The 142,009-nt window shown below is 38.4% G+C and overlaps 1 protein-coding gene across 1 annotated transcript; it reads right to left on the bottom strand.

Moving 5' to 3' along the window:
• Nucleotides 1-20,319: 20,319 nt before the first annotated feature.
• Nucleotides 20,320-115,781, bottom strand: LOC120532051 (protein FAM214A). Its single transcript, XM_039757962.1, has 9 exons — nt 115,635-115,781; nt 63,024-63,201; nt 50,445-50,661; nt 29,456-30,813; nt 25,206-25,264; nt 24,318-24,417; nt 23,894-24,052; nt 23,606-23,674; nt 20,320-20,517 (listed from the first exon to the last, which is right to left on the bottom strand). Exons 4-9 carry the CDS (start codon nt 30,638-30,640, stop codon nt 20,320-20,322), a joined length of 1,770 nt encoding a protein of 589 aa, XP_039613896.1. The 5' UTR covers nt 30,641-30,813; nt 50,445-50,661; nt 63,024-63,201; nt 115,635-115,781.
• Nucleotides 115,782-142,009: the final 26,228 nt, after the last annotated feature.

Raw genomic sequence — 142,009 nt, 5'->3', positions numbered from 1 at the left:
ATACATATATACATATATATACACATACATACATACACACACACACACACACAGACATACAGTTTATATGTATTTATGAATTTCACTTACACATGTATAGTATAATATGTGCTTTTCAGTAAGGCAAATTCATGAGATGGTGATCACTTCAAAAAAATTAAAATCTACAAATCTGTTGCTAACATTTCATAACATTTTTCCCCTAGTTGTTTCCAGCCATCAGGAAACACATTTTTTACTGTCTTTGTGGTGTTTGGAAAGATACATGAAATGTAATGTTAAGTTCATTTTTTGGTAAATAAGTAATTAGAATTTGCATATTTATTTTACTGTAATTTCTTCTTACAACATTGTTCATTCACCATATGTATAAATTCTAAAAGAGCCATGCTTGGCCTTCATTTCAATATCTAATACTTATGCTTTCAAGTAAAGCATAATCATAAGGAGGCTGTTTATTTAATTTTCAACACAGCGAAAGCTGAACAAAGAATTTTTTAACTACGTGAAAACAATAAAAATAGACAGGATAGTTGCGGAAATTTCATAACCAGTTTTTTTTTTGGTTATTGCTGGCACGTTGTAAGCACATTCCAACACTTGTGCTAATAAGAACAACATTAAAAGTGTTTTTTTACTAAATATTTCATTGATTTTTGCAAATTGCTGTGCTGTCATTTACATACAAAAAACTTCTCTAGTTGAAAATATTCTGAAAGAGAAATATCTGCACTTTTAATGTATGGAGCATTTATATTGAGTTAAGTATGGACAATTTATAACCAGTTAAAGTAACAGAAAACAGCAAAAACTGAGGCCAGGTTTAAACAGCTAATAAAATAGACAGTGCTGTCAAAATTCTGAAACATATTTATTTGACTGGTTGGCATTAATGCTGTAGTGATAGGCTCCATTCACTATGGTGGGACCGTCACTATTTGAAAACGCTATACCGTGAACACGAGTTGTCATTTGAACATGTTTTTTTCCCCATCTTATCTGTACTCTGCATTATGATGCAGATTATGAAAATGCAGACAGACTTCTTTTTGGGCATAAACACCGTCAGCATGACACTGCCAGATCTAAATACTAGTGTGGCGAATTGCTCGTGTACTAAAGTAACTTTAAATGTAAGTGGAAGTCCCATTTTACTTTATGGTGCCAAGCAGAGTTGTGCAGCAGTCTATTAGCCAACAAAAGCACTGCGAAGAAGCTGTCTGTTGTTACGATCTTGCTTTTGTCTAGTTTGATAGTGTTCACGGGACATCGCATCTCTGATTGCCGGTAAAACAAATAGTTCTGAGCCGAATCAAACACAGTACCCACTGTGGTCATCACTGCTCATTTTGAAAAGAATGGAGATGAACGGCATCAACTCAGAGAGGGAGAGGCAAGTTTGTTGTACCACGTGAACATCACTGAGAGAATAAAACTGAGTAATAAAAAAAAAAAAAAAAGCTAACTTTTACACCGTCTTTTTATTATATTATAGTAATAATAATAGCAGCTCACTACTCAAAACGTGGAGCGCTCGGTCTTGAACCAGCAACCTTTTAGTTATAAGGCAGCAGTTCATAACTCTACACCATCTAGGAATATGTATTAGCTTTCTGTCAATTGACATTTGAGCTTGGTTTTGTAACTCATTGACAACAATATGTAAATTGAATGATTTTTTTTTTCTTTATATTTTTGAACAAAAGTGCACAAGTTTATTTGGTATTTGGACTAAAGTCTTCATACATTATACACTTCACATCATTATTAGTATAACATGGAAAAAGTTTCTCCTTTAGGTATGTGTTCAGCGTTACTTGCCTCGCATTTCATTTCATCCTAAACTTACCCGGATCTTTGTAGACATGGAACACACATGCCATGCATGTATTCAAAAAGACAATGTACTGTATTATTCACCCTATAAAACTCCAGGCACCTCACATGAAGATAGGGAGCCTTGGCTTGAGTTGAGAGAAGTTTTTGCCTGATTCGAGCTCCATCAATATGGGGGTTTTGGGATAGCAGACTGCTTGGGCTGATCGGCACATTTGCAAAACAAAAGATGCTGATGGAGAGGTGCGAAGGAATTTAAGGTGGGCTGGGATTCTAGTGTTAAGGAGCTTTTTGTTAATGTAATCCTGCTGCAGCAAGATGATATCCAATACTACTATCAACATCTTGCTATTACAGAGACATTTAGAAGTAAAACAATTTGAAGATATTTTGCAAATATTATTGGAAAGCACATCATCCTAGCTTTTGACAACTAAGTCAATACTACATATGCCAGGAGAAAGTTTCAGTTTCCACGCTGAATATCTACAGCTTTCAAATGTACAGTTAGATCAGTAAGTATTTGAAATGAAACAATCAAGATGTGATTGAAGTGTAGACTTAGTTTTAATTCAAAGGGCGTTTAACAAAAACTTTGTATGAACCATTTAGAAAATAACTGCCTGAAGTCTGGAACCCATGATCATATCCAAGTATTGGGCTTCCACCCTACTGTTACTTTGACAGTTGACAAGGCTTTACTGCAGCTGTCTTCAGGTGCTGCTTGTTTGCTGGACTTTGTCTTCAGTTTTGTGTTCAGAAAGTGAAATGCATGTTTAGTTGGGTGTCGGTTGACTGACTTCTTTGACTTGAAAAGCACTTTGTTTACTTTCATAGTATTTTTTGATTCATTGTCCAGCTGTACTGGGGCATGCTGTCTTAATCAGTTTTGTAGCATTTGTCTGAAATCTGAGAAGATAGTATAGCCTATACACTTCAGAAATCGTCCTGCTACTTCTGCCAGCACATTTATCATCAATAAACACTAGTTCCATTGGCCATCGCATGTGCCCATATTATAACACTGCCTCTGCCATGTTTCAAAGATGAAGTACTATAGTATGATACAGACCATGAGTCATTCCTTATCTTATCTATCAATTATTCTGGTACATATTGATCTTAGTTTCATTTATACAAAGAAAAACAGTTCAAAAATTGTACATTCTTAAGAAAATATTTTCAGGCAAAAGTCTAAACAGTCCTTCCTATGCTTGAGGCTTACCAGTGGTTTGCACCTTGTGGCAAACCCTCTGTATTTACTTTCATGAAGTCTTAATTGTAGACTTTGGCAATGATAGGCCTACCTCCCAGAGTGTTTTCTTGGTTTGGCTAAATGTTGTGAAAGGGGTTATAGTTCACCAAGGAAAAAAAATCTGCAATCATCCAGCACAGTTGTCTTCCATGATTGTCTGTCTCTTTAACAATGTACCAGATGGTTGACTTACCTCTCCTGGTATTTCTACTGTCTCTCTGATGGGTTTGTTTTGTTTTCTCTACCTAATTATGGCCTGTTTTTACTTGCAAGTGCAGCTCTTTGGACCTCATATATGAGAGTCCATAGAGACAAACGTAAATTCCACAATTATAATCAACTGCAGACCTTCTACCTGCTTAACTGTTAATGAAATGATAAGGGACCTGCTCACACCTGGCTTGTCAATTAACTGTCCAAATACTTTTGAACCCCTGTAAATGAAGTACCATGTATAAAAATAACTGTCATTCCTAAATGCCATATACAATGTTTTTGTTAAAATATTTGAATTAACATGAAACACCACCTCCTGGGAACAGCAGCTGTTTTAAACTGATCCACCAGATAGGATGTTGGACATCTCTGGGTCCACGGTTCTTGAGGTTGATCCTCCAAATAGCTGTGAACCACCCAATCTCACCGAGATTGTGCATAGGCGATGAACCAGCTGAGGGTATGGAACGCTGCAGAGATCTGTGGTATCCAGGGTGAAGTTCTACAGGCTGGTGTTAAGGCTGTCCTCCTGGCACTGCAAACAATCTTTGTTTCCAATTGGGAGATGGGCATCATCCCTACTAATTGGAAAACGGGACTTGTCGTCCCTATCTGGATATGGAAAGGTGATTGCAGGATTGCGGCAACTACAGGGGGATAACACTGCTCTCTCTGTGCCAGGTAAGGTGCTTGCCAGGGTCATCAATAGGATCCATAACCACCTGCTCACCTACCAGCGACTGGAGCAGTATGGTTTTATGCCCAAGTAGTTTAGCATCAACTGCATCCTAGCACTGAATGTTCTTCTTTAGCGCAAATGCGAATATTGTCAGAGTTTCTTTGCAGCCTTTGTTAATTTTCGTAAAGTCTTCAACTCAGTTGATCGAGTTGCTCTGTGGGACATCCTAAGACTTTGTGGAGTCCCCCAAAGTTGCTAGATAACATGCCCAGAGAGTGGGTGAGAGTGTCAACCTCGTTGAGAGGTTTACTTACCTTGAGAGCGACATTCAAGTCTCTGGTAACTCTTCCTATGAAATCAGTAGACGGATTGGGAAAGCATGAGGTTGCTGGAAAGGGGTGTGGGGCAGTTCTGATACCTTTGCAAAACGATGAAGGTCCAAGTCTTTAGAGTCCCGGTGCTTCCCATTTTGCTATATGGCTGCGACACATGGCCGCTATCCAGTGACCTGAGATGAAGACTGGACTCCTTCAGTAGGATATCTTTTCAGAGAATCCTTAGGTACAGCTGGTTTGACTATGTGTCGAATGAGTGGTTGCTCACGGTGTCCCAAATAAGATACATTACCAGCATTGTGAGGGAGCGTCAGTTATGGCATTATGGCCATGAGGTGCAATTCCCAGAGGGTGATCTGGCTCTCAGGGTCCTCATTGCTGAGGACTCAAACGGCTGGACCAGTCCAAGGGAATGCCTACTTAACACCTGGATGTGGCAGATAGATGATCATTTTCGGAGAGGGGACTGGACTGCGCTTCTGCCTTGGGGGTTGCCAACCAAGATCCCAAGCTGTTTCATTGTGTGGTGGGTGTGGCAACGTGCTGTACCAGTGCATGCTCCCCAACCTGACCAGACCTGAACCTTTAAATTACTGCTGAAAGCCTACATTTTAATCATGCAATGATATCTTCATTTCAAATCCATTGTGATGGTGTACAGAGTCAAATTTATGAAAAGCGTGTCACTGTCCAAATACCTATTGACCTAACTGCAGCTATGAAGTTCCTGTTGTCATTCCTAACCTCATACCTCTGTGTGAGTATTTTTTCTTCCCCTAAACTAGAAGTACAGACTTCCTGTAGAGAATAGCTTAAGACTACAAGTGTCATGTATTTCATCAAACCTGTGATCAAAGGAGCAAGGACACCCAACTTATTACTGACGATTTGAATACATTTTAAAAAATAATACCACAACAAAAAATATTTTTTTAAGTCTATATGCTGCATGCCAATTATTGATTCTAGCATGTGCAAGACATTTTTCCTCAGAAATGATATACAGTGGGATGCAAAAGTTTGGGCAACCTTGTTAATAGTCATTATTTTCCTGTATAAATCGTTGGTTGTTACGATAAAAAATGTCAGTTAAATATATCATATAGGAGACACACACAGTGATATTTGAGAAGTGAAATGAAGTTTATTGGATTTACAGAAAGTGTGCAATAATTGTTCAAACAAAATCAGGCAGGTGCATAAATTTGGGCACCGTTGTCATTTTATTGATTCCAAAACTTTTAGAACTAATTATTGGAACTCAAATTGGCTTGGTAAGCTCAGTAACCTCTGACCTACATACACAGGTGAATCCTATAACGAGAAAGAGTATTTAAGGGGGACAATTGTAAGTTTCCCTTCTCCTTTAATTTTCTCTGAAGAGTAGCAACATGGGGGTCACAAAACAACTCTCAAATGACCTGAAGACAAAGATTGTTCACCATCATGGTTTAGGGAAAGGATACAGAAAGCTGTCCCAGAGATTTAAGCTGTCTGTTTCCACAGTTAGGAACATATTGAGGAAATGGAAGACCACAGGCTCAGTTCAAGTTAAGGCTCTAAGTGGCAGACCAAGAAAGATTTCAGATAGACAGAAGCGACGAATGGTGAGAACAGTCAGAGTCAACCCACAGACCAGCACCAAAGACCTACATCATCATCTTGCAGCAGATGGAGTCACTGTGCATCGTTCAACCATTGGCACTTTACACAAGGAGATGCTGTATGAGAAAGTGATGCAGAGGAAGCCTTTTCTCCGCCCACAGCACAAACAGAGCTGCTTGAGGTATGCTCAAGCACATTTGGACAAGCCAGCTTCATTTTGGAATAAGGTGCTGTGGACTGATGAAACTAAAATTGAGTTATTTGGGCATAACAAGGGGCGTTATGCATGGAGGAAAAAGAACACAGCATTCCAAGAAAAACACCTGCTACCTACAGTAAAATATGGTGGTGGTTCCATCATGCTGTGGGGCTGTGTGGCCAGTGCAGGGACTGGGAATCTTGTCAAAGTTGAGGGGCGCATGGATTCCACTCAGTATTAGCAGATTCTGGAGACCAATGTCCAGGAATCATTGACAAAGCTGAAGCTGCGCCGGGGATGGATCTTTCAACAAGAAAACGACCCAAAACACTGCTCAAAATCCACTAAGGCATTCATGCAGAGGAACAAATACAAAGTTCTGGAATGGCCATTTCAGTCCCCAGACCTGAATATAATTGAAAATCTGTGGTGTGAGTTAAAGAAAGCAGTCCATGCTCAGAAGCCATCAAACCTGAATGAACTAGAGATGTTTTGTAAAGAGGAATGGTCCAAAATACCTTCAACCACAATCCAGACTCTCATTGGAACCTACAGGAAGCATTTAGAGGCTGTAATTTCTGCAAAAGGCGGATCTACTAAATATTGATTTCATTTCTTTTTTGTGGTGCCCAAATTTATGCACCCGCCTGATTTTGTTTGAACAATTATTGCACACTTTCTGTAAATCCAATAAACTTCATTTCACTTCTCAAATATCACTGTGTGTGTCTCCTATTAACAACCAACAATTTATACAGGAAAATAATGACTATTAACAAGGTTGCCCAAACTTTTGCATCCCACTGTATATTATTAGTGTCACACATGTGTAGATACAGTTGTTCTTGAAAGTTTGTGAACCCTTTAGAATTTTCTATATTTCTGCATAAATATGACCTAAAACATCATCAGATTTTCACTCAAGTCCTAAAAGTAAATAAAGAGAAACTAGTTAAACAAATGAGACAAAAATATTGGTCATTTATTTATTAAGAAAAATGATCGAATATTACATATTTGTAAGTGGCAAAAAGTATGTGAACCTTTGCTTTCAGTATCTGGTGTGACCCCCCTTTGCAGCAATAACTGCAACTAAACGTTTCCAGTAACTTTTGATCATTCCTGCACACCGGCTTGGAGGAATTTTAGCCCATTCCTCCGTACAGACCAGCTTCAAATCTGGGATGTTGGTGGGTTTCCTCACATTAACTGCTCACTTCAGGTCATTCCATAACATTTCAATTGGATTAAGGTCAGGACTTTGACTTGGCCATTCCAAAACATTAACTTTATTCTTCTTTAACCATTCTTTGGTAGAACAACTTGTGTGCTTAGGGTCGTTGTCTTGCTGCATGACTCACCTTCTCTTGATATTCAGTTCATGTACAGATGTCCTGACATTTTCCTTTAGAATTCTCTGATATACTTCAGAATTCATTGTTCCATCAATGAAGGCAAGCCATCCTGGCCCAGATGCAGCAAAACAGGCCCAAACCATGATGCTACCACCACCATATTTCACAGATGGGATAACGTTCTTATGCTGGAATGCAGTGTTTTCCTTTCTCCAAACATAACACTTTCATTTAAACCAAAAAGTTCTATTTTGGTCTCATCCGTCCACAAAACATTCTTCCAATAGCCTTCTGGTTTGATCCATGTGATCTTTAGTAAACTACAGACGAGCAGCAATGTTTTTTTTGGAGAGCAGTGGCTTTTTCCTTGCAACTCTGCCATTCACACCATTGTTGTTCAGTGTTCTCCTGATGGTGGACTCATGAACATGAACATTAGCCAATGTGAGAGAGGCCTTCAGTTACTTATAAGTTACCCTGGGGTCCTTTGTGACCTCACTGACTATTACACACCTTGCTCTTGGAGTGATCTTTGTTGGTCAACCACTCCTGGAGAGGGTAACAATGGTCTTGAATTTCCTCCATTTGTACACAATCTGTCTGACTGTGGATTGGTGGAGTCCAAAATCTCTCTAGAGATGGTTTTGTAACCTTTTCCAGCCTGATGAGCATCAACAACTCCTTTTCTGAGGTCCTCAGAAATTTCCTTTGTTCGTGTCATGATACACTTCCACAAACGTGTTGTGAAGAGCAGACTTTGATAGATCCCTGTTCTTTAAATAACACAGAGTGCCCACTCACACCTGATTGTCATCCCACTGATTGAAAACACCGGACTCTAATTTCACCTTCAAACTAACTGCTAATACTAGAGATTCACATACTTTTGCCACTCACAAATATGTAATAGTCAATCATTTTCCTCAATAAATAAATGACCAAATATAATATTTTTGTCTCATTTGTTTAACTGGTTTCTCTTTATATACTTTTAGGACTTGAGTGAAAATCTGATGATGTTTTAGGTCAAATTTAAGCAGAAATATAAAGAATTCTAAAGAGTTCACAAACTTTCAAGCACAACTGTAGGGGACAGCTTAATGGTTCTGGTAATGGACAATGGATAGTCAGTCAGGAATAAGACTTTTTTTCTGAAAACACATTATTTACTAAAAAAACTGTTTTGTATAATGCATTTTTTGCTTTAATTATATGGGGTTTTGCCTGCAGGTGCCCCAAAAGTTTGTGACTCTGTCTCACTCTCTTACAGTGGCATAGTTAGAACGATTCTGTGCATAATGAGAAGGATGAGAAAGCAACAAGAAAATACTGGCATAATGTAAGGAATGAAGGAGGACATTCAGGCATTAACTCTTTTAGGGCTATTTTTTTTTTTTGTTTCTTTTCTCCCAGGGCTGAATATTTTTTCAAAAACTGTTTTTAAAAAACTACACAAAGCAATTGTTTAACATATCAAATCAACAAAAAATATTTACTTTTGACAAATGTTACTGTCTTGCATGTTGTATGAGCATGCATACGCTATGATTTCACATACATGTTACACAGCAAAGTCCTGCAAAGTACGATATCGCTCAAAGAAGCCAACTGCATGCATTGCCACATTGTACTCCTTACAATATGTGTTGCACTGGTGTTTCCTTTTCAATTGTCTGTTGCTGCACTTTCTCACATATATTGATAGTGTGTACTGTAGAGAGACAAGTCACCCATTTGACATCGTGCCATGCCACTGCCACCAAGTTTTCCACCTGCATGAAAACCGTATTGTCACCTCTTTTCATCTTCAGCCTGTCTGGCGTCAACTGTGAAAGCCTGTGTCTCCTGTTCACCCTCACTGTGCCACAAGCTCCAATTCCCCTGCTCTGTAGCTCCATTTACAATTCTGGGCATGTATAAAAATAGTCCTACACAACATGACCCAAATGTTCATAGCCCTGAAGCAGTTGCAGCACAACCTGACTTGTCAAGGGACAGTTCTCTCTTTGAAAGAAATACTTGCCTGTATATGTAATTACTTTCAGGCAGAAACCAGTGTTTGCTTCTGCCAGTACAAAATCCTTTATGCCATACTTTGTGGGCTTGTCTGGCATATATTGGCAGAAAAAAAGGTGTTCATTTTATCATAGATGCATGCACAGACAAATCACGGCCAGGCTGATAAAATTGTTTATATGTTGGTTCCACAATGTCAAGAAAGGGCTGAACTTTATAGATCTATCATTGCCTAAGTTTACAATCAAGAGAAGACTTTATGTAAGACAGAGGGCTTACCACAAGGTGAAAACCACTGGTAAATCTCAGGCATAAGAAAGACAGATTAGATTTTGCCATTTTTTAAAAGCCTATCCTGTTCTGGAACAAATTTCTTTAGACAAAGAAAACTAAGATTAATATATACCAAAATGTTGGAAAGGGAAGAGTATGGAGAAGAGAAGAAATGGCTTGTGAATATTATATCATCTGTGATACATGGTGGAGGCAGTTTTATAGCATGACTGCGAATGGAAGTTGGTCACTAGTGTTTATTGATGACATAACTGCTGGCAGTAGGGCTATATCATCTGCTCAGATTCATTAAAATGCTGCAAAACTGATAGGATGATGCTTCATAACCCAGATGAACAAAGAGCCAAAACATACTAAGAAAGCAAACCAAGTGCTTTTCAAGGAAAGGAAGTGGAATATTCTTTATTGGCCAAGTCAATCAACTGACCTGAACCCAATAGGACATGTATTTCACTTGCTGAAGACAAAACTGAAGGCAGAAAGTTCAGCAAACAAGCAGCAACTGAAGACAGCTGCAGTAATGGCCGGGCAAAGTATCACTAGGGTGGAAACCCATAACTTGGGGATAGCCATGGGTTCCAACCTTTATGAAGTCAAATTGCAAGACTGCAAAGAATTTTCAACCACATACTGAAAATTATCATTATATTTATGATTATGCTAGTTTGTTGAAATACAAACCTAGGGGCCATGTATAACACGTCCATCTTTTCTACACAGTTAAAAAAATATTTTTGTGAAACTACTGTACTCAAATTAAAGCTGAAAGTTTACACTTCAATGACATATTGATTGTTTTGTTTAAAATCCATTGTGGGGCTTACAGAGCTAAAATTATGAAAATATTGTCACTGTGCATGAGGAGGTATTGAGCATGTTGTCTCCTTGTAACACAAATGTGAACAAAGCTCAGCTTTGAAAATATTGCAGATGACTGTAGAACACCATATCCCTGCATTCTGTTGCATCACCAGTGATTATTATTACAAGTGAATATTTGATATTTCTTGTGTGAAAAACTCCTCCATCTGATCTGAGATTGCACGACTCCTTAAAATCGGCACAAATGATAAAAAAGGGGTGCTACAGGAACACTTCTATTTCCTACAGCCATATTAGATAAATTATTGGGTTCATTAATTAATATATATAGAGATTATGTCACACACGTGTTTAGGAGACAGCCAACAAGCTCTAAGGTGAGTGAAACCACAAGGGATGAAAGGGTAAATCATGGCACTAACATCTCTCTCTCTCTCTACCAACAGAACCAATGAAGGAAAACAATAACTTACTACTTCCTGAGTCCAGCACCGACATGACGTCACTTCCGTCAAGCGTCCGATGACGTCACTTCCATCCCCGTATTTTGATTTAATTACCCGATTTTCCTTTGTATAAATAGCCTTGTATCAAGGCTTTGTTTTGTCAAAGGATTTTGTTCTGATCCCATCTTCTTTAATAAAACCTGTGTGTGTGTCCAGGTGTCTGTGTGTGTGTGTCTTCTGGTGAAGTGCGCATGCGCGGGCCGCACTGTGCATCTTGCTGTGGCCCGCCCATGTGCATGGCACCGTGGATGCACACACACTGGAAGCTGGGCACACAGTGAATGGCCTAGCCGCGCATGATAAGTAAATAAAGCACACACACTGGAAGCTGGGCACACGGTGAATGGCCTTGCCACAGCCGCGCATGATCAGAAATAAAGGACAACATTGCTGGGGAGAGTGCTGATTAGGTACTCGCGGCCGTGGACATAAAATCCGCTGCTGGGGAGACGCCACACATACAATAATCAGCTGCACACCAGCACAGATTAAAATACTTGCTAGGGAACTAAACAGTACTTGCTGGGGAGACGCCACGGGCACGATTATCAGCTACACGCCACACATTAAATCAATTGCGGGGGACACTCTTCTGATTGCCCAATTTTGTGACAGAAAATTAAAGTCATATTACAGACAACAAAGCCTGTATTACTGTCAGAGAAAATTACAGGCATTTTACGGAAATACAAAACAATATTACTGCGAGAGAAAATTAAAGACACACAATACAGTGACGCATATTACAGCCATATACAAGCCAGTATTACTGTAAGAGAAAATATTATGGAATTTATTTACTAACAACATGCCACCCAAAAAAAGGACACGTCAAGTAGGACAAAAGACGCGGACAATCAAATCCTATATAAGCAACATCTCCTGGAAGAACGGTCAGCTCAACAAGTAAACATCAACAAAAGAAAGGCTGAAAGACAAAGAAAAATGCGAGCAAACAGATCGATTGAAGAAAAAGAAAATGACCGTTAGAATAATGCTAAAAGAGAAAGACTCAGAACAGCAAACCTTAGAAAAAGTTTACATTTACTTGCCAGAACCAGTATTCAGCCACAGTCAGTTATATATTGCATTATCAAGAGTTAGAAGTTTTCCAGATGTTGTTGTCAAGGTTGTAGATGGTCCTGATCAAGGCAAACTGTTGCCAAACTCAGACAGAATATTTACAAGAAATGTTGTCTGTAATGAAATTTTATAGAAATATTTAATGAGGTAAAAAAATAGAACATTTTTCCTAAAGATCTTCTTCAGATATTGTGTCTTACAGATGGTTACAAAGTTTTACACTAAGATAATATTAATTATACTTACTGTGTTGTCATATACGTTTCTATTTTATTTTTATTATTATTTTACTTTAGGCTACTTCTTGCAAAAATATTTTTGACAAAAAAAAATTAAGACAAGAAACAGAATGAGGTCAAGGTCCCTTGCCATTTAATATAGACTGTTCCTACTAATGTTTATGCACTACTGTTCTAACACCCGTTACTGTAACGGGCTTAATGTCTAGTGTTTAATATTGTGTCCTTGGGCTGGACATTATACGGGGCTACTCCCCAAAAAGTTGTCACGAGTTTTCTTTACTTATTACAATTAATATCATTGTCTTCAAAGGTGTGCAATTTAAGACTAGCTGTGATGAAGGTCTAAATTGCCACCATCCTCAATTCATCTCAAATGCAATGTTGCTCAGAACCTATGATCTTGTGTTTATCTCCCCTACTAACCATCTCTTCAAATTCTTCAAACTCTTCATTTTTTTTTAAGTTTAATAGGCAATTTCTGTTAGTAAAAAAATTACCACTATTTTAAAATTATAGGCACTCATTAATTGGAATATAGGAAAAACAGCACTCATATCTATAAACTGCAATTGTAAACACCTTACAGATACTGTGCCACTTATTTTTTAGAATAATGCAAGTGAAACAGAAATCTATTATGCTGACAATAATTTCACTTAGGAGGACATTAGCTTTGATATTGTTCCTGGGCGATTTTTTCTTTTAGATATTTTACTCTGAATCACAGGAGAAACTATGCAGCTTAGCATTTTCCCTAATGGGAATGTGTTTTACAAATACCTCTTTTACTATACTTCCTATTAGCTATGCCATGCAGCATAAAACATTATTCACAAAATAACAAAAGGAAAATTAAAAAAGGAATTTCAGTGTCTGAGAATTACAATTTGAATAACAATGTCAAATATAAAAGACATTTCAATGTAGTGTTGGCAGTGTTGTGTACGCTGCTTTGCAAAAGCATATGCTCCTTATTTTTATATTCTTTTAAATAATTTCTTTGTCAAATTTCATCTATGTACCAACTTATTTTTTTTTTATTAATTTTATTACAATCCATACAAATCAATCAAGTTTTTGCAAAAAGAAAAATTGAGTTAAGAATAAATCGATCCCCACCCCTGAGAGAGAGAGCAAGCCAAACGGTGTGAAATTTAAGACCTGTAAACATACCTAAATTAATAAATTCTTACTATTACTAATTATTACTGATTAGATCCTACCATGTTTTGAAAAAAGTCCGTACGGATCCTCTAACCGAGTATTTGATTTTTCCAATTTCAAATAATATAACACATCAGTTTCCCACTGACTTAAAGAGGAGAGTTTGGGTTCTTCCAGTTTATCAGAATAAGTCTGCGTGCCAAAAGTGTAGTGAATGCAATCACAATTTGCTTGTATTTCTCCACCTTAAACCCCAAACAGAGCTGTTAATGGGTTAGGAGGGATTGTGAGACCAAGGCTGTCTGAAAGGTAATTAAAATTTTTCCAGAATGATGTTAATTTGGTGCAGGCGCAGAACATGTGACCCAGTGAGGCTGGAACTAGTTTGCAGTGTTCGTAGGTTGGATCATGCCCTGGAAACATTTTGGAGAGTTTTAGTTGAGACAGATGTGCTCGATATATAATTTTGAGTTGTATAATTGTATGCTTTGTGCATATGGAGCTCGAGTGAATTCTCTGCATTGCTACTTTCCACTCCTTTTCTGATATATTAATTGAGAGATCTTTTTCCCAGTGTCCTCTTGGATCTTTGAAAGGGAGGGATTGTAAAATGATTTTATATATTGTAGAGATGGAGTCTAAGTCCTTGAGATTGAGCAATATTTTTCCAGCATGGATGAGGGTGCAAGATGAGGAAAATCTGGAAGGTTCTGTTTAACAAAGTTCCTGATTTGAAGATAGTGAAAGAAATGTGTAGCTGGAATGTTAAATTTGGAATGTAATTGTTCATAGGATGCAAAGGCGTTGTCTATATAAAGATCTCTAAGCAAGTTAATTCCAAATTTTTCCAGATATTAAAACTGCATATGTTTGTGAAGGTTGAAAGAGGTGGTTCTCTTGCAGAGGTGCCACAGATAGAAGCTTCTCCGTCTTAAAATGCTTTCTACATTGGTTCCAGATTCTAAGTGAGTGGAGCACAATTGGGTTATTATTATATTGCCGAGCGTGTGTTTATTGGAGCACAGAGCAAGGAATACAAAGAAGTACTGCAGGATTTTACTTCTATTGCGGACCAAGCCTGTGTATGTTCTTCTATTTGTGTCCAGGTTCTTATCGCCTGTATATTTGCTGCCCAGTAATAAAACTGGAAGTTAGGTAGAGCCATGCCACCTTCTGCCTTTTGTCTTTGTAGGGTCGCTCTTTGAATGCGTGGATGTTTTGAATTCCAAATAAATGAGGTTATTGTTGAATCTAATTGCTTAAAGAATGATTTATTAATGTATATTGGAATGTTTTGAAATAAAAAAGACTTAGGAAGAATATTCATCTTAACAGTGTTAATTCTTGCAGCTAGTGTGAGATGAAGGGTTGACCATCTATGCAAGTCTTGTCTAGATGTTTTCCATGCAGATGGCAAAATTTTGTTGATAAAGAGCTTTATGTTTACTTGTAATGTTTACCCCTAGGTATTTAAACTGTTCTGCAATGATAAAAAGTAGGGTATCTAATCTAATATTATATGCTTGAGAATTCACAGGAAAGAGTACACTTTTATTCAGATTAATTCTGAGACCAGAGATCTTTTGAAATTCTGCGAGTGCTGTTAAGACTGCAGGCACAGAATTTTCTGGGTCTAATATATACAGTACCATATCATTTGCATATAATGAAATTTTCTGTTCCAGTCCTTCTCTGCTAATCTTTCGACAATGTATTGCCAGTGGTTCAATGGCAATTGCAAACAGCAGCGGTGACAAGGGGCATCCCTGTCTAGTACCACGTTCTACTGTAGTTTAAAGTAGTCTGAGCAAATGTTGTTGATGCAAACTGAAGCTTCTGGGTTAGTATATAGTAATTTAATCCATGCACAAATATTCAGATTTAGTTGGTGAGTATATTACATTAAAGAGGCGACGAAGATTTGAAGATAAGTGTCAGCCCCTAATAAATCCAGTTTGGTCTTGTGATATTACAGAGGGGAGCACTTTCTCCATCCTTCTAGCTATGATTTTTGAGAGTATTTTAACATCGTTATTCAGAAGTGAAATTGGTCTGTATGATGCACATGGTAATAAGTCCGTATTTTGTTTTGGAAAAACAGTGATTAGTGCTTGGCCAAAGGTTTGAGGAAGAGATTGGTTATCTCTGGCTTCTGTAAATGTTGCTAATAGGAGAGGAGCTAGCTGAGCGGAGAACTTCTTGTAAAATTCTGCAGGGTAGCCATCAGGGCCTGCTGCTTTCCCGGCTTGAAGTGACTTTATGGCATCTAGTAATTATGATAACGCCAGAGGTTTCTCAAGTTCCTCCACACTAAAAGTGTCTATTTGTGGTATTTGTAATGTATCCAGAAATGCATTAGATTGTGTATTGTCTTCTTTAAACTCAGTAGTATATAAGGATTTATAGTAGTCTCTGAAAGTGTGCATTATATTTTTGTGTCGACGATTTTATCTCCGTTCGTTTGTGATTACTGAGATTGCGTTGCACTTCTTGCTTGTGAATTTGTTGAGCTAAAAGCTTATTAGCTTTCTCTCCATGTTCATAGTAATGATGTCTGGATTTATAAATTAGTTGTTCAGTTTCTTTAGTTGTCAAGAGGTTTAGTTCTGAATGTAGAGCCAGCCTTTTACTATGTATGAAAATCTATTCTATCACTATTCTAATAATTTCGCTTTTTATCTCTGCTACTTACTTGGCTTCGAGTTTATTTCTGTGGGAAAGATATGAGATAATCTGTCCTCTTAAGAAGGCCTTAAGAGTATTCCTGCAGAGATCTCGGAGGATGTATTTGTCTCTAGAAAGAATTTGATTTGTTTGGATATAAATTCATACAATTCTCGTCAGCTAAAAGAAGCAGGTTGAGGCGCCATCTACGGGGTGAGTGTATGGGGCTTAGTAATTTTAGCTCCAAGATCATAGAGCATGGTCAGAAATAACAATAGCATCGTATTCGCAAGATTTAATCATAGGCAAGAAGTTATTGTCTATAAAGAAGTAATCAATCCTTGAGTAGCAATGATGTACTGGTGAGTAGAAAGAATATGTTCTTGAATTTGGGTTTAAAAACCTCCAGGGGCTGATAAGTTGTGATCAGTTATAAACTTTGTAATTATCTTTGCAGTGTTAGATGCGTTCCCCTGTGGAGAAGTCTATCTAAAAGTGGATTTAGAACACAATTAAAGTCCCCAGCCATTATAACTTTATGAGTGTTCAGATTGGGAATGGATGCAAATAAATTTTGTATAAATTCCTTATCATCAACATTAGGTGCATAAACATTTATCAAGATCATTTTACAGTTAGATAAGTCTCCCATGACCATTACATATCTCCCTTCAGGATCCAATACTACATCTGATGCTACAAATGGTACTGTTCTATGTATGAGAATTCCCAAACCTCTAGTTTTCTTTGTAAAACTAGAATGGAACATTTGGCCAGTCCAGTCTTTTTGCAGCTGAACTGATCCTTGCTTAGTAAGTGGGTCTCCTGTAAAAATACTATTTTAGCATTTAGACCTGTTAGGTGAGAGAGTACTTTCTTTCTCTTTAATTCGTGATTCAGGCCTTTAACATTCCAGCTCACGAAGTTAACTGTCCCATCATGGAGACATTGATTCTGAGTTTTTGATGTCATTTTATAGTCTTAACTGGAAGTGAGACAGCTTCGGCCTTAATTTCCTAGTTCCCCTAGAGTTGTTGCCATGCAGCATATTATTACGTTGGTAGTTATAATTGTAAAGATTAAGAGGATAGATTAGGTATAGATCAAGCCTGCTCTCTCTCTCTCCTCCCTTAATTTTGCCTCCCCAAGTGAGGCTAGAATCCACTTCACACAGTCCCAGTCCTGACATACCCAGAGACAAAGCACGTCCAAAGCAAAACAAGCCCCCACGCAGCGGCATTTTAGGGTTAAAAGATAGAGATATCTATTACCAATATAATCTAAAAAAAAAATTGTGCACTTAAAATATATATAGTCTTCAACAATCTTAGTGCATTAAGATAATACACCCAGACAATAAACCCGGGGGATACCAACTTATTTTTAAACTCCTGAATCTTGGTCAGGATTGCAGGGGGATGAAAGTCTATAAAAAGCACTGATATTTCAGTTCTGATATTAATTGTAGTTTTAGTTTTTACTTTATTTTATAAAATTTATTTTTATTTCGTTCTAGTTTTCAGTGGAGTCAACAATTTTTATTAATTTTTAGTTTTTATTTTATTTAGTTCTGGCTTTTTTACATAATATTTTAGTTTTAGTTAGAAATTTTCATTTTTTTTCTGTTGCAAGACTACAAATACTGGCCTACACATATTTCAATGCAAGTTATGTTTCAGTCAACAAAATACACTCACAGTTCATAATGCCGTTGAATACAGCTTGAATATCAATGATCAAATTGATTAAGTGGCCTAATGAGTGTAGTCAGCAAGATCAAATGTTTTAACCCAAGAAACCAGTCTGTGCAAACACGTTGCTGTTAAGTTTTAAACAAGCACACATTTCAAGAGATATTTTCATGCTGCAATGACATCCATTGCACAGATAATCACACAGTGAAAATATTTGCTTGACGAACGCCTGTGATGCAGGTACACAGACGAGTTCCTCGGCCACTGGCACCAACCCAGTGGCGTAGCTAGAGTTCACACCGCTCGGGGCAGGGTGGTGCTTCAATTTGCCACCCTTTAGCATATCTGAATATGGTAATCTATTGAAATAGAAAATTAAAATGACGTATAGAGAAAAATGAAGATAAATTTTGCATAGACGTATTCAAATATAGAGAAACAGCAATAATGTTTCACATAATTATTTATAAGTGTCAACTAGACAAGAATATAGTACAGACACATTGATAAGCCATGTTCTAATTATTAGTTTAATAACCAGACCAGAACCAGTGTAGTGTACAAGTGATAGGTGGGGATGTTTTCTGCGCAGAGCAAGAACGCATTCGAATTGATAAAATGAAATTATAAAATGTTAATTTGTTGTTTATCTTCCTAGAAATTATTATTGGTGTAATGTTTATGCTTATTTTTGTTATTGCCTCATAAATTTCAACTGCTGTGTCTGATGCCGTGATAGGACACTCTGAAAATTATTTTTCAAGCATTTGTGGATAAAAATCAGAGAATTTTACTTTTTTCATTTATGAGTGATACTTTTCCAAACCCTGCTGCTTACAAACAAATTGTACTAAGCCTTTTGGCCACAAATGCCACCCCCAAAAATGTGCCGCCCGGGGCAGGCCACCCCCTCCTAGCTACGCCACTGTCTCCAGCAGACTGTATGTTGACGATTTCTGCTGGCAGTGTTGAAGCAGTGACCTGCAGTGAGGTTCATGGCTGGTGAGGCACAGAGTCCTTCAGAGACAGATTTACAAATATATGAACCCAAAAGAGTAGCTTATTCACTAATCAGAAGGCAGTATGCACATTGACTACTGGTTATGCTTCATAACTCATCAGAATTCTTTATACACACACACACACACACACACACACACACACAGGTGAGGCACACATTTGGCTAAGAAAGAACGTTACATTTATTGTGGCAAGAGAGAGAGAGCGCATTTGCTCTGCACCCTCCATGCTTTCTAAATTTGCCATTGCAATTTCACAATTCACACTCATTCAATACAAACGAAAGTACAAAGTGGAGTTCAACAGAAGGATAACATGAAAAACAAAAGAATATTTTATTTAAGGTCAAAATTTAGATTTTAAACATTGTTTTTTCTCTTGGTCTAATAACATTTTTTATAAAATTGAAAACCGTTTATGGTCTTACCTTTATTTGTAAACGAAGTCCATGCGCCTATCCTTCTCCACAAAAATCTCTGTCACTGTCCTGTAAAAATCCTCCTTATTTCCCTTTAGTTTGAAAAGTCTTAATCTTCCATTTTGTCAGTCAGTCGGAACAAACAATAAAAATAAATGTGCACTTGACTTTCTGATATCGCTTTTTTCGCACACTACATTTGCTTTTATTATCATCTGCGCTGTAATGAAAATATTTCCACACTTTACTTTCTCGCTTTCTAACCGCAAACATTGGTGCAAAACACACCATTGTCAACCCCACGTGCTTACTGCTTCAACCCGATGAGCCAAATGTGCTCAACAAACAAATAACGGTCTTTTAGGGAAGTTGCACCACGTGACTACAGTAAGCCCAAGTTACAAGATCACCACATAGTAAACAGCAAAACGTAACTGAACACTCAAGGCGACCTACAATCAGCCCCACTGCATGACTGAACCGAACTGAACAAAAATTCTATTGCTGTTTTTTTTCATCTTTACTCAATTTTCGCTCTCTTTTTAGTTTGTTCACATATAACTAATTTTTATTTTTACTTAGTTTTAGTTTCTCTGTTTGCCTTAATTTCAGTAAAAGGAAAAACAATATTTTTAGTTCTAGTTATGAAAAGATCACTGGTACAAAGCCGGAATCAACCCTATACAGGCCACTAATTCATTGTTAGGGACACAGCCAAACTCACAATAAATCAGATTAATCACCAACAAGCCTTTCAGAATTCAACACCAGTCTACTTAAGCTGTGAAGCAGCAGCACTGACCACTAACACCAAAGTCATCATTAAATAAATATCAACCACATAGTTTTCATTTTGCATTGCGGATACTAATGATAAATAACTTATCTTGAACATCTACCCCTTCTAGACGATCAATTACCTGAGGTGTATTAGGTAGCAGAGCACTTTTTTCCTACTATGATTGGCTCTGTGGTCTTCTTCTTCTTCTTCTTCCACCACTGGCACCAGAAAGATACGATGGCGTAAAAACGTCACATGGTTGACAGGCATGTCTTCAAAATTGTATGTCACCAAGAACATTTTCACTACAGTTTTATTTGGGTTGAATAAGGTCTATGGGGAAAGCAATGGGTAAGGTAAAAGTTAAAGTCTAAACAGAGAGAAAATATAGTAACATAGAATAGAAATACATTGATAGTTTGCTCTGCTATACGTGGCTTTTAATCATGTTTAAGTTTATTGTCACATATGTACACAATATATTTTAGTTCTTACTTGCATGTCTCCTCAGAACAGCTGGCAGTGATATTATATGAGCAAAACAGATCCACAGAAACAAATAAGGAAAAAAGTATACATAGCATACAGCAGATAAACTAGTTAAAGTATGCACAAAAATTAATGGATAATGATTCTAGAGTCATATACTGTATAAGTGGGACATTGTCTTCCCTCTGCATGTTGCTGTATGGATTTCCTATTTTGATGGTACTGGTGGGTTTATTTATCTAAGCAACTGCTAGCTTTTTTCCCTCCAAAATTAAATAAATCCTTCCAAAGAAATTACTTTCTGAGTAAAAATTTTAACTACTCATTTTTTTTCCAACTGTGTCTGAATTAATTAATGTTGCAAAACCACTAACAGTCAACATATGCATGACCTTCTAGCCCCAGTAAATAATATTGTAAATGACTAGCGCAAAGAGCAATCAAATGAATGTACCTTACATATACTGTATATGTGCCACATTAAATAAATGAAAGTAGATAATGAAATGGAATTAATTACAAATGATTATTTAATTATTCACAATTATATACTTTTTCAGGTTGAGAAATAGTGGAGGTATTTCTTTAAGAAATTTATCATTGTGATATGATTACTACTGACTGAATACAGTGATATATATTATATATAAAATGTTATTTTTTGCTTTGCTCACTCCCCCACCATAACCTATTGTCTATTGGAGGTGCAAAAGCTTCAGAGACACAGAGGGAGAGGTTAGGAACATGCGCTGATTACAGAGCATTGTCACACCTACCACACGGCAAACCACCCGCACTAAGATCACACTGAAAAGTATGAGGTTTATTATAGTGGCTGGAGTGCCAATCGTACTATCAACCCTCAAGCTTTAGATCTGTCAAAAATTTTGATCTCCAGTTTTGAACAGATTTCAACATTTAGGGTCCCCTGAAACCTAAAACATTGATATCTCAAAGATGGGTGTGTGTCTATCTGTGTGTGTGCACGTGTATGTGTGTCACAGTTTCTTCAGGACGGTCTAGAGGTAAAAACGGCTGGAAGGAAAAATACCAAACTCGAAACTTAAGCCTTTTATGAGATGACAATGTGCTGATTAGTTTTTGAGAAAAAATTTTTCAAGAGAGACTCTATAGGAACCCTCAAATACCACATAATGACCTATTTTATGATGTTATAGAATAAGTTCAGGTAACTTATTCCTAGGACGCAAAACCTATGAACACTCATGTCCTAATTTTTATTATTACATGTTGAGACTCCCTAATCTAAAATGCCTAGAATATCTGCATATATTACATATTTGCATCTTCCCAAAACACCTGCACTCGATTCCTCCAGACTGTGCACTTTAAACTGCCAGAGTTTAGAGAAAATATAAAGCTTAAATAACTGTGATTCATTCAGGATTTCATTAACATAAAGTACATTATAATGTACAAAACAACAGATGAGACAGACACATATGTGGACCACTGCAGTTTTGGCTATACATGTTTGGGAAGTACCTTTGTTACCTACAATATCCTTTTGTCATTTTGCATCACTAGATGGCATAAAAAAACAAATAGTCTAGATAAGCCTATACTGGCATGGCATGTTTACTTTTTAATTAGACAGTAATTTTAACTTCCTTTAGTTATTAATTTAGACATGCAGTCAGAAGATGGATTCTATGCAGCTTTTTCTGGTGTTGTTACTAACATTTACTGATATGGTTGTTTATAGAGTACAGAAATATGCATCTCCTGTGGCTCTTAACTACAGTCCTTTTCACTTCCTTTTGATGCAATGCAATATATTGTTTACTTTGAATGCATATTTTCCAGTTCATATTTTCACAAATATAGCTGCCAATTCTTGCAGCTTTTCATTGACTGCTACATTATCATTGTAACTGAACAGCAGCAATTTCAGTTTCACGTTTTGGAAATTCAGATTAGATACGCTTAGTCTGTATTACCAAGGAGGGTTAGAGGAAAATTTCCTACTGCCTATTGTGTAAACCGGGGGAGTATACAGCCGCCCTATCCTGACACAGACAGGCAGAGACGCAGGTACAACACACAATATTCTTTATTTACAGTGAGGTGACGCTTTTCTGTTGCTCCCCATAGCTGCACAGTACAGATAGTACACAGTCCTTATACTTCTCTCTTTGTCATCCTCCTCCTCCTGGAAAGCTTTGTCTCTCTTCCTCCTGACTCTGCCTTCCCAAATGGAGTGAGGAGGTTCCTTTTAAGCAGACCCTGGGAGTGTTCCTGGTGCCTTATTAATCAGACCTGGAATCACCCCCAGGTATGGTGAAAGCCCCATGTAGGGCTCCCACGGAACCAAACAGGGCTGTTCCACACTCCATCTCCCAGCATGCCCAATGGGAATCCATGATGCCACAGCTGCCCAGGAGGGTTGCCCTCTAGCTTCCTGGGGGAGGTAGTGTCTTGTAGATGCTCTCTCCCCAAGTCCTCCCATCCAGCTGGCATACTAGCCAGGTAAAGGCTGTGGCCACCCGTCACACTATATTAAACCAAGTAAACATCTAAAATGTTAACTGTTGTATCATTCTATTTTACTATTCCCCTCAGCTCATCATTGCCATGTCCTCAAGCATTAACAATTTCATCATATTTCTGCATTATATATATCTACCACAAGAAATTTTAAGTATTTGCTATTTTTGGTTTAACTGTTTACACTTTAAACATGATTCTTCACTTAGGATGTCATTTCAGGACACTTTCAGTGGATGGGTGAAGTTATTCCAATCTCAAGTGTAAGTGATTATACAGTATATATATATATATATATATATATATATATATATATATATATATATATATATATATATATATATTAGGCCCGAATTTGAGGTGGTAATGGGACAGAGTGATAAAGGTTAAAGGAGTTATAAAAAGAAAAGACTTTCTTACTGACCACTTGGATAGTCCCAGCTCTTGGAACACTGTATCCTTTCCTTCCCAGTGACTCCAGGTGAATAACACCCTAAAACAGTAGGAGAACAAGTAAGAAGAGGCAGAAGTGAAAACAGCAAAGAAAAGGATAGTCAGAGAAATAAAGGAAAACCAAGAAGTGGGTGGATGTAAAAACATATAAATAAAATCAAGTAGGAATCCAAAGAAAGACAAAGGAGACGTTCAGAGACATTCAGGTTATTTTAGAATACATGCAAACTATAAAGGATATAGCTAAGCAGGGGCTCACCAGAAAAGGGGCAGGGGCACTGTGCTCTGAGATGTCATAGTAAGTAACTTCCACAGGCAGGAAAGCATGTTGTGGGCAATATGAACCACTGGCACCTATTTCTGCTGTGAAGCCCTCAATTCGGCCTGATGGGGCAAAACAACCTTTAAGGATGGATTCCTGTAAGAAACAAGTGACTCTCCTTTACAAAACCAGCACTGTATACATTTAGGTATGTAAATTAACTGAAATAATTGCCAGTTAAAAGGTAAGTCATGTGTAAAGAGTATTAGCAAGTTCTGATAAATGCCATATGTGTTTTTATCAAGTTTCCAAACAAAATCCCTCATACAGAAGTAGGTAGGGCTTTATATCCAGTAAAAACTAAAAACATAAGTGATATTCCATTGTTTGCTTGATTTCATAAGATGCACATTCCAATTACCTCAAAATTCCCCAGTAGAGTGCGGCTAATAGGAGCTGGCGGCCAGACTGAGGATGTATGACAGTCAAGGTCTCCACAGAGTGTACTGCTGTGTTGTCTCCTAGTAACAAAGTATTATAGAAGACACAAAGAAATTAAAACTGAAAGCATAATGGAACAGAAATGTAATGTGATATTCTATGTTATTGTACATAAATAAACTTCAGCTTCTACATCAGAGTAAGCAGGTGCTTTCCAGATGTGCAATAATTAGTGGGCCATGTAGGTGTAATTCTGTATCTGTACGTAGTTATTTTTGTGTTGTTTTTTTTAACTTTTCTCCTTTCATTTTTCCATGCTTGCTTCCCGTTTCTATTTGCAGGAAGCCAGTAAAGACATTTTCAGTCATCACTGTGAAATCCAAAGATTACTTAATGCCAAGCTATAGTCTATTAGAAGAAGGCATTTCCATCAGTTTGCTGACTTGCTTCCTATTTCAATCAGATTTCCTTTATTCTATAACATGTAAAAAGCTGTCATAGTAGTAACTATGACTGATATCTTATGTCTCGCCTCTTTCACAGACTAGTTACAGTACAAGACTAAAGTTGGGATACTTTGTGATATAATGCTGAAGTACATCCTGAAATCAGTGATGAGAAACTCAGGAGACTTTTGGTAAAGAAAGCAAGGCAGCTGGCTATGTTGTGTGTGCCTCTTGGAAGATGGAGATGTGACTGCAGAGTTATGTGCATCATATGGAAGCACTGATATTTCATGAGTGAAGGAAAGAAACTTTTGCTCATCATTGAATACTACCTTTTTACTTACCTAATATTGTGTAAATTAACAGTCTGAATCACTGTTCAAACATAATAAGCTAAAGCCTAAAGAAAAATTAACACTCACAATTTAGGAGGCAATCTGCTTTTTAAGCTTCTCTTGGCATTAGTGCAATCCGAAGAGCCCTGTGACAGCAGTAACATGGGAAAATAGATTAGAATCCTGCAACATAAAATACCATATAGAATCTTTCAAGAAATGGTGCATTGCAAGAAAACTGACAGCAGTGAAGATTCATTAATTCATTGCCTCAAAGAAAATCAGCTGTGTTTTTAAGGATATGAGTTGGCGGTAAGAATTCAAAGAGTCGTGACAAACCTGGAAGAGGAGGAAGACGATAGTGAACTGGACAACATCGAAGCCGTCATTGCAGATTCAGACGATGAATAGCAGCGAAAGGTACAGAAAGACATTGTAATTTATCTTTAACAATCTTATGCAGCATGTGAAATTCAAATAAAGTAGCCGTTTGTAATATTAGCTGATATCTTTGTGTACCTATCTACACCGATACGTGCAAAAAAATATTGCGTTCTGAAGGTTTTTGTTAATAATGGCTGGTCTCTAATAGCAGTTGGTCTCTATTAAGCGCCAGGAGCCAAGGCTAGTTTTGCAAAGAAACGCCGGGGGCCTCTATTGGAGCATATACAGTACTTCTTTAACAAGATATCTAGGGTATTAATTTACACATGCTATCACAAGTCTACTGGGTTACATGAAATATTCAGTATATTAATGTTAAGTATGATATGCATCATGTAATTAAAATTAAAGTAAGATTCATAAAACATCTTTTTGTCTGAAAAGTGCTGTCCGAAATCAGGTGAGGATCATCTAATATGACCACAAATCAGAAAAGGTTTGGATGGTATGGAAAATGTAAATTTAAAAAAAAAAAAAAAACTGTGATTTTTAAATTTACTTTGACATTTATTTCATTGCACACAGTATGAACACAAGATATTTCATGTTTTGTCTGGTCAACTTAATTTCATTTGTTAATATACACCCATTCCCACATTTCAGGCCTGCAACATATTCCAAAAAAAGTTGGGACAGGGAAAATTTAGGGCCAGTATTGAGGTAAAATAAATAAAGATGATACCTATTTGAAATCACAACGGGTAATTGGTACAAAAGCAGTAATCAAGAAAAGCTGAGTCTAAGAGGAGCAAAGATGGGAGGAGGATCTCCAGTTTGTCAACAAATGCATATTTCTCCCTCTACAGTGCATAGTATCATTAAACAATTCAATGAATCTGAAGGAATTTCAGTGCATAAAGGGCAAGGGTGCATTTATACTTCACGCTCAGAACGCGTACGCGCCCGCATCATGGCTGCCACGTGTTCCCAGCGTTCATTTCATGCGTCCTCTGAGCAGGTCCTCAGAAATTACTTAGCGCGCGCGCGAGTTGCAGTACCAGCAAAAGTCAGGGGGCGCAGTGTGCTAAAAGTCGGAACGTGACGTCAGAGTCTCTGTTTACTATCTACATGTTACAGCAAGCCTCTATGGAGATCCTTAGGGGGTCGATTTGCGCACTTTGATGTTTGATGATTGGCTCAAATACAGCACTATACATTATGTAGCCGATGTGAAGTTGCAAAAAAAATAAAAAATAAAAAAAATAAAACAGACGGCACAAAAGATGGTATGTGAGACATTTAAAATGTATCGTGTCATTACGATCGGGAATATGCGACACTTGAATATAAAGGCACCACGGATGCATTTGTATGTCGGCATTTTGCTTCAGCAGCGGAAAGCAGCAATAGACCGCGAAACAGAACAAATTAAATGTATGATATTCCAACTGTCTGCACATTTAGAATCTTTAGATTTATACTTGATATCACTTTCATGATGAAATGCATTAAAATGTGTATGTTACATTTTATATATAATTTCGTTTAAATAATGAATACTGTTAATAAATACACACATAGGGGAATAATTACACACATGGGGGTGTCACGGTGGCGGAGCTATAACTCCCTGCGAGACAGCCGTGCTATGTTGCTGGTATTTCCTGCTTGTATTCCACACTGTGCTCCGGTTTCCTTCCAAAAATATGCAGATTTGGGGATTTGGTGCTGCTAGTGTATGTGTGTGCTTGTATTCACCTTGCGATGAGCTGAGGCCTCGTCAAGGGACTGTTTCTCACTCGTGCCCAATGCGTCCTGGAATGGACACATACATCCCTGGATTTATGGATTTATTCAATAAACATCCTTTTCAGAGATATTGCGGTAAGGTGTTATCGGAATTTAATAGGTGTTTTAGGCAATTCACAACACAGAGAAGCCGAACATGTTCCCACCGTGATAATATCTCGCACTGCCACCTGGTGGATTCCTCCAGATTTACATAAAGTACGCACGCAAATATAAACACTACAACGCTTGTGTAGCAGGAGCGTCCTCTGCAGCATGCGTCGCGTCGCGTGAAGTATAACTCTGGCCTAAGCTGAACACCTGTGATCTGCGATCTCTCAGATGGCACTGCATCAAGAACCATCAGTCATCAATAATTTATACCGGTATAACCACATGGTGAAGACAATACTTTGGCAAACCTTTGTCAAGCACTACAATACAAAGTTGAGTAACATTCACAAATGCCACTTAAGACTTGACTGTTCAAAAAAAAAAAGCCTTATGTTAACCATGTCTAGAAGCGGCGTAAACTTCTCTGGGCTTGGAGGCATCTAGGATGGACCATCACACATTGGAAACATGTACTGTGGTCAGACAAATCACTATTCCAAATTTTGTTTGGAGAAAATGAATGCTGTATGCTCCAGACCAAAGTTGAAAAGGACTGCAATCATGACATGTCCCCAACAGAAAATGTGTGGAGAATTTTGAAACGAAAAATACATCGATGACCCTGTACTGTTGCACACCTTAAGACGTATTTGCAAGAAAGATTGGGACAAAATAACACATGAAACACTTCAGCGCTTTGTATCCTCAATACTGAAACATCTTTTAAGTGTTGTGAGAAGGAATGGTGACAACACAAAGTGGAAAATGCTTTACTGTCCAAACTTTTTTAGAATGTGCTACAGGCCTGAAGTGCAACAATGGATGTATATTAACATGTGAAATGAAGTTGACCAGACAAAACATGAAATATCTTGGGTCCATTCTGTTTGCAATGAAATAAGCCAAAGTAAATATAAGAATCACTACATTTTGTAAATTTTCTTTAGCATCCCAGCTTCTTCTGATTTGGGGTTGTACAAATGTCGAGCATGACAGCAAAACTTAAAGATACTAAAAAGTTTGTTAAATTTATAATTAAGACCCAGTATAGTTGTCATTAGAAAGTTAGCCAGTACTTCTAGAATACCTACAAATGCAAGTATTTCAATGGGCAACACCACCATACATGATAAGACATTCTTTAGCATAAACAGAACATAATTTTGAATTGTCTTCTGTCACAAGGACAATGCAATAATAATAGTACTTAGAAAATAATAGTAATATTTTACAGAGCCAACTGTTGTACCTAAAGCGATTACAGATAAAATCTAAGTAATTGTGACTAGCTAGCCTGGGGTAATGCAGGTGGGCTGAGATGAAAGGCCATTGACACCCTAAAATGTAAGAGAGAGGTAAAATTTATGACACTCCTGTCCAGAAGGAGAGGGTGTGCTGGAATGGGGGCTGGAATGATGAAGGGACTTGGTTTATCCCTTTGGTAAGGGATGTAAATCAAGGAACCCAGACGAACATAAGGACAGGGTAACAAAGAAAGTCTGTATATCTCGGCAGCTATATTTAGGCAGGCCATTATGTCTGTGTACGCTTCTCAATCCAAGGGCCAAGCCAGATCACATTGGACCAGAAACAAAAGAATCTGAAAGCCACCTAGGCAAAAAAGGCTGATTAACCAGGTTGTATTAATGTTATTTTCCCAATGTGTATATATTTGCAATCTGCTTATGCTGTATTTTGAGTATATTGCCCATAATACATGAATAAATTTGAAACTTTTTCTCCTGTCTGTTCTTTTACTCTGTCTAATTGCCTGGGGTAACAGGTGTAAAAGAGAGGGGGAAGTATTGAACTACAGTAGCTGACAGTGTGGTAAGCATATAGCAATTGAGGCATTCTTTAAGATCTACACTATAAAGAGTGTAAAGGAGAGAACAGTGTCACCATAGGACACTACCATGATAAAACACCTTCTTATTCTAAAACTTTTTATACAAAATGAAGCCTGAGGATTATGCAATAACAATTTTCATGTATTAATTCTATATATTTGAATTAATTTTTAATGGGACAGAAAAAGTTAGTGTTCCTACCTTGCGCAGTTCCTTGGCAGATGGTAGTAAGTGGTTCCAGAAAGGGGCAGCTTTGGCATCAGTGCTGCGGCAAGACACAGTTACAGAATGTGGCAACAACAGCCGGCACTTTTTGGAAGTTGAGGGCCCATCATCTTCAGAGCAGGGTTCTGCTGTGTCACTAGATGCTATCAGCTTTCTCTTGGCAGCGTATCTCTCTTTTGATGTGGAGGCCTGTTGCTTAAACTCACAAGGAGTTTTCTCAGAGGAAGCCAGTCCATTAGTGAATGACACCTGACAGTGCTCTGATTTTGGAGAACTCAAATCCTGATTGCTGAAAAGAGTTCTAGATTCAATACATTCTGATGGATTTCCAACCTCATTGTTAATCACAAAGCCTGCTGATATTGGAGAATTTCCTTCATTATTGAAGCAGATGTTTAAATGGTCTTCGTTACCAAATTGTTTGATTTTTCTAGTAAACATACTTCCTTCATTGGCACTTACTAAACCACAATCAATTTCACCCTCCCAACTCACAGAACAATTTGGTGGCAATTTTGACGTGATGGTGTAAGCTGTCTTGGCATTGAATGTAGCAGAGTCTTGATTGTTGGGAGAACAATTTATTTTAATTAGGTCTTCTGTATATTGTGTTTGTGCACAGCAGCTGAACAGAGGAAGGTGCAAGGAGGAATTTTCTTCTTCTAAGTTTGAATCTTTCAATGCAGTACAGTCCTCTGTCCTCCTAGAGTCCTTCTTCATTCCAGTGTATGGTAAGTGCTGCCTAGAACAAAACGCAACAGCTCTTTTATCATACACCTGCTCTGGGCACTGGTGTTCATCCTTCAGCTCCCCATTTTGTTCTGGCTGGTCAAGACAATCTGTATAGGAAGTCACAATCCTCTTGCATGTCTGGGCTTGCTTGATGTCTACATTTGCTTGACATTCAGGGGAAATCCTTTTCATTCCTTTTCCTGGCCTCTGATGTTGAGTTTCAGTATAACTGGCAAGCTGGGAGAAGATAGATAACTGATAGACTTTTTGCAGTCTAAACTCTTCCCTGCCAAATGTTCTAAGCAGACCTTGACTGGGACTAGAGTCCAAGCCACCTGATTGAGCACAGGGTTGTGGAAGCTCAAGCTCCTGCACAAGCTGTTCTTTTGGTTGCTCCTTTTGTGAAATCTCCACATGAATGTGTCGCATTGTTCTTGTTTATGTGGCAAGTTTGTGCACCAGATAAAATTAAACAGATGAAATTCTTAAAGTGCAAAAAGGCAGATCCAGTGTATGTTCTGCTCAGTTTCCTCTTCCTTAAACAAGGCACTGCTAATGAGCAGCTAGTACCCCATGCCTCATAAAATACAGAAACACAGCATCTGAAAAGCAAAATTGGACTTAAAGACATGTGTGTAGATCTACTGTACTTGGGACAGTCATATACAATTATCTCAAATTACCTATAAGAAACACAGTACTGGAGACCAAATAAATTGAAATCAACAAAAAATGGAGGAGTATTTCATTTGAAACCATAAAGCAGACCATCCCAATTAAGTATCAGCTTACCAGTGTGGATAGATATAGGATCAGTTAGAACCACCTCAAAAGTAAGTATACTACACTTTTAGATGGGAATAGACATGCATGGGGCTGTGCACAAGGAATCTGCTAACACAACGAAACAGCACATGAACCAAGCTCAGCGGTGAACAAAAGTAGAGCTGACATCTCTTAGAACACTGGTAAAATGTAATGTGGAACAAGTTTGCTGGAGAATGGTATTAACAAATACAAGCTGGTTCATTGTGTTTAAATTCAGTTACTTGTGAGATCTTCAAAAATATATGTTAGGAAGAACTACTACATTGTTATTTAGATCAGGGGTCACCAACTCCAGTCCTGGAGGGCCCCAGCGCCTGCAGGTTTTCATTCTAACCCTTTCCTTAATTAGTGCACTGTTTTTGCTGCTCATTGACGTCTTTTGAATTAATTTTAATTGACTTGTTTTTTTTTTAAAGATTTGTTCCCCTGAATTTCTTCATCATTCCTCTGAATTGCTTCATCTCTTTCCTTGACATGTGAAGTGAGTGAGCCAACAGAAAACCAACTAAGTCAGGGCCTCAAACTCCAAGCAATTTCACTCTAACCAGTCGCTTAATTAAGGTCAGTTTCTTGTTGTTAATTAAACCCGTTCTTTAATTCCATGGCTTATTACTGCTCTCATTGTGCAATAACATACATTTCTAAAATTGTTGATTTTCTCTTTTCTAAGAGCACTATTGAAGTGTTTTGGGGACTTGAGCAAATCAACATTCCTGAGACCTTCAACTTTCTACATTTTCAAATATCGTATGACCGACAGTGTTGGTCATGTTTTGTCGGTAACGTTCTGGCTCATTTTGTATCTCATCATTGCTTGGTTACTAATTAAGGAAAAAGAAGCAATTAAGGCATTTGAGTCTTCAAGAGCAAGTCAAATAAAATTAATTCAAAACAAGTAGCAGCGAAAACTGCAGCAACTAGTGTCCACCAGGACTCGAGTTGGGACCCCTAATTTAGATTAAGTTTGAGAGAAACAGATATCATCCCACACTATAAGGGTTATGACACCTAGTTTTATTTTCAGATAGTTTTCAAATAAGAGGATAGTTACACTTGAAATATCTGCTCAGTAAAAGTACGGAAGCGTATTAGGGCCATGGTGAAAAAAAAAATATGGACACAGTGAAGAAAAAAAATCTAAATGTCGAGATTAAAGTCGACATGTTGACTTTATTCTCGACATTTCCAATTTATTCTCGCCATTTATGTCGAAATTAAAGTCGACACTTCCACTTTATTCTAGTAGTTTATTTTGTCAGTAGAATGTCGCAAACTAAACTTCATCTTAAAATGAATGTTTAATTTACTAGATTTTCTCAAACCCCATCATAAATTAATGTAGCACATTAAATACTTTGTGTTAAGTGTTCCCCGACCCAGTTGTTAATCTCTATGCGCTTCTTAAACTGACTTCCTCTTGCACTGAGAGGCACCGGCAGCAATCGGCGCACATTGACTTCATAATATTCCTGCTCTATGAACATTCAAAATGCTAAGATAAATACTTGATATCTTCTTCACGATGAAATGCATTAAAGCATATATTAAACATGGGTGGCGGGGGGGCATGATGGCGTGGCTGTAGTGCTGCTCCCTTGCATTAAGGGGTCCCCAGGTGTATGTTCAGTGTAGTGAACTTTATGGCAGGTGTGACGAGACTTCAAAAAACTGGATATATGAATGAGTATCGCACTGGTTTAACTGGAATATCGTGTAAATGTTGGGTTCGTGATGTAGTGGTCGGAGACACGAATGCAGAATTCAATGGATGTTCTTTTTGAGTGGGCTTTCTTTATTGCATGCGGGCTGTCTCTATCTGACATTCTAAACCTCCAGTTCCTATCCTTGCATTTTCTTTCTGCACATAACCAATCACCACACAATAAACGTCTTTGTGAAATTAAAACAAGTTATAAACTTAGACCTTAGAGTTTTCAGAACTTAAAATGTATTAAACCATGTGGGGGCACGGTGGCGTGGTGGTTGCACCGCTGCTTCGCAGCAAGGGGATCCCGGGTGTTCCCTGCCTCGAGTTTGCATGTTTTTCTGGTGGGTTTACTCGGCGTGCTTCAGTTTCCTTTCAAAGACATGTAGGATGTGGGGTTTTGTTATGTATTATTGACCCTGCTACTTTATGTGGCGCCCCATTCAGGATGTACTCCTGCCTCGAACACGATGCTTGATGAAATGGGTGCAACCCTGAATGGATGGCAAAATTAAACATGTATAACTAAGATTTTTTGAAGTTCTGAAAACTCCATCCCAGCAAGCACTGTGCTCCCATATGCTTTAATAATTTAAAGTTCTGAAAACTCTGAGGTCTAAGTTTATAAAGTTGTTTTAATTTCACAAAGATGTTTATTGTGTGGTGATTGGTTATGTGCAGAAAGAAAAAGGAACGATAGGAACTGGAGGTTTAAACCAGTGCGATACCCATTCATATATCCAGTTTTTTGGAGCCTCGTCACACCTGCCATAAAGTTCACTACACTGAACATACACCTGGGGACCCCTTAATGCAAGGGAGCAGCACTACAGCCACGCCACCGCGCCCCCCGCCACCCATGTTTAATACATGCTTTGATGCATTTCATTGTGAAGAAGATATCAAGTATTTATCTTCTGCGGTGGGTTGGCACCCTGCCCAGGATTGGTTCCTGCCTTGTGTCCTGTGTTGGCTGGGATTGGCTCCAACAGACCCCCGTGACCCTGTGTTCGGATTCAGCGGGTTAGAAAATGGATGGATGGATGGAAGTATTTATCTTAGTATTCTACATTGTTTATAGAGCAGGAATATCATTAAGTCAATGTGCGGCGATCGCTGCCGCCGCCTCTCAGTGCAAGAGGAAGTCAATTTAAGAACCGCATAGAGATTAACAACTGGGTCGGGGAACACTTAATATAAAGCATTTAATGTGCTACATTAATTTATGAAAGGGTTTAAGAAAATCTAGCAAATTAAACACTCATTTTAAGATGAAGTTTAGTTTGCGACATTCTACTGACAAAATAAACTACTAGAATAAAGTGGAAATATCGACTTTAATCTTGACATAAATGGCGAGAATAAAGTCGGACTTTAATCTCAACATTTAGATTTTTTTTTCTTCGCTGTGTCTGTATTTTTTTTTCACCGTGGCCCTAATACGCTTCCGTAGTAAAGTCATAAATACTGCGCACTAAAAAATTACTAAATGCTACCTATTAGGCAGGTAAATTTGCAATTATCTGCTTTTTTGATCATGGTAATTTTTCTTAGTTATTATCATTTAGATGTTATATTTTCATTTTACATTACTTAGTTTAATATTTAATTTATATTACTTTATGATTTTCATAATAATGAAGAGTGCTGTTATATACAATAGAGTCTGGCTGCAGTCAGGATAGTTTTAGGCCTTGGACCAATTCAGCAACCTGAGACATTCTGAGACCCATAAGATGAAACCCCTATCAGCTGCATCTGTTTTGACTCCATCCACTTTCCACGCCCCCACCCCAGTGTTAGCAGTACACATTTGTACTATTACAGTAATGGAGGCTAACTGAATATGTCTGCAAAAAAAATATTTATCTATATATATAAAATTCTTTTCACGTTTGAAACGGAAATTACGTATGACCACTCGAAACGGAAATTATGTATGACCACAGAACATAATACAGGAACAAATCACTTCCCTTGTGGACTCCAGTGCTGACCCGTTCGCCGCCAGGCACATTCTGACAGAGTTTTATTTATTCGTCCACGTGACTGTTGTGGAAACTGCCATATTATAACTTTTTTTTAATTGGCAGTACTTGATAGTAGAAGAGATAAGGAAAACAGCTTTGCGTCTTTCTACTTTTTAACTGCGCCAAGCTGTAAACAATGTGAAGACGACACTGCCTTCGGCAGCGAGGGGTCATGAGAACAAAGTGGACGCTTGGAGGCGCGGAATGTCGGGCTGCTCTGCTGGGTCAAAAGCTTTGCAGTTTCGGGTGCATCCTCTCTTCTCACACTGTTTGTGACACTTCAAGTGCCCCGTCAGCTCCTGGGAGAGTGGAAATCTTTGCGAATGAGTGTAATCGGCGCCATCGAAGCAGGACTCTCTTTGTAAATTGCATTTCACGACTACTTACTGTCCCTTAAGGTGAGTTCGGGTCACTAAAACCCTGCAACATTCAAGGCTGCTTTTGTGATAAATTCTTTTAAGAAGATGGAGGGTTTACATCTAAGAAGATGTACCGACCTCTTCTTGTTAAGTTTTGGACTTGGGAATTGTTTGGACCTTCTGCCCGTTAAGCACGGAAGGGCAGTGTCCACATTTCTCAGAATAATTTTTCTCTTATATCTCAGGCACATAATGCAAGGTTGTCAGGCAGAAATTTGCCGGATTGCATAGAAAATGTAATTTATATACCACAGTGGTCGTGTAGCGCTTTTCACAAGGGATCTGCTACCGAGAGATGATCCAAATACATTTAAGCTGCTGTTAGTGCTACTTACCTGTTGTGTTATAGCGCCTTTAAAATGTACTTTACCCGAAAGCACTCCAGTACTGCTCAATGTATCTTTACTTCTTATATGTTAATGTTTTACTGTTTAATAATTTATATACTACACTTAATTTTTTTCCCTTGCACTCAGTGAGTGAAGTCACTGGGTAATCAGCTAGTTATAAATAAAAAAAGCATCACCAGGATAAACTGTCATGCTAATAAAATAAACATCTCTTCGTACTTGCTGCAAGGTCACGAGCCATCCTCAACGAGTATGCAAAGCCGCTTGGCTAACAGAGAAGGTTTTAGCTGGGCAACTCAAACGACTACTTTATGCCTCTTTGTGCTTCTGAGGGCAAGTGCGTCATTCCTCTGGAGCATAAACTCTGTCACAATTAATCCATCGTTAATATAAATATTAAAATTTTGTACACCAGTAAAAATACAGTATGAATGATATAACACAGACAGACCCACAAAGGCAGTACTCTAAAGATACCCTAAACGTCCAGCGCATAGTACTACATATTTTGACACAAATTATATGATTTATTCGATTCAGAGTCTGTAAGAATATGTAGTGTTAATTGTAGCCGAGTACAGCATATCATTTTTTCTTATTCATCTTTTTCCTTAGCATTTCCCATTTTTTATATGGGGTGAACCTTCTAATCCAATCACAGGGGATGCACAAACCAGTGTTTCTTCATACTGGTTCCAAGCCTGGATAAATGGGGAGGGTTATGTCAGGAAGGGCATCTGGTGTAAAATTTTGCCAAACCAATAAGCGGACAACAATTCAAATTTCCATTCTGGTTTGGTCAAGTCCTGGGTTAACAATGAACGCCACCAGTACTGTTAGCCAATAGGGTGCTGGCGGAAAATGGGCTACTGTTGGCCGAAGAAGGAGAAGAAGAGGGAGGAAGATGTGTCTGGAGACAGGAGGAGAGGAGGAAGGTAAATACAGTGAAACTGAGGGTAAGTACTTTGAATGTTGGCAGTATGACTGGTAAGGGGAGAGATTTAGCAGATATAATGGAGAGAAGGAAGGTTCATATATTGTGTGTGCAAGAGACTAAATGGAAGGGGAGAAAGTCAGGTGGATCGGAGATGGATTCAAATTGTTCTATCATGGTGTGGATGGAAGGAGAAATGGGGTAGGGGTTATTCTGAAGGAACATTATGTCAAAAATATTTTGGAAGTGAAGAGAGTGTCAGATGATTATAAAGCTGGAAATTGGAGGTGTGATGATGAATGTTGTTAGTGCATATGCCCTGCAAGTTGGGTGTGCGATGGATGAGAAAGAAGATTTTTAGAGAGAATTGGATGAAGTGAAGGAGAGTGTACCCAAGGGACAGAGAGGTGGTTGGAGCAAATTTCAAAGGACACGTTGGCGAAGGGAACAGAGGAGACGAGGAAGTGATGGGTACGTATGGTGTCAACGAGAGGAATAAATGATAGTAGATTTTGCCAAAAGCATGGACATGGCTGTGGTGAATACATATTTTAAGAAGAGGGAGGAACATAGGGTGATGTACAAGAGTGGCGGAAGATGCACACAGGTAAATTGCATCCTATGCGGAAGAGTCAATCTGAAGGAGATTGAAGAATGCAAAGTGGTGGTTTGGGGAAAGTGTAGTTAAGCAGCATGGGATGGCGGTCTGTAGGATGACGTTGGCGATCAAGAAGAGGAAGACAGTGAGGGCAGAGCCAAGCATCAAATAGTGGAAGTTGAAAAAGGAAGACTGCAAAGTTGAGTTTAGGGAGGAGGTGAGACAGGCACTGGGTGGCAGTGAAGAGTTACCAGACAGCTGGGCAACTACAGCAGAAGTAGTAAAAGTGACAGCAAGAAGGGTGCTTGGCGTGACATCTGGACAGAGGAAGGAGGAAAAGGAAACCTGGTGGTGAAATGGGGAAGTACAGGAGAGTATACAGAGAAAGAGGATGGCAAAGATGAAGTGGGATAGTCAAAGAGATTCAAAAAGTAGACAAGAGTACAAGGAAATAAGCCACAAGGTGAACAGAGATGTAGCAAAGGCTAAAGAAAAGGCGTACGACGAGTTGTATGAGAGGCAGGACACTAAGGAGGGAGAAAAGGACCTGTACAGATTAGCTAGACAGAGAGCTAGGAAATATGTGCAGCAGGTTAGGGTGATAAAGTAGAAAGATGGAAACATATTTAAAAGCGAGGACAGTGTGTTGTGCAGATAGAAAGAGTAATTTGTGAGGCTGATGAATAAAGAGAATGAGAGACAGAGAGAAGGTTGGAAGATGTGGTGATAGTGAATAAGGAAGTGCAATGGATAAGCAAGGAGGACGTAAGGACAGATATGAAGAGGATGAAAAAAGGGAAGGCCCTTGGTCCAGATAACATACCTGTAGGTTGCATGGAGGTGTTTAGGAGAGATGGCTTATTTGCAATGGTGATGGACAGGTTAACAGACGAGATTAGACAAGAGTCCCCGTTGACTATGATGTTTACTGATGACACTGTGATCTGTAGCGAGAGTAGGGAGCAGGTTGAGGAGACCCTGGAGAGGTGGAGATATGCTCTAGAGAGGAGAAGAATGCAGGTCAGTAAGAATAAGACAGAATACATGTGTGTAAATGACAGGGAGGTCAGTGGAATGTTGAGAATAGGAGGAGTAAAGTTGGCGAAAGCGGATAGTTTAAATACTTGGGATCAACAGTACAGAGTAATGGGGATTGTGGAAGAGAGGTGAAAAAGAGAGTGCACGCAGGATGGAATGGGCGGAGAAGAATGTCAGGAGTAATTTGTAACAGTCGGGTATCAGCAAGAGTGAAAGGCAAGGGTCTACAGGACAGTAGTGAGACCAGCTATGTTATATGGGTTGGAGACAGTAGCACCGCCCAGAAAGCAGGAGGCAGAGCTGGAGGTGGCAGAGTTAAAGATGTTAAAATTTGCATTGGGTGTGACAAGGATGACAGGATTAGAAACGAGTACATTAGAGGGTCAGCTCAAGTTGGACGGTTGGGAGACAAAGTCATTGAGGCGAGATTTCGTTGGTTTGGACATGTGCAGAGGAGAGATGCTGAGTATATTGGGAGAAGGATGTTAAGGATAGAACTGACAGGAAAGAGGAAAAAATGGAAGGCCTAAGAGGAGGTTTATGGATGTGGTGAGAGAAGACATGCAGGTGAAGGGTGTAACAGAACAAGATGCAGAGGACAGGATGATATGGAAAAAGATGATCTGCTGTGGCAACCCCTAACGGGAGCAGCCAAAAAGAAGAAGAAGAATATGGGGTCAGCCTTCTGATTACCAGTGTAGATCCTTAGCCACTGTGGCGGACGCCCCTTTGATGTGTATTCAGGGGGAGCAGCCCTGGATGGTGCAGTACCTCCCCATGGACGATAGATGGCCGCCCCCCTGGGTTGGGGCGGTGCCTCAGTCTCTCGCAGGGCTTCATGGCAGATGGTGTTCTCCACAGCCCTGTTGGGGTGCGGGGTGGCCGCCAGGGGGCACGGCATGGTCCCTGAGCCCAGCTAGACTAATCGTCGGGCCCACACAGGAGTACAACCGGAAACAGGTGATCAAGCACCTGGAACACTTCCGGGTGGGCCATAAAAGGAGCCAGCAACCACCACTCAATGGCCAGAGTTGGGTGGAAGGAGGACAAAGCTGTGGAGGAGTGGTGGTGAAAGAGAGAGGAGTGTTTTTGACTTTAGTGATTAGTGCTTAGGACTGTGTTGTGGCTGGGGGGGTCACAGGGAAGACGTGCCCTCCAGCTGAAGAAAAATAGAAGTCTTTTTATTTTATATGTGCCTTCTGTGTCAAGTCTGTGCTGGGTCGGGCACAATATAGCACCTTTCTTACACTACAGAGCCACTACTCCGTTGAGTGTAGCATTTAACAAACATTAAAAAGTGCAGTCTCATGAGTGAGACATGGCAAACGCAGATATAAAACGTATACTATAAAATACAAAATGTTAAGATTTTTTGTTCAATATCTTTCTAATATAAAACACCAAAACAACTGCTTTGGATGCAGAACTGGGAGACCTCGATAGTTTAGAAGTTTAATAAATGCTGAATACACATTTGAGTGCAGGAACTAAAGGGAATTGAAATCGTCATGAGGGACGTGTAATATGGGCGTCAGTTCACCCCTGAAACAGGGGAATGGTTCCAGAAGGGGCGTTAATTTTTGGAGTGCTTGCATCTGTCCAAGGCCTAAAACTGTCCTGACAGCAGCTGGACACTTCTCGTTATATACAGGTTATCCAACACTGCACATTATTCAGGTAAAACTGAAATTATTTTATAATAAATACAAGTAATGTAACTGATTAAAAAATACACCCTTGTTGTGAATTCAACTGAAAAATAGAATACTGATCAGTCTTGAAGACTCAAACAGCATTTCAATAATACTGTACATAAAAATCTCAAAGAATCTTCCTTTCAAAGATTGTAGGATACAGTGGGAAAAGGATATTTCAATTAATATTGCAGAAAAGAAGTGGAAGGCAGCCATGCACAGAATATACTCTAGCTCTTTATGCACAAAGCATTCAATAATTCAGCTTAAAATCTTTCATCGATCACATTTATCTCATTTAAAATTGTCCAAAATGTATCCTGGGCAAGATCCAACCTGTGAGTGTTAACAGTCTCGCTCCAACCTTACTTAGCCAAATGTTTTGGGAGTGTATCAAATTAACATCGTTTTGGAAAAAATCTTTGAATGCTTATCAAGCAGCCTTGCTGTCAAAATCACTCCTAACCCATTAACAATTATGTTTGGTGTACCCCTAGATGCGCTTAAAGTGGAGAAAGACTAATTAATTGTAACTGGCTATACCACAGTTCTAGCACAAAGACTTACCCTTGCTTCACTGGAAGTATATTCTATACTATTTGAAATTCTTGGTTAGAAGAGATCTTCAAAATGTTTAAAAATATGGTAAGAATTAAATGCTACAATAAGCATTCATATCTGGGAAAAAGGACATTTTCCCTTTTTTTCCCATGCTACAAGTTCTCATCTCTTTCTCCTGGGTAGGGGTTGAATTCTATTTTGGTAGGTTGTCTTTTTTTTGTTTCTTTTTTACCAGCTTTCTTTTTAACGATTGTGAGAAAATGAATCTCCAGACATTATAAAGGTTTGGGGCAGCCACCCGTATATTATATCTAGGCTGCAAAAGTTTGAAATTATTGAAAAGAGATGTTCACAAGACTGAGTCCAAAACCGAACTGAATACTTGGAGGTATGATGGCGGTTTTACGGGCTGGGAAAGGAAATGATGTCATCTATGCTAGAACTAGAAGTGACATCATCAGAGGTGCCGGGACCTGGCGAGATTTCCCGGGAATGGTCTGCAAGAAACAGAGAGACAGTCACCATATTCTGCAACGCCCTGGTCTGGTGTAGTATTACATTTACTCAGGCTCGATAGCTGTCTGTTAGCCCAGACCCATCGGGCCAGGAAACCTGCACCAAAAGGTCGTGAGAACAAGGGCATCGGCGTTGGAATGAAGAGAGCCCTTACGATGAATAAGCGAATACTTATAAGGTTGAAGGTCAAAAAACCACCTTGTGACCCGAGGATTCGACTCTTTGTGTAGGGCCATCCACTGTAAGGGTGCATGATCCAACATAAGAGTGAATTCTTGATCCAAGAGGTAGTACCTCAACTAGGTAATCGCCCATTTAATCGCCAAGTGCCTCCTGTTCCATTGCCACATACCTGGTCTCCCGATCCAACAGTTTCCGGCTGAGGCACATGACGGGGTGTTCTACACCATCGACATTTTGGCTCAACACGGCACCGAGACCTGTGTCCGAAGTGTTGGTCTGGAGAATGAAAGGAAGAAAGAAATCAGGAGCTTTCAAAATTGGAGTAAACATAAGGGCCTGTTTTACTGTAAGTCACTAAACGCAGCTTTCGTTATATCATCCCATACCACATTGTTAGGAGGTCCTCTTCTTTGTTAAGTCAGTCAAAGGTGCCGCTGTCTCTGAAAACCAGGGTACAAACTGGCAGTAGTACCCGGCTAGTCCGAAAAAGGCTTGGACCTGCCACTTGGTTCACAGACGGGGCCATCGCATTATGGCTTCTATCTTTGAACACTGTGGTTATACGGTACCCCGACCTACCAGGAAGCCCAAATATTTAGCTTCTTTCAATCCAAAGAAACATTATCTTGGATTAATTTGAAGCACAGCTTTTACCTGCGTCTGTAACACCACAGTGACCTGCTGTACGTGGTCCTTCCATGTGCTGGAATAAATGTTGATGTCATTCAGACAGGCAGCACTGTACACATAATGGGGGCGAAGCACTCTATCCACCAGACGCTGAAAAGTTGCAGGTGCCCTGTGTAACCCAAAAGGAAGGACACGATACTGCCAGTGTCTGCTAGGGGTTCTAAACGTAGTCTTAACCTTCGCAGAGTCCGTTAAAGAAATTTACCAGTACCCCTTAGTCATGTCAAGTGTGGTCAAAAACTTAGCTTGGGCAAGCCTTTAGAGGAGGTCGTCCACTTGGGGCTTTTGATTAGTATCAAATTGGGATACTTGATTAAGCCGATGGATGTCACTGCAAAACCTCCAACTCCCATCAGGCTTATTAACCAAGATGATCGGACTGGATGAGGGACTATAACTTTCCTCTATTACTCCTAGTTCCAACATACGCTCGATTTCAAGCTCCACTTCTATTTTCCTTGCCTCAGGAAGTCGATAGGGCCGCTCTCTAACGATAACCCCAGGCGCTGTCACTATGTCATGCACAATCAGAGAGGTCCTTCCAGGTTTTTCACTCACCACCTCCGGTATGGACAGGAGAGCTGTTTCAAGCTCCGGTCTCTGTTTGGAGCTTAACTCCATACCAAAATTAAGGTTGATTATGTGAGCAAAGAATGAGCTGGGCTGAGCAGAGGTGGGATCAGGATCCCTCTCCTTCCATGGCTTCAGCAAGTACACATGATGTTTCACCAATTAATCGATGAGTTCTTTCCCCTCCTTAATTTCATAAGGTCCTTGCCAATGGGCAAGTAATTTAGAATGGGAGGTGGAAACCAAGATCATGACATGATCTCCCAGGTGGAATTCTTGGAAGGTCGTACTACGATCATAATAACGGGCCTATGCTGCTTGTGCTTTTTCCAAATGATTTTTTGGAACAGGTCGAATTTTTCCAAATCGATAGCGTAACTGCGTGATATACTACAATATATTGGTAGGGGAAAGGGCCTCTCCTTCCCATCCTTCTTTCAAAATATCCAATAATCCCCTAAGTTGTTGTCCATATAATAATTCAAAAGGCAAAAACCCCATAGAGGCTTGTGGGACTTCCCAATAGGCAAAGATTATGAGGGGGAGGAGCTGATCCCAGTTCCTCCCATCCTCACTGACCATCTTGCAAAGCATTTGCTTGAGAGTCTGATTAAATCTCTGAACTAGACCATCGGTTTGAGGATGATACACCGCAGTCTTTAAGTGCTTTATTTTAAGTAACTTGACAACTTCTTTGAACGTCTCCGAGGTGAATGGCGTCCCTTGATCCATAAGGACCTCTTTAGGGATGCTGCACGCGCAAAGACCCCTACAAGTTCCCGTGCAATTGTTTTCGACATGACTGAGTGCAGGGGAACAGCCTCAGGATATCAAGTAGCATAATCAACGAGAACTAATGTATATTTATGTCCTCGGGCTGAGGACTCTAAGGGTCCTACAATGTCGACCCCAATTCTCTCAAAGGGAACATCAATTAGGGGAAGGGGAATGTCAGGAGCTCGGTCCCTACTAGGAATTTGCCGTAATTGACAGTCTGGACAAGAGAGACGCAAAAACAGCAAACCTCCTCATTAATTCCCGGCCAAAAAAATAGGAGGTTAATCCGCTCTAGTGTTTTTTCTGTGCCCAAATGGCCTCTTAGGAGGTGGACGTGTGCTAATTCACAGACTTGCCGTCGATAAATTTGTTATTTACAACAGCTTTCTCACCTCCCCCTCATGCTCAGCTATTCGATATAATAGGTTGCTTTCTATAACAAAGTGAGGACCCTGTGGCAGGGGCTGATGAGTGCGTTAGCCATTGACAAGTACTGCTAAATTTTTTTGCATGTTTCAGGGAGTCATCATTCCACTGCTCCCTTATGAAAGAACCCGCCGTTTCTCTGAACTGAAAGTGCATTTCAGAGAGAAAGTCTGGTCTGACCTCAAGGGTTGGGGATTCATCCCAGCTCGTTGAGGCGCGGAGTGATGACGTGTCCACCTGTGACAGCCCAGGAATCTCCCTGTCTACCTCTTGGACTTCCGTATCTCTCTCCGCCGGCTGATTATATGGCGTGGAGACAGCTGAAGTTGAATCATCCCCATCTATAGCTAGGCCTAAGTTTTTTTCCGGGAGTAGTAATTAATACACCGCTTTTAATGTTTGACCAGTCCTACCCCAGAATCACCGCGAAAGGTGAACTCAGTAGGACCGCCATGGGGATTTTTTTCAGTGATCCTCCATAGCTGATGAAACATCGATCAGTTTTATATTTTCAGGTTTCCCCATATACACAGGTAATATTGGTCTTTATTTTCATCCACTGTTGCGGTAATACATATCGACAACAAACAATGGAAATGTTGCTGCCAGAATCAAGTAGTGCTTCCACTTTATATCCATTAACTATTACTACTCCCGTATGTGCTGGCGATAGGGGGTTGACAAGTGCATATAAACCACCTCTCCCTGTCCACTTGCATCCCTTCTCGATCCCCGGCAGGTTGCATGCCCCAAGGCCCAGGAACTTTGGAAAAGGCTCCGGTTTACATGAAAGAGACCTAGTTTGTGTGACATAATCCCCACGGAATCCACTAGAGGACCGTTCTCCTACCTCAGATTGCGAGGCTGGCTTAGATGTTTCTAGGAGCTTTATAAGCTCCTCCATGTTGTGGAGTTCTTCCCAGACAGGCTGGGCAAGGGTTTTGGGGAGTCCTTTTAATAGAAATAGGTAGGCTACCTGCTGCACTATTTGGAAGGAGGACAGCTCAAAAGGCCTTAGCAAATGAGCTAGTTGTTCCCAGAGAGCTTCTGCCTGCTCCCGGGTAGATCTCTCAGGATCTAACTCCCAATTTTTTTTATGGTATGTACCTGCTGGCCTGGGGAAAGCCCATATTTATCTGGGGTCGTAACCCCAATGGGCGGCTCAGTTCTCTCCTCCAAGAGAACATAGCAAGCTCTTTTCATTACTTCCATAGGAACCAGCACATGTCTGTAAGTCTGATCATATTCTTCCTTTGAGAAAATATTAGCCCAGTTTCATATTTATAAAGTGGAGCCATCACCAAGTTAATCCTGACCCCCGGAAAAGCTCCCTACCCGGAAACTCAGCCCCAGTACTTTCTCACCTGGTTATTGCTTTGGTCTTATCCCACTTTCCTCAGGGAACCGAAATCCTGCAAACTACATCAATGTGAGAAGAATGAATCTCCAGACATTGTAAAGGTTTGGGACAGCCACCCGTATATTACATCCAGGCTGCAAAAGTTTGAAATTATTGAACAAGGATGTTCACAAGACTGAGTCCAAAAAAGAACTTAATACTTGGAGGTAAGATGGCAGTTTTAAGGGCTGGGAAAGGAAATGATGTCATCTATGAACAAACCGAAAGTGATGTCATCAGAGGTTCAGGTGCCGGAAGTGATGTCATCAGAGGTGCCGGGACCTGGCCAGACTTCCCAGGAATAGTCTGCAAGAAACTGGGAGAGACAGTCAGCACACTCTGCCACCACCTGGTCTGGTGTAGAACAGGTAAAATTCCATTATAACGAATATCTTTACAACGAAATTTTCATTACAACGAAGTATTTTTATGGTCCCGACAGGTTCCCCATATGACGCAAGTCTATAAGAATTTCGTTACTACGAAGTACATTCAGCAGATATTTTCATTATAAACCAAGTGCCCAAAAGACTTTGAAATGTCTGAATGAATCATCCGCAGAGCAGCTAGTTCTGTGGCCGCAGCTCAGTTGTGCACAATGATCCCCAAACAGAAACATTGTAATTTTTTTTTTTCCTTTCTTCAAACTTTCCTTGTACTTTTTTTTTTTTTGCCCTTTTTGTTTAATGCGCTTTTCAGTGATACCTTTTGCTTATTGCTTGTCAATATTTAAAAAAATCCATTGGAATTTAACTCATTGTCACCCTCATATAGAAATGGCAGACACGAAAAAACAATAACAGTTCATATTAGAAAAAACACTTTACATTTCTGCAGCTCTCGATTGCTGCAAAAAAAAAAAGACGTTGCCAGTGAATTTGAAATTTTGCCACCAATGCTGTCAACGTTCTTGAAAGGCCAAGCAAAAAAAGAAAAAAAAATCTTGGGTTGCAAACATATGTGAACTGTTGCATTTGAAGACGTCTTTATGTTGTTCAGAGATGCTCATTCAAGAAACATTCCTATTAATACGGCACTCATTCAAGAAAATGTGAGGTTTGTAAACTCTCTTGGGACCTCCCTGAACTGGATGACATGCCGAAGAGCATCGCAAAGTCTGATCTCCGCGTCTATGGAGCAACAGCTGGCTCAAAGATATTCTGCGTCTCTCCGCCAAAGCAAACAGAAAAGATATCGATGGGTGATGCAGCCTGACTGCTGTGTCTGTGTATAGCAGAGTGGCAGATCACACTACAATAAATAAGTGTTCCGTTCTTGTTTCAACCTGAATAAAGTTGGTTTTCCTAAAGTAGTGAGACTCAGCCTTGTGTTTTGGGGTGCAAGACAGGGACTTATTGCGTAACCCCAATCTTTTATGATTTGCTTCTGTGTCACTTCATTGCAGCATTATGAGCCTGTTTTTGCCCTGCTCCCGCAACGGACAATCTTCCACAGATACTGCAATCACGCTTCGGGAAAGTTTATTATTGCAAGGAAATGCTGAGAAAAATTCTTGTCAGCATAACTTGTAGGCAGGAGGAGATTACAATTAACATAAAAGAAGCTATTGAAATGATTGCAAACACCTGGGCGCAAGTTAAAGAAAGCACTATAATAACAAATAGAGAATCTCGTTATGATGAAATATTTTTTAGATCCCTGGGAGGTCGTTGTAATGGAATTTTACCTGTATTACATTTACTCAAGCTCTTTAGCTGTCTCCTACTCGCACATGTGTGATACTATCTAGATTTTTTTTTGTTTCACTATAAAGTTATTTGTTGTATAAGTTTTACTTGACTACATGAAATATTATTTTCTTTAAATCAAATAAAAATTAAAGTATTAAAATGTATTATAGATTGCTGATAAAGCGGTAACTCTGAAATATAGTATATCTATAATTATATCTATAAATTATTTTAATGTTAAAAAAAGTAAAATTATGAGTACATTCTTATGTTTTAGTTATTGCTTTTCTTTTTGCTATTAAGTACCTTGATTATTTATGAAGTATTTTTTCATACATAGTGCACAGCTGATGTCATCATGGTAAACTATTTTCATCTAATAAATATTATTTGGTGCTTGAAAATGGAATGCAGAAGACTGAAAGTCTGCAGTTATAAAGTGTGCAAATTACATGTTTTTTTTACGTTATCTTCTTCATTTCTTTACAGCACGTGATATTTATCCAGAAGTCTTAATAGTCAACTTGTATATTGAGTTAAGCAAACTGGATAAATGGGGAAAGTCTTTAAAGCACATCTACACATCTGATCTTTCTAAATGAGTTTAATGTGTTTAGAAAAACCATACTAACATATAATCTCAAAAGGTCTAAAAGCACCAGGCAGCAAAACCACAGCACTTTTTTGTCATGTTACTTTCAATTTTTTTGTGAGTGTGTACAATAAACTGTACTGCACAAATAACATTTTTTAAAATGAAATGTAATTGTTTTCTATAAGACATTACTAAAACAGAGGTCTGCATCACAATTGTCACAAAAGGAAAAAAAATCTAGATTTTGAGTAACTACAGTTTTTCTAACAGTCTAAACATACCCAGTTGTTTAAATTGTTTGTCAAAGTAGGAGGATATACAGAAATCTGCAGTACATTAGATTTTCCTAAAATGGAAGTAGTCCCATCCACAGCAGCCTGATGTGTTTATTCATGTTTTCTGTTCCCATCTTCTGGATAAAGTAGATTCAGAAAATAAAACTAAAAGGTACAAGTGAGTTATTAGGATGCAATATGAAACCTTACAAAAGAGCGGTCTTCAAAATGTGACGAAAAAGGTTATGCGCCTTCTGTTAATTGCAATGTTAACTGCAGTTAAACTTCTGACTTTTACGGAGTAGTAATTTAGTACTTGTTACTGTACCTTCACAGAGGTAAGTTGATAAGTTGATCTAATTCTGAATGAACATAATGCTATCTGTTCAAGTTTCATTTTCATTGTTTTTCCTATGAATGCCTAGTATTTTTATAAGGCCATTTTTTTTAAATCTGAAAGATCATGAAGCAATGGCAGCATTCCAGACTTGTAAAACTTCACATACTGTGCTCTACAGCTTTTAAGAGTCGAAGTGCTTGAGTTCTAATGTTAATATGTAAATGGTTCTCATCAAAAAGCAACATGGAAAACTTAGCAATGGTTCATTATAAACTCATAAATTAAATTAAAGTTGTGATTCTGAGTTCCATAGTTAGAAACATTTTCAGATATATATGGTGAATAAAATCTATTGTAATAAAAATTGTTACCTTATATTTTATTTAATATGGCAAACTTGGGATTAAGCTGTTAAAATAGCCTGCTATCTCATACCGCTGTGTTCACATTTTCACGTATTAAGAAAATTTGGAATGTTTTAAGCTTATCTGCATGTGGTTACTTTTTTTATCTAGAACTCCTTTATTGAAAAATACATTTCTGATTAGTTTACATGATTGTTGGTGGTCATGTTTTGATGACATCACTGGTCTTCCTCTGTTGTGACACCTAACTATAGGACAGCACATAATTTCCAGGCGCTTGTGTCAGTGATTGAAGTCATTACGACCATGATTTTATTTAACAGCAAAATTTACATTAGAAGCACCTCTGAAATCGGTTTAACAATAAAGAAGAGAACAGATTCCAGAACAATTGGAAAATTTAAATTTAGAAATCAAGAAAGTTTGGCTTAGGTCTTCTCATAAAGCAAATGCCTATGTCTTTGAAGATTCAGTATATTAATCTCGGCTTTCTGTTTGATTACAAATTTGCCAACTACCCTTAAAACAGTACACAGAAAGATACTATGTGCTTACCATAAAGTGGTTGATTTAAAAATATTTATTTTAAAATTAGTAACAGTAACAATGCAATAAATTCAAGAATTTAACAACAATTCTTGACAAATAAAAATGTTAAAATAACACAATTTTCTCTTTCAAATAGCACATAGTTAATGCAGAAACAAGAAAAGACAATCATATAAATGTCGAAATTTGTCAGTTAGGCTGAACATCTACTAATCATTCTGAGGGCATGTCTGACTTGCCTCAAAACAAAAGTAAACAAAAATAAAACAATTTATTACTAGTCACAGGTATATTTAAAAAAAAACATATATGAAGAAATCAAAAGGTAATATACTCAAACCCTTCCATTTTAAACAATAAAAAACACACAATATATACGAGGGGCGTTCAAATATAAACAGGAATTTATGAGCTGCACTTTATTTATTGAATACAATGAAATGACTTACACACTATTTTTCTATGTTCTCCTGCCACTACAATCCAATTGTTCCAGTGCTCAGGAAGCTTCTTAATCCAAGAACAGTAGAAGTCTTTTGACTGTATGTTGACCCATTCTTGCACAGTGTCATTAACCTTCTCATTCGACTTGAATTTCATCCCTCCTAAAAATTCCTTAAGTGGACCGAAGACATGATAGTCCCTCTCTGAATGACTTGTACCAATCATACACTGTAGACTGAGAGAGACGCTCATCCCCAAACTCATTTTTAAGTCTGGAATAAATCTGAGATGGAATGACTCCTTCATTTGTCAACATTTTAATAATAATCTGTTGCTCAACACTACTTTGTACCTCCTGCTCTGACATATTGATTACAACTGACAGGAAGGAGGGAAAGAGCAGCTAGCACTACTAACAACAAACATGCACGTGTTTGTCCAATAAGTCACATCTACCTTGCACTTTTTATAAGACCAGAACATGAAAATTCCTGTTTTTAATTGAATGCCCCTCAACATTTTGCTGTTTTGTGCCATTTGTACTCACTGTGAAGGGTTAAGTCCAACTAACAGACATACAACTGTTGTCTGTTTAAGAGATCTCTTGGTTAGGAACATGATGGTTTATAGTTAGTGTAATAGTGCAAGCTGGGTGTACTGTGTTGGTGGAACTAGGGACTAAAATGGAAGCAAATAGGGGGATTGCCCTTGGCTGTCTGTGTTGAGGTGGTTTCTCCCATTTTATGACAAGCTATAAATCAGTTATATTCTCTATAAATCACATTGACAAAAATGGTGAGAATGCCAATCCATCAATACAAAGAAGTCAGGCAAGATAAAGAACTTGATGGGGTTGCTCAAGGATTTTTTTCTTTTTTTAATCTTTTTCTTTTATGTGCTTCCATTTCAAAAGATGTACAGAAGATAGTAAATGTTGTCTGACTGTCTGTTAGTGTCATTTTTCACTAAACACATCGCTTATATATGAGTAAATATATCTGAAATTCTGTATAAAGCAAAGCAAAATCTTATGCCTATAGAGACTATTAGAATTTATTTAACAATTCAGACCAGAAACGTTACTGTGTACGATTAAATTTAAAATAAACATTAATCTGATTTGATAAACAGATCTACAGCATTTTTAACACTTGAAAATCATACATATTGTTGACTGTTATTTTCAAAGCTCTTTAAGCAAATTCTGTAACAATAAAAGAAAAGTGAAAAAAATATATATTTTTCTCTGTTCTTACCTACTGTCTTTTCCAATCTTATCTGACAGTATGTGTCTCCACTTCTCTCTGTGCCTCTGGAGACTAATAAATGCATGGGGTCCCTAGTGGCTATTCCACAAGGACCCTGTCCATCTCCATGGCCACCTCCAGATCCACATGAATCTGTCAGCAGCATCCCGGGATGGCTAGAAATGTGGAATTCCGTTGAGACTTAGAAATACGGGGACCTGCAACCCTGAAATGTAAGCAGAAAGAAAGTAACCTAACATCAGTTACAAAAATAACCAAAATGGTGAGGAGATATCCTCAGGAAAACATATTCCAACATTCCTCGCCGTCTTCTACAGCTTAAACAGAAAAAAGTGCAATTATAAGAAAAAACAAATAAAGGAGTCTCCACTGATACATTCAAGGTACAGTATCTCTGATATTTTTGTCTAATGTTACAAGTGGTTCAGACAGATGGCCAACTGTCCATGCATGATGCATCATTTGACATTTCCATAAAATAAAACAATTATCTTGAATCATCTTAAAAACAATTTTGTCAAACATGAAAATACTTTTAAAAATATACAGGCAATATAAAATCTGAAACATTTGTATTTAAAAGTTTATTTCTGTGCTTTATGACCCTATAATTAGATAAATGTTAATAAATAAATACATTTTTTGGACACTTTGAAAATGTATATATAAATTTCAGTTTTAATGTTATTCATTTGATATTTCCATAAACACACAGTAACATCTGCTGACTCTTGCATTAACCTAGAACACTGTTTCTCAAACTCGGTCCTGGGGAGCCCCTGTGGCTGCAAATTTTTGTTCCAACCAGATTACTAATCAGTGACAACACCTTATAGCACTGATGTCATTTAATTAGCTGGTATTTTTTTTCTTTTATTCGGCATTCAGAAAAGCATAGCAGCATGATTTTACATTTATAAGACATTTATAAATATTTCTGCTTTTGCTATAGATTTAAATGCTTAACTCTCTTTTGTTGAAGTTCTTTCCCCTTCATTATATCTTAATAATGACAACTTAAAACGAGCAGAGCAGACACCCAGGCAAACAACACTGAATAATCAAAGGCTGCAGCTACTTTAGAGTCAGACACACTAATTAGTAAATAATGGATTAATTAGACAGTTGGAACACCTAGAAAAGTAGAATGAAAATGAAGATGAAAATACTGTTAAAAAGAAAAAAAAATACACTATTCTTATAAAACTGCTTGGTACATTTTAATATATATATTTTTTTTTTGGCAAACTTAGTTTTCTAATTAATATATTGTTCCTTAAAACAAAGAACTTGGGAAATATCAGTTCCCCTTAAATAGCCCAGCAGTTCAATTAAAAACAAAAGCTGGTTGGAACAAAAACCTGCAGCGACAGGGGGTCCCCAGGACCAACGCCGAGATCCCCTGACCTAGAATAACTTCAACAATAAGTCAACAGCTACGTATAAGAGCTGGCATTCCATATTAAAATGAGCAGTTTCAGGTCACCTTCATACATTTCCTCTTATAAGTCCTGCATGCTATATACTATTAGTTAACAAACAAAAACATACAATTGCAAAATATGTGATATCAAAAAATCAAAGCTGAATACAGTAACACCTCAATAAATGTGTGTAGAAAGATACCCTTTTTTTTTTAAATGGACAATGTCCGAATACTTATGGAATAGATACAATAAGTAGCTATAAATGAAAATGTGCGTCTTGTCCCCGATGAGGCATCAGGCGTCATCTGATCAACGAAATGGGGATGGAGGATGGCTATCCCTTGGGAAGCGGGATATGGCTAGAATAGACAACTGGGTTTGAGGTCTCCCGTGAACCTGTGAAGCAGTGAGTATCAACAATAACACCTGCAATATGGTTAAAAAGTGCTGCACTACAAAAGAAAAAAAGTAATTTGATTTATAAAACCTGGCATATCACACATTTCTACACAACTTACCTTTATAAATCACAATCATCATCTAAATAAGTGTATGTGAGCAGGCATTTTGGACTTTTGTGTTTTTTGTTTTATGTTAAGGAATGTTACTCTTAAAATGTTGCACTACCTGTCTTTTATAAAGTTGTGACCCCTTCCCATCTTTATTTCTGAGAGACTCTGCCTCTCTAAGATGCTCTGTTTATAACCAATCATTTTATTGACCTGTTGTTGCTGGAAAAGGGTGTTTGGTGCTCCCGATATCTATGAAAAAGGACGAAGGTCCAAGTCTTCAGAGTCCTGGTGCTTCCTGTCTTGCTATATGGTTGTGAGACATGGATGCTATCCAGTAACCCGAGACAAAAACTGGACTCCTTTGGTACTGTGTCTCTCTGGAAAATCCTTGGGTACCGATGGTTTGATTTTGTGTTGAATGAGCGGTTGCTCATGCAGTCCTGAATGAGGCACATTACATGCATTGTGAGGGAGCGCCAGTTACGGCACTACGGCCATGTGGCGCGTTTCCCCGAGGGTGATCCGGCTCGTAAGAGCCTCATTTTTGGGGACCCGAGTGGCTGGACCAGGCCAAGGGGTCGCCCACGTAACATCTGGCTGCGGCAAATAGAGGGTCATTTCCAGAGGGTGGGACTGGACCGTGCATCTGCCTGGTGGGTTGCAAACCAGGATCCCGAGTTGTTTAGTCGTATACTGGATGCGGCAACACACTGTACCAGTGCATGTTCCCCAACTTGACTTGACGTGTTGCCAATTAACTGCGAGCTGTTCCACCAGGTGTCTTTCTTTTAGCAATACACAACTTCTCTAGTCTTTTGTTGCTTCTTTCACAACTTTTTGAAATGTCTTGCTGGCATTAGATTTAAAACATCTTGTGAATAATATATTCTCAATGAATTTCTCACATTCAACTTTTTTGATATGTTGCCATTAAATATGGGTTTAAATGATTTGCAAATTACAGCATTACCTGAAATCCCACTTCTTTTAGTTTGATGCCCAACCTCCCATGTGGGACCTTATCAAATGATTTCTAAAAATCAAGATATATCATAAGACCCCCGATTGTATCCTTTTGTTACCACCTCATAGAATTCCAGCAGATTAGTAATACATGACCCTCCCCAGTCTAAACCCATGCTGACTGTTCCCTAAATCTCTTGCTATTAACATGTGATGCTCAAATCTGTCATTAATAATTCCTTCCATTAATTTACCCATGATTCCCATTAAGCTTACTGGCTTATAATTACTTGGTTCTGCCAGATCACCCTTTTTATGTAACAGAATAATATTTTCTATTTTGCAGCACTTATCCCTATGTGCAATGACTTTCAAAAAAATATCTGTCAAGTGTTAGGTTCCAACATAATTAAGCTGAGCAGTACTTCTCCCACTACAATTTCCAAATCACTAAACTCCTCCTTATTAGTCTCCGGTACTACTTGGAGGTTATCACCTTCCTCACGTGTGAAAACTTCAGAAAAAAATACAAATTTAGAGCATTTTCCATCTCATTGTCACGGGTGCCAAGTTGTTTCTAATTTTTGAAAGTCATTTATGAATCTGCTGCCCTGGATGTTCAATTGTCCACACAACTGATTTAAGTGTTGAAGATGCTGATTTCAGTTAAAGAGGATACACCCTTTTATGTGAAAAAATAAAGTGCTTTTTCCATGGAAAGCCTTAACAGGCACATTAGTAATATCTGCTGGATAGATGCCAAAAATGAAGATAAGCAAAAAATTAGATGTAGTAATTGATCAGGAGACAGATTCACAAGATTGAAGTTGAGACTATGAGAATTTGATATAGAATTGTTTAAACAAAAAATTGGAAAAAAAAAATATCAGTATTTTTTACCTAGGCCTACTGTACAGTATATCAGGGTCAGCCACAGGAGTAGTCTAGTTTACCCTTAGTGTTGGAAACCTTGGCACCACCGGTCAGACATTTTACTTCTAATGCTGGATTTAAATAGTTTGGAATTGTTACATTTCATACTGTGGAATTGCTAAGTAGAAACATTTTCTTATTGTTAGCCTCAACAGACTACATCATCATCTAGTTTTCCTTATTATTGGTAAAGTTTAAAGATGTATGGTCTTTGTTCTATTCGTTGACTGCAATTCACTTCCTTTCAGGCAATGCTTCTGGCTAAGCAACTTTGCTTTGCTCATTTTTTACTTTTAGTCAGGTGTAGAGACAACTAGGCTCTTCCTCTCATTGACTCCTCTTTCAGATTTGCTTGATTGTCTGCTCTTGGCAAGATATCTGTGTATTTCGGTTATGTTAGCTGAAAATTCTCCCAAGAAGTTGCCAGCTGCAAGCAGTCTGTGGCTTGAATGGTCATGAGATACTAAAGTGGTACAAAAGGAGTATAGCACAAAGAGGTGAAGGCAAATTTGATGGAAGCCCAAGGTAAGGGTGCACACCATCTAAAGGATTCAACTCCAGAAATGTCAAGCTGTTTTCCTGAATCTTAAAGAGCTAAAGGATAATCCTGCAGTACTTGGCAAAATGATAAGCCTCTGAAGGTTGCCACCAAACTGAAGCTATGAAGAGAGAAGTAATATTAGTAAGAGATTCAGTTTTTATGTAATTGACACACAACAGTGGCAAGAATCTCATATGGGGTTTTACCTTTTTGGCAAGAAAGAAGATCTCTCTCAATGATTCAATAAGTTCTTCATAATAGCTGGAGTGGATCAGGACATCAGTGTCCATTTTGGAACAGAGACATTCAGTAGGTAAAGGATGACTGTGGCTCTGCAAGATGAATTTAAAAAACTAGATAATAAGATGGATAGGAATGATATGGTTTTCTTCTCTGAAGTGCTGCTTGTGATACATGCAAGTGAATGTAAGGAGGTGTACAGGGTGGTCCAGATCTAATTATGCAGATCCAGATCGTCTGGATGACTTTGATTTATGCGGGGACGATTCCAGTTCGGCGCAAAGACGATTCTTCATGTCGTATGTTCACACACTTCTCAATGGCACGGGATTTTTTGGGTGATTTTCTATGTAATAAATTTAAGTTATAGGGTAATGAAGATTGCATAATTAGATCTGGACCACTCTATAGATCAGATGGCTCAATAAGTGGCTTTAATCTTGGTATAGGATACAAAGATATAGGTTTAAAGGACCAGAACTATTGGAATGGGTTGCAATTGAACTGGATGACACAGCTGTCCTGGGAATCTGCAAGTGTGAAGTAAGTCAGTCGAAGTCTCTTTAATCTAGGATATGATGGAATGGGAAGTAATAGGTACTTTGGTGAATACCACTGAAAGGAATAAGAAAAATACATCTTCATCGATGATCTTGCTTATTCTTTTTTTAAACAGCATCAACCATAGGGTTTAAAAGTGTTGTGAATTTTAGTTTTTTTTTCTTGACTTCATACATTTTTCTTTGGCACATTACATTTTTTGAGTCTACAAAACTGATTTTAGTTTCACTTTCATTTTGTGATTCTGTTTATTTTTGAAACTTATATTTGATTATTTTTATTTTATCATGCCACCATCTTGTTTTGCATTGTGAGCTGCCAATTTGTGGTTCTGATCTTAAGAATTTGTTGTCCATTATTAGGTCTGCAGTCCTCAGAAATTGCAGCACATGAAATCATGAGCCCAACCTTATTTAAGCTTGTAATGTACTACAGTCTTTGTACTAATTTGTTGGTAATACAAAACTTTTAGTGAGTGTCTCTTTAATTAGAACGTTTGGCACATCTTTTGGCTAGGTTCTTCAGAATTTCTTGATTTACATATTAGGTTAACCAATAGTCTGTCTTAGTTGTGGCCCCTGCTTTGGTTTTGCATTTCATCTACCTGTCCTTTTTATAAGCTCTTGATGCATGCTAATTGTATCATCACATATAAAAAAGTGAAAAATGTTTTGGTTTATTTCTCAGGTGTCTGTTTTGTAGACAACATCTTACCTTTTACTACATATCAGTGAAATGCTTTTTGAAAATAAAACCATTCTTTGATGCACTGATGGATAAGTTCTTTAGGTCTTGAGAGAGACAGCCGGCAGCACAACCCAGCCGGGACACCCAAAGGATGGAATGATGGGGAAAGGCAGATAATTTTGGACACTGCCTCCCCGAAAACACTAGATGGCAACTGCCCTGGAGTGTAGCGGTGCCCCAGATTCCCACAGGGCAACCTGGGACTTGGAGTTCAGTTTCTCAGCCCTGTTGGGTACTGTGGGTGCCGCCAGGAGGAGGTGCCATGCCTCATACTTAGGTTATTCCTAAACCTCAACACTGAAAAGTACTTTATCTATAGTCTCCTCAGTACAGCTAGATGGGGCCTAAACAATGATTCAAGCCCAAGGTCCCCTATACACCCTATGTCCCCACTTGGTTTTCATGATTATATATGTCAGAATATTTATTTTCATAAATCTATTTTCTGAATTTTTATGTATTTTCAGGTGTGCAGGTGGCAAAATTCTATGTATAAATTTTCCGTGAGTGAGACAGGTTTAAGGATCAATATGGTTGATAGAAAAATGGCAAAGCCCTGTGTAACCAGGGTAGATTTTGCGGAATGTATTTTGTTAATAAAGTTAATGTCATAATTAAAATAAGTGCGGCTGCGAATTGTAACCCAAAACAGAATAGTGGCATAAAGCCTAGCTTAACACCTGTTAGTGCTCCCTCATTGGTCCATCCTCCGGCTGTGTCAGGTAGATACAGGGACAGAATTGGAGGTAAAAGGGAGGACTGGAGGAACACGGAAGTAAAAGAGTAGAGAGAATGTGGAGAAGAGTTGAACACTTTTAAGAGAGAAAGGATAACATTAGCGGAACGCTGAAGTGAGACACAGCTATAAGAAGACAGCTTTACAAAACGCTAAACTAGTAGAAGAGAAGTGGCAGCATAATGCTGACGAAGACAATAAATCTATAATATACTGTACTGAGACAGAAAAGAAAAAGAAAAAAAAAAAAAAAAAAAAACAGCAAAACAGTGGTGCACAGAGAAGGGGATGGAGAACCAAAGTTGTTAAACGATTTAGTGGGACGAAAGTGAACGCCATTCCCAAACAGGCACTATCAGATAGAAGGCGTCCAGCATGGGTGAATACAGCATGCAGGAAATAAACGAGGAGAAAGTCCGTAGGACACAGGTGCAACCTGCTGGTGAGTTTTTCCCTGATACCAGACAAGGGTCTATGCGTGTTTTTTTTTATCATTTGTTTGATTTGTGTGGCTTGAGGTAAAGCTAAAGTGAAGGGGCCAGTGCTGCTTTGTTTGCTGGCCACTACGCACCTCAGCTACGTTTGGGGGTCCCCAACAGAGTGACTAATTGCTCTAAAAGGGTATAGGTACTAACAATGAGCTCACCAGTAGTGTTGAAAGGACAACAAATAGTTTTGTAAATAGTTTATCATTCTTGTGTTTTTTTTCGTGCTGTGCATAGTTATAATATGCAAATTTTATGTTGTCTGTTTCTTGGTTTCAAGTAAAGAGAAAGTTTTCCTTTCTTTAAACTGAGTGAAAGGTGTCATCTGTTATGAGCCAAATGAGCTAAATGGTTGAAAGTAAATTTAACTATTGGGTGGCGACACCAAACTTAAGAACTCAGGGCTTTGTACGTACTGCTTGAGAATGAAAGGCCTTGCAAGGGGGTTACACCTGTATGGAAATATTTTGAATACAACACTGAAAGCAAAACTGTAAATGTATTGTCTTGGAGCAGGATATAATGTATGCTGTGCAGATTAAAATAAAGAACCCAACAAACCTTAAAATCACCTACAATGTCCAGAGAATTATTATTAATATTTTTTACAAAGCATATACTAAAGTTTATAATTTTTTTCATTGTCTTTTCTATCAACATTTTCTTTTTCTTCTGGGCTTTCTCCATTTTGAGGTTCAGGCTTGCACAATGGTGATGTCATTGGCAAGATCGCACAAAGTTCACCCGGTGCAATCTCACATTATCCGAGATTATATTCATGTTGTAGGAAGATGAGGAGAGATTTAACTTAATTATCTGTTTTGCCTTTGACAGTGCTGGTAATTAATTAAATAATTCAGTAAGGCGCCTACTTTATTTATCTTACCTTTCTCTGTTGCAGGAGGCAAGTCTCCGGCCATTACACTTGCATCAAGGTAACTGAAGCCCATTCATTTTAAGAAATAATAATATAATTTTTTGATAAACACAAGGTTTACTACAAGGTGGTACATACCTGAAAGGCAGGTATAACAGCCCACTTATCTACTGTCATAACCTTACTAACCTGATCATCAGCCTACACATATCTGTTATGCTACTCTACTCTCTAAACCTTGCAGGCTGTTGCTGCCATAGACACATATTACCAAAAGGCACTACACCTCCCTGCCATTATAACCTAGACTGCTGGAATACCAGCATTTGCTATATATATTAGACTACTCATATAATATAACACTGTCTAATTATGCTGTTACACTCTTTAGGTAAGTTGCACTGCGGTTTTTTTTACCTGCAGATCTGTTTGCTTTTCATTGCCTGTTTCAAGAAAAAAACAAAAAGGATTTCAGTTGTACTTTAGCCAAAATCAAGAGCTCCACAGGATAGGGAAGACATGGTGCAACTCATCAGAAGACAGTGAAAATCATGTTAAGTATTCTTGTGCATAACGTCTGCCACTAAAAACTGTTTTGAAAGACATTACTTAAAGGTGCTATAAGGAGCTTTCAACTCCCAAGGAAGAAAATGTCTCATCAGCTTTTTTAGTTTCTGAGAGAATTTTCAGAGATCATATTAGAGACTGTGCTCAGGAGTGACAGTAGGGCAGAGTGCCCCAGGAAATCCCCAGAGTTCACTCAGAATTTCCCAGAAAATCTCATGAGTGTGTCCAAGAATGTGAGCATGGCTAAATTTTTTTAAGAAGGAATTCGAACCTCTTGTAATTACATTAAAGTCACTACCAGTTACAAATTTGTGGCTTTTTACAGGTGAGTTATTCTATCCATTACAATTATCATTCAGGTCTTTGTTTTTGCTTGAGTCCATTTCGCACCTTCTTGCGTAAATCTTGCGTAAGCCAGTTTCCACGTTCAAATCGCGATGTATAACCACCTAAACTTGTCGTAAAGCGACACAGATTTCCACGGTAGCGCATACCCTGGAGTACGCAAGTTCTCCGCCCGGCTTTGCAGACTGGCAGCACCCAGCATCAAAGCAGTACTACTGTTCCAGTGTGGTTACCCTTTCTTTTTTAGATCCACATCCCTGACGCTGCTTTATAAATACACTGAAATTAACCGCATATTGTTTATTAGTTTAATGCATGATTGTAATTAACGTGGAACAATATAATGGTCCACGGAACAGCCAAGCTATTTCAAATACCATAGCTGCTTTAGCGTTGTTACTCTCACAGCACCTTCTTTTTCTTCTTTCAGCTGCTCCCGTTAGGGGTTGCCACAGCTGATCATCTTTTTCCATATTACTCTCACTGCACCACTCGGAGCAGCTGATCCAGAAAGAGAATTATCGGTATACAGTAGGGCTACAACTAATGATTATTTTGGTAGTCAACTAATCATTCAATTTTTTTTTTTTAATTAGTCACAATTATTTCATGCCTGACTATTTTGATGCCTGCGACCTGTGGTTGCACATCCTTTTCTGGGCTCCAGTGCATGTCTTACCTCATCTGCTCATGTCTGTCCACCTGTGAATTTCACCCTGATGTCTCTGCATTAACACGATTAAAATTAATAATAATCAAATTAAAATAACAACCAGTGAAACATATGTTTTAATATTAGTGTGACAATCACAATAAAAAAGAAATACATTAAATACAAACTAAAGTGCACATATTCTTTAAACACAAAAAGTGCATTTAATTTAACCAAAAATGGCCACTGGTGTGTCTTAAAGTCCAAAACTTTAAATAAAGCTTCAATACAAACAAAATAAAACAATAATGTACAGTTTATAAAAGATTCAGTTCATATATTCCTGATTGCAGTGCAGGAACGAGAGCATTTCGACGTGCTCTGGTGTGAGACTGGCTCTCTTCTTTGAGACATGTCCCAGCTGCTGAGAAGAGATGCTCAGAGGGAACAGAGGTAGCAGGAATACATAAGAATGATTTTGCAGACAGGGAAAGATGTTTTAATCATCACACTCTGAAAGAAATGTGTTGTAGTTTATCACATCATGTACTATATTATGCCAAAATAAAAAAATAACTGACTAAAATATGTAACAAGGTAATTACTGCCAGCACACCTGTGCCGAGTATATTCAGAAAAGAAAAGTACATATGTTGAACGCCGCAACCAGCTAGAGTCGGTTTCCAGTGCAATTTGGAAGCACAACCGAAGCTGAGTATATGCGGCGACATATATTCGGGGACGTAAATTCATTGAACTCCGCAACCAGCTAAAGTTGTTTCTCAGTGCAATTTGCCAGCACGCCGGAGCTGATCAGTCAGTGCCGTATATTCGTTGAGCAGCCATCTCATGACCACTGCCAGCCCGGGCAGAAGTGCAGCAATGTTGCCTCTGGGATTCAGCCGCTGCACTAGACGAGACTCCAATCATCAGCGTTTACCCCTGTGTGTTTGCATGCAGCCAGTTCAAGCACAGTTAGCTCAGTGATATACTGAATTACATCAATGACCCCAGTTGCACATTGAATATATAGTAATAGATTGTTGCAGTAGTTTTTACAGTTCATTTGCTGTGTGTAAAATGATCAGTGTTGCAGTAATTCTGATCTGAGCTCTTTGGATGAAAAAAAAAAATGTGTGCATTAAAATTTCACATTTTCTTTATGAATTGTGATGTTTACTTAAAAAGTGCAGCTAAAAAGTATTTGGCGTCCAGGGTGCATTAGCCCCCAAGTATGTGTCGGTTTAAGGGTTAACTATCATTGTTAAAACCTTGATATACACATTATAGTACAAACATCAATGTTAACACTAACTTTACTCGCTAAAACTTACCTATCGAGAGGCGGCAGCATCACAGCTCCAGAATGCTTGCATTGGTAGGACTGTGTGCGTCTTGACAAACAATAACAAACGATACTGCCCCCAGCTGTTAATGTAGTGCACTGCAGTTACAAAAATCAATGTGGTTCTTTGTGACTGGAGCCTCTATTGAAGGTTCTGTTTATGACAATAAAAAATCTGGGTCGACGATTTTTTGCAGTCGACATCATCAATTACGTTGACTAATCGTTACAGCCCAAGTATACAGCATCAAGCACATGCTGCCTCAGCCATGCTGCCTATTTGAACTGTTCTCACATAGCAAACGCTTCAAAACCTTTCCTGTACTGACCTCGCGGTTTAAAAACAGTTTCATCCCAAGAACTATAAACGCACTCAATCAGTCCATCAAGTGCTCCTTGTAGAACTGTTTGTACTTACTAGTACAATCACCTCACTGGAAACTTGCACTACAGTTATTAATATTGCACAACCTGAGACACTTTATAAAGCGCGTATTTACATATGATGACAATATCACTTTTAAGATGAAATGCAGCAAAATATTATATTATACAGATAAAACTTTAACTTCATTTAAATAATCTATATTGATAATAATTAAACATGTGAGGACACAGTGTCGCTGCGCTAGGAAGGATCTGGCACTCCATTCACAGATTGTTCTTGCCTCGCGCTGTATACTTGCTGGGACTGGCGTGACACTGGAAGGATAGAATAATTAAACATGTACTACGAAGATATTTCAATGTTCCTTAAAAGTTTTGAAGAATCAGCATTATAAGCTTACAGATGGCTTAACGTCTATTACACAGCTGATTGTGTGGCGATTGGGTATTTGGAGAAAGAAAAGTAAGGACAGGAATTGGGGGTTAGTACGTTTTACTTGTGAAATAATATCTAAAGTAAAACTACATTAATGAAATATAAAAGTAAACTGAACTTGCAAGTAGGATCAGAAATAACAAGAATGAAAACTAGTATAAAAAGGCAAAACTAGAATAACCTTACTATAAAGAAGTTCAAGATATTCCGATATCTACAAAGCATATCAATGAAGCACTAAATAATTTTGAGATTACAAAGATTGACATAGAGCTATATTAAATATCTGAACTCGATCTGTTCTTAACTCAATTTTTCTTTTTGTAAAAACTTAATTGCTTTGTATGGATTCCAATAAAATTAAAAAAAAAAATCTGAACTCAAAAAAATCAAGATTTATTTGAGAAAGCTAGTGATTACATATAAACCTTGAATGCATATTTTAAAAATTAATTGCATTTTAAGGAATTCTTAAATACTAGGAGTTTAGAAGCACCATCCAATTATATAAAAAAGGTTATAATGCTGGTGGCTAGTAGCTAAAATCTCATTTAGCTTAACATTTAGCCTAAGTAAATTAATAAATTAATAAAAACAAACTTGAGCAATGCAGATAAATTACAGGTGTATTACTAATCAGTCAAGATTGAACTGACCTCAAAATTTGGTGGTGACCATGTACCACACATTCCCTATCTAAACAAAAAGTAATATCATGTAACCCACAGCAAGTCACTTATCCTTACTACTAATCAAAATGTACTGCAAATTATTAATTTTCACTTGCAAATGGTTTAATGAAGATTTACCTACCCGTCAACACTGTGGACATAACACTGTGGCACTAGGTCCTGAAGAGAGCATACACCAATGGCAAAAGGAATATAGAGAATGTTCCTCAATATCTAGAGTGCAGCATTGTTCCCTTCGTTTAAGTTGACTTTGAAAGGGTGTCATAGTCTTCATAATGTAAGCATTGCAGAGACAGTTTCTGTAATCAAAATGAAGATACTACATTTCAGCTCTGACGATAACCCTAATTCTCCAACGCTTTGTGAATCACAAAGACAGGAAAGTTGCACACCAACATATTTCTGTACAATTATGTTTTTGTCTTGTTTTGATTTACAAGGTATTATTTATTTTCACAAAATAAGTTAGAAATAGAAAAAGAACATTTTGTGTTTCACTTTTATTAGTTAGAATTAAGTTACTGGCTTAGCTAGCAATCAGTTCATTTTCAAGTTCAAATTTATTGTAAACTACATATAGCATTTAGTATAGGGTTCCCCAGCTCCTGTCCTAGAGGGCACCAGTGGCTGCAGATTTTCATTCTAACCCATTTCTTAATTAGCGACCTGTTTTTCCTGCTAATTAACATCTTTTGAATTCATTTTAATTGAATTGTTTTTAAGATTTGTTCCCCTTAATACTTATTTTCTTTCCTTAAATAGCACCAAAACAGAAATGAAATGTGAAGTGAGTGAGCCAAAAGAAGACCACCAAAGTCAGGGCCTCAAATTCCAACCAATTTCACTCAAACCAGTTGCTTAATTAGGTGCCGAGCCTCATTGTTAATTAAACCCGTCCTTTAATTCAGTGGCTTGTTGCTGCTCTCATTGTACAATAGCACGCATGCATTTCCAAAATTGTAGATTTTCTCTTTTCTAAGAGCACTTTTAAAATGTTTTGGGGACCTGAGCAGATCAACATTCCCGAGACCTTCATCTTTCTTTATTTTCAGGGTTAGAATATAAGCCTGCAGCCACTGGCGTCCTCAGATTTAGTACATAAAATACCTACAAGCTTGTCTCCCACACACCAGAGGCAATACCAGTATCAGTCAATTAATAAAACACCAAACGATAAATGCAACACAAAACGATATATGAAAGAAACACTCATACAGTAGTAGTCAGTATGAGCAGCTGTTGAGTAGTCTTATCTACAGATAAAAACTGTCCTTGTTGAAGGTTAATTATAGTTTATCAGAATGAAGAAGGGAAAAGGGACTGTGATGGATGTCTGAGATCTTTAATAATATGGTTTGCTGCCATATGGTGACAGGCATTTTACATGTTCTGGACAGAAGGGAGTTGTGTACCAGTAATATTTTGTGGTCACAACCCTCTGCAGTGATGTGCAGTCCTTAGCTGAAAAAGTGTTCCAGTACGTAATGCAGCCAGTAAAGAATAGATTTCACTTTACCCCAATAGAGGTTGGTGAGTATAGATGAAGAAATGGAAGCTTCAGAGACATTGGAGAAAATAAAGGAATTAAAGTATTATTCCCCAATCAATGATCAGGTGAAAGTGAGATTGACCAATAAATTGGTGCACCAGCAGCAGCAGTTTGGTATATTGCATCCATGACCATAACTGGGAAAATCTGAAAGAAAAAGACTGTGATGATGCACATAGTTATTAAGAATTTATTAACAATATTTAAATTATTTGTTTCCAAGATATTGAGGAGCACATGAAGTGGCCAACATCTACTCAATGACATCTTGTCTGTGATGTAGATCAGGTCATTTAGAGTGGAGTCATCAGAAAAATTCAGAAGTTTTACAGACAGGTCACTGGAGGTGGAGTCATTGGGGGACAGGAAAAAATGAGTGGATGCAGAACACACTACTGCAGTAATCGTTTTTTCAAGATTATGACACTGACTAAAGTCTCCTATGCTATAGTATCTGGCATCTGTTGCTCAGAATGTTAGACATCAAGAGATGCACAGTATTCTCTAAACTAACGAGTGAGAATGTTTTATAACTGTATAACTGCCTTAAATGCATATATAAAAATCACAAACAGGATCTTGGTTTAAGTGCCTGGAAAGTCTAGATGCTAAAAGAAGAAAAAAGTAGAATTTGATCAGCTGATCAAGCAGAATGGGATTGAGTTTCAGTACTTACACTTGGATTCAGTAATACTTGCTGAGATAGCTGAGCTATAGTCTGTGCTACTATTGCTCCTACTACTACTATTTTTCAGTTCCAACTGTGTATGTATGTTTTAGGCACCACTAACTGCTACATTTAAATAACATTTGGCTTCTGTGTACTCTGATTAACTTCCACTTTCATAAGTTTAACTAATTGATTGAATGTAGCTTTGTTCTGATAAAACAGGACACAGAGCTTTATTCCTAAATTTGATCGTTATTTTTGTTCGAATTAAGTTGTCATGGATGAAGGTGATGGATAGAGTTACTGTACTTGTAACCTTATTTATTCCAACAGACTTTCGAATGCAGTTGTCATGGATGAATGTGATGGATAGTGTTACTGTACCTGTAACCTCATTTATTCCAATAGACCTTCTTTAAAGACAATGCAAAAAGTTGAGCTCTAACTACAGTATACAGTGATCCTTCGCTATATGGCGCTTCGACATTCGCGGCTTCACTCCATCGCGGATTTTAAATGTAAGCATATCTAAATATATATCACGGATTTTTCGCTGGTTCGCGGATTTCTGCAGACAATGGGTCTTTTAATTTAAAGTACATGCTTCCTCAGTTTGTTTGCCCAGTTGATTTCATACAAGGGACGCTATTGGCGGATGGCTTAGAAGCTACCCAATCAGAGCATGTATTACATATTAACTAAAACTCCGCATCTCAACAGACCACTCAAAAACTTTTTTTTTCCCCCCAAGCTTTGCTGATATTTTTCATTCCACAGCAAACAAGAAAAAAACTCCACTTGCTGCAAAGCGGTATTTAACTATTGAACTAAAAACTACAGAGAGAAATCAATGAAATAAAATGGAAAGTATCTATAAAGTACAACTCATCAGGCGTTTTGGTATTTGGGATAACTTTTTGGGATTAAGAAATCAGTCTAATAAGTAACACAATAAAACCTGTGTGTTTTCTATTAATGGACAGGGTACTTTAATTCATAACTTACACAATTAAGATGCAAGGAAGAATGCTGCACTTGGAGTATTTTTTTTTTCTGAATACGACACAGTGACACGCTACATCTTACTTTAAAGTTCTCTTGTACTCACATACATAAGTACAAATTTAACTGGAGTAGACAGGAGTTGAGATACTGGGAACCTAGTTGTTTTAAGCTTTGTTTTTAGAAAAGATGACTTAATAACCTTAACCTTCCAAACAACATTATTCATCAAAAATAAACTTAATGATGTATTAAACAAGATTACAATTAATAAGGCACATGGACCAGGTGGCTACCCTGTGGAATTCCATAAAACTTTTAAGGCCATAGTTCCACAAGTTGTACCAAATGAAGATATACAGTATATATAAGTATATATATATATATTTATTTATTTATTAATAAAAGGCAAACAAGCAAAAGAATAAGAAATCAGGAAGGGGGCAAATAGTTTTTCACACCACTGTATGTATGTGTGTGTATATATATATATATATATATATATATATATATATATACACACACACACACATACATATACTTGTGTGTATGTTTTTATGTGTCTATATGTGTGTGTATAGGTTTGGTCACTGACTGCAAGGGAAAAATAATAAATTATAGTCTATAAGTTATTAAACAGTAAAACATTAACGTTTTAAGAAGTACAGGTACATTGAAATTACATTTTCTATGTGAACGTTCAAATTTGTGCCTATGGTAATGTGTCTTACCGGCATTTAAAGAAAATTAGTTTTGTGTCCTCTGCAGTGTTAAGAGAGAAAGGCTTTGGTTTGGGATAAAAGGAAAAACGGTGTAAAGAAAGGAAAGTTGCCTTTTTCTTTTATATAGTATAGAGAGATGTGTTCGCTGACGTTATGATCGCCTTTTGGGGACAGTCGCGGTGGGTCTTGTGTAGACTGGTGAGACGTCCCCGCCATTAATCGGCTGTGATGGCACTGTCAGTCCTCCACTCCTGTGCGTGTCTTCATAATCCAAGCTGAGGACCTCATAATCGTATACTTGCAAAAGAAAGTGTGAATCGCCTTAATATTATTTTGCCGTGGTGTAGAAAAGGGGTCCCGTGTTTGCACTTGTCTTGGCTATAGCGCAGGGGGAAGATGAAAAAAATTAAAAGTGCTCACTTTGACTTAAGGCAGAAGCGCAGTCAGCGTCTCAAAGGCCAGCACAGCTATGCACGCGCGCTGGCTGCTCGACTTTTGCTGGGCAGGAGACCCCAGTTTTTGCAGACACATTCATGATATCAAAAGTCTCAGCTCTTTGGAGGTCATTCATATATATATATATATATATATATAGCAAAATACCCGCGCCTCGCAGCGAGAAGTAGTGTGTTAAAGAAGTAATGAAAAAGAAAAGGAAACATTTTAATAATAACGTAACATGATTGACATTGTCATGAGTGTTGCTGTCATATATATGCCTGCCTAAATAAGTCACCCTCGCTTTGCTCTTACTTTTTTACCGTTCATTTAATCATGGCTAGTGGCGGAAAAATTATAAAATGGAAGGAGGATGGCTTTACCAAAACAATTATTGATGGTGAATCGATTATTCATAAAGCTTGAATTGGTGATCTGTTTTTCTGTGTTAGCCTCATATTTTTTCATACTTCTTCTCAAACTAAGGTGGTGCGAGGGTAAAATGAATCGGGATGCACTGATCAATGAAATCGGTGTACCAGGAAATCATGCATTGACAAAAGCTCCCTTTGCTTGTAATGCAAAGTGTGATTAAATGCATTATTTTTTAACGCGTCATGGAGCACATGCATTGAAGCTTCTCAGCTGTGCTTGTGCTAAGAAAAGGAAAGATTTTAAAAATAACGTAACACGATTGTCAATGTGACCTTTTGTAAGTAGTGCCTGGAGGATTCAGTGTGGAGAAACTCTAGAGACAGTGTGTGTATTAACTTGTGGATTTTTCTGTGAGTATTTGGTGGCAGTCTGACGAAGTTGCTTCGGAAGACGGCGTTAGCCGCGGAGCTCAGCTCAAAGCGAAATGAGATGAATGGGAGGGGAGATGATGACGTGACTACCCCACCCGCTTTAACTGTCAATCCCCCACAAACACAGTCTCTCGGAATTTGCATAGCACATCCCTTCAGCTACAATTTTAACTTAGTTACAAAGTGATCAAAACTCTCGTTTATAACCTGCGTCCTCTCATTAAACTTGTATCCCGCATTACCTGTGGGCATGTGAAACGCCAGCGGTAGCCTGTCTATGAACTTAATTTAAAGTTTAGGTTTACACTTTGCTTTCTTTCCGAGGTAGCAGCATTCATGAATATGGTAGTATATGTCACTCGCTCGCTTCTTATTGTTTCGTTGCCTTCTCAATTATATAATGCATGTTTTCTACGCACTGCGTTGACAGTCAGTTCACGTGATTACGTGGGAGGCGTGATGATGTCACACGAAACTCCGCCCTCCCACGTCTTTCCAGCTCAACTCTATTACAGTTAATGGAGAAAAATACCTTCAGGTTATGACCATTAGGCGTAGAATTTTGAAATGAAACCTGCCCAACTTTTGTAAGTAAGCTGTAAGGAATGAGCCTGCCAAATTTCAGCATTTTACCTACACGGGAAGTTGGAGAACTAGTGATGAGTGAGTGAGTGAGTGAGTGAGGGCTTTGCCTTTTATTAGTATACTAGCAAAATACCCGCGCATCGCAGCGGAGAAGTAGTGTGTTAAAGAAGCAATGAAAAAGAAAAGGAAACATTTTGAAAATAACGTAACATGATTGTCAATGTTATTGTTTTGTCACTGTTGTGAGTGATGAGTGTTAGATTTTAAATATCCCAAAAGAGTTTGCTCTCCATAAAAATATATCCTGTCAAAATTATACAAATTCAAATATGAACATGCTGAATAACAAAACCTAGAAATATAAATAAAATGTGTTCCTTTCAGCAATAACAAATCAAATCATTCAGTTGTCTTTGCTCATATGTCATTTTAGAGCTGGACGCCTGGCATCTTTTTTTGGCCACAGGTTCGTTTCTGTTTGGTGTGAGGTTCTGTGTTGTGGAGATTCTCAGGATGGATTGCAGGTGCTCATCAGTGAGGCGACTCCTGTGTGCTGTTTTATTAGTCTTTATCACTGAGAAGAGCTTCTCACACAGATATGTGCTACCAAACATGCACAAGGTTCGAGCCGCATGTAGACGGACTTTTTTTGTTCTTCAAAGTCACCAAAGCGCCGTGCAAACTCAGTGCGCTCAGTTTATCAGCAAAGTGCGTATTTGGGAACACCGTAGTGACGACTTGGTTTAACATTACTTGGTAATAGGGAAAGTGGGGCAAGTGGTTGTGTCTCCCATAAAAGCAGCCTCAATTGAAATCACTTTGTGATTGTGCACGGGTAAAACGTCCGCTGAAGTGTCAGATTGTTATTTAATTCTTCTGCTTTCTGTATCTTCTGCATTGCATTCAGGTCTTTCAGGTTACCCTGATGTTTTGTTTTATAGTGCCGTCTTAGATTAAATTCTGTAATTACAGCCACATTAGCTCCACAAATGAGACACACGGGTTCAGTAAACATATACTCAGCCTCCCATCGGTTTTTAAAGGCTCTATTTTCAGAATCAACTTTTCTCTTCAGCATCGTGTGAGCTAGCTTCGCAATAACTTGCAGCATCTTAAGGTAGACTTGATTAACGCGGTAACTGTTCGGCAAGGCAGCTGAAGCGCTGCATTATGGGATCTGTAGTTTATTGTGTTACCAGCGTTTCATATACCCAGGCTTTAATAACAATAATACAGTATATAAAATGATCTCAAGGGCGGATATAATTACAAGCCGGGCGGATGTGGCCCTGCCCTTGAGTTTGACACATATGGACTAAATAGAACTTGAAAAGATATATTTTTTCAAATGTGATCGCGCAATTCAGATAGAGTTGACGCGCACTACAGCCTGCATGCCTCAATAAGTCACCCTCCCTTGCCCTTGCTTTTTTACCGTTCATCTAATGAATACACTGAGTATGGCTTTACCAAAACAATCATTGATGGCGAAGAAAGTATCCATTATTCGAGTATGTAGATCGGTTATATATATATATATATATATATATATATATATATATATATATATATATATATATATATATATATATATATATATATATATATATATATATATATATATATATATATACCGTATCGCAGCGAGAAGTAGTGTGTTAAAAAGCTAGAAAAAGAAAAGGGAAAAAATTTTTTTTAAAAATAACGTAACATGACTGTCAATATACAGTATTTGTTTTGTGAGTGTTACTGAGTGTTGCTGTCATCAAGGATTTGATTATCATTATTTCTTTCAATCAGGGTCGTATTTGTAGGATGTGTTGTGTTCAAGTTATATTCCGTGTTTGTCGATCGTTGTAAAGATAACAGGTTTCATTCATCGATTCGTTTCTTACTGCATCAATAAACAGCTCGTCTTCTTCTTTATCTGAGACCTGACACACTGCATGCACGGGTTTTTTTTACACTGTCTTCCTTTAGCGGGACATTGACTTTTTCCAATGTGTGCTTTGTTTCCGCAGTAGTTGGATTTATGAATATGCTTGTATGTATGAGACGCTTCATATTTTTTGCTGCCTTTTCAATTGTGTAATTGGTTTTGTTCAGCGCTCTTTGGAACTGTTGCCTTTTATCGGTGCACTGCGTCAGTTCACGTGAGCCACTCGGTGTACATGCATCGAAGGTTCCCAGCTGTGCTGGTGCCATCTCGTGCTATGTCCATGGCTGTATTTAATGTTACCTTAGTCCTGGCACTTAAAACTTTCTCGCAGTTTCGCTGGAGTTTGTGTCAAACACCACCCTGACCATCTCATCTTCCTCTCCATAAGCACAGTCCTTCACCCGTGAATATTTACCCGTGGCAGTTTGCTATTGGATTGCCGCTGACGGACGGCCTTATATGGGCAGGCACTAAATTACAAACGCCAGCGGCAGCCTGTCTATGAACTTAATTTAAAGTGTAGGTTTACATCGTGCTTTGTTTCCGAAGTAGCAGAACTCATGAATATGGTTGTATATGTCACTCGCCGCTTCTTATTGTTTCGCTGCCTTCTCAATTATATAATGCATGTTTTCTTCAGCGCTTTTGAGGTCTTCCTGGTTTTCTATGTACTGCGTGATTACGTGGGAGGCATGATGATGTCACACGACCCCACGGCGTTGAAGCTCATCTCCATTACAGTAAATGGAGAAAAACTGCTTCCAGTTATGACCATTACGCGTAGAATTTCGATATAAAACCTGCCCAACTTTTGTAAGGAAGCTGTAAGGAATGAACCTGCCAAATTTCAGCCTTCCACCCACACGGGAAGTTGGAGAATTAGTGATGAGTCAGTGAGTGAGTGAGTCAGTGAGGGCTTTGCCTTTTATTAGTATAGATTATATATATATATATATATATATATTATATATATATATATATATATATATATATATATATAGTGTAATCCAACCTTGAACGCGGGGGTTGCGTTCCAGAACTCCCAGTGATAGGTGAAAATCCGCGAAGTAGAAACCATATGTTTGTATGGTTATTTTTATATATTTTAAGCCCTTATAAACTCTCCCACACTGTTAACATTATTAGAGCCCTCTAGACATGAAATAACACCCTTTAGTCAAAAGTTTAAACTGTGCTCCATGACAAGACAGAGATGACAGTTCTTTCTTACAATTAAAAGAATGCAAAAATATCTTCTATTCAAAGGAGTGCCGTCAGGAGCACAGAATGTCAGAAAGAGCGCTCGCTAAGAAAAGCAAACAATCAAAAAATCAATACATGCTTTTAAGTATGCAGAATCACCGCGATAAAGCGGCATTTTGTAGAGAAGCGTTCATATCCTCTAGGCAAACAGCCTCTGTGCAAAAAACAGCCTCTCTCCTCACACCCCCTCAGTCAGGCAGAGAGAGTGAGAGAGATAGAGTGTAGCAAACAATCAAGCACCGCACAGGAAGCATATATTATATCATTGAGGAGTTTAAGTTAATATGTAATACATGCTCTGATTGGGTAGCTTCTAAGCCATCCGCCAATAGCATCCCTTGAATGAAATCAACTGGGCAAACAAACTGAGGAAGCATGTACAATAAATTAAAAGACCCATTGTCCGCAGAAAGCCACGAACCAGCGAAAAATGTATGATATATTTTAAGATATGCTTATATTTAAAATCCGTGAAAGTCGACGCGCAATATAGTGAGGGATTACTGTATATATCTATACTAATAAAAGGCAAAGTCCTCACTGACTGACACACTGACTCATCACTAATTCTCCAACTTCCCGTGTAGGTACAAGGCTGAAATTTGGCAGGCTCATTCCTTACAGCTTCCTTACAAAAGTTGGGCAGGTTTCATTTTGAAATTCTACGTGTAATGGTCATAAATGGAAGCTATTTTTCTGCATATACTGTAATGGAGTTGAGCTTGAAAGCCATGGGGGGCGGAGTTTCGTGTGACATCATCACGCCTTCCACGTAATCACGCAGTGCGTAGAAAACCAGGAAGGGTTCCAAAAACCGCTGAAGAAAACATACATTATATAATTAAGAAGGCAGCGAAACAATTAGAAGCGAGCGAATGACATATAAAACCAGATTCAACGGCTCACGTGAACTGACGCAGTCAGAGACAAAAAGCAACAGTTCCAAAGAGTGCTGAACAAAAACCGAATTACACTGCTACGCTCAAATAGACAAACCACATGCCATGGCACAATAGTAGAGGCTTCGCCTCTAGTGCCGACGTCCGAGGTTCGATTCCTGAGAGGGGATGCACAGAGTATGTACGTGTGCTTCCCGATTCATTTTAGCCTCGCATCCCCTTGGTTTGAGACGTATGAAAAAATATGCGGTTAACGCAGAAAGACAGATCACCAATTGAAGCTTTATGAATAATGGATACTTTATTCTCGATCAATGATTGTTTTGGTAAAGCCATACTCAGTATATTCATTAGATGAACGGTAAAAAAGTAAGAGTGAGGGGAGGGTAACTTATTGAGGCACGCAGGCAAAACCACAATAGCACGCGGGCTCGTTGTACTGTAGTGTGCATCAACTCGATCTGAATTGCGCAATCACATTTGAAAAATATATCTTTTCAAGTTCTATTTAGTCCATATTTGTCAAACTCAAGGCCCGCAGGCCACATCCGCCCGCGTGTAATTATATCCGCCCCGAGATCATTTTATATATTATTGTTATTAATGGCCCGGGGATATGAAGCGCTGGTAACACAATAAACTACAGATCCCATAATGCAGCGCTTCAGCTGCCTTGCCAACACTTACGCGTTAATCAAGTCTAGCTTATGATGCTGCAAGTTATTGCGAAGCTAGCCAGCACGATGCCGAAGAGAAAAGGTGATTCTGAACATAGAGCCTTTAAAAACCGATGGGAGGCTGAGTATATGTTTACTGACATTGTGTGTCTCATTTGTGGAGCTAATGTGGCTGTAATTACAGAATTTAATCTAAGCGGCACTATGAGACAAAACATCAAGATAACCTGAAAGACCTGAATGCAATGCACAAGATACAGAAAGCAGAAGAGTTAAAGAAGAATCTGACACTTCAGCAGACGTTTTTACCGTGCAAAATCACAAAGTGATTTCAAGTGAAGCTACTTTTATGGGAGACACAAATGCACCAGTGCAACTTGCCCCACTTTCCCTGTTGCCAAGTAATGTTGAACCAAGTCGGCACTACGGTGTTCCCAAATCGCACTTTGTTCATAAACTGAGCGCACTGCGCACTGAGTTCACACTGCGCTTTGGTGACTTTGAAGAACAAAAAGAATTTTGAGTTGTTTCGCAACCCATTTGCCGTCGATGTGGAAACTGCACCTGTGCAGATTCAGATGGAGGTGATTGAGCTGCAGTGTAATGGCACACTGAAGGCAAAGTACGATACTGCACGGCCCGCACAGTTTATTCACTCCATTCCCGCAGAAATGCTCCAGCTCGTCTACATGCGGCTCGAACCTTGTGCATGTTTGGTAGCACATATCTGTGTGAGAAGCTCTTCTCAGTCATGAAGACTAACAAAACAGCACACAGGAGTCGCCTCACTGATGAGCACCTGCAGTCCATCCTGAGAATCTCCGCAACACAGAACCTCACACCAAACATAAACGAACTTGTTGCCAAAAAACGATGCCAGGCGTCCGCTCTGATAAAATGACATATGAGCAAAGACAACTGAATGATTTGATTTGTTATTGCTGAAAAGAACAAATTTTATTTATATTTCCAGGTTTTGTTATGCACCATGTTCATATTTGAATTTGTATAATTTTGACAGGATATATTTTTATGGAGAGCAAAATCTTTTGGGATATTTAAAATTTAAGTTTATTTTTTATATAAAATTACATAAGAGTAAATAAATTTGAATGTTTGTTCTTTTAACATTTACTTTATTTCTAACTTGTATAATTTAGACAGGATATATTTTTATGGAGAGCAAAATATTATAAGTTATTTAAGGTTTAAGTTGATTTATTCCGGAATAATATTCTGTCGACTAAATAAAAATTCCTTCTATTTAAAATTTAAATAGAACTTAAACAGATACGATAGTTCATAATATCCAGACAGACTTGCACGGGAGTCATCTGTTTTAACAAACAGCATATTGCACTGATATGAAATAGCCTTCCCATTTAATTATTTAGGAATGGATAAATAAATAAAGATTTATTTGTATTTTATTTAAGAATTTTTTGAAGTAAAAAGAGAAGCTTGGGAAGGATATTCATCTTAACAATGTTAATTCTTCCAGATAAAGTGAGATGAAGAGTTGACCACCTATGCAAGTCTTACTTAATTTTTTCCATACAGGCGGCATTTTGTTCATAAAGAGCATTATGCTTACTTGTGATATTTACCCCTAGGCATTTAAACTGATCTGCAATGATAAAAGGCAAGGTGTTTAATCTAATATTATATGCTTGAGAATTCACTGAGAAGAGCACACTTTTATTCAAATTGATTCAGAGACCAGAAATCCTTTGAAATTCTATTAGTGCTATTAGGACTGCAGGCACATTATTTTCTGGATCCGATATATACAGTACCATATCATCTGCATATAGAGAAACATTCTGTTCCAGTCATTCTCTGATAATCCCCTCTATATCATAAGCATTTTAACAGTGAACTGCCAGTGGCTCAATGGCGACTGCAGAAAGCAGGGACATCCCTGTCTGGTACCACATTCTAGTTTAAAGTAGTCTGAATTAATGTTGTTAATACAAACTGGAGCTTCTGGATTGGTATATAGTAGTTTGATCCATACACAAATGTTCGGGCCAAATCCAAAACTCTCCAATGTAGTGAAAATGTAGTTCCATTCAACCATATGAAATGCTTTTTCTGCATCCAACAATATCATCTCTGGGATTTTTGACTTAGTGGGTAAATATATTACATTAAGTAGGCATTGAAGATTGGATTGCAAGTGTCTGCCTTTAATAAATCCAGTTTGGTCTTGTGATATTACTGAAGGCAGCACTTTCTCCATCCTTCTAGCTAGGACTTTGGAGAGTATCTTAACATCATTATTCAGAAGTGAAATTGCTCTGAACGATGCACATTGTAATAAGTCCTTATTTTGTTTAGTAAAGAGAGTAATTAATGCTTGGCAAAAAGTTTGTGGTAAAAACTTATTGTCTCTAGCTTCTGTAAATGTTGCTAATAAAAGGGGAGCTAGCTGACTTGAGAATTTCTTATAAAATTCAGTAGGAGAGCCATCAGGGCCTGCTGCTTTCCCACTCTGCAGTGAGTTTATAGCATCTATTAATTCTGATAGTGCCAGAGGTTTATCCAGTTCCTTTGCACTAAGAGTAACTATTTGTGGTATCTGCAATACATCCATAAATACATTAGATTGGGTCCTGTCTTCTTTAAACTTAGTAGAATATAAGTATTTATAGTACTCTCTAAATGTGCACATTATATTTTTATGGCCAATGATTTGTCTCCGTTTGTGTTGGTGACTGCATTGTACACTTCTTGCTTGTGGATTTGTTCAGCTGAGATCTTATTAGCTTTCTCTCTTTAGTTTCTTTAGTTGTTAAGAGGATGAGTTCTAAATGCAAAGCCTGCCTTTTCCTATGAAGTGCCTCACTTGGACACCTGGCATGTTCTTGATCTATTCTAGTAATTTTACTGATTAGCTCTGATACCTTCTTGGTTTCAATTTATTTCTGTGGTAAAGACATGAAAGAATCTGTCCTCTTAAGAAGGCCTTCATGGCCTTCCAAGAATACTCCTGCAGAAACCTCTGAGGATGTATTTGTCTCTAAAAAAATATCGATTTGTTAGGATATAAATTGTGTACAGTTCTCGTCTGCTAATAAAAGTCGATTAAGATGCCATCTCAAAGTAAAAGTGAACTTTATTGTCATCTCAACCATATACAAGTATACAGATAGACGAAATTGCGAAGCTCAGGGTCCACAGTGTAACAACATGATGTGCAAATAGTAAATTAAAAATAGAATAAACATTTTAAAATTTAAAATTAAAACACAAACAAGACAAGACATTGTGCAAAGATAGGACAAAGAAGTAACAGCAATATTGATGTGTAAGATATGTAATATAATAAATAAATGAATAATAAATAATAGATATAGATAATACAGAAATTATCAGTGTATGATAATAGTTGTTTAAGACGTGTGTAAACAATGACAGGTCAGAATGTTCTGCAAGATAAGTATGTGGGGCATAGTGATTTTAGCTCCAAAATCGAAGGGGCATGATCGGAAATAACAATAGCTTTACAAGATTTAATCGTAGGCAAGAAATTGTTATCTACAAAGAAATAATCAATTCTTGAGTAGCAATGATACACTGGTGAGTAGAAGGAATATACTCTTGAGTTTGGGTTTATAAATCTCCAGGGGGCTGATAAGTTGTGGTCAGTTACAAACTGTGTAATTGGCTTTGCAGTGTTAGGCCTTCTGCCACAGGGGTGATGAGATCTACCTAGGTCTGGATTTAAAACACAATTAAAGCCCCTAGCATTTATAATTTTATGAGTGCTCACAATGGGAATGGTTGAAAATACATTTTGCATGAATTCCCTATCATCGATATTGGGTGCATACATATTTATCAAAATCACTTTACAGTTAAATAAATTGCCCATGATAATCACATATCTCCCTTCAGGATCAGATACTATATCTGATACTACAGATGACACTGTTCTATGTATAAGAAATCCCACACCTTTAGTTTTCTTTGTAAAGCTGGAATGGAACATTTGGCCCGTCCACTCTTTGAGCAGCCGAAACATCCTTGCTTAATAAGTGTCTCTCCTGCAAAAATACTATTTTAGCATTTAGACCTGTTAGGTGAGAGACTACTTTCTCTCTCTTTAATTCGTTATTCAGGCCTTTAACATTCCACTTCACAAAGTTAACCGTTCGGTCTTGGAGACTTTGCTTCTGAACTTTTGTTGTCATTTTGTAGTCTTAACTGAAAATAAGACAGCTTGGATCTTAATTTCCAATTTTCCCAGGAATTATTGCCATGAAGCCTATTGTTATCCATCCATCATCCAACCCGCTATATCCTAAATACAGGGTCACGGGGGTCTGCTGGAGCCAATACCAGCCAACACAGGGCACAAGGCAGGAAACAAACCCCGGGAAGGGCGCCAGCCCACCGCAGGCCTATTGTTATGTTGGCACTTATAAGGATTAAAAGGATATATTAGAGATAGCTTGCTCTCTTTCTCTCCCCCCAACCCCACCCCATGAGGCTGGACCACAATTCACAAAGTCCCAGTCCTCCGACATACCTAGAGACAAAGCATGTCCAAAACAAAACAAGCCCCCCAGCATACTATAATACTATAAGCATAAAATATAATATTCAACAATCTTGAGATAGTAAGATAGTAAACCCAGGGAATTGTGTTGTTTTCCCTGCAGGTTGGAAGGCCTACTTGCAGGGCTGGATGCAGATTAACGTCATACCCAGGACTGAGCAATTTCAGGTCAAGGGCATTAGGCAAGGGACAATGAAGTAGAGTCACTTTTGGTGTTTACTTGATTCGAACTGGCAACCTTCCGATTGCCAGTGCAATCCCTAACCTTAGAGCCACCACTCCGCCGGATACCTTCGATTTTAGTATTATTCTTTCTGCATCCATCTTCCAGTGCAGCAAGTCTGTCTCAGAGTTTTTTTGCATTCGGAATCTGCAGCCGTTGCCTTTCCGCCAGCGGTAGATGCCAGATATTCGGTTGTTTCAATTTGAGTCATGAATGTTTGCTTAACGTCTTCCAACTGAGCGTCAAGTGCTCTTAAGTTTATTCTCAAACAGACACATTTTCCTGAATTTGTTCCTATATTATCCTATTTGTTCCAATATTATTTTCTAGCATACCGTTAAAGGCTGCCTCAAAACAAATATTTACACATTTCTCCAGGTCTTTCTTTCTTTATATCTTTCTTGAGCTCCTCTATGCCTCAAGCAGTGGCCGTGGCCATTGCAGCGATCATTACCTTCAGTTCAGACAGATTGTTTCGCCCTTTGCGCGCTGCGGGTGAAGTGGCAAGCCCTGTTACAGCTGATGCAACCGGCTCACGAGGAGTAGATGAAAAACAGCAAGGCCATTTCCAGATTCAATGGGTCTTCTGGAATCGAGCTATCGTGACCTGAATCACTTGCACATTCACTCCCACTTTCCCTCTCGACTGGAAATGATGCAGCGGCCTGGGGTCGCAGGAAATCCGTGCTTTTGTCTGTCTGTTCCAGGTCAGTCTCTGTAAGGCCGTACCTTGAGTTTGGACTTGAATTTGATGCCTGTCTAGGCTTGGTTGTAGCTTTGGATTTCTTTTCCATTTCTTTCTGACCCCCTTTCTTACCATTCATTTAAATACAGTATGCTTGCATATAATGTAAGTGAACCTCCTCGGGTTGGGTAAATACACTATACCTCGGGATGATAAAAAATTGGAGAAAAATTAGCACCGCTGCTAACGGAGTTCTGCTTCAGACGTCCATCTACCATAACAGATGAGACGTCAGCCAGTTCTGATAGGGATACTCGCACCATAAAAATCTGCTTCCTGTGTCTACACCAATTTTGAAAACACTTCTCTTAGTTTGATGCCCAACCTCTCAGGTGGCGCCTAATCAAATGCTTTGTGAAAGTCATGATAAATAACATCATATGCTCCACTTTGATCATAGAAGTTTGGATCTGCACAGTGACGCTTTTTATATAAAATGGTATAATCTTTGCGATTTTCCAGTCCTTCAGAATTTCCCCAGCGTGCAGTGCCTTCCTAAAAATGTGTCAAGGGTTTATATATGCACTTGCATATTCCTTAAGAACTCGAGGATAAATATTATCTGGTCCTGCGGATTTGTTTCATTTCAGCCTTTTTGATCTAATTAGTATTTCTGCCTCTACTTCACTCTTTCCAAATCACTCAGTAACTCCTTAGTAGTCCCTTTTAATGCTGGGGGGTAATCTACTTCCTCACAGGTGAGGATCTCAGAAAAATGTAAGTTTTGAGGACTGATATTTCACAGTCTGTACTTTTTTTTATTCCTCTTTATTATCCCTGATAAAATTTACCTCCTCTTTGTTCTTTTACAACTAAAATTCTGAAAAAATATCTCTTTGGGTTATATTTCACCTTATCTGATATATTCTTCTCTAACTGTCTTTTAGCTTCCCTAATATCCTTCCTAATATTTGCCCTCATGTTTTCATACACCCTATGATTCGCTATTTTTTCCTTTTTAGCTTATCAAATCTTTATTTGATTGACCACTGCACTTTTTTTTCCACAATTAAAAGATTATCCCAGTCCATGGGCGGCGCAGTGGTAGCGCTGCTGCCTCGCAGTAAGGAGACCTGGGTTCGCTTCCCGGGTCCTCCCTGCATGGAGTTTGCATGTTCTCCTCCGGGTGCTCTGGTTTCCTCCCACAGTCCAAAGACATGCAGGTTAGGTGCACTGGTGATCCTAAATTGTCCCTAGTGTTTGCTTGGTGTGTGGGTGCGTGTGTGTGAGTGTCCTGCGGTTGGCTGGCACCCTGCCCGGGATTTGTTCCTGCCTTGCACCCTGTGCTGACTGCAGCAAATATAGCGGGTTGGAAAATGACTGACTGACTCCCAGTCCATCCTCCTTGGACTTGGCCGCACCAAATTTGCCCTACCAAAGTCTTTGAATCCACACTGTTCCAAAACACTGACAACTGTATTATATTATGGTTCAATCACCTCTACACCTCAATTCTATTCCGATTTTTACAAAACACTAAATCTAGAGAGGTTTTCCTCCACATTGGTGTTTTAACATACTGTGTTAAAAAACAGTCACAGAATACTTCTAAAAAAATCCCCATCTTTGTAATTTAGCTAGGTTTCTGTTATCGCTATAATATCATAATTATGCTCAGCTACATCTAACTCCAACTTTTTTTTGACACTTTGAGCATTACGGAAAGATATTTTTAATGTGTTACTCATTTTACGTTTGCACTTAACCTTTGGGTTAGAATTTGCATTACTATGCATTTTTAAACTATTGTTTGTCTCCTTCATTTACAGTTCTAAACCTGACTTGTCCTAAACTCCCTGTTTCCCCACACCCTAGTTTAAACAATCTTCAACTAACCTACTCATACGCCATCCCAAAACATTGGTTTCCCCTTGGGTTCAGATGTAACCTGTCAAGGTGGGAAAAGGTCCCATCATTTCCAAAAGCAGTTTCAATACCCCACAAATCCATGCCCTTCTACCCTACCCAAAGATTTAAGCCATGCGATAAGCCTTCTAATCTATTCAATTTATCTGGACTGGCGAAAGGCACAGGCAGAACTTCGGAAAAGACTTCCTTGTCAGTTCAGCTCCTCAGCCTGGCACCTAACTCTTTAAATTTGGATTACAGAATTATGTATGTAATTTGTTCCAACATGGACAATGACAACTGGAACCACCCTTGTTCTGGACAAGAGACAAGAGTCAGCCCTTCCAGAGACGTCTTCAATCTGCACACACAGAAGGAGACACACCATATGGGACTCTGTCTCTGTAGCACACATGTGCTTCAATCCTCCTAATGATTAAGTCCCTAACTATTACTACCTCTCTCTCTTTCTGGGAACTAGTTTTGACGTGGCCTATTGGGGTTCCTCATGCCTACCTACCATCTCAGAACCTTCAAAGACACTGTCCAGCTCCACAAGGACCTGAAAACTGTTGGACACTTCTATTGCTGGGGTTGATGCACCTGGCAGTGTGCATCCTTTACCTTATGACTTCTGACTGTGACCCACCTATCTGTACAACGCAAGCCAGCCAACTCCTCCTACAGTTCAGTAACCCTGAGGTTGAGGTGCTGAATCAGCTGGCATCTCTTGCAGATGTAGCAACCAAAGAAGAAGACGGCTTCCTCCAAGCAATCCTCTAAAAAGTTCAACATTCAACAGGACTTGCATTGCAGTGGCCTCATTATTGAAATATGAATTTGGATCACTAAAACTGCTCATTTTTTAATGAAATCATTTAACAATTGGTAAAACTGAAAAATTTAAGAAAAAAATTAAAGAACTGCTACATCTTTTTACTCCTTCTGGCTCTTTAACCTCCTGTAATATTCTCCTCTTCAACTGCCTGACTTTCTATGAGGTTAACTTTACTTTCTGTTTGTTCGTTTAACTTTGTGCTCCACTTAATCCTTACTTAAAAGTTACCCACTCACACCATTCCTTTGCATTAATGATCACGTATTGATGATCATGCATTAACACTGTCGCCCTCTGAATTGCTCTACTTTCCTGACTGCCAGGAATGGCTGAATCTAGTAAAATTTTTTAACACACTTATTCCTTCCTACTAAGAAAAGAAAAGAAAAAAAAAAAACACCACTTACTGAATATCCGCTGCTAATCAATTTTATTGTGTTGTCTGCTCCTACAGCCACTTGTGTCTTATCGGCACCTTAATGACAGCCCCCGTCTAGGTAGGTTGGATCCCTCCTCTTTACCACTTTGAAGTCAGCCGCCTACTTGTACCTAAAGTGAATGTTTTATTACTAACGAACGTGTGTGCCCTTGGTTTTTTAATAGTGTTAACACTTGACTGTACAAGTGCTATATCCAGTTTTCCAAGTTTAAATGCAAACAATACATATACGTATCAAGGTTTCCAAATGCTTCATCTAGTACCTAGCTGCTTTAGCTTCTCTACAGGTGGAAAAAAAAGGTGGAAAAAGAAAAAAAAACCTTGGAAAGGAAAAAAAGCTTTCAAAATTCCAGCATGGCTTCATATTATCAACCAAAAACAAAATATTTAGAAGCAAAACCTATATTTAAATTAACTCTCACACATCAGAACACAAAACTCTCAACAACTTCTCTTCCACTCGCAAGGATGATATCAGCACTTCTCCGTCTCCAACCCAATTCAGCTCTTCCAATTCAGTTCCAATTAGCGGAGGTTAAAAGTCATGTTTTCAAGGGATCAGTGCTGAAGTCTCTGCTATTGTCATATATATATATAGTGCATCCGGAAAGTATTCACAGCGCATCACTTTTTCCACATTTTGTTATGTTACAGACTTATTCCAAAATGGATTAAATTCATTTTTTTCTTCAGAATTCTACACACCCCATAATGTCGATGCACCTTTGGCAGCAATTACAGCCTCAAGTCTTTTTGAATATGATGCCACAAGCTTGGCACACCTATCCTTGGCCAGTTTCGCCCATTCCTCTTTGCAGGCAGCACCTCTCAAGTTCCATCGGGTTGGATGGGAAGCATCGGTGCACATCCATTTTAAGATCTCTCCAGAGATGCTCAATCCGATTCAAGTCTGGGCTCTGGCTGGGCCACTCATGGACATTCACAGAGTTGTCCTGAAGCCACTCCTTTGATATCTTGGCTGTGTGCTTAGGTTCGCTGTCCTGCTGAAAGATGAACCGTCGCCCCAGTCTGAGGTCAAGAACGCTCTGGAACAGGTTTTCATCCAAGATGTCTCTGTACATTGCTGCAGTCATCTTTCCCTTTATCCTGACTAGTCTCCCAGTTCCTGCCACTGAAAAACATCATTCACTGTAGGGATGGTATTGGCCTGGTGATGAGCGGTGCCTGGTTTCCTCCAAACGTGATGCCTGGCATTCACACCAAAGAGGTCTTTGTCTCATCAGACCAGAGAATTTTGTTTTTCATGGTCTGAGAGTCCTTCAGGTGCCTTTTGGCAAACTCCAGGCAGGCTGCCTGCAGAAATGGTTGTCCTTCTGGAAGTTTCTCCTCTCTCCACAGAAGACTTCTGGAGTTCTGACAGAGTGCCCATTGGGTTCTTTGTCACCTCCCTGACTAAGGCCCTTCTCCCCCGATCACTCAGTTTAGATAGCCGGCCAGCTCAAGGAAGAATCCTGGTGGTTTCAAACTTCTTCCACTTACGGATGATGGAGGCCACTGTGCTCATTGGGACCTTCAAAGCAGCAGAAAATTTTCTGTAACCTTCCCCAGATTTGTGCCTCGAGACAATCCTGTCTCGGAGGTCTACAGACAATTCCTTTGACTTCATGCTTTGGTTTGTGCTCGGACATGAACTGTCAACTGTGGGACCTTATATAGACATGCGTGTGCCTTTCCAAATCTGAGAGGGTTTTTTTGTTTGTCATAACATAATAATATTTCTTAATTTATTAAGCTTCTGTAAAATGCTCAATTTCCCCCTAGGAACAAATAACACGATACCTATTTATACAGTACCTCTCTCTAATTAGATTAGGGAAATGAAAGACAAGTAGGTAGTCTAAAATGAGGATGGCACATAAAAGATTGTCTGCACCTTAGCTTTAAATACCTATAGTTCAAAGACACATAGTTGAAAATCCAATTATGAGCAAATCTTAACGCTACTACTGTAGTATTTGATGTAAATATAAAGTAGCTTTAATTTGTATGAATACAGATTAAACGGTTTTAAGTCAGGTCTTTTTCTCCCTATTTTAGACACAAAGCCCATTTAACATATTATCAAGGTCAAGTCTTGGCACCTTAAAATCTAAATAAATAAATTAATAAAACAGTACAACACACTTCAGTGATGAATGGAAATACACAACAATGAAGAAACCTAACAGTACAGACCACTATACACTGCTCAAAAAAATTAAGGGAACACTTTATTTGCAATCGGATCTCGATAAATGAAATATTCAAGTGGAAAATCTTTACTGAGTAATACTGTGTAATTTGTTAAGAACAAAATGATGTAACAACAGTCAATGGAAACCAAAAATCACCAACCCATTAAAGGCTGGATTAAACATCACACTAGAAATCAAAATCAAAAATTGAAATCACAGGCTGATCCCACTTGCATGACAATGCAACTCATAATGTGACTCAGTAGTGTGTATGGCCCCCCACATGCCTGTATGCACTCCCGATAATGTCTGGGCACGTTCCTGATGAGACGGCAAATAGTGTCCTGGGGGATCTCCTCCCAGACCTGGATCAGCGCATCAGTGAGCTCCTTGACAGTATATGGTGCTACTTGGTGGTATCAGATGCACCAATACATAACGTCACAGAGTTTCTCAATTGGATTCAGGTCCGGGAACATGCAGGTCAGTCAATGGCATCAATGCCTTCATCATCCCGGAAATGCCTACACACTCTAGTTACATGGGGTTGGGCATTGTCGTGCACCAGAAGAAGCTCACGACCCACTGCACCAGCGTAAGGTATTACAATGGCTCTGAAGATTTCATCCCAAGACCCAAGAGCAGTCAGAGTACCATTTCCTAGCATCTGGAGGTCTGTGTGACACCCCAAAGATATGCTTCCCCAGAATATCACTGACTCGCCACCAAACCAGTCATGCTGGATTATGTTGCAGTCTGCATAATGTTCACAATGGCATCTCCAGGGTCTTTTACGTATGTCACATGTGCTCAATGTGAACCTGCTCTCATGTACGGAGAAAAGAGTGCCAATGGTGGAGCTGCCAATTGTGGTATTCTCTGGTGAATACCAATTGAGCTGTACAGTGAAGGGCTGCAAGCACAGGTCCCACTAGAGGACATTGGGCCCTCACGCCACCGTCATGGAGTCTTTTTCTGAAGTTTAGTCAGAAAAATGCCAACCAGGAGCCAAATGGAGGTCATTTTGTAGGGCTCTGGAAGTGTTCCTCCTTGGACAAATGAGTGCCTGGGTTGATGCACTTTTATGGCTCTGTAGGGCTCTCCTCATGTAACAACCTGTTTAATGGTATCTACTCCATGCTCTTGAGACTGTGCAGGGAGACACAGCAAACCATCTTGCAACAGCACATATGGACGCGACATCCTGGATTAGCTAGACTACCTGTACAGCCTGAATCGGCTGCAGGTACCACCTCCTGCTACCAGTAGTGATAAGGACACTAGCAAAATGCAAAACTAAAGAAGAATCAAGGAGGATAAGGAGACAGCCATTGTATATGGCTACCACCTGCAAAATCATTCATTATCTTTTTGGGGGTTGTCTTGCTATTACCTCTCCACTGAACCTGTTGCCCCTTTCATTTGCACCAAAGCAGGTGAAGTTGATTCACAATTGCTTATGCGTTCTAAATGGACAGAATGACATCCCCAAAGCTTAACTGACTTGGTATTAGACGGTTATGATTATGTGTTCCCTTAATTGGTTTTAACAGTGTACTATAAAGATTAAGATTACTTTATAACCTGCATGGACTGAAACTGTGTGTTAAGAATCAATGTTATCTCTGAATCTCTGTCATCTTGCTAAAACCCTTTTTCTTATCTTAGAAACATATTTTTGTTCATTTGTTGTGAATATTCTTTAAGGTAAATTTTCAAGCACTATGAAAACATGTCTATTTTGGAACTGGAAATTAGTATTTTTTTATTAAGTGTGTCACACTACCATCTTAGAGTCACAGCTTTTTGTTGGCTAGTTGCTAGGTCGAACTGCATTATTGCTAAGGAATGCAGTGCAAAAGGCATTATGCATCATGTAGCTGTACTGACTGTTCAGTTAAACTTGAAATTGGAGTCAGGAGATTAAGCGAAGTCAGGGGTTAGCAAGCAAAAGTCAAAAACAGTTATCCTGAGCTTTGTTATTTAAATCCCAGCCTGTGAGACAGGAATAGTAGCTAATAAATGAGACAAGGCAATCAGATGCCAGAATAATTCAAATAAAACAGCAAAAGACTAAAATATGTAAATCTTGATCTGGAACAGAAAATGGTTTGTAGCCAAAGAGGGAATTTATTCAAGCAAACACTAACAAAATGCTAAGCCAAGAAATAGACAATGCAGACCTTTACACCATGACCTTTACACTATTTCATCAATAGTAGCAGATGTCACACCCTGCGTACTCCTAGTGATCTCTGCATAGCAACCACCTGACAACCAAGCAAACACGAGTCACAAAATACCAACACCCATAATAAAAACAATATGGTGCAACGGGAGAAGGCAAAAAAAGAAAAAAAAATTGAAACATAGGTCAAATCATGATAGTCATATCGGCTATGCTATAAAACTCATTACAACATTTCAGCGGCCTGCCCAAGATTACCAATTTAACCCTTAATGTTAAGTCTCATATTCTTAGCATTAGGTATTCTACTTAACAAATCACAATTTGGTTCCAGTTTTACACTTTTGAGTCTGCTGATATTCTTGTAGTTTTGGTAATGATTCCAGGCAATTCTTGTTTTAGCTTTGTTTAGTCCTCTGGATTTTGATATTGAAAGCAGTACTTCTGTATCCTAGAAAACAGTTAATTTTCCAGGTTCCACAAAATGTGCACATCACCTGCTCCATTTTTAACAAAGTCTTTGCAGTTGCTCACAATCCACTGTGCCAGCTGACAATACAAAGAGGTTGCCTAGAATTAAAAACCAGGCAAAGCGAGTCTGTGCTAGAATTCAGATGAGTCTAATAGTATTCGCAACTGTCAAAAAAGCAAAAAGTTAAATTTGATAGGGGCAGTTCTGTGATTTGCCAGTGTGTTGAAAGTTTAAAAATTAAACATGGAGAGACAGAAGGGCACTTTTCACTCCCACTCTTTCACCACAGCTTACCAGATTCAACAGTATTACAATACAAATACATAAACAGGTCAAAAACTCTAAACTTCTTCAGAGCATTAAATTAAGTAGTAATTAAAAGTAATAAAATTAATTTTGTAGAAGAACTACCTACAATGTTACAGAAAGATACCCAAAAACAATGGTCAAAAACTTAAATGCAGCTAGGTACAAATTTCTTGCTTGTTAAAGTGACTTACCTAGATATAGCCCACATTTATTAGCAATTGATATGAGTTTGCAACAGTTCAACAGGCGATGCAAAAACAAACAGAGATGTTTCATTAAAAAGAAATCTTACAGGATTTTTGATAATTGTCCATTTTATGAAGACAGTACCCATGTACTATTCTTAAATATTTTACCCTTTACTTTCTCAATATGGTCATCAATTAGACATTAGCACATTTATTTTCTCACTCATTTTTATTTATTATTTTATTTACGGTGGTGCAGTGGGTAGCGCTGCTGCCTCACAGTTAGGAGACCCAGGTTCGCTTCCTGGGTCTTCACTGCGTGGAGTTTACATGTTCTCCCCATGTCTGCGTGGGTTTCCTCTGGGTACTCCGGTTTCCTCCCACAGTGCAAACACATGTAGGTTAGGTGCATTGGCAATTCTAAATTGTCTCTAGTGTGTGCTTGGTGGGTGGGTGTGTGTGTGTGTGTGTGTGTGTGTGTGTGCGTGCCCTGCGGTGGGCTTGTGCCCTGTCCGGGGTTTGTTTCCCGCCTTGTGCCCTGTGTGGGCTGGGATTGGCTCCAACAGACCCCCATGACCCTGTAGTTAGGATATAGAGGGTTGGATAACGAATGGATGGATGGATATTTATTTAGTACCCAGCCTCAATAGTGTTCAAATGTATTCTGGAAGCATTGGTTGTAAGGTGCAAATGAGAAACTGATGGACAGTCATATCTACTTTTACATATAGTGGTACAATTTAAATTCACTGGTTGAACTGAAAAATATTGAAAAGAAACAGTATCCTAACCAAAGAAATGTATACAATTTTTTGAGAGAAATTTGTCAGAAATACAAGATCTTTTATAGTTCGTTTTGAACGATTATCATTTAATATATGAAAATAGCCACATTCGTATCTTCCCTGACTTCTCTCCAGCAACAGCTATTAAATGCGCAGCCTTCTATAATATTAAACAGCGCTACGGCAAGCCAGTGTCAAATATAGCCTCCTGTATCCGGCAAAACTGAAAGTGGAATGGCAGGGTCAATTCTGTGTCTTCGCTAGCAAGGAAGAAGCAGAAAATGAATTAAGAAAGCTGATCCCGGGACTATTCTGATACATAATTGTGAGTCATGGCAGTAAATGATAATGATAGGATTAATAATCTACTGTCTGATCTATTTGTTTTAAAATACGGGTTTTTTATCAGCATATATTCTCATATATTATTATTACTTACTTATTACTTAGTATTACTAGGGCGCTAAATGTTTATGTTTTATTGTGCTTAATTACGTTTTCCTGCTCTTTTTTTTTTTTTTTCTTTTTCTTTTCTAATTATTTCATGTGTACCCTAAATGAGACTGTTCAATATCATACCCTTGGTTTACTGTTATTGCTATTACTGCATTAAGACTTGTTATGCTTATTTTGGACACATCTTTAACACCATCAGCTGGGTTTATTATCTGGGGGTATCATCTTAATGCACTAAAATTGCTGAAGATTATATATATATATATATATATATATATATTAAGTGCAAAATTATTTTTTTTTTTTTTCCTCTTTTAAAGACTATATTGGTAACAGATATCTCTATCTTTTAACCTTAAAGCGCCACTGCATGGGGGCTTGATGTGCTTTGGGCGTGCTCTGTCTCTGGGTATGTCAGAGGACTGGGACTGCGTGAAGTGGGTTTTAGCCTCACCTGGGGAGGCAAAAAGGAGGGTGGGGGTTAAGGGGAAGAGAAAGAGAGCAGGCTTGATCTATACCTAATCTATCATCTCAATCTTTATAATTATAACTATCAACGTAATAATAAGCTGCATGGCAACAACTCTTGGGGAATAGGAAATTAAGACCTAAACTATTTCACTTCCAGTTAAGACTATAAAATGACATCAAAAAATCAGAATCAGTGTCTCCATGATGGGACAGTTAACTTCGTAAGCTGGAATGTTAAAGGCCTGAATCACGAATTAAAGAGAAAGAAAGTACTTTCTCACCTAACAGGTCTAAATGCTAAAATAGTATTTTTACAGGAAACCCACTTACTAAGTAAGGATCAGTTCGGCTGCAAAAGACTGGACTGGCCAAATGTTCCATTCTAGTTTTACAAAGAAAACTAGAGGGGTGGGAATTCTCATACATAGAACAGTACCATTTGTAGCATCAGATGTAGTATTGGATCCTGAAGGGAGATATGTGATGGTCATGGGAGACTTATCTAACTGTAAAATGATTTTGATAAATGTTTATGCACCTAATGTTGATGATAAGGAATTTATACAAAATTTATTTGCATCCATTCCCAATCTGAACACTCATAAACTTATAATGGCTGGGGACTTTAATTGTGTTTAAATCCACTTTTAGATAAGACTTCCTCCACAGGGGAGCGGCAACTAACACCGCAAAGATAATTACAAAGTTTATAACTGATCACAACTTATCAGATCCCTGGAGGTTTTAAACCCAAATTCAAGAACATATTCTTTCTACTCACCAGTACATCATTGCTACTCAAGGATTGATTACTTCTTTATAGATAATAACTTCTTGCCTAAGATTAAATCTTGTAAATACGATGCTATTGTTATTTCAGACCATGCTCCATGATCTTGGAGCTGAAATTACTAAGCCCCATACACTCACCCGCAGATGGCGCCTCAACCGCTTCTATTAGCTGACGAGAATTGTACTGAATTTATATCCAAACAAATCAAATTCTTTCTAGAGACAAATACATCCCTGAGATCTCTGCAGGAATACTCTGGGAAACTCTTAAGGCCTTCTTAAGAGGACAGATTATCTCATATCTTTCCCACAGAAATAAATCCGAGCGAAGAAAGTAGCAGAGATAAAAGCGAAATTACTAAAATAGATGAAGAACATGCCAGACTACCAAGCGAGACTCTACATAAGAGGAGGCAGGCTCTACATTCAGAATTAAACCTCTTGACAACTAAAGAAACTGAACAACTAATTTACAAATCCAGACATCATTATTATGAACATGGAGAAAGCTAATAAGCTTTTAGCAACAAATTCACAAGCAAGATATGCATAGCGCAATCTCGGTAATCACTAACACGAACGGAGATAAAATCATAGAACACAAAAATATAATGTACACTTTTAGAGACTACTATAAATCCCTATATACTACTGAGTTTAAAGAAGACAATATACAATCTAATGCATTTCTGGATACATTACAGATACCACAAATTGACGCTTTTAGTGTGGAGGAACTTCGATAAACCTCTGGCATTATCAGAATTACTGGATGCTATAAAGTCACTCCAAGGTGGAAAAGCAGCAGGCCCTGATGGCTACCCTGCAGAGTTTTACAAGAAATTCTCCGCTCAGCTAGCTCCCTCCTATTAGCAACATTTACAGAAGCCAGAGATAACCAATCTCTTCCACAAACCTTTACCAAGCACTAATCACTGTCTTTCCAAAACAAAATAAGGACTTATTACAATGTGCATCATACAGACCAATTTCACTTCTGAATAACGACGTTAAAATACTCTCTAAAATCATAGCTAGAAGGATGGAGAAAGTGCTCCCCTCGGTAATTTCACAAGACCAAACTGGATTTATTAGGGGCCGACACTTATCTTCAAATCTTCGACGCCTCTTTAATCTATACTAATAAAAGGCAAAGCCCTCACTCACTCATTCACTGACTCACTCACTCACTCACTGACTCATCACTAATTCTCCAACTTCCCGTGTGGGTGGAAGGCTGAAATTTGGCAGGTTCATTCCTTACAGCTTCCTTACAAAAGTTGGGCAGGTTTTATATTGAAATTCTACGTAATGGTCATAACTGGAAGCTGTTTTCTCCATTTACTGTAATGGAGATGAGCTTCAACGCCGTGGGGGGAGTTTCGTGTGACATCATCACGCCTCCCACGTAATCACGCAGTACATAGAAAACCAGGAAGAGCTCAAAAAAGCGCTGAAGAAAACATGCATTATATAATTGAGAAGGCAGCGAAACAATAAGAAGCGAGCGAGTGACATATACAACCATATTCATGAGTTCTGCTACTTCGTAAACAAAGCACGATGTAAACCTACACTAAGTTCATAGACAGGCTGCCGCTGGCGTTTGGAATTTAGTGCCTGCCCATATAAGGCCGTCCGTCAGCGGCAATCCAATAGCAAACTGCCACGGGTAAATATTCACGGGTGAAGGACTGTGCTTATGGAGAGGAAGATGAGATGGTCAGGGTGGTGTTTGACACAAACTCAGCGAAACTGCGAGAGAAAGTTTTAAGTGCCAGGACTAAGGTAACATTAAATACAGCCATGGACATAGCACGAGATGGCACCAGCACAGCTGGGAACCTTCGATGCATGTACACCGAGTGGCTCACGTGAACTGGCGCAGTGCACAGATAAAAGCAACAGTTCCAAAAGCTGAACAAAAACCGAATTACACAATTGAAAAGGCAGCAAAACATATGAAGCGTCTGATAAGCATATTCATAAATCCAGCTACTGCGGAAACAAAGCACACGGTGGAAAAAGTCAATGTCCGCTAAAGGAAGACAGTGTTAAAAAAACCCGTGCATGCAGTGTGTCAGGTCTCAGATAAAGAAGAAGACGAGCTGTTTATTGATGCAGTAAGAAACGAATCAATGAAAGAAACCTGTCATCTTTACAGCGATTGACAAACACGGAATGTAACTTGAACACAACACATCCTACAAATACGAACCTGATTGAAAGAAATAATGATAATCAAATCCTTGATGACAGCAACACTCAGTAACACTCACAAAACAAATACTGTATATTGACAGTCATGTTACGTTATTTTTAAAATGTTCCCTTTTCTTTTTCTAGCTTTTTAAACACACTACTTCTCCGCTGCGATACGCGGGTATATATATCCCAATCTACATACTCGAATAATGGATACTTTATTCACCATCAATGATTGTTTTGGTAAAGCCATACTCAGTGTATTCATTAGATGAGCGGTAAAAAGTAAGAGCGAGGGAGGATGACTTATTGAGGCATGCAAGCAAAACCACAATAGCACGCGGGCTCGATGTCGAAAAAATACATCTTTTCAAGTTCTATTTACTCCATATGTGTCAAACTCAAGGCCATGAGGCAACATCTGGCCCGTGTAATTATATCCGCCCGAGATCATTTTATATACTGTATTATTGTTATTAATGGCCGGGGATATGAAGCACTGGTAACACAATAAACTACAGATCCCATAATGCAGGGCTTCAGCTGCCTTGCGAACACTTACTGCGCACCGCCGTCTCTTCAGTCGTTTCCTTACTTTGCGAAGGAAGCAGCTTTTTCAGAGCTTCTGCACTGTTTTCTAAACGAACGATATATAAGAAAGTCCTTTTTCCTTGCTTAGCCAACAAGCAGCCTTTTATTTAATCCACGGGTTCTCCGCTGTTTCATTGTTCATTTATTACGATTTTTATAATTATTGTGTAGGTTTTATTTAATCCACGGGTTCTCTTCTGTGTTCACTGCTGTGTCTTCTTTCGTTCTGAGCTTGCCAAGGAAGCAGCTTCTCACAGCTTCTGCACTGTTTTAAAAACGAACGACATATAAGAAAGTGCTTTTTCCTTGCTTCACCAAGCAACCTTTTTATTTAATTCACGGGTTCTCTTCTATTTTATTGTTCATTTGTTACGATTGTTACAGTTATTGTGTAGGTTTTATTTAATCCACGGGTTCTCTTCTGTGTGTCACTGCGGCGTCTTCTTTCGTTTACGACCTTCGCCAAGGAAGCAGAAACTTACAACCACCGAAACTTTGTAGCGGCACAAGACTTCAGGTCACATCTCTATAAAACAACCTAATTGAAGCAACTATATTTACTGGCAGTGCCTCAGTGACACAGTTTTATTTCTCGCATCCCGTTATACCATCTAATCTCCCATTTTAATTCAAACGCGTTCAATTTCCAGTAAGGCTCTGCTTCGCAATGACAATTAATAAGTCTCAGGGACAAACACTACAAAAGGTTGGCATTTATTTGAGGCGGGATTGCTTTTCACATGGCCAACTATATGTTGCAGGCTCAAGAGTGAGCTCAGCACACATCTTAGTCATATTACAACCAGAGGGCCGAACTGACAACGTGGTATACAGAGAGATCCTTAACAATTAATTTTTGAAATATTTTCGTTCAGTCTAAAAATGTTTACTTTTTTATTAATAAAAATATTCAGACAGTATTTCACCGCTGCGAAGCGTGGGTATTTTGCTAGTGTAATATACTCACCAACTAAATCAAACACCACAGAAATATTATTATCATTGGATGCAGAAAAAGCATTCGACATGATTGAATGGAAATACCTTTTTACTATTTTGGAGAAGTTTGGGTTTGGCCCGAACATTTGTGCATGGATTAAATTACTGTATACTAACCCAGAAGCTTCAGTTTGCATCAATAACATTTGCTCAGACTACTTTAAACTAGAACGTGGCACAAGACAAGGATGCCCTTTGTCACCGCTGCTGTTTGCAATTGCCATTGTCGAAATACTGATCAGATAAAGGGGATTAGCAGAGAAGGACTGGAACAGAAAATCTCATTATATGCAGATGACATGGTACTGTATATATCAGACCCAGAAAATTCTGTGCCTGCAGTCTTAGCAGCACTCACAGAATTTCAAAAGCTCTCTGGTCTCAGAATTAATCTGAATAAAAGTGTACTCTTTCGGTGAATTCTCAAGCATATAATATTAGATTAGACACCCTACCTTTTATCATTGCAGAACAGTTTAAATACCTAGGGGTAAACATCACAAGTAAACATAAAGCTCTATATCAACAAAATTTAGTCGTCTGCGTGGAAAAAATTAAACAAGACTTGCATAGATGGTCAACCCTTCATCTCACACTAGCTGGAAGAATTAACACTGTTAAGATTAATATTCTTCCTAAGATCCTTTTTTTATTTCAAAACATACCAATATACATTAATAAATCGTTCTTTAAGCAATTAGATTCAACAATAACCTCATTTATTTGGAATTCTAAACATCCACGCATCAAAAGAGCGACCCTACAAAGACAAAAGGCAGAAGCGGCATGGCTCTACCTAACTTCCAGTTTTATTACTGGCGGCAAATATACAGTCGATAAGAACCTGGACACAAATAGAAGAACATACACAGGCATGGACCGCAATAGAAGTAAAATCCTGCAGTACTTCTTTGTATTCCCTGCTCTGCTCCAATAAACACACGTTATCGGCAATACACTAATAACCCAATTGTGCTCCACTCACTTAGAATCTGGAACCAATGTAGAAAGCATTTTAAGATGGAGAAGCTTCTTTCTGTGGCACCTGCAAAGAACCACCTCTTTCAACCTTCACAAACATATGCAGTTTTAATATCTGGAAAAATTTGGAATTAACTTGCTTAGAGATCTTTATATAGACAACGTCTTTGCATCCTATGAACAATTACATTCCAAATTTAACATTCCAGCTACAAATTTCTTTCACTATCTTCAAATCAGGAACTTTGTTAAACAGAACCTTCCAGATTTTCCTCATCTTGCACCCTCATCCACGCTGGAAAAATATTGCTCAATTTTGAGGAATTAGACTCCATCTCTACAATATATAAAATCATTTTACAATCCCTTCCTTTCAAAGATCCAAGAGGACACTGGGAAAATGACCTCTCAATTAATATATCAGAAAAGGAGTGGAAAGTAGCAATGCAGAGAATTCACTCGAGCTCCATATGCGCAAAGCATACAATTATACAACTCAAAATTATATATCGAGCACATCTGTCTCGACTAAAAATCTCCAAAATGTTTCCAGGGCATGATCCAACCTGCGAGCGTTGCAACCAAGCCCCAGCCTCACTGGGTCACATGTTCTGGGCCTGCACCAAATTAACATTATTCTGGACAAAATTTTTAATTACCTCTCAGACAGCCTTGGACTCACAATCCCTCCTAACCCATTAACAGCTGTGTTTGGGGTTCTTCCAGAGGGGCTTAAATTGGAGAAGGACAAACAAATTGTGATTGCATTCACTACACTGTTGCACGCAGACTTATTCTGATAAACTGGAAGAACCCAAACTCTCCTCTTTTAAGTCAGTGGGAAACTGATGTGTTATACTATTTAAAATTGGAAAAAATCAAATACTCAGTTAGAGGATCTGTACAGACTTTTTCAAAACATGGCAGGATCTAATCAGTAATATTTTAAAATAAGTTTATAAAGCACAGAGAATTTATTAATTTAGGTATTTTTACAAGCCTTAAATTTTACACCATTTGGCTTGCTCTCTCTCTCAGGGGTGGGGATCGATCTGTTCTTAACATAATTCTTTTTTTTGTAAAAACTTGATTGCTATGTATTGATTGTAATAAAATTAATAAATAAAAATAAAAAGAAATACACTATCTCAATTAGGGATGTTAAAAGAACCAATATTTTTGGTACCAGTCAATACGAAAGTTCCCCAAACATTTACAGTATCAGTACTAAAGAAATGACAGGCAGCTCTGCCCTCATGTGTGGCTGCTAGTAGTCGAATTACTGCAGAAGGCACAGTAATGCATGAGAAAAATGTGAATAAGAACTAAATACAAAAATGACTCAATATGGTGAAGATACACCACCGCATCAACATAAAGAAAAAAAAGAAAAGAAAAACAGCAGATGTCTACAAATACTTTGTCTTCCAATCACCAGAAAGTGCCTGCAGGAATTGTGCTAATTAAAAAAAAAACAAACAAACAAATGCCAAAACACGCCACACATTCTTTTGTTATTAACACTTTTATCCCATTGCAAAGTTAATTCATACATAGACTCATGTACTTTGTGACATGTAAATGTTCTACTTTTAGGGTCACAAAGTTGTAACAGGTAACAAATCTATGGTGTGTTGAATCGCCTTTTTAATACTGTGTCCTACAAAGTCCCTAAAAAGGAATGGAAACTTCATATTCATTCCCTGGTTCCGTTGAACAATTCCACAGATGTACCTTTAAGCATCCATCCATTTTCTAAGCGGTTTATACAGTTCACACTTGTGGGAGGAAACACCACATACTCTATGCATTCATATGAATATAATACTGCATTCTAGCATTGCTAACAGCAGCTGAAGAAAGTAAAAATTAAGGCAAACTTCAGATGAAGTAGCTATGTGGCTTGCCTACAGAGATGATAAAAATGAACTGCTCCACTTTTTAATACCAAAATTAAATTTAATTACCTCTTCAAAAGACAAATGACTGTGATTATGCCAGTTAGCAGGAAAAACAACATACTTTATTGCTAAATATAGATATGCAACTGTCAACATTTCATTAGTCTGGTTTTTGAAGTCAATCTAATTGATATTCTTCTAATACTTAAAATGTGACAAACATAATGAAGGCACATATATTTAAAAGGTACGTTGGCAAGTGGCATGCAGTATACCAGTAAAAACAGCAGGTCCTGTTAATATTCTGGCTTTGTACACAGGTTAAGCAATAGAAAAGCCTCATCACTAATTTAAGATATTTTTAAAACAGTACAATAAGGCTATTGTAACAAGAGTTGTAAAACAATGGATTAATGTAAAGCTGATGGGATTGATTTCATTGAGGAAAAAAAGTTCAGACAAATGTTTTTTAAAAAAAAAAAAAAAAAAGTAACAAATTTGGAAACTTACAGCTCCAGAATTTGAAACATTGTGACATTTGAAAATTGAATCAATTTGACTCGGCTATTACCATTTAGTAAGTTTTTAATGATGCAAATATAAATTTCATGATATTAAATGTTACAAACCTAACAGAAGAATTATCTGACAAACCAGATTTTAAAACCATGTTTTTACAAAAGCAGATTTAAGAATTTGATTAAATTAAAATATAATGAATTACCTTGGAATTCAATGATTTAACAGTACAGATATAAAAATGTTTAAATCTTTATGTTTAGTAAACAGTATTTTTCAGTTAATAGGGAGCAAATGTCAGAGAACACATTTGGAATGCACACATGGCGAGATCAATCAAATAGTCCATGATAAGATCATCTTCTTTAAACCCCATGCTGAAATTCCTTCATTTGTTCTTACACTAGAGCAGGGGTTTTCAAATTCAGTCCTGGGTGACCCTTGTGGCTGCAGGGTTTTGTTCCAACCAGATTCCTAATCAGTGACAAGACCTGATAACACTGATCTCATTTAATTAGCTGGTATTATTTATCTTTTATTCTACATTCAGAAAAGCACAGCAGCATTACATTTATAAGAAACTTAAAAATATTTCTGTTGTTGCTATGGATTTAAATGCTTAACTCTCTTTTTATTATATTTGCCCTTTCTCTGTGCAGTTTGCTCCCTTCATTGAATCTTAATAATGTCAATTAAAAACAAGTAGAGCAGAAACCCAAGCAAACAACACTCAATTGTGAAAGGCTGCAACTACTTTAGCATCAGCCTCACAAAGTAGTAAATAATGGATTACTTAAACAATTGGAACACCTAGAAAAGTAGAATGACAATCAAGATGAAAATACTGTTAAAAAAGAAAAAAATACATACAACTGCTTAGTACATTTACTTTTTTTTTTTTTTTTTTAAAAACCAGCCTTAGGTTTTCTGATTTGAATATTGTTCTCAAAACAGGGAACACGGGAAACAACAGTTCACTTAATTAGTCCAGGAGTCCAATTAAAAACAGAGGCTGGTTGGAACAAAAACCTGCAGCCACAGTTTGAGAACCCCTGCACTAGAGGGATTCCTATATCTATCACACATTACAATTCAAGCCTTGCATTGTATTTTGATATTTACAACTGCCAACAGCAGTTTACTTAAATGATAGTTGACTAGCTTCTTGATGAATATACCAGTATTTTAAAGCTGTTACTAGTGTGGCATTGTGTCATATTGTTTGGCAAGCAGTTCTGCATAATCGTTAATACTTTAGACTTCAAATCCTGCTACTGACACTGTGTGACCCTGAGCAAGCCACTTTACATACCTGTGTTCCAAATGGAAAAACAAAAGAAATGCAACGAATTGTATCTGAAATGTTGCAAGCTACCTTGTATAAAGGCATCAGTCAGACAAACGTCAATGTATCAGTATTTCTATATTTTTTATTCTATTACAAATAAACACAATATTGACTTTAAAAATGGATGCACATTTAATAAGAGGCAGTTGAATGAGATTTCTGTTTTTCGGTGGTACCAAAAGGTATCGAGTATCATAAAATTTCACTGGTATCAGTTGAAAGTCATTCTGAAGAGGACCCTTTAACTTTTCTGAAATAAGGTAAGGGTCAGGGCTTCCTAGGATCATAACAAGGCATTGTTAACGTGCCCCAAACACTGCAAGAAAGTTGTTACCACACTGCTGTTCCCAGTGTAGCACATCAAACAACTGAATAGGCCAAAAAGGCCAATTTTCTTATTTGATGTTATACAATAATTTTTTTGCCAAAGACAAGGTGAAAATATAATTCTTAAGAAGAAAATAAAATGCTCTACCCCAAAATTATTTTTTTATACAGTTGTGTAAAAAACAATTTCCCCCCTTCCCGATTTCTTACTCTTTTGCATGTCTGTCACACAAAATGTTTCTGATCATCAAACACATTTAACCAATAGTCAAATATAACACAAGTAAACACAAAATGCAGTTTATAAATGATGGTTTTTATTATTTAGGGAGAAAAAATCCAAACCTACATGGCCCTGTGTGAAAAAGTAATTGCCCCCTGAACCTAATAACTGGTTGGGCCACTCTTAGCAGCAATAACTGCAATCAAGTGTTTGCGATAACTTGCAATGATTCTTTTACAGCGCTCTGGAGGAATTTTGGCCCACTCATCTTTGCAGAATTGTTGTAATTCAGCTTTATTTGAGGGTTTTCTAGCATGAACCGCCTTTTTAAGGTCATGCCATAGCATCTCAATTGGATTCAGGTCAGGACTTTGACTAGGCCACTCCAAAGTCTTCATTTTGTTTTTCTTCAGCCATTCAGAGGTGGATTTGCTGGTGTGTTTTAGGTCATTGTCCTGTTGCAGCACCCAAGATCACTTTGATCAGCTTGAGTTGACGAACAGATGGCCAGACATTCTCCTTCAGGATTTTTTGGTAGTCAGTAGAATTCATGGTTCCATTTATCACAGCAAGCCTTCCAGGTCCCAAAGCAGCAAAACAACCCCAGACCATCACACTACCACCACCATATTTTACTGTTGGTATGATGTTCTTTTTCTGAAATGCTGGGTTCCTTTTACGCCAGATGTAACGGGACATTTGCCTTCCAAAAAGTTCAACTTTTGTCTCTTCAGTCCACAAGGTATTTTCCCAAAAGTCTTGGCAATCATTGAGAGGTTTTTTAGCAAAATTGAGACTAGCCCTAATGTTCTTTTTGCTTAACAGTGGTTTGCGTCTTGGAAAACTGCTATGCAGGCCGTTTTTGCCCAGTCTCTTTCTTATGGTGGAGTCGTGAACACTGACCTTAATTGAGGCAAGTGAGGCCTGCAGTTCTTTAGACATTGTCCTGGGGTCTTTTGTGACCTCTCGGATGAGTCGTCTCTGCGCTCTTGGGGTAATTTTGGTCGGCCGGCCACTCCTGGGAAGGTTCACCACTGTTCCATGTTTTTGCCATTTGTGGATAATGGCTCTCACTGTGGTTCGCTGGAGTCCCAAAGCTTTAGAAATGGCTTTATAACCTTTACCAGACTGATAGATCTCAATCTATCTGTTCCTGATTTTTTTTTGGATCTTGGCATGATGTCTAGCTTTTGAGGTGCTTTTGGTCTACTTCTCTGTGTCAGGCAGCTCCTATTTAAGTGATTTCTTGATTGAAACAGGTGTAGCAGTAATCAGGCCTGGGGGTGGCTACGGAAATTGAACTCAGGTGTAAAACACCACAGTTAGGTTATTTTTTAACAAGGGGGCAATTACTTTTTCTCACAGGGCCATGTAGGTTTGGATTTTTTCTCCCTAAATAATAAAACCATCATTTAAAAACTGCATTTTGTGTTTACTTGTGTTATATTTGACTAATGGCTAAATGTGTTTGATGATCAGAAACATTTTGTGTGACAAACATGCAAAAGAATAAGAAATCAGGAAGGGGGCAAATAGTTTTTCACACCACTGTATATGTGTCACACATGTGCAAGGAGGAGATAACTAAAGGCCCCAAGTAATGGTAATTCCACGACAGACAGGGGCAGGCGGGGTGCATTGACTATGTCTCTCGATTCCTTGCAGACAACTCTCTGTAAATCCCGCCAGGTCCCGGTGTCATTGATGATGTCACAAGAGAGGATGGCACTTCCGGCTCCAGCCCTAGAGAGGACGGCACTTACTTAACCGGCCTTTGCAGCTGCCACCTTAGCTCTAAGACTTCAGTTCTGTTTTGGACTCCGACTTATGAACATATCACAATTATTCAAGACCTTTTGCAGCCAGGACACATTATACAGGTGGCTGCCCCAAACCTTCATAAAGGCTTTGTCTCATTATTCTGACAGTGGCGTAGCCAGCAGGATTTCCAGAACCCAGAAGAAACTGGGACAGGCCCTGAACATCAGCCAGGTGGGAGAGTACCGAGGCCGAGTTTCTGAGTGGGGGTTTATCCCGTGGTCTATAATGACCCGGTGCATGCTTGGCTTCGGATAACTATAACCAGGCTAAAAAATTAAAGGAGAGTGTGGAAGAGACACACAGGAGTGGGATGGTTCCTTTGGTGAAAATGAAAGGGGCTTATTATGCTCTCTCAGAGGAGAGAGCTGTTCGCCCCATTGGGGTCAAGATCCCAGCCAAATGTGAAGAATCTCCAGGCCAGAAAATGGAAAAATTTAAACAATGGAAATTTGACCCTGAGCGGTCGACCCTGGAACAAGTCGCTCAATCGTTACGGCATTTCAGCTGACAGCTTTTCAAATAGTGCAACATGTAGCCTACTTCCTATTATTACAAACATTTCCAAAAGAATTCACCAAGCCGGTCTGGGGAGACTTCAAAAATACTCCATTCCATACAAAGACTCCTTGAATCATCCAGGGCAGCCTTGCAATCTTCCAACGTCTGGTGGATAAAGTGCTCCAACCCCATAATGCGAACAGTGCTGCCCACCTTGATGACACTGTTATCTATTCCAGCACATGGAAGGAACACGTATGGCAGGTCAAAGCGGTATTGTGGACACTAGGAGAGGCTGCATTTTGAATCAATCCAAAGAAATGTTTCTATGGATTTAAAGAAGCTAAATATTTGGGCTACCTGTCGAGTCGGGGTACCGTAAGACCACAGTGTTCAAAGGTAAAAGCCATTTTGAAATGGTCCTGTCCACGAACTAAGCGGCAAGCCCAAGCATTTCTCAGATTAGCCAGGTACTACAGCCGGTTTGTACCTCCGTTTTCGGTGAAAGCGGCACCCTTGTCTGATTTAACAGAGAAGAGGGCTCCTAACAATGTGGTATGGACTGATAAGACAGACGCTGCATTTTGTGACTTAACACTAGAATTACCAGAGCCTACGAAAAAACTCGTAAATCCGATCCCACCTTAAATCGCTTCTTAAATCCCTTCACACCTCTCCGCCAGCATCCTTTGTCCTCTAAATGTGCTGATAAAGAGAAGCTAGAAGCAGCTGGCTATTCCATGACCCCACCAATTTAGAACGTGCATGAACTTCTCTCAGCTCATGCCTTGATTGAGTATCTGGGAGTGAAGTGAAGTTTAAGGCCGGAGTTATACTTCACGCGACGCGACACATGCTGCAGCGGACGCTCCTGCTACGCAAGCGTTGTAGTGTTTATACTTGCGCGCGTACTTTACGTAAATCTGGAGGAATCCACCAGGTGACAGTGCGAGATATTATCGTGGAGAGAACATGTTCGTTCTCTTCGCTGTGTTGTGAATTGCCTAAAACACCTATTAAATTCCAATAACACCTTACCGCAATATCTCTGAAAAGGATGTTTATTGATTAAATCCATAAATCCAGGGATGTATGTGTCCATTCCAGGAATCATTGGGCACGAGTGAGAAACAGTCCCTTGACGAGGCCTCAGCTCATCGCAAGATGAATACAGTGGAACCTCGGTTCACGAACGTCCCGGTTCACGTACAACTCGGTTCACGACCAAAAAGATCGCCAAACTTTTGCCTCAGTTCACAACCACACACTCGGTATACGAACAAGCCAGGTTCCCTTGCCTGCCTGCAAGCTGAGCTGAAAGGAGAGAGAGAGAGAGAAAGAGCGAGCGAGCACATGCCTGCTGGGAAGGGGGAGGAGGAGACTGCTGCACGTGTTTGCTGAACAAGCCAGTTTCCCTTGCGTCCTCAGTTGAGAGAGAGAGAGAGAGAGCAAGCGGCGGCGAGACGCGTCGTGTCTGCTGGGAAGGGGGAGGAGGAGATTGCTGCACATGTTTGCCTGCCTATCTGTAGGCTGTAGTGCAAGTGAACCATCCCCCCTACCACAGGCAGCCTGAGAGAGAAAGAGAGCTGCCATGCCTTTTCATTTAAGCAAAGCCGCTCCTTGTTCATTGTTTTCAATAAGACGTGCACTCTCTTTATGCTCTACAGTATTTCGTGTGCTTTTGCAGTTAACTATGGCTTCTAAGCAAGTGGAGAGTGGTCAGAACAAAGTTTTGAAGAAAATTGAAATCAAAGTAAAGAAAGAAATTACAAAAGGTGGAAAAAATGTTTACCAGTTTACTCATTTACCAATCAGAGAACCCTCATGCTTTCAAGCAGCATAATGTAAACAAAGCCAGACTGCCAGTAATGTGGAGGGTCACAAGAACGTTCTTTTTGGAATGGCTGCATGAGGCTTTCACTCCCACCAGCTAAACAGCTAAAAGCACCAGAAACCCAAGAAATCACAAGAGAGAAAACACCTGAAGGAAAACACTTCATGCCAGAACTCGTTTCATGCAAGGTTAGTTTTCTTGGTGGTTTTTGTATTACGGATTTTTCAAAAGTAATTTTTTTAGTTCATAATGCGATTTGTTGCAATGTTTTCAAATGTTCGCTTTTTTCCTTGTGCTTAAAACTCATGAAAGGTTTACAGATGGAGTTTTTCATAGCGATTAGGTGCGATGTTACATTTCTCTTTTTCAAATGTTCGCTTTTTTCCTTGTGCTTAAAACTCATTAAAAATTGTTTACATGGAGGACTTCATCGTGTGATTTGTTGCAATGTTACTTTTTTGGTTGCTTGCGAGTTGGTTTTTAAATGAAGTTCGGATTTGTGCAATGTTTTTTTCTGCTGTGCTTAAAACTCATTTTAAAAACACTGTTTACAGCGATCAGGCTTTAGGTTTAATAGCGTGATCTCCTGCAATCTGACTTTTTTGTTTGCTTGCGAGTTGGTTTTTGCAAGCGCTTCGGATTTGTTCCTTTTTTTTCTGCTGTGCTTAAAACTCATTTGAACAACATTGTTTACAGCGACCAGGCTTTAGGTTTAATAGCGCGATCTAGGGAGGGAGGGGCTTTGGTGGTGTGTGTGCTACAGAGAGAGAGCGCGAGCGAGCCAGCTCGTGTAGCTGATCAGGGAGCCTGGGTGCTTTGTGTCAGTGTTATTCAATGTTTTTACATTAGTTTACTATTACACTGTGGATTCTATGGTGTAATTAACTATATTTGTGCTTAATCTTTACATATTTTTACATATTTACATACAGTTTGTACCGTCTGGAACGGATTAATTGTATTTACATACAATCCTATGGGGAAAACTGCTTCGGTTCACGACCAAAGTTCTGGAACGAATTATGGTCGTGAACCGAGGTTCAACTGTACAAGCACACACATACACTAGCGGCATTTTAGCGGCACCCAATCCCCAAATCTGCATATCTTTGGAAGGAAACCGGAGCACAGTGTGAAATACAAGCAGGAAATACCAGCAACAGAACTCCCTGCGAGACAGCAGTGCTATTACTCTGCCACCGTGACACCCCCATGTGTGTAATTATTCCCCCATGTGTGTATTAACAGTATTCATTATTTAAACGAAATTATATGTAAAATGTAACATACACATTTTAATGCATTTCATCATGAAAGTGATATCAAGTATAAATCTAAAGATTCTAAATGTACAGAGAGTTGGAATATCATACATTTAATTTGTTCTGTTTGGCGATCTATTGCTGCTTTCCGCTGCTGAAGCAAAATGCCGACATACAGATGGTGCTTTTATATTTAAAGCGTCGCATATTCCCGATCGTAATGACACGATACATTTTAAAAGTCTCACATACCATCTTTTGTGCCATCTATTTTTTATTGTTTTACTTTATCTGCGGTCAGGTCCAAGAAGCTCGTAGCGATTAAAAACTGGGATGACGTTTACGATCGTCTGCTTTAATGATAAAGTAAACTATGAGGTTAAAGTGGACATTTCAAGATTAAAGTCGAAATTTCCACTTTAATCACAAAATACACGTTTTCACCGTGTCCTTTATTTTTTTCTCAGTGGCTCAAATATAAAGCTATACATTAGGTTGCTGTTGTTAAGTTGCAAAAATTAAAAAATAAAAAAAAGACATATATAAAAATACACGATACATTTTAAAAGTCTCACATACCATCTTTTGTGGCGTCTATTTTTTTTGCCACTTCACATCGGCTACATAATGTATAGCGCTGTATTTGAGCCATTCATCAAACAGCAAAGTGTGCACATCGATCCCCGAAGGATCTCCATAGAGGCTTGCTGTCACATGTAGATAGTAAACAAAGACTCTGGCGTCCGTTCGACTTTTAGCACACTCGCCCCGACTTTTGCTGGTACTGCAACTCGCAGCGTCACGTTAATTTCTGAGGACCTGCTCAGAGGACGCGTGAAATGAACGCTGGGAACGCGTGGCAGCCATGATGCGGGCGCGTATGCGTTCTAAGCGTGAAATATAAATGAGCCCTTAGAGTGGAAATAATAGATCGTTATTTGAAATACACGCATTTCATGTCTGTTCCGTTTCTACGGTAATCTGTGTAAACACATTGTTAAAACAGAAACGTTTTTTATATTCTAGTAGTAGATGACAAAATGTAGGCATAAACTATATAATGTATGCCTTAGTCCAGATATCAAAGAAACATTTTCACAAAAGGTACAAATATAACACAAAACTTGCGCTTTTATTCAAAAATAACTGCAGAAACAAAAAGCCGCCTTACCATGCGACATTGACACCCATTTATTATGATTGCCTCCGTGGCGCAATTGATTCAGCTGCCGACTGGGAATCAAAAGGTCGCAAGTTCGAACCTGCACTACTCCGTTTTGAGAAGTAAACTGCTCTTAGTCTTACTATTTTAGAATAACAGCATACATATGATTTCAGTCTGTAACAGCCGGTGTAATTTATGATCCTTATAAAAGGTTAGCTTTGTTTTTTTGTTTTTTTTTTAATTCACTTTTCATTCTCTCAGTCGCGTTCAGAATCAATCCATACAACCCCATCTGACACGGCTGTTTTCACATAAAGACGTGCTATAGCTCTGCAGTGTACTTGTGACTGCATTCTCGTACCAATGTTTGCGAAATTAAGTGTCTGCGTGCACTTTTCGTGCCATTACACGTGTATTTTTTGAGCATGCCCGTTTGAGCATGCTCAATCACAGGAACATATGTTGGTGTAAAAGTATAACAAAACAAGTGCACTTTTATTCAAGACTACCTGTATAACCGGAGAAAAAAGAAAGCAAGTTACAGTAGGCGATTGATACGACAGCTTGCATGGTTCAATGCTAAGAAGTGCTGATTTCCATTCCGTGCTATATAAAATCATCACATTCAAATATTAACAGTTCCCACACACCCAAGGACCGTCCTTCCTATATTTACGACACGTGTACTTGTTGCAGTGTACACACCTTTCTGTGCTATGGTTCCTATTACACTGAATGAGCACCTGACACTGTACTTTCTTCCCTGGGGGAAGGTCCCACATCAGAGAATTTCCAGTTCCTGCATAAATTCACACCCGATCTGACGCTGTTCGTTTTCAAATGATATTGCATTAGTGCGAGGATGTTTTCACATATATTGTCTCTTTTTTTCAGGTAATAGAAACCACAGCATAGCCCACCATACGGACGCTTCGGACACAGGCCTGGGAGCTGTGCTCAGCCAGAGCATCGATGGTGTTGAACATCCCATTGTGTACCTGAGCTGGAAACTTTTGGATCGGGAGACCAGGTATGCGGCTGTGGAGAGGGAAGCCCTTGTCATAAAATTTAGTCCATGAGCAGGCAGTCCCTTCACACGGAATTGAACTTTTAAATCAAAGACCCACTACTTCCACTCATTCATTGGTCCAGAATCTTGTCTTCATTTCTACAATTTCCACAAAGTTTTGATGCTAACTTAATATCACAAACCATCCTAAATATTATGTCAACCATGATGTCACAGATCACATGGCAAGTTAATCACATGCCTAGTAATCACACAGAATGACAGTTAAAACCTTTCAGTGGAACATTTTTATGTCCTGTAACCTTAACATTTTCATATTAACAAAACTGCAAAATTAAAGAAATGCTCCACCCAAAAATTATATTTTTATACTGTATGCTCTGCTACCACTACTCATTTTTTTGCAGAGAAATTATATATTGAAGATTCAAACTGAATGAAACTCTGCAGTGACAAGTTTTGGAAAACAGCAAGCAATATTAAAAGCATTCATGAAAAAAAGAAAATGAAATCTCATGTAGACTATTTTGCATAATCCACATATATGATCAAAATGTGTACTATTAAGAGTTACCTCTTGAAAAGTCGGTATTGAATGTTAACAGGAAATATGTAATTCCTACAATACTGTGCATTTGAATTGAAAAAAGGACTCTTGTTCAATGAATGAGGCAGAGAGACAGATTTGCACATTTTAACCATATAAATGGATAATGAACATGATTTTTTTTCTTCTTCCACTGATGTTTTTAACATCATTTGCTGCTTTCCAGAACCGGTCACCACAGAGTTCCGTTGAGTTTGGATCTTCAATACATGTATATAATTTCTCCACAAAAAAATACAATTTTTCTCAACCACCACTACAAATTACATGGGATAAGTAACATATTTAAAAAATTACACACACACACACACACATTATTCTTGAGTGGAGTATTCTTTGAATATGAACACAGAATTACTTTGAAACTGGTCACACAGACTGGAAGCATTCAAATAAACCCAAAACAGTAATTATTTTAAGATAGAACATTGCTGTCAAAATCAATTGTGTTGCTGTTAATATTACCCTTCAATAATTATTAAAATCATTGTAATCATATGTTAAATAGCTTTTCTCCTTCTCTTTCTATTACACTACTGAGACATTTTTGTTAGAACTAAACTTCCAGGTTGGATGGTAGCCATTAACATTGTCAATGATTAATACAGAATCAAACCATTGTCAAATCCAATCAAAGTCACAAACACTATACATTCATGTATGTTATTTCTTTATTGTGTTTTAAGTAAGAAAGTTTACAAATATATGAATATAGTTTGTTTATGGAATCTGTTTGTTAAAATTTTATTTAATCACATTATATTTGTAAACATGCACAATACTCTAAACTAACATAAACACACAATAAATGTGTAAACTATGCATAGAAAGTAGGAAATAACAAGAATTAAAGCAGAATCCCCAGAGTTGTGGGGTTAAAGCTGAAACTACTATGCACCATGCTACACTGAATGGAAAGTCGAGTATATCAATAATAAACAATAATAAACAATAATCTTGATGGTAAAATGGGTTAATTTTGTTTCAAAGCTTCAGTAATACAGATTGAAATTTCCTTTACACATTTTTTCTTAATTTAACAGCATGACAAAACAATACTACCACTGTATGATCTGGGCTATAATAATTCATTATTGAGGTTATGTTCATATAAATATTTTATATGTGACAAATACAGTGGATGCCCTTACATTATGTGCCTGCAAATTAAAAAAAAATTAAAAAAAATAAATAATTACTTACTGAAAATGAATACCGATATACAATTCAGAAATGGGACAGGTTTTACTTTACAAATTAAAACAACTTAACTGTGACTTCTACTTTTATTCCACTTTATAGGAGTTTTTTATCTAAAAATCCTAAAATGTATCAAATGATGATGATGCCCAAAAACTACATTAACCCATTTTCATGACACAGATGAGCTTATAACCATGACAAATACATTATACACAATTATATATTCAATCTCCTTCCATTATATCATTTTTAACCCTTTATGTTGTTTCCAGTACTCCATTCACTTAGCATTTGTGCAGTTTGTATTTTTCATCTATAGTCTCATTGGCCTTTACAATCCACCAGCTGGGATGGTGAAAACGTAAAAAATCTGTATAGGATATTAAGCAAGCAGTGGTTTTTAATCTGTAACAACTAACCACAACATGATTAATGCAGCTGACAGTGATAGACCTCCTCCAGCTCACTCGTTACTTTCCCTCACAGGGTACAATTCATTTTCAGCAGGCCTTCTAATAGCTGGTGGGGGTTTGCTGACTTAGCTACGAGTGGATGCATACTGGGGCCATTCGCTCTTGTCATTTGTTCCTTATGCCTACAGAAAAGTCCTGACTGGACACAGCGAATGCTGGTCTTAATGGAGAAGTCAGACTTAGTAGGATTTGCATTTAATATGGTGGAGATGCACTCCAAAGCTGAAAGACAGTAAAACAGGGAAACAGAGAGGGAGAGAAAAAACAAGAGAAAGCGGCAGAATACAAAAAGGAGACATTACACACACATCCAAACAAGTTGTTCAGGAGGATTCAAGATGCAACACTATTTCACCCATCCCCCTTTACCCTAAAGGCTCCATTATTCATGATAGTAAACAAGTTCCTACTCTCTTGCCTGATCAAAAATAAAATCCCTAGTCACAAGTCAAAATATGCCCAGTTGCCCAAAGCAACCAAACAGTACTTCTGCTTAGTTGTCTAAAATGAAACAAACTGCTAGCAACGTTTTTAATTGATCACAACTACCTAATATAATGCTGCATTCCCTGCCAATTATGCAAGGTCTTGTGATGGAATGAAATCAGTATTGATGTGAAAAAGCTAAAATGCACTTGGAGCCTTTTTAATGCCAAGACAAAAAAAAAGGGTAATTACAGTTGTGCTTGAAAGTTTGTGAACCCTTTAGAATTTTCTATATTTCTGCATAAATATGACCTAATTCTGACAAGGCTCCTGTCAATCATGGAGAAACCACTGCATCCACTGAACAGTGTCATCCCAAGGCAGAGGAGCAGCTTCAGTGACAGACTGCTGTCACAGTCCTGCTCCACTGACAAACTGAGGAGACCGTTCCTCCCCCACACTATGCGACTCTTCAATTCCACCCGGAGGATAAACGCTAACATTATTCAAAGTTATTGTCTGTTTTTTACCTGCATTTTTATTACTCTTTAATTTAATATTGTTTTTTGTATCAGTATGCTGCTGCTTGATTATGTACATTTCCCCTTGGGATTAATAAAGTATCTATCTATCTATCTATCTAAAACATCATCAGATTTTCACTCAACTCCTAAAAGTACATAAAGAGAACCCTGTTAAACAAATGAGACAAAAATATTACACTTGGTCATTTATTTATTGAGAAAAATGATAGAATATTACATAATTTGTGAGTGGCAAAAGTATGTGAACCTCTAGGATTAGCAGGGAGTTTGAAGGTGAAATTAGAGTCGGGTATTTTCAATCAGTGGGATGACAATCAGGTGTATGTGGGCACCCTGCGTTATTTAAAGAACAGGGATCTATCAAAGTCTGCTCTTCACAACATATGTTTGTGGAAGTGTATCATGGCACGAACAAAGGAGATTTCTGAGGACCTCAGAAAAGGAGTTGTTGATGCTCATCAGGCTGGAAAAGGTTACAAAACCATCTCTAGAGAGAGTTTGAACTCCACAAATCCACAGTCAGACAAATGGTGTACAAATCGAGGAAATTCAAGACCATTGTTATCCTCCCCAGGAGAGGCTGACAAACAAAGATCACTCCAAGAGCAAGATGTGTAATAGTCAGCGAGGTCACAAAGGACCCCAGGGTAAATTCTAAGCAACTGAAGGCCTCTCTCACATTGGCCAATGTTCATGTTCATGAGTCCACCATCAGGAGAACACTGAACAACCATGATGTGCATGGCAGGGTTGCAAGAGTAGGCCACTGCTCTCCAAAAACAACATTGCTGCTTGTCTGAAGTTTGCTAAAGATTACGTGTACAAACCAGAAGGCTATTGAAAGAATGTTTTGTGGACGGATGAGACCAATATAAAACTTTTTGGTTTAAATGAAAAGCGTTATATTTGGAGAAAGGAAAACACTGCATTACAGCATAAGAAGCTTAACCCATCTGTGAAACATGGTGGTGATAGTATCATGGTTTGGGCCCGTTTTGCTGCATCTGGGCCAGAACAGCTTCCCTTCATCGATGGAACAATGAATTCTGAATTATATAAAAGAATTCTAAAGGAAAATGTCAGGACATCTGTCCATGAACTGTATCTCAAGAAAAGGTGAGTCATGCAGCAAGACAATGATCCTAAGCACACAAGTCGTTCTACCAAAGAATGGTTAAAGAAGAATAAAGTTAATGTTTTGGAATGGCCAAGTCAAAGTCCTGACCTTAATCAAATCCAAATGATGTGGAAGGACCTGAAGCGAGCATTTAATGTGAGGTAACCCACCAACATCCCAGAGCTGAAGCTGTTCTGTACGGAGAAATGGGCTAAAATTCCTCCAAGCTGGTGTGCAGGAATGATCAACAGTTACCGGAAACGTTTAGTTGCAGTTATTGCTGCAATGGGTTGTCACACCAGATACTGAAAGCAAAGGTTCACATACTTTAGTCACTCACAAATATGTAATATTCAATCATTTTCCTTAATAAATAAATTACTAAGTTTAATATTTTTGTCTTATTTGTTTAACTGGTTTCTCTTTATCTACTTTTAGGACTTGAATGAAAATCTGATGATGCATTAGGTCATATTTATGCAGAAACATAGAACATTCTAAAGGGTTTACAAACTTTCAAGCACAACTCTAAGAACTAAAACTCAGCCATCTAATAACTTTACAATGGTGGCATTAATAACCAACATTAACAAAGTGGAAAGGTAGGAAAGTGCATTGGACATCCCTAACAACCACAGAATATGTAGGTATGTGTTCGAGGATAACTATATGCCAGTTTTGCATTTTTCACTGAAGGTCAATTTAGATTTCTAAAATGAACTATTTTATATTGTGAAATAAATCCCTTTGTTTCAAAGATTACTTGCCAATTAACACTTAGTTCAAACAGCTTGTTTCATGTTATCCTACACAAGAAGCAAAGGAGAGAAATCTGGAAACGAGGGAAGCCACTGTACTGAACTGAATCCATTATCATGTTGGTAAAAGAATTCCAAAAACTTCTCAGCCTTTTGGGCACAATGTAAATTCTACTGAAAATATACATTTGCATGTGTACTGTTGCCATGAGGAAGGCACATGTCTGCCAACAATGTTGAGATGTTTTGTAGCTTTTTAAATTATAAATACTGTATGCATTAACAGATTCAGTCAACATGTAAATGACTGGTGCACAGTTCAGGGATGGCTCTTCTAATTAGCCCAATGCTGTGAACATAGTGTGACACTGAACTGGATTAAACAGATTAGAAAATGTAGAGGGAAAGAAATGGAAGAACATTCTTCACAAGTGAAGGAATTTTCTGTTCATCAGTACTCTATTCCCATATTCAAGATCTCTCTAGCCTGGGTATTTTTGGAAAGAGAAAACAAAAAAACAAACTAATTCACTTTTTTTATGAAGGTATGCAAATACATATGGTACCAAGTACACTGCTGCATTCAAAGTTATAATCTCTAGTTTTGCCAGTTTGTAACTAAGTAAACACAAACACAATTCATTGGTACCCGCCTTTCTGCTTTAAATGCAATGTCTGTGTATGAAATACTCTCACTGACTAAGCAATCAATTCTTTACAATGTGAAGGTGCACTGCACAAACCGAAATCTGTCCATTTATGAGGATACAAACATTAAGCAGCACTCCTCTTCAAGTTACAAGTTGTTTACATATCCATACCTATCATCAGTGCCAACTGCAAAAACCTAGCTGAGGTCCCCACGATTTCTTTCACAAAAAAATCATAACTGATGCTGTTTATAGATTATGACATACTGAATGATTAAAGAATAATACCAAAAGTGTCTGTCAAACATTCATAGAGTAGAAGTATATTTCTAGGCCAATGCACCATATGCTGACAAGCATAATATTAAAATGACAAATTGGTAATCAGAGACTTAATCAGTACAAGTCAAGAAAAAGAATAAATAAAATGTTTAACATTTGTTAAGTGGAGTACAGATGTGGAATTCCACATGTGCTGTAGTCTCGGCAGTTTTTACTGTGACATATGTAGCATTCTTTAGTGATTAAACAAAACATGCATCTTGAATTTATTTTTACTTATCATTATCAAATAACACCCAATCAATCAGGACTATAAAAATCCCATTCAAAATCCGATGGAAACAACTGTAAAATAGTAGAATGTGTATACAAACACATTATGAATTATCGGTGATTAACTGTTATTTGAAAAAGAGGGACATCAACTATGGGGACAGTGATGTTTCTCATACCATCACTGACAACCTCCGTTACCAAACCCAACTTAGCAAATCTCCAATTAGGTAATTCTGTTGCTGGTTAAAGCACTGCTTGGATTGCTATCACACACAAAAGAAATCAATAATGTTTGAAAAATAAGCATCCATAACACTGGATTGGCAGATGAAAGGATGCTGATACAGAACATGACAGAGTTCTTTTCAAATATGCAAATCTTTTGAAAATTGTTTGCAAATAGGTAAAAAGTGCAATAGTTTTAGGACCAAGAAGAAGTAAATTTAAAATGTAAATGATGACTATTTTAAAAAGTGATATGAGGTAATGCAAGTGCCATGCATGCAAACCACAGAAAATGTGCTAGGGATGACATTTTTCTAATTTCAAACAATGATGCTTTATTTCTCCTTAAGTGAATGCAAACTAAAAGAGTAGTTACATTTCGTCATTTTTTTTTTTTTTTAATTTTAATTTGAACTTTTGACTGTTTTGTACATTATCTTTTTCTTGAGCAAGTGATTTTGTATGTGGGTGAACAAATACATGAGATAAATAGAGTAAAAATGTGAAAACAACCCTGATGAAACAATTTTCATTGCTGTCTATGAGCCTATTGTGAAAACCTTTAAAGAGGAAAAATTGGGACAATGTTTGGAAACCTACAAGAGAGAACAGCAGCCCAACCATCAGGCCAAGAATAAAAAGTTGGAACCAAAAAATAAATCATCATATTAAAGCTATCTGTATTTTGGATGCACAAGTAGCATTTCCAAAAAATTATAAAGGAATCTCACTCAACCCTTAATGGTGCAAGTAGTCTTGTACATTTCCTTTCTGAAAAGGGTAGGTCACAGTGATTGTGTGTATGCAGACAATAACATTGCTTCCTCATGGATTCAACATTCAGTTTTTGAATCCCACACCAACTTGTGTGGGGAGTTCACTTTCTCCTTTTTTCTGTATTGGTTTTTCTCCCACATCCCTGAAGACATGCCGATTAGGTTGAATAACAATTCCAAACTGTGCGAGTGTGTGTGTACGTGTCAGTGAACGTTGCCTTGAAATCAGCTGGTGACCAACTGTGGGATTTTTTTCTGCCTTACATCCTGTACTACTGGGATAGGTACATGGCGTTGTCATGTTAAATTTGGCACTCCTGACTCTTTTAGTGGAGTTTTCTCATTAACCATATACAATAACATACTCAACCCCAATTCATCTTATTCAAGGTCAATGTGGCTGAAGCATATACTAGAAGCATTGGAAGCAACAAAGGAACCAGAGCTGGCCAGGAAGTTACCACATACATCTGTAGAATCTATACCTACCAAATCAAGATTACCAATAAACCAAATATGCAAGTCTTTTGGAATGGGCAGGAAATCTTGGGCATCCAGAGAAATACAGCACGCAAAACCCGACACAGCTTACAAGTTCCATGTACACAGAATAACCTAGGGGGATGGATCTATGAGTCAGCAGCCCTAACCAATGACTTATTGTAAAGCATTTCACTACAATGCATTGGTAACAGTGGCTGTAACTCCGGCAATGTCTTAGTATCACTTTTTAAATTTTGCTTGTAATAACTACTGCTGATCATAAATGATTAACTATGCCATAAACAAGCCCTTTATAGCTAAACGATTTTCCACTGTATGTAGTTTTATACTAAGATTACAGTATGAACTATCATAAGTGGCTTTGATAGATATTTGATCCTTATTAAAAACGAATATTATGTTTTATTAAACTTGCCTTGTTTATGTTGTAGTCCTTCTATCCACTAAATTTGTAAAACGAATATGAAGACGATAGGTTATGAATACATTTATTCAAAATATAATCAGTCTTGATTCTAGAATGTCTGTAAATTTCCCTTTGGGATTAATAAAGTATGCATCTTATCTACTAATAAAATATTTATGTTCAAATGTTATATTAACTACAAAAAGTTATCACAGAAAACTACAGTATTTGTTTTTTTTAATCTGTGTTAAATAGCCAAAGTGGAAATGCACTAAACAAATGAGCGCTCTGACTCCAATCAAAAACTGTTGTCAAAATAAATCTGAAAGAAAAAAAAAATGCTTTCCGTACTTGGACAACAAGCTCACTGGGTTTACCACCCTTGAATCAGTGCTCTGTTTCTGTGTAACCCTGGCCTTCTTCTTTTAATAAGTGCATCACCCTACGCTTGTGCCTACGTGTAACACACTTTTCTTTAACCGGTGACTTAAACCAAACTGTGAAGTGCAGTCTTTTTATAAGACGGCGTTCAGACTGGGGGGGAAGGGCTGTAATGAAATGCCAAGTCAGGGTTTGATGGGGTCTGCTGAGGAACGGACGAATTATCTTTTAAGTAAAAAAAAACACCCGGAGGCCCCTCCTTGTTCCCAATCTCATGAAAGCAAGCAGACAGACAAACACATAAAAGGAGGACAAACTCCCTCGACGGACACTTACACGCTGGCCTTGCCGTGCCGAACTGTTCTTTACGTCCGCAGCACCACCGCCCCAAATTCCATCTCCGGCCCTTTAACAAACGACGCTTCCGGGTTGCGAGAAAGGCGCAAGAAGAAGCGCATCTCTCCGCCCGCACGCGCCAGCCTGAACCCGCTTGTATCCAATCACAACAAGAGAAACCCGCCTCCAAACAAAGACAACAGAACCTGTTATGCTGATAGGATAGCAGCAGGCTTCAGCGACGTGGAGGTTGTGACCACGCCTACTACACGTGCTTCCCGCTAGCCTTCTGGAGAGTGACTGAGGGAAGCCTACTTTGAGGGGCCTGTAAAGGGACTAAATACATACCGACAACTCCATGGTCTAAGTGGGTAGTGATAAATATTATTGGTATCAGAGAACGGGAGTAATGTGTGAATAAAGGAGGGAGACACCGTGTGTAAGCAACAGTGTAAAATAAGCAGTAGCTGGTAATATGCCAGACAGAATTTAAAGGTGATTCAGCTCACATAGCTTTTAAACACAAAGAAATCTTGTATCAAAGCCACGAAAGATGCAGCAGGTTAACAATATCATGACTACATGTTGTTATATTTATTTCATTAATATTTTTTAGTCAAATTTAAAGTTAGAATGACCTTTAATGTAAAAATGACGACTGCTTTTGTTTGACCCTGTGCTTGGCCATGAAAGATGTGTTAAAATGTTACCTTTAATTTTTTATTTTTAGCTGATTTAATCAATGTTTCCACATTTAAGTATTTAAGTATTGTTCTTCATGTATATTAGTAACACATTTTTATCTCAGCCCATATTTTTTCTGTGCTGGAATGTACTACTCTTCTTTTGTCTCATAAATTATTGAATATATTTCTTTACACTGCTCCAGTTCATATAATGTTCTCATGCTTGCTAATTTTAATATCCATATCAGCTGTGCTACAGCTGCTGTAACTTTGACTTTTCTCATTCTTCTCAGCTCCTGTTGACTTACCCAAACAGTACTATTCTATATTTATGCTGATGGCCATACTCTGGGTTTCCTATTCTAAAAAGCAATAGTTGTTATCTTTTGGCAGGTGGTGCAGCTTTCTGGCTAAGGTCGTGGACTTTAAACTATAAGGCTGTATAGTTCAATGCCCAACTCCTGCTAAATGAGTGGCACGATGAAACTCTGTACTCCAAATGTAAAATATGTGTGAATAGTTATAGTATATCTGTATTTATAAAGTCCCTTTCAATAATTTTCACTACAGAAAGGTGCTATATAAGAAATAACGTTGGTTAGACACTGATGAATTGTCTAATCCTGTAGGCATGATGAATTGAAAGTCTTCAGGTCTCACTGCTCTTAGACAGAAAGAGAGATAGTTGTGCCATGTCCAGGACTGTACATATGCAGGAGAAGTTAAGCTAGAGCTCACAATTACTCAGTGAAACATAAGGAAGTCCTTAATTTTTTACTGACCAGATTTTCAATCAAATTTTCAATCTCAGTCTAACAAAAATTTGGTCCTTTCTTTCAAAGGTCTTTTCCATTTTGACTCAACATTTATTACCTTTTCCCCTTGTTATATCTGCTATGTGTTTTCTTTATCATGTATTCATCATATTATCACTCTTTAAAACCTCCCCACATTATATTTCTCAAAGTATGATACACTGTTATCTGGGAAGAATTTATGTTAAGTTTCTGCCAGTTAGAGTCGTTGGCTAAACTGCAGAGGAATAAGAGGAGAGAGGATCAGGTGAGGGTGCCAATGCCCGGTCTGGCTGACGAATAACACTATTTGAACCAGTAAACTGTTCCACATGCGCATATGTGTGACAATATTTACTTGATGATCTCCCCTATCGGTACTGATACTGTAGTATTGGTCACTACCATGTGGCTTATCCATGATTTTACAAGAGATTTCTGTTACACTGACTACAACATGCTTCAAAAGCTCATTAATACTTATGACATACCTTATGGAAGGCTGAATTCATGGATTTTCTCCACTCTGTTTCTTATTGTTCTATTGGATTAGTGTTTTCAGTTGTTATATCAGTCCCATATAAAAGTACCAGTATGCACCTACTCAAACATTAACGATCAAAAAAACAAATTAAAGCACTTAAGTATAAACCAGGGGAAGTACATACTGAGTAAAGAAATAAGCAGAAAATATTTTAAATCTTTTAAAAGCAGTTACATGAAAAGAAAGAAATTAATAGAGAAGCAAGGAAAACAATTGTCAAAACCATAAAAACGACAGTCAATACAATGCAACAGAAAGAAGAACTACAACCCATCACTTTACTAGGCCTTAATGCAATATCCAAAAAGCAAATTTCCAGGAGTTGATGGGCTCCCAGCAAATGTTTAATATAAATTCTTCGAGCAGTTAGGCATTTACTGTGAAGTCAGCAAAGGAAAGAGTCTGCAACAAACATGAAAACAAAGAGGAATCACTCTGATAGCTAAGCAGAATGATACGAAGGGCATTAAGAATTGGAGACCAATAATCCCCCTATGTCAGGATTACAAAATATACAGCAGAATGATCACTCAAAGAATGAAGAAAATCTAAAAAGAAATAATAGCAGGAGATGCTATGTGTGATTCTGGGGAGAAAAACTGAACTGGAAACACAATAGACAGAAATATTCTACTAGCCGTACTACATGTGAACTTAGAAAAAACATTTACTTACTCAAGACCAGAAGTCTCTGTATGGGTAGACAATATAAATATGAAATATTTAAAATTAGAACGTGGAATCCAACAAGCCTGTGCACTATTTTCAATGTTTTTAGGAGGGAGATATACAGCACTTGCTGACAACTATGCAAATCGGCATTATATGGGGGATATTATTCTATAGCGGACGTCCAAAAATGCGCAAAAAGTGTGAACAAGAAGGGCACGTAGCGGCTGAATGTAAACAAGGAAACCCAAAAAACCGCAGAGAGTTGTTCCACCTGGTAAGAAATTGTCGGGGGAGGATAATTTGTCACTTGTGTGGCGAAAACACTCATAGTTTCAAATTTTGCCCATTATCGTACACAAACAAATGCAAAAAAATTGATACAATAAACATAAAAGAGATGATGAAGAAGAAGAGGGATAAAGTGACAAAGAAGGCAGAAATAGTGTAGTGCTTTTTCAAACTCCCATAAGGAGTACTGGAAAAATAAAATAAGTAATAGAGAGTACTGAAGTCCCAAATGGGACTCAAGTAGAGGAAGAGACAAATAGAAATGGAGATGAAGGAAAAGTCACTTCCCTGAGCAGGAGACAACAGAGAGTAGCAGACAGCTTAGGAAAAATCCAAATGGAATTGGAAAAGATGACCAACATGTTCACCACTAATAACAGCATTACACAACAATGTCGGAAAAAAATTAGAAATAAAGGACTGGTACCAAATAGTAAAGGAAAGTAACAAGCAGATGGAAAGAAAAGAAAGTGAGGAAAGAATCCGTAGACGCCTTTTCAAAAATCACCCTAATGAAAGAACAGGATAAGAAGAGTCCACACACTCAAGAGAGCGAAAAAAATAAAAAGAAGAAGCCAGAAAAGGATGAGAGAAAGAAGATAAATTAATAAATTGAAAGTATCACGAGCATTGCTTCAATAAATATTAGACGCATTAAAAGGAAAATTGTTTTTATAGCCCTCCAAGAGATACAAGTGGACATTAAATGCATCCAGGAATGTGACCTACCATTTCAAAGGTCATACTGTAAAATAGAAGAAGGATGGAAAGGAGGGAAAGCCTTTTTTCTGGCTCCAATGAAGGTAAAAGTGTAGGGATAGGGTTTCTAATTAAAAATAATAATATTGAAGTAATAAATGTTGATATTATTCTCCAGGGAAGATTAGCCACCCTAACATTTGAATTAAATGGAGTAAGGCATAATATTGTAAATATATAGGCACCTCCACACATAAACAAAAGAACGGACATCTTTCAAAGGTTAAAGGCAGAGATACATGAGAAAAAGGATGTTATCATACCTGGAGACTTCAACTACCGAATTTAGGTAAGGAAGAAAAGAAAATTGGGTAAATCCTCTAGGATTGTAATAAATATAATGAAAGATTACCAAATAAAATAATTCTAGAGAAATTGAAAAGGAAAAGGAAGGGTGTGCATATTGAGCGGAAGGTGGAAACTGGAAGTCAAGAACTGACTTCATTCTAAGTAGCGCAAAATACGCAGTGAAAAGTTTTCAAATTAAACACCTGCTTCTCCCACCACAGTATTATTTTAACAGGGTTTGATGCAGAAAGCAAAGGTAATAGAGTGAAAGGAATTTAGAAACTAAATGTGCTCCTGCTAGAAGATAAAGAAATCACAACAGAGTTTGAAAAGAAATATACAATAATGGAAAACCCTAAAAGTAGGGTGTAAAACAAGAGGAGAATGGTGGGAGATAATGAATTTCAGGGCTAAAAGATTCTTCCAAACGAAAGGAACAGAAAAATTAAGGGAGGAATTGAAATTTTAAAAGGCATCCATCTTGTCACAAAATTATTAAAATTAGGGAGGTCCAGTGCCATTTAACTCTTTCCAATGGCAACTCAGCATCACTATGAAACCTATTTATGTGATATGGCACGTTTCCCAGCCTATTTGACCCATGAACTGACATTGAGCAAATCTCAACTGCAACATAAAAAAGGAATTTTGTCACAAAGCTATGAAAATAAGGGTGGAAAACTACTGCACAACCATCTACAATACCTGTTAAACATAAAAAATGAATCCTAGTCATTTAAAATGGGAATGTGACAAATTTGCAGATTAATTTGAGCCAGGTGCTCACATTAGTCTATGCAAAACTCAGCTGCAACTTAACAAAGGCATCTGCACTTTCTCTGAACAGTAACAACTAGGGTGGTCCAACACCATTTAACCTTTTACGGTGCCCATTAAACATCACAATTAATTTTCTTCAATGTCAAGTTTGCCAGTCAGTCTGACCTATGTAACTTAGAGAGCAAAACTCAACTGCACTTTAACAAACATATTCACTTTTCTCTGAAAATTAGAGTGGGTCAATGGCATACAACCCTGTGTAATGCCAGTCAAACATCACTTTGAAATCTGTTCCTTAAATATATGGGGATATGACATATTTCCCAATCAATTTGACCTGTGTACCCAAAGTTCAACTGCAACTCAACAAAGGCATCTTTCATTTGTCAAAACTAGTGTCACCCAATGCCAGTAACCATCTGCAATGCCTATTAAACTTCTAATTCGTTCATTATATATGGTGTGGACGTGGCCTGGACACAGACAGGCTGACATGTTGTTTTGCACCAACACATGTTTATTTACAACAATATATACAAAGTCCAAAGTCAGTGCACACACAAACCCCACAAAGTCCTGGCCACTCAACACCTTCTTCTTCGGGCCACCTCCACACTCTCCTCTGCTTCGTCCTGCTTCCACCCGACTCCAGCCTCAAATGAAGGGAAGGGGCCCCTTTTATCCGCACCCGGATGAGCTCCAGGTGCTCCCCGGCAATCTCCTGCTGACACGCCCCAGTGTGGTGGAAGTGCTGAGGTCCAGGGTTCCCAAGGCATTGGGGCACCCCCTGGCGGTGACCATGGGCCCCTACAGGGTTGGGCTTCCAAGCCCTCTACCCGTGGCCCCCAAAGCAACCAGGGTGGCGGCCCCAAAGTGATCCAGTATGGACATAGACCCTCTTCCGGTCCTTCAAGGCGTCCCGGCCTGGTTGTCACCCCTGGCATCCCTGACAATGGGAATGTACCAACTTTTCTTGTCAATTTGATCCATTTTTTGGAATTAACTTGCTTAGAGACCTTTATATAGACAACGTCTTTGCATCCTATGAACAATTACGTTCCAAATTTAACATTCCAGCTACAAATTTCTTTCACTATCTTCAAATCAGGAACTTTGTTAAACAGAACCTTCCAGATTTTCCTCATCTTGCACCCTCATCCACGCTGGAAAAATTATTGCTCAATTTCAAGGAGTTAGACTCCATCTCTACAATATATAAAATCCTTTTACAATCCCTTCCTTTCAAAGATCCAAGAGGACACTGGGAAAATGACCTCTCAATTAATATATCAGAAAAGGAGTGGAAAGTAGCAATGCAGAGAATTCACTCAAGCTCCATATGCGCAAAGCATACAATTATACAACTCAAAATTATATATCGAGCACATCTGTCTCGACTAAAACTCTCAAAATGTTTCCAGGGCATGATCCAACCTGCGAACGTTGCAACCAAGCCCCAGCCTCACTAGGTCACATGTTCTGGGCCTGCTCCAAATTAACATTATTCTGGACAAAATTTTTAATTACCTCTCAGACAGTCTTGGACTCACAATCCCTCCTAACCCATTAACAGCTGTGTTTGGGGTTCTTCCAGAGGGTCTTAAAGTGGAGAAAGACAAACAAACTGTGATTGCATTCACTACACTGTTGGCACGCAGACTTATTCTGATAAACTGGAAGAACCCAAACTCTCCTCTTTTAAGTCAGTGGGAAACTGATGTGTTATATTATTTAAAATTGGAAAAAATCAAATACTCAGTTAGAGGATCTGTGCAGACTTTTTTCAAAACATGGCAGGATCTAATCAGTAATATTTTGAAATGATTTTATAAAGCACAGAGAATTTGTTGATTTAGGTATTTTTAAAAGCCTTAAATTTTACACCGTTTGGCTTGCTCTCTCTCTCAAGGGTGGGGATCGATCTGTTCTTAGCATAATTCTTTTTTTTTGTAAAAACTTGATTGCTATGTATTGATTGTAATAAAATTAATAAATAAAAAAAAAAAAAATTTTGATCCATTTACCCAACTCAAATATAACAAAGCTGTCTTGTCATAAAGCCATAAAAATGAAGGCTGTCCAACATCACCTAATGCTTTACTATGCCCATTAAACATCTTACTCATTAGATATGACAGTGTGCCAAGTTTATCATTGAGCTGGGCAAAACTGAACTGCCATTCAACAAAGGCACCTGTCTCATCACAAAACTTTGAAATTTAAGTCAATCCAAGTTGATGCAACTGCTTTGTATTCAATCAGGTAGAAAATGTGGAAAAATCATTTCTTTTGTTCAAATAAGGGGCCCATTTTAGTGATGCATGTTAATATCTTTTTATGCTACAGAATATTTTGACTGGCTCTTACTGCTGAATAAGTAACTGCTTTGCACAAGTTGTGTAAATCTATATTACTAAACGAAGTTTGTATATATGCACGGATGCCAGAGGCCAGAAGCAAGCCGTCACCATCAGGGAACTAGGTGGCGCCAAAAGCGCAATCGCACAGCGCCTCAGAGCCCCAGAGTCAAATCCACCGGCTTCCCATAGTCAAACCCAGCGGCTTCCCAGAGTCAGTGGGTGGCACCCAAACAACACAACACAACCTATATTATGTCCAAAGAATATTGAAGTTGAACAGATAAATAACCAAGTGATTGGACTGCTTCCTGGAGAAACCCAAGTTTTTCTAAGTACTGACAGTGTTGATTCTGAAGATCAAAGTGAGCATCTTAATTTCCCATTAGAATATTTAAACACTATTAACCCGGCTGGATTACCACAACATAATCTTAACCTTAAAGTAGGGACAATAGTCATGCTATTAAGAAACTTTAATACTAAACAAGGTTTATGCAATGGTACACGATTGGTCGTGAACAGCATGAGAGAAAATCTTATTGAGGCACAAGTGCTTACGGGATCCCATACTGACAATACTGTTTTGATTCCCAGAATTGACCTTATAAGTTCTGACCTGGAATTACCTTTAAAACTTAAACAACGTCAATTTCCCATTAAGGCTGCATTTGCCATGACGATCAACAAATCCCAAGGACAAACCATGGACAAAGTAGGGATTTACCTATCCAAGCCCTGTATTTGGACATGGACAACTTTATGTTGCCTTTTCGGCATTCATGTGATGTTAAAGTGAAGGTTTTAACTACTCCATACCAGGGAGAACTGATTCAAGGAAAGAAACCATCTATACCAAAAGTGCTGTTTATAAGGACATTTTTGATTAACTATTTTTAATTTACCATTTTATGAATTTTTTGCTTCCAATTTACTTAATTTAAACCTTTGCACTCCGATATTTTTTTTTTATTTATGAGTGCTACAACTCAAAGACATTTTAGACATAAATGATATAACAATTAAATTTCAATTTTGGTTTTAATAAATTGGTTAATATTAGTACAAATATAATTATTTAATTAAATGAAAACTTTCCCAGGACGCTCCCACCCTCCTTGATTTTTCATCCCTCCAAAGATCAGAGGGAACGGAAAGTGATTGCCATTGTTGGATTCGCGATACTTTACAGAATCGGGGGTTTACTGGTAACATAATAACTTCAGGCTCACATGAAACATTCACCTTCTCCCCATATCTCTGTGGGTTTAGGCCAGACCTCCCGAACACTTGCAGGTGAAGTAAATAGAGGGTCCAATGCTGCACCCCATGATGGATTAGCGTCACAGCCTGGGCTGATGGCCCCACTGACGTTCACTAAATGCTGCCTGGAAAAGCTTTAATCCCCAAGACCTGCAGTTAGATCACAAATACACAACACTGAGGCAGCAACTGAACTGACGACCAAAGCTTTAGCTTGTAAATATGGTGTTAGATTGCTATTAAAAATAATTCCCCATATTTCCACCTTTGTGGCATATGTGTAGTAACAAAAATTGATTGTTTGTTCTTCAATAGAGATAGCCTTGTGCGTCCAATGACATATTTTTGACAGTTTGTTCACACCCGAGAATTGTACTCATAATTTTCAGAAGCAAGTGTATCTTTCAGAAGTATAAGCGTATTTTTTAGAAGCAAGCGTAACTTTCAGAAGCACAAGTGTAATTGACACATGTGAAATGTAAATTTGACTTAAATTATTGCAATTTATTTTTGACAGTAATATTCCTCCATACTTTTGCATCTGTTACAACATAATTAGTTTAAAGTTTCAATGATTTCATTTGCAACTGGCAAATTATGTAGAAATGATATTTGCCAAAGCCTATTTTTGGTCACATTTGCAATCATTTTAGTTGCATTCTGGAGCCCTGGCGGGACCACGGGATGGGCCACTTGGACGTTGCTTCTGGGACACATGTGGCCTGTGGGCCACCATTTGGATAGGCCTGCTTTTAAAAAAAGATATTGTTGTCTGTTGTACAATTATATGATCATTTGGCATTTGAGCCCTCCCTCAGCTATACAGGGTTTAATTTTCAGAAGACACAAGACATCTCAGTTTTTCTGTTATAATCTGTTTTCATCTTTTGATCAGCTTTGTTGGAATATGGAACCCAGTTATTTTTCTGTTTACAAGTTTGGAATATTGTAAAAAGAATATGCCTAAGTTCCCTAATCCATTTTCAATTCTTATATCAGAAAAACATTTTATTAGTAAGGAGAAACATATTAGCAGCATTTCCAGACTTTATCAAGTACTAGCTAACACAATTCATATCATTTATGGTGCTGTCAATTAATCATTTATAGCTGAAATACTATATAAATAACAGTGCTTCTCTGTATGCAATACATTTTTTTAACCAAGTGCTAATATTACTGGCAGGTAATGGTTGAGACTGTAGACCTAGGACTTCATGCCCCAAGGCTGTTGGTTCAAATCTGCTACTGACACTGTGGGACCATGAGCAACTCACTTCATCTGCCTGTGCTCCAACTGGAAAAATAAAAGAAATGTAACCAATTGTATATCAGATTTTTTAAGTGACTTTGGATGAAGGTATCAGTAATAATAGTAATATTATTAGGTTAACAGAGCTGATTACTCTTGAACATGCTAAACACAATTTTCCATTAGTTAAATATTCCTGAAATACATCAATTCCTGCTTTTCTCTTCTTGTACAAGTGACTTGGCTTTTGTTGAGGTCATTGCCAAATCCAATTTTAAAATAATATGTATTGTTTTTAATTGAAACAAGTAATCAGTAAGAATAATCTGAAATCTGAGTATATATAATCATAATTAAATGTTTACAATTTTCATTAGTTTACACTGTTCACACAAGTACAGCATTTCTTTTCATGTTTTTGGTCAGTTGTATGTAGTTCCTATTTCAAGTTCACAGATATGAATTTGTATGTAAATCAGTACCTTAATTGGATATACATAACTATCAGTACCTTATGTGTCACACTGATTTGTTAACGTGAAGAGTGTGAGCACAGAGCTTTAGCTTCAAGTGTCACAACACAATTTCTGTAGCTTTGCCATTAGAAATTCAAATGCTGCTATCTAAGACTGACCTCCTTTGCAGCATAACAATCAAAGAGTCTGGGTTGGGGGTTGGTTTCTCTTAATGTTTTAAGTGCTGTGATTGAATAGAGGGTAGGTTTTCAATGTCGCAACAGGGAGCTAGAGGTCGACAGAGAGACACGGATAACCAAGGTGACAGTCGGTACACATGTAAGAGTGCAAGGTGCCAACAGCAAAAAAATTGATGGCTAACTATTTAGCTTTTCTTCTTCCTTGATAGATTCCCCAAATGTTCTCCTCCCATTTTACAACATGATCACATCTTCTTTTTACTGTCCAGGATACTGTCCTGTCTTTAGTGCGTTCACCCTATTGCACTGCAAAAAATGCATATGCAAAAACTAGACAAAAAAACTTTAAATGAGAGTTGTTTGCCTTTTATTCAGCAAAATAAACTGCCAATGAGGTAAGCAAAAATTACTTGACAAGATTTCTTAAAGCATGCTAAATAATTGTAAATACAAGACTTTTAACAAGTCAATAATTCTTATAATAGGGAAAACAAGATTTAATGTCATGATATAAATACTTTTCACTTGCTTAGATTACATTTTTTGCAGTGTGGTTACTAGTGCTATTCGCGTGGGCCATTAAACAATTTTGCTATGTCCTTCATTTGCATAAAGCATGCTATCAGCACTGCAAAGATCATGTAAGTTAGAATAAAAATTTATCAACAAATAAACAAGTGCACGATGGCACTAGATTAATTTTGAACAAAATTTTTTTTTCTGGCTTTGTTTCAAAAGTTCTAAAGGCAATCTTTATAGCACTGCATCTTCTACGAGTGAAGCAATAATTGGAAGCTCCATTCTTGTAGTCTTGTTTCCAATAAATGACACCTTATTCCAGGCTTGTTCGACTTTTATAAGACTGGGACCGGAAGGGGTTTAGCCTTCTTTACATACGTCATATTCCCTCACTTAGGCATCTTCTCGGAACCACAGGAGAACAGTTAGCAACAGCACATCCTGGTGTCCTAGAGCTATATTACCTGCTTGATCTGAGCCCTGAAGGTGATCCTCAAGAACCTATCCATGACAGTGAGAAAGGGTACAAAGAATGGTAACAAAAGAAATTAGTCCACATGAGGACATGGTGGTATGTGGGATTTTCTTACAGAAAATGTATTGGAAGAAAAAGAACTGTATGAAAGAGATCCATCCATCATGCTATATCCTAACTACAGGGTCACGGGGTTCTGCTGGAGTCAATCCCAGCCAACAAAGGGCACAAGGCAGGAAACAAACCCTGGGCAGGGTGCCAGCCCACCGCAGGGCACACACACCAAGCACAATTTAGAATCGCCAATGCACCTAACCTGCATGTCTTTGGACCGTGGTAGGAAACCGGAGCACCCAGAGGAAACCCACGCAGACACAGGGAGAACATGCAAACTCCATGCAGGGAAAACCCAGGAAGCAAATCTGGGTCTCCTAACTGCAAGACAGCAGCGCTACCCACTGCGCACCATGCCACCCATGTGAAAGAGATATTGTGTAAAATAAGACATCCCCATTGATGTATACAGATTTCTGGAAAAATATAAAGTTGTACATTTTAGTTGTTGTAATTTTATAAGTGTGGAAATTGCATTTAATAACTAGTATTTCTATTAGGGAGATTCTAATGGACGGGGCCCAGAGTTATGATGTGTTACTCACGTAATAATGAAGCAACAGAAACTAAATGAATACAGTGCATACCTTGATACATGTGTATTCAATCACATTCAGGGTTGGAAATGGTTGCTTCTTCTTGCAAATACAGATCGACATGGTGTTCCTTACTGGCAAAGGTATCTGCAAACATTATAGGGGAGATGGCAGCAAATTCCTGTTCAGTGTTTCACTGTAATTGTTCCAGTGTATGAGGTTTGTTTTTGTACACATTTCCTTTCAGTGCTCCCAAAGGAAGTAATGAAGAGATGATAGGTCCCTTTGAAATCACCTGATTGCCAAAAATCAATTTAATTCATGCCATACTACGAGCTGACGTGTGACAGGTTGCCCCATCTTGCTGTCAATAACCTTCACTGTTCTCACAGTCATCCAGTTAATTTAAAAATTTAGGCAATGAATGACTTCATAGAGTTCCTTTTGTAGAGTGTAACTTTTTGACTGTTGTCTTCAAAGATCAGTTTCATCTGTGGCATTAGGTAGCATTAACTGAATTTGCAGGTCAGCATATTTATGGTTATGTTTAGTTGTTAGCAAATTATAATGTATTTAAATTGTTGAAATGCTACATAATTGATTTGCAGAAATGCATAATACTTGATAATATGTATTGCAGTGCCTACTAGTATGTAAAGTGTGGTCCTCACAAAGACACAGCCCTGTCAGGTACTCTGTGTAGTGAAATGATTTTTTTCAAACACAGTAAATGCCTTTAAGGTGATGACTTTCTTTTTCGTTTTCAATATCATTCAGAAATCAACCAATCTAGAATGGAGTGATCGTTTGCTTCAGGTAAACACTTTCCATTATGTATAACTTTTTACATGTAGCATTTCTATTGCAATATGTTTGGATGAATGTTTCAGCAGTTTTTAAAGCATGCTTACTAAACTGGGAACAATGAAATGACCTATTATTTTAAATGATTAATTTGGCCTTCACAAGTGACTGTATTGTAATTGGACTATTTTTGTCTTTCAGGTACTCACTTAAGTACAATTCCTGTAGATGTACAGATTGAATTGAAATGGGTCTTACAGCAATGTATTAATAAATAAAAAAATTATGCTTTTTCACTACAGAGCACTTAGTCATTGTGAATTATCTGTGCACATTCTGAATGGTTTCTAACTAGACATCACATTCCCTTGAAGATGAACTGCTGTGGTTGTACACTGGGGTTTATTTTTTTTATTTTCCACTCTACCTCATACATACAGGCAGTAGAGACAAAAAGCCAGAGAAATCAATCGAGCTGAGCATTCCTATGACATGCTGTGGTCATATTGGTGGGTTTATTTCATAAGCCAATTTGATTGTTCTTTGAGTAAAAGTGGAGTTAATGTATTGATATTCCTAATAAAGTACTTAACAGTATTTTTTTTTCTTTTTCATAAAACAGACTTCATTGATCCAAAACATCTTGACTGCTTGTGACTGGCTGGATGCCAACAAAGACCAACTTGTTGGGACAGTCCTCCGGCCAAGAATTCTGGAAATGGACAAGGATAAAGTTACGTACACAACTGAAAAATTAGAACAAAGAGGAGACAATGAAGATACTGAAGAAGTCATGTACGCCTTGTTGTTTATTTTTGACTGCCTGAAGGACATGCACTTTTTTCTTGATGAGATACGGGGTAAAAAAAAATCCCATCAGTTGCTGCTGTTCTACAAATTAGATTTTTGTGTTTTATTTTTTTTTCAGCCTTTAAAATTTCAAAGGAGCTACATGTGGCAGAAAGCCAACAGTGATGTAATTTTGTTCAGTGGATTTGATCAGTGATTCACCGTAAAGAAAAGTGGGGATGGACTGGTTTTCTGACCTGGTTCAACAGTTCATTGTCTACTGAAATGACCGATGTGATGGATGGAGGACATCGGTGGTTGTCCTAACTGGAATTGTGTGCTTTATTACTTAAAAATAAATTCATATTTGAACCTGGATCTCGTGTGTGTGGTTGTGTCCGGGGTTTGGTTGCTAAAATTCCCCCCACAGGTTGCACTTCCCTATGTGGTAGTTATAACAATGATCTTTGTGTTTTGATACATCACTTTAATTTTTAAGACCTAGACTGTTGGCTTGCAAATTCAAGATGGGAGTCTAATTAAAATCATAAATTACTTGTGAAAAAAATCTGCAGCCCCAGGACTGAATATGAGAACCACTGTATGAACCAATGCCATGTTACAAATCAGGATTATTAATATAAATAAATAAATAAATATAAATATATAAATATGTATATATATATATATAGTTAATGGGACCCGGACACAGACAGACGGACATCGTTTCTTCCACCACACACGTTTATTTACAACTATTTACAAATATTTTTAGTGCACGAACTCAGTGCCTCCAGCACTGATCCCCCAAAGTCCGGGCCTCTCACAGTCCTTTAAGCCTTTCTTCTAGCTGCCTCCAGTCCTCTCTCCAGCTCCGTCCTCTTCCACCCGACTTCCGCTCTTGAATGAAGGGAGGTGGCCCCTTTTATCACACCCCGGATGGGCTCCAGCTGCTTCCCGGCATTCCTCCGCAGACACGCCCCAGTGTGGCGGAAGTGCTGGCTGCGCACCCGGAAGCCCTCCGGGTGTCCGCTGTCTTCTTCCCCCCAGCACTTCCTGGTGTGGCGGAAGTGCTGGGCTCCAGGTTTCTTCAGGCACCGGGGCGCTGCCTGGCATTGGCCATGGGCCCCTACAGGGTTGGGCTTCCAAGCCCCTTACCCGAGGCCACCAACAAAACCAAGGCGGTCGCCCCTTCGTGGTCGGCAGGAGGCACCAGCCCTCCTCCGATCCGCTCGGGCGTCCCGGCTAGGCTCCACCCCCAGCCGCCTGTGACTATATATATATAATGTGTATGAGAGAGAGAGAGAATATGTGTGTTTCATGATTTACATCTTTTGTAATGTTTAAAATGCGCTTATCTTTTTGTTCATGCCTTTCATGTCCATAACAGTCTGTGTTGTATGTGATAATTACTAACTACACTCACTCAGACTTCTTACTTAATTTTAACTTAGTAGATAACTTTGTCCCACTTCACCATCTCCATGATGCATACTGGTACAGCAATTAAGTCTTATACTCCATCTTGGCCCATCTGGGTAACATAAAAACTGCTCTTACAGAGTTATGTTTATATTCAATAGCTTGTGACAGCCAGTAGATTTTACGTAATTTTAAATTTTTAAATAACTTCTGAGTTTGAGACAATCATGATTGTTCTTAAACCTTTTTCATGCAACATTTAAGTTGATCGCAAAGACCCAACTTATGCAACTTGTGCCAACAGAACTGGATTTTGGACTTCATAGCGGCTTTGCAGATTGCCAGCATCGTATCCTCTATGCTCAGTCTCAACCCAGGCACACTATGGGATAGTGTGCTAATCCCCCAGTGTGACTTTGCGTCCGGACACCACGCCAGCTCCATCATTAAAAATGCTACTGACATGTCCGTCATAGGCCTGATCACCAACAATAATGAAATGACTTGCAGATAACAGGTGTACCTGCTGCAATCCCAGGAAATCTGACCTTTCATGTCCAAAAATTAAGAAACAGGTCGTAGACTTCAGAGAACGGGGTATGCTGTGTTGTTTTGTTTTTTTTTTGGGTGTGGGTTATGTGGAAATGGTGAGCTTTTTAAAATTTTGTACAGTGACAATCACTGATGAATTGATGAAGGAACAGCACATTTTGAACATAGCCAAGTTCACCAATGCCTTCCTGAGATGTGTCACAGGTACTGTCTGGAGTCCATCTTCACTGGCGGCATCACATCCTGGTAGGGCACACATGCTTGGGTCACTGTAGAGGGTGGTGAAAGCCACAAAATATTACTGGCACCCAGCTGCTGTATCTAAAAGACATCCTGCTAACATTAGTACACACTCAGCCATCCTGCACAAGTGTTTTTCTTAATCCTCCCTTCTGACAAATAGTAAATTACCAATGGCTGTAAGTATGGCTTTAAAGTAAGTGTTTTAGTTAAAGAGTTACAGAACAACCAATCATAATAAGAAACATTGTAAGAAAAAGACTAGGTATAAATATTTGAAATATAACTGATATATATCTATACTGTAAATTGTATTCTATATATTACAAAGTATATTGTGTTTTATTATATTATCACTGTTCTGGAGAGGCATGTACAGTAATTAACAATATCATTTTACTGTATGTACAAGACAATAAATACTGTATGTTTAATGATGAGACCACCTTGGGATAATTCCCTGCTGAATGTAACTGACCCAAAATTTATTATTATTAATAATAATAGTTGTAACAGTCCTCGATATTTATCAAAATTTTAAAAACACAACAACTCAAAGACAGTTTGTTTCTATGTTGGTATAAGTTGGGTCTTTGCGATCAACTTAAATGTTGCATGAAAAAGGTTTAAGAACAATCATGATTGTCTCAAACTCAGAAGTTATTTAAAAATTTAAAATTACGTAAAATCTACTGGCTGTCACATGCCGTTCACTTGATATGGACATGACATCCAGTATTTCACACATGCAGCTTTTAGTAATGAAAACGTTGCTGGATCAAATCAATAAATAAATGACTGTTTACTAAAATGTTTCCATGTCAGTTTTAAAACCAATTTTATATGTAGCACTGTTTTTGCAAACCTTCTAAAAATAATTAAGCTTATTATTGTTTCACATGTGTATAATTTGCTAGTGGGAATATGAAATACATTTATAGATTGATAGGTATGAGTTTCATGAGGCACATTCCGTTTGAAACACTGGATAGTAATAAGATTTATTACTTTTAATTTTTTTTACTATAATGTAATGGTTCAGAAGAAAACGCAATGAACAACCATTTAAAATAATAAAAAAAAAAAACAAAACTGTACTTTATATCGGCAAAGTGTTAGAATCGTGAAAGAGCTTAGAATGATTGGATAACATAAGTATGAGACTGGAAGTCATTTACTGTATGTTTGACCAGATAGAAAACTGTTGTAATTTGAACAACTACAGCATACTGTGCAGCGAGCGCGTCAACACTGTCTTGCAAAGGGCATGATGCGAGGCACGTCATTACATGGGTGTGTGGTGTGTTGTGTCTGAAGGGCATTCTGTGACTGAAGCTATGGGCATTCCGTGATATGGAGGGCGTTCCGTGAGGTATTGCAGTATGCAGCTTCACTCTGTTGGGGCCTCCTACAGCCTCTTGTGCCTGATCGGGCCTCTTAACACCGGCCGCTTGCCTACTCGCCACTGATCCTTCCCCTTTATTACTCGGAAGTCAGCTGCGCTCTATTTTTGAAACTAAGGAATTGCTGCTTCAGTTACTTGTTAACTATTTATTGCTACAACGCAGTTATTTACTTACATATCAATTACTGTTGCTTTCTGCCCTGCCTTTTCAACGTTAGTTCAAATACTAATACAATAACAACTACAAGTAACTTTTCTATGAGGTGCTGCACCCACCACAAGACAAACCAACTCAGGATCCCAAATTAGGACCTGAGTGCAGCCATGCAACAGGTGACACCTCAGCACCATGCTAGTTCAGATGGAGTGGAACAGTGGGAGTTTTTTTTTATCATGACTGGAGTACCAATTCTGCCACCAACCCCCAGCTTTTTCCCTGCAGGTCAGAAGGCCTAAATCATTTTTAATTGTACATACACTCTATACTGAAATGCATACACTTTATACTGATACATATACATTCTAGAGTGAAATGCATACACTGTACAGTGATTGAAACACCTACAGTCTATGGTGAAATATATAAACTGTATAGTAGTGAGAAGTCAAGCAAATTGACACCGTTTATTGGCTAACTAAAAGATTACAATATGCAAGCTTTCAAGGCAACTCAGGCCCTTTTTGAGGCAAGATGTAGTACACCGTATAGTGAAACACATACATTCTACAGTGAAACATACACACTGTATAGTGACACAAATTCACTGTATGCTGAAACACATGCGTTCTATAGTGAAATGTATATACTGCATTCTGAAACACACTGTATAGTAAAATGCAAACACTGTAAACTGAAATGTTTACACTGTACACTGAAACACATATGTTCTATAGTGAATCATATTAACTGTATAGTGAAATGCATAAGCACACCATCCAAACACCCAGCTATTTTTGCTCCTGTGCAAGTGAAAAAAATAAAAAACCCTTCTAAAGGGAAAAAAGCTTTACAAATTCCCACACAGTTACTTAGTGGCAACCAAAACCAAGTTTATAGGAGGAAAAATGTATTTTTAATTAACTCTCAAACCACAGAAAACACAAAAACGCTCAGCACCTCTCAGCAGTACCTCTTGTTTGCAAAGCTGATGTCAGCATGTGACATTTTTTTGTTTCACACCTCTCTTCTGGGTTGCTCTTTAAATATTTTGTTCACTTTCTGACATTAGCAGCAGCAGGGTATGATAGTTCTTACTTTTATCATTTTTTTTCAAATGCTGTATGCAAAACCTAGTCAGAAGTGATTCTAGAGGCTCTTGGGGCCATAGGCAAAAAAAAAAAAAAATCATTGGGCCTCCTAATTCATCCTTCCTTGAGTCCTGAAATGGTCAAATTTATTAACATTATTAATATTAATCTGCCACAAAGGACAGATTAAGCTGCTGTTCTTATAAGGATAGATCAAGAAAGCAGCCGTCTAACAACCAGGGGCTGGTGCAGTTGAACTCTCCAAAGTTTAACAAATCAAACTAAGATGCGAACTAAAAATAAATGTCACAAACAAGTCTTAACCCAATTGTTACCCAAGAGTCAATCTTTTCTTTTTAAATTCAGATATGGTTTTGCAGGTAGGGTATGTCTGGCTAGTATTGTATAAAACACCCAAAACCAATACTTCAGTAAATGTATAGATACCCTTTTAGAAAATGACTCAAGTAAAAGTTTCCCATGAGAAAAAACACTCAAGTAGTAGTTTAAAAGTACATAATATATGTACAGTATATTTAAGGTGGACTGGTGGCTCTGAGGCTAGGGATCTGCGCTGGCAATAGAAAGGTTGCCAGTTCAAATCCCGTAAATGCCAGAAGTGACCCAGCTCTGTTGGGCCCTTCAGCAAGGTCCTTAACTTGCAATTGCTCTGTCTTGGGTATTATGTTAACCTGCATCCAGCCCTGCAAACAGACTCTCCAACTTGCAAGGAAAACTTGCGGGTTGGTGGCAGGATTGGTACTCCAGTCAATGTAAAAAACCTCACACTGTTCCAGTGTGGTGCTGAGGTATCACCTGTTGTACAGCTGTACTTGGGTTCCAGTCCCGGTGGTTTGTCATGTGTTGGGTGCAGTAACGTGCTGTAATCAGTGAATGCTCCCAATCTCTCTCTCACTAAGGATCAAAAGTACAACTAAGTAGGATACTTCCTTGTTTTATATATAGAAAAAAAACCTCTTACACTCTGACAATATCCCAGGCCACCTTCTTTTTGCCAAATATTTTATTTAAATCAAAAACATGAACAACAGCATACTTTTGTAATATAACTGTGCAAAATAAGCAGTCTTTCCCCCTTTTATCTTCTTCTAATTATTTCCCCTTCCACATTCTCTTCCTTCATTTCTGTATCCTTTGCACCCCTACCATCCCCATACAACTCATGTCTTCCTGTCCTTATCTAAAGCAAAAAGGTTTTTGTTCATTTTAGAAGTATATCTTACATCTTGCAGGCAGTGAGGTTTTGTTATGAACAATTTTTACCAGTTTAGCTATCAAATTTTGTGAATTAGCAGATGTAGGCAAAATTAGTGTTACTTAACCATGGGCAGAGTTTGACTTTTAAGCTTAGGGCCCAGAAGAAGTATAAGCTGTATTGCTGCCTCAAGTCAAATATGATATATTGTTTGTAATATGAAGTTACGATATAAAGGTAAATCTCATTTATTAACACAATAGCAAAATACCCGCGCTTCGCAGCGGAGAAGTAGTGTGTTAAAGAAGTTATGAAAAAGAAAAGGAAACATTTTAAAAATAATGTAACATGATTGTCAATGTAATTGTTTTGTCACTGTTATGAGTGTTGCTGTCATATATATATACTAGCAAAATACCCGCGCTTCGCAGCGGCGAAGTACTGCATTCAACTTTTTATTAGGAAGAAAATTAAACCTTTTTAAACTGTGGGACAATATGCCAATAATTATTTGTTAAGGATCTCTTTGTATACCATGTTGTCAGTTCGGCCGTCCGGTTGTAACATGACCAAGCTGTGCGCTGAGCTTACTCTTGAGTATGCAACTTACAGTTGGCCATGTGAACAGTAATCTTGTCTCAAATCTCACAGCTTGGATTGCTGTTGTCATAATCGGTTTGAGATCCATGGTTTGTTTCAATTACGACAGTATTTGCAGGATTTGTTGTGTTGAAGTGACATTTGGCATCTGTCAAGCGTTGTAAGCACACAACCGGTTTCATCGATAAAATCACATCCAGCTTTTGAGAGTTTAAACATTCATAAACATCAAAGTGTCCACTACTGAAATCGTCACCTGTGAATCTAAGATGTTTAAGAGGCATTGGCGGTTGTCGAAAGGTGTAAAATATTTGGCCATTTCGGTACACTTGAAAGCGACAACCGAACAATTCAGCGGCAGCCATCAACTCACATGCAGAACCATAGGTGAAGGGCTTAAGCATTTCACTCTTCTAGTGCTCCTGTGTAGTATAATTATCTCCTGTACCGTCATCAGTCCACACCTTGAACCTGTCCCAGTCATTCAATACATAAGACAGAATGTTCCTCCGGATATCAAGAGTGAGCCTGATATGGCCGTGCAATATGTAACAAAGAGAATGGAAAAGGTAGGTGGTATCTCCGGGCATGGAAACCACTCGGTAAGTGACAGTTCTTTGATCGAAAGAATTTCTTGAAGATGGGCCCATAAGTAACAAAGACTGTTGAAAAGTTTAATATGGCATCCGACAGTGGCATCATACTACCGAAATAAGTACGTACATTGGTTTCAGTTAGTGGAGGGAAGCCGCCTACCAAATTTCGAGAAGATGGGGCCATAAATAAGAAAGTTCAACATGGCGGACGTTGTTGACCGTTATGACCATTACGCGTAGAATTTCGAAATGAAACCTGCTTAACTTTTGTAAGTAAGCTGTAAGGAATGAGCCTTGCAAATTTCAGCCTTCTACCTATACGGGAAGTTGGAGAATTAGTGATGTTGGAAAATTCAATATGGCGGCTGACAGTGGCGTCATACCACCGAAATAAGCACATACATTGGTTTCGGTTAGCTAAGGGAAGCGAAGCCACCTACCAAATTTCGTGAAGATGGGGCCGTAAATAAGAAAGTTCAACATGGCGGACGTTGTTGACCGTTATGACCGTTATGTGGACAATTTCGAAATAAAACCTGCTTAATTGTTGTAAGTAAGCTGTAAGGAATGAGCCTGCCAAATTTCAGCCTTCTACCTACATGGGAAGTTGGAGAATTAGTGACGTTGGAAAGTTCAATATGGCGGCTGACAGTGGCGTCATACCACCGAAATAAGTATGTACATTGGTTTCGGTTAGCGCAGGGAAGCCGCCTACCAAATTTCGTGAAGATAGGGCCATGAATAAGAAAGTTCAATATGGCGGACGTTGTCGACCGTTATGACCGTTACGTAGAATTTCGAAATGAAACCTGCTTAACTTTTTTAAGTAAGCTGTAAGGAATGGGCCTGCCAAATTTCAGCCTTCTACCTACACAGGAAGTTGGAGAATTAGTGACGTGTGGAAAATTCAATATGGCGGCCGACAATGGCGTCATACCACCGAAATAAGTACGTACATCGGTTTTGGCTAGCGCCGGGAAGCCGCCTACCAAATTTCGTGAAGATGGGGCCATAAATAAGAAAATTCAACATGGCGGACGTTATCGACCATTATCGACCGGTATGACCGTTACGTGTAGAATTTCTAAATGAAACCTGCTTAACTTTTGTAAGTAAGCTGTAAGGAATGAGCCTGCCAAATTTCAGCCTTCTACCTAAATGGGAAGTTGGAGAATTAGTGATGAGTCAGTGAGTGAATCAGTGAGTGAGTGAGTGAGTGAGGGCTTTGCCTTTTATTAGTATAGATATATATATATATATATATATATATATATATACACACACACACACACACACATATAAACATATATACATATACATATAAAGATATCTACATATTGTGGAAGTTGACCCGGACACAGACAGGCAGACATGTTCATGTCACCCACAAACACGTTTATTTACAATATTTACAAATATTCACTGGTCACACAGACCCCAGTAATGGTCACTAAGACCCCAAATTAGTGCACAAAAACAAACCCCAAAGTCACAGTCCTGGCCACAATGCCTTTCTTCGGGCTGCCTCCACACTCCTCTCTGCCTTGTCCTTCTTCCACCCGACTCCTACCTCGAATGAATGGAGACGGCCCCTTTTATTCAGTACCCGGATGAGCACCAGGTGTTCCCGGCATTCCTCCCTTGGCCACGCCCCAGCGTGGCGGAAGTGCCGGCTGTCCTCCCGGCAGCTCTCCGGGTAACGTCCAAAGTCTTCCCCCCAGCACTTCCTGGTGTGGTGGAAGTGCTGGGGTAACAGGTCCCCAAGGCATTGGGGCGCCTACTGGTGGTGACCACGGGCCCCTACAGGGTAGGGCTTCCATGCCCTGTACCCGTGGCCACCAGAGCAACCAGGAAGGCGACCCCCACGTGATCCAGGGTGGGTGCAGGCCCACATCCGGTCCTTCATGTCGTCCTGGCTGGGTCATGGCCCCTGGCATCCCTGACAATATACACATATCTACACATACACATATCTATATATATATGCACATCTACATATATATACACATATCAAAATATATATACACATACATATACATACATACAGTACATACACACACACACACACACATATATATATATATATATCAAAATACCCACGCTTTGCAGCGGGGAAGTAGTGTGTTAAAGAAGTAATAAAAAAGAAAAGGAAACATTTTGAAAATAACGTAACGTGATTGTCAATGTAATCAATGTAATTGTTTTGTCACTGTTATCTCTCTCTCTCTCTCTCTCTCTATATATATATATATATATATATCTCCTTTGGGGTGCGAGCAGCTGTTGCTGGGGGTGCCAGAATCAAGGAAGAACAATGAAAAACATTATTTGTACAAAATCTTAATTTATCTATCCATTCCTAAATAATTAAATGGGCAGGCTATTTCATATCAGTGCAATATGCTGCTTGTTAAAACGGATGACTCCTGCTCTTATGTGCACTTACTGTAGTGCTGCGTGGGTATTATGAACTATCGTATGTGTTCAAGTTCTATTTAAATTTTAAATATAAGTAATTTTTATTTAGTCGAGAGAAATATGTTTGGTAGGAATGTAATTTAAATTTAGTCATCATTGCATAAATTTTTCTTCACCATAGAAATTTTAAGACTAAATTCAACTTACATTCCTACCAAAGATATTTATGTCAACTAAATAGAACCTACTTATATCCAAATTCGAGCTATTGAGCTGTCGCCTGCCTGCCTGGATAAGTCACCCTCGCTTCGCTCTTACTTTTTTACCGTTCATTTAAATCATGGCTAGTCGCAAAAAAATTAGAACATGGAATTAGGATTACACTGAGTATGGCTTTACCAAAACAATTATTGATGGCGAATAAAGTATCCATTATTCATAAAGCTTCAATTGGTAATCTGTTTTCTCGTTAACCTCATATTTTTCATAGTTCTTCTCAAACCAAGGGGGTGCGAGGGTAAAATGAATCGGGAAGCGCTGATATATATATATATTGAATATATTGAAATAGTTTTACTGTCAAATAATGCAAACAGTACGCAGCACGTGTTTCGCCCTAATTCTGGGCTCATCAGGCATACACACTCAATGCACCCCCTCTCAGAAATCGAACCTCGGATGTCAGCGCTAGAGGCAAAGCCTCTCGTGTTGTGCCACGGCATGTGGTTCGTTTATTTGACAGTATGTAGATCGGGGTGTGTATATATATATATATATATATATACTTCTGTAGCCGCAATAAATGCCTTTATTTTATAGACAAACCAGGGATAAACAAGATCCTTTCAACTGCAGCCACAGCCGTGACACACATAAAAAACATCAATAATAACTCATAAACTTGCAATTATTTGTAAACAAAATCCATCGTCCTCTCTTTCATCAAAAACAGATAAATTACTCTGTCGTACGGATTATCCGTGCGCTTCAGTTCCATCAAAACCACGCTTTCTATCGCCATCGAAGCTAATGCTGAAAGGCGAACCCGCCCTATGGTATTTCTGGCATAAGTTTGATTTCGCTTTAGGGCTGAAAATGTCCGCTCGACAGAAGCAGTGTACACAGGATTGCTCACCGCCAAATATACCAATGTGAACAGCTGCCCCATGCTCTCATTCAGATTTTTCTGATGAAGGAAGTCAAGGAGATCAGTGGGAGATTCTCCTGCAAAATCATCCATGGCATACATTACAGTCAGTTCTGTTTTTAGCCGAGACAGATCAAAAAGCGCTCCATTGCTCTTATGTTAAAGTGGAGAAGGCTGCATGTGTGAAATTTTTCTTGTATTCCCGAAACATCTGGGGCTCCCTGAGGAGTGTGACAAACATCAGGTTTTCATAGTCTTGAAATCTGGTCTGTGTCTGGCAAATAATATTGTCCAGAATCCTGCCATGGAGTTGGCCGTACTGCACGCGACCTTTTGCTTGGAGCGTTTGCAGTGCATTCAATGGCCTCGTAGAGTTCCTCATATCGGCTCCTATCCAATCAATGGGTCTGAATACGGTGACATTGCCGTACGCCTGCTAAAGGGCCCTACTGACACCAACTCAAAATCTGATTGGTTGAAGCAACAGGTTAATCAACATTTATTCTGTGTTAGAGTGCCTCCACAACAGATTGTGAAAGCCTCTCTGCCTGGCAACAAATGATGGCTGAAATGTGATTGGTTAAATACTTTAATATGAAACTCTGCCTCCCACGGCTATTGAGCTGCAGTCTATTACAGTATATATGGACGAAAATACGTTCCAGTTATTACCATTACACGTAGAATTTCGAAATGAAACCTACCCAACTTTTGTAAGTAAGCTGTAAGAAATGAGCCTGCCAAATTTCAGCCTTCAACCTACGCGGGAAGTTGGAGAATTAGTGATGAGTGAGTCAGTCAGTGAGTGAGCCAGTGAGTGAGTGAGTGAGTCAGTGAGGGATTTGCCTTTTATTAGTATAGATATAAAATTTAGAAATTAGAAAAAAGCACACAGTACAGTGGCATCGACCAAGGCAACATACTAGTCACAGTAAGTAAATGTTGAAGCAATAACTTAAATCTTTTGGCAAGCCCAAACAACTTAAACAGGCACTCAATGATAAAGTGTAAAATAATGAAATAATTAGTCAGGTTCAAGGCTCTGAAGACTGGTCCGTACTTTGGCGGTAGCTCTGTTCTACGGTGTGCTCTCTCTAGAATAAGATGACCTATGCTGGGAGCAATTTATCCTTATACTGGAAGGACCGCAAAGGGCAGAGTCATTTGCCCTCAGTGGGCAGGCTAAAAACCAGAAGCTCCACCGTCTTGGCCAGTTCTGTCCTGAACTCAATTTTGAAAAGACCTTTATACAATTATTTGCTTGATTTTTCTGTTTGCTTGTGATCACATTATATGGGGTTACCAGGGAGGTACCCCAACTCTTTATAATTGTCTTTTGATTATTTTACAGTGGAATAGTCGGCAGGATGTTATTGCTATGACGAAGCAACAGGATGTGGCAGCCCTTCTTCAAGTCTTGGCAATGAAACTTTGGACATTAAAGGTCCAGGTGGCGGAACAATGGACTAAGCTTGAGCAGAAGGGATATAAATCTATCAATGACCTCTTTGCAGCCCCTGAGTGGCTTCAGGTGGCTTTGCAATTTAAATGCTTGGAACAGCTTCTTGATCACCATGAGTCCTGGATGGGACATGTCACCATCCCTAAGCCTATCCGCTATGAGACTAATTCATCAGAAAAACTGAAGGAGGATCACACATCCTTGCTGCAAGTGTGGGGAGGTGATCCACAACACCATGACTTGTCCTCGCATTGGTAAGCCAATCAACTGCAGTTCAGCGCAAGGTGAGAGGTTTTATTTTAGTCCCTTGTTCCCCAGTCTAACCTGCATCCATAGTGAAACTCAGTGGTAAAGATCTACCTTATGTATAATTGCATATCAATGGGCAATTCAGAAAATCAGGGTGGCTGTTGTACGCACTTTGCCTTATCCTGTGCTACTGGGGTGGGACTGGTCACAAAGTAAATGCAGAGAAAACATTATCACAGATGGTA

This window comes from Polypterus senegalus, chromosome 7 (genome assembly GCF_016835505.1).
Source record: "Polypterus senegalus isolate Bchr_013 chromosome 7, ASM1683550v1, whole genome shotgun sequence".
NCBI lineage: Eukaryota > Metazoa > Chordata > Cladistia > Polypteriformes > Polypteridae > Polypterus > Polypterus senegalus.
Note: the sequence above shows the minus strand (reverse complement) of the source record. Positions and strands in the feature narration are given on the sequence as shown.

What these genes read in the sequence shown, in the direction of transcription:
- LOC120532051 (XM_039757962.1), bottom strand. Translation starts at nt 30,640, where the DNA reads ATGCGACACATTCATGTGGAGATTTCACAAAAGGAGCAACCAAAAGAA. An exon ending in AGCAGATTGCCTCCTAAATT is followed by an intron (nt 24,418 to 25,205) that starts GTGAGTGTTAAT and finishes CTTTGTTACTAG; the next exon opens with GAGACAACACAGCAGTACAC. An exon ending in GAGCTGGGACTATCCAAGTG is followed by an intron (nt 20,518 to 23,605) that starts GTCAGTAAGAAA and finishes CTTTCCCCATAG; the next exon opens with ACCTTATTCAACCCAAATAA.